The 144,179-nt window shown below is 40.5% G+C and overlaps 3 protein-coding genes and 1 long non-coding RNA gene across 28 annotated transcripts in view; 1 reads left to right on the top strand and 3 right to left on the bottom strand.

Annotated features, from left to right (window-relative positions):
• The window catches only part of LOC141756301 (atypical kinase COQ8A, mitochondrial-like), a 20,232-nt gene extending 9,700 nt beyond the window's left edge, over positions 1 to 10,532 (bottom strand). Inside the window, exons 1-6 of one of the 2 annotated variants that reach the window (XM_074615926.1) lie at positions 10,369 to 10,532; positions 3,398 to 3,497; positions 2,709 to 2,791; positions 2,345 to 2,610; positions 2,069 to 2,246; positions 1,915 to 1,981 (exon numbers count right to left, since the gene is read on the bottom strand). In XM_074615926.1, the coding sequence (XP_074472027.1) occupies positions 1,915 to 1,981; positions 2,069 to 2,246; positions 2,345 to 2,610; positions 2,709 to 2,791; positions 3,398 to 3,491 (688 nt within the window). In that variant the 5' untranslated portion in view covers positions 3,492 to 3,497; positions 10,369 to 10,532. Of the gene's footprint in view, positions 1 to 1,914; positions 1,982 to 2,068; positions 2,247 to 2,344; positions 2,611 to 2,708; positions 2,792 to 3,397; positions 3,498 to 3,607; positions 3,819 to 10,368 lie in introns of those variants that run through there. The other variant, XM_074615927.1, reaches the window with a different exon arrangement.
• A 3,979-nt stretch (positions 10,533 to 14,511) lies between these two features.
• Positions 14,512 to 48,104, bottom strand: LOC141755691 (inositol-trisphosphate 3-kinase B-like). 2 transcript variants are annotated; one of them, XM_074614788.1, is made up of 12 exons: positions 47,615 to 48,104; positions 41,835 to 42,010; positions 41,267 to 41,423; positions 39,353 to 39,637; positions 37,417 to 38,385; positions 23,682 to 23,781; positions 23,334 to 23,371; positions 22,549 to 22,724; positions 21,848 to 22,052; positions 19,694 to 19,795; positions 18,965 to 19,036; positions 14,512 to 17,374 (listed from the first exon to the last, which is right to left on the bottom strand). In XM_074614788.1, exons 2-12 carry the CDS (start codon positions 41,879 to 41,881, stop codon positions 17,165 to 17,167), a joined length of 2,361 nt encoding a protein of 786 aa, XP_074470889.1. In that variant the 5' UTR covers positions 41,882 to 42,010; positions 47,615 to 48,104; the 3' UTR covers positions 14,512 to 17,164. The 2 variants fall into 2 exon arrangements, with proteins under 2 accessions (XP_074470889.1, XP_074470891.1); XM_074614790.1 differs by having other exon boundaries at positions 41,267 to 41,420; positions 47,615 to 48,098.
• Positions 48,105 to 54,345: 6,241 nt separating this feature from the next.
• epb41l2 (erythrocyte membrane protein band 4.1 like 2) lies at positions 54,346 to 116,902 on the top strand. 18 transcript variants are annotated; one of them, XM_074615919.1, is made up of 25 exons: positions 54,346 to 54,487; positions 79,128 to 79,339; positions 79,470 to 79,655; positions 82,279 to 82,554; positions 85,777 to 85,881; positions 86,042 to 86,084; positions 90,290 to 90,365; positions 91,314 to 91,410; positions 91,501 to 91,625; positions 91,854 to 91,941; positions 94,027 to 94,179; positions 94,353 to 94,450; positions 95,609 to 95,781; positions 97,149 to 97,225; positions 101,832 to 101,882; positions 102,032 to 102,064; positions 105,191 to 105,361; positions 106,141 to 106,326; positions 107,974 to 108,042; positions 108,419 to 109,048; positions 110,289 to 110,417; positions 110,731 to 110,829; positions 111,398 to 111,478; positions 112,882 to 112,996; positions 113,310 to 116,902. In XM_074615919.1, exons 4-24 carry the CDS (start codon positions 82,492 to 82,494, stop codon positions 112,984 to 112,986), a joined length of 2,652 nt encoding a protein of 883 aa, XP_074472020.1. In that variant the 5' UTR covers positions 54,346 to 54,487; positions 79,128 to 79,339; positions 79,470 to 79,655; positions 82,279 to 82,491; the 3' UTR covers positions 112,987 to 112,996; positions 113,310 to 116,902. The 18 variants fall into 18 exon arrangements, with proteins under 18 accessions (XP_074472020.1, XP_074472021.1, XP_074472017.1 ...); XM_074615920.1 differs by lacking the exon at positions 54,346 to 54,487 and adding an exon at positions 56,201 to 56,459; XM_074615906.1 differs by lacking the exon at positions 54,346 to 54,487 and adding an exon at positions 60,230 to 60,415 and having other exon boundaries at positions 79,104 to 79,339.
• On the bottom strand, positions 116,396 to 143,541 carry LOC141756302 (uncharacterized). 6 transcript variants are annotated; one of them, XR_012591444.1, is made up of 4 exons: positions 143,414 to 143,428; positions 132,802 to 132,884; positions 121,239 to 121,431; positions 116,396 to 117,538 (listed from the first exon to the last, which is right to left on the bottom strand). It is a non-coding gene; the product is annotated as an uncharacterized LOC141756302 (long non-coding RNA). The 6 variants fall into 6 exon arrangements; XR_012591443.1 differs by having other exon boundaries at positions 132,816 to 132,884; XR_012591442.1 differs by lacking the exon at positions 143,414 to 143,428 and adding an exon at positions 143,399 to 143,413 and having other exon boundaries at positions 132,816 to 132,884.
• Between the last annotated feature and the right edge of the window lie 638 nt (positions 143,542 to 144,179).

The following is a 144,179-nucleotide window of genomic DNA, read 5'->3' as shown; positions in this document are numbered from 1 at the left end:
TATTTATGTTGGCAGTACAGTCTGACTCTTCTCTGACTCTGTTCTGGGTTCACTCGTACACAGTTCATGTTTACCCTCACTCTCGTCTACTTCTTCAGTCCAGCTTTACGCCACCTGTTAACTTATCCATCATCCGTGTGAACTGAGGCTACGAGATGCTGACAAGCTCCGATCTGCTGTGTCAAACTACGTCCGGGGCTAGTTGTGAAATGTTCAATGTGCTTGTGTTCAAGCCTTTGAATAAGCTTATCGCCGATATAACATCCTGTTTAGATATGACTTTGAGATTAAGAGAAACCACATCTCTGTACCTGCCTTTATCTGCCAACAAGTCGATATCACATTCAATACTTTTCAGTAATGGTTGACGTATAAATAAGACCAGAAATAAACACAAAATGCATGCCATGAACAGTAAATACAACCCTTCAGCTTTTCAGAAATGTTTCACAGTTACATTTTTCTCTTTCACTCATTTTTTAGATATACTTTTAGATCAAGTTGGTGTTTCAACAAATATGTCACAGCTACAGTAATAGGCTTAGAGGCAGGCAACATGGTCAAACAGAAGATTAACACACACAACGATCTGCAGCGCAAACTCGCACTGACTTTATTACAACTGCTGCTGTACTCCCACTCAGTCTGTAGCGGACTATCAAGGAGTGTTTTTATCTCGACAGGAACACATGTCCGTTAATATGGGATAGATACGCTTAACCAGGGTCCAGGGTCTGACACTTGACAAACACTCATGTATATTCCTGTATGTTAGGTTTCTCTTAGTTGCTTTTAACTATGTCGTTTTGTGTTTGTTGGCATTTAAGTTTGTCTGTATATGGTGTTCTCTTGACGTTAATAACTGTATAGACTTTGAGAAGGAGGTGTGCTGCTGACACAACAGCGGCTGCCCTGAACCCAGTGACCCCAGCTTATGGAGGGGGGGTGGTAGGTTACAGTTAGACCAGATTACAAGGTTAAGTTTCCAGAACTTCACCAACAGTTTCATGTCACATTACTAGCACAAAGTAGTATCAACTATTTTTTCCTTCTTTTGACAATGCAATTCATTTATAAAAGCTTTAAAACAAATAAATTACAAATATTTATAGTGAATGAAAAATGGAAAACCAATCTCATTGATATTTACTGTACTCTGTTTATAGAGATTACATAACCAATAGATCACAGATTCTGCATTCACACGTTGAATCTGTAGGCGACGAGACAAGATTTTAGTATTGGCCAAAATGCATTCTCGGAACCCACCGGCTTATCGTCCGAAACTGATTTAGCTTATTATTGGTTTAAAATGAGCTTGTAAACTGGCTACTTGTGAAACAATCCGGTCGTAGACGTCGTCTCTCAACTCCAACTCCAGTCTCAAGTTGTCAATCGGACTGTAAACAATGAGCAGTGCACAGAAAAGGAGGTCTTGACTCGGATATCCGCTACACTAGAACCCCAGAAATATAGCACCTCGCCCGCAGAGGCTTATCCGTCATCAGACCGGACGCCGATTCCGGTTCCGAGATAATTTGTTAGGCGTCTTAAATAAATATTTGTAATGAGATTAAATCTTTTTTTTTTTACTTATTTTTTCAAACTTTGTGACATATTGTAGCTAACTAACCAGAGATAAACCACATAATGTTGGATTTTCTCTTGTGTTCTCTGTTCACAAAAATTCATTTAGGGGTAGGTCCCATGAAGACTCTTTTGCTCTATAGCCTAGAATAATCATTTTACTGACTTTTGCTGTGAAACTGACTAAACTAAACTCTATGTATCCACAGAAAAAACCCCAAAGTTGTACTTGCAGACTTGCACGCAGACACACATACCTACAGATACAGTCAGACTAATGAATCAGCCAACATTCAGTCAGAGTAACACAGAGTTGTGTAACTGTACCTCCAAAATTGGCCAATCTGCCGAGCCGAGTCACTGGTACTTTCCTCTCTCTGGCTCTCTCGCTCAACTAAAGAAAAAAAAAAAAAAAAAGTGTATGGAAATTTGTACATCGATGTCTATGTGTGTTTAACAGGAACTGAGGGACAATAATTACCATCTGTTTGTGTGATTTGTTCTCAGACTTCTTGCCCTGTCTTGCTTTCTCAATGTCTTCGGCCGTCAGCCCTCCAACTGCGGACGGGTCCTGATGGTAGCTCCTGAGCTGACTGACCTGATGCGGACAGTATAGCTGTCCCCACAAATGCCTGTTCAGACTGTGGTTGTAGAAATGTCTGCAACACCCAAAACGAAAGTGATTACCTTCATCCTTCTAAACAGCAGCAAAAACGTTCCAACCGAAGATTGCAATTGAGTAAGAGACTATTTATACCTGGCATCTTGGTGGAAAGATCTGGTGTGTCCACTAAACTGTTTGCTGGGATCTTTGTATCCCTCAAACAACGACTGTTTGCCACTGACATGGCTCGATCCTGCTGCAGCGCTGTGCTGGGCTGTGGCATCACCACTACTTCCTGTGTGATCCACAGTAAAGTCCACACCTTCATCCCTGAACTCTGAAGCTGCGAATGCACTGTCGTCCTGAGGAAAGTCAAATTCGGACTCTGATGAAGAGGTCTGCTGCTGGCCAGTCAGCTCCTGGACAGACACAAAAACAAAAACATACTCATAGTATTCTTTTGTCATTAAAAGCAATATACAGTTTTGCACAGTAGTATTTACACATACACACACACCTCTATTTTCATCATAGCGGCGGAGAAGCCTTGCTCAGCAACCGATTGGACACTTTGGACAGCAGCACCAACAACTGGGACACCTGGGTTACAATTAACAACAAATACTGTTATTGGCTTTATTAGTTCTTCAGTACACTACAAACTAACCATACAGCTAAATTATCAATGTTATCGCCCATAATAAATGTCTGATAATAAAAAATGAAAGTCAGAATCTGTTTAAACAAGCTAAATGCTATCTACCAAACTCTGCTTACCAGCTGTGTTACAATCCCCTTTAAAAAATCCAAGTGTAAATAATAAGCCTTTTATTTTATGGAATAATAATACAATACAATAGAAACTTATTCCTGAATTATCAAGTCTTTAAGCTGAAAAACAGTTTGCTAGTATTTCTGCTATCATAACAAGCCTTTTATTGGAATAATAAAAATACTGTATCATAAATTCTTTCCGCTTGTTGACATTTTTGCTAACATTACTTTTCAAACAATGTGTAAAGCTATAATCACAGGCCAGCCTGTCGATGTGTGAGCTAATGAGCAAGTTAGTTAAAGGTTTTGATGCTAAACACAGTGCAACAGGCAGTTAAGAGAGGCTCCCAAGACAAATGCTGAAACCTTTTTTTTGACAATGAGTCAGAGTCAAATTTAGAAATAAAAAAAAAAAAGGTGTGTTGAACTTACCACTTCCACTACGCAGGGTGTTGCCCTGAGTCTCTACGACCGCCTGGCTCAACTTGGCCAAGCCTCGCATCAGTAACCTCATATCGCCGGCCATGATGGACTAGAGAGAGAGACAGGAAAAAAAAAAAGAAAAAAAAAAGAGATGAATATCACCGTTAGTTATGCTACAATCAAAACACAGTAGACCTGATGGCGTGGAGAGGTACATACTGTTCACCGACAATAAAGGCCAGTCAGTAAAGATGAGAGGAGCGCAGACAAACACATACAGATGGACCAGAAGGCAGATGGAAAGAGAAAATCCTGTCGTCACCCCACTGCCAAACAGAAACACGCACACTCACAAAACACAGCTGTCACATCTTGGAGGTGGCTTTAATACTTTGTCTAAAAATACTCATGACCTCCAATCCTCCCCCCAGCACACACACACACACAAGAAAGGAAAGGGGTATGGCGAGCACGCGTGTGCGCTGTTCAGATATGTGCATGTGGTTCAGGAGTCAGGACTGGATGTGTCACTGGAAACTAGGAGGGAGGAGGAGTCGGAGATGTGCTGGCTGTTGCCTGTTCCAGCTATTTCTGTGCATGAGTGAATGCGGGTGCACATGTTTGGGTCTTGTACAAGGTTTTGCCGTTACACTTTTCACCTCTGCAACTGATAGGACTGTGAGACTGTTTTCTATTAAAAGGCCCATCTCAAAATATTCCACCATTTCTTTCCAAGAATCAATCTATCTTTTAATAGTTATGACAAAGCTGAAACAGTTGGCACATTACCCCACATTTAGCTTAAAAAAAAAGGTATAATATGCAAGAATTAAGTAAAAACAATGTATAGACTGATACAAAATTAATCCCTCTCAATCATCACTTATGCCCCACTAGAAGTGTGTGGCGGTGTCTGTTTTTGCAGAGACCCCTTTTGTCACGCCCCTCGGCTTCTGATACCGACTCACAAGTCACCCTGTTAATTTGTTAGGTACAAAGCGGCCATATTTCACGGATGGAAACGGGTTGTGTTATTTTCATGTGAATCAGACAGGGAGCCTGCATTCATTCAAAATCTGGCCACTCGTGACCTTCTTGCAGAGTTAGTTGTGTGTTTTAGAGCGTAACCGCCAGGAAACAATCAGAAAATATTTTTTTTATTTCTCAGAGTTGCTGCTTTGTTCTCACTAACGCCACTCCCTCTCTTCAGTCACTCTATAGCCCGCTCCACCATCCCTCTTGGTTCGTTGAGCTGTGGAGGTGTGGCAAACTTTGAATGCGGTGTGTTTACCAACAGGAGCTGACAACGGTTACATATTATACCTTTTAAACTGTGTGGTGATAATGCTTGCGAACATATCTCAAGGTCCATTTAGGACACAGGTAAAAGTACAATACACTCCTCTCACCGCTCCGACTCTCTTATCATAACAGCCGAGCTCCCACTGCATTCCTCTACTATGTTGCAATCTGCAGCATGTCGGTGTGTTTGTTAGTGTGTTACAGGTGAATGTTTTGTGGGTGTGACAGCATGCTTCAACACAGCTCAGCTGGGATTCGGGCCAATGGAAAAAGCAGTTGCTGAAAGCGTGGAGGCAGTATGGGAGTGTGCCTGTGCTGCTACGCACATACACACAGTGAGTCAGTAAGTGGGTCATCCGTCCTGCTTCAGGGCTGCTCTGTGTTTTCAGACGCTGGACAGAAGACCAGGGTTGGGCATACTTTAGAATACAAAGAACAAGCCAACAAAAATATAAATTGGCATGCATTTTTTTTTTAAACATTACAAGCACTGATTTGTTTTGCATCTTAATTATTGTCTGATTTATGTCTTTCTATTATCATTAATTTAACCTAGGACAACACTTAACAGAAACACATCTCAGACTTCCTCTGCGGCTTTGTACAATAGGTTTCGCTTGTGATTTTAGTTGGTTCCCTGAAACAATACTGGCGATCAACAGCAACCCCAAAGCGAGACACTATGAGCCACAAATTAGAAAAGAAATACGAAACAATACTCCAATAGAAATCATTTAATTGTGCTTCTTTTGATTATGTTGCTCTTCAGTTCAATTCCTCATGTCGAGCTGTATTCTTAGACATCGACATGTCACCTAAATATTGTGTAAAACTTTTTTGATGACTTTGCTGAACTGCTGTCTGTAGTTACTTTGGGTGATTTTAACCATAGACTCTATATAAGAAGTGGACGTAATCACCGTGACGTCACACATTAGGGTGTGGACTACAGTATTGAAGCCTCGACTTCGGCATTTTGGCCGTTGCCATCTCGGTTTTTAGCATTCACCATCTTGTTTTTTTGCAAGGAGAAGTGACACGAGAGGGAAACACTCTGGACTTAACCATCTCCAAGGGTCTTAACATTTAAGGCTCCATTCTCAGGCCTCCACTGTTCAACATCTATATGCTCTCACTAGCGCAGTTTATGCAAAATAGCCATTATGCAGACGACACACTGAATTATATAACGTTATTATCGGGTGACTATTGTCTTTGGACCCAAATGAAAACAACTAAAAGTCAGACTTTGCAAACACACAGACTACAAGTGTATAGACTGCAGTAATACTGCAGGCATTGGCATGTTTGAAATATCAATAAAACCTAGTAAAAGATTATTCTTTGTACTTTATAGCCATAACAGTTATCATAGCTGAGTCAACTCAGCACTGTAGCAAGATCCTGCATGATCTGCTAGGAATTTAGGTAGGAAGTTTGCACTGAGGCAAAGAAACCTACACAAACACAAAGAGCTGCACACAGAGCTGCAGAAAGCAAGCCAGTGTTCATGGAAAATATGTAATCTTGTGCTGCAACAACATACTTAAAACGTAATACAAAACAACGTGCAGTTCTGCAGGATTCAGAGCTGTGAACACTATTGGAGACGTTACTGTTTATTGCTAAATGTAATCGATTGAGCAACTTCCCATTTGTCAATGTGGGCGTGTTGCCTCAGTAGGTATGTACAAGCCGTTTTTCTTCCTCTGCATCAGTCATCAACAAGTCAACTATAAAATACAGAGGAGACGACACTTTATACATATTTATAAAACCTGAATATAAAGTCAACGAGGAGAGGAGAGGAAGACTGAAAGGCCAGTTTTGATGCCCAGTGGGCGAGAGGCCACGACAAGGTATTTGTGAAAGCCTGTGATTACACGTGGTATTGTATAGCTAGCACACACACACACACACTTAAGCCACAGTTGTTGTCTGGGCTCCTCAAGCTGTGACTCACTGCTATGAAAATAGCATGTGTATCTATATCTGAATGCTGTTCACCTCATGGCTTACTGACAGCCTCCAGTCACTGCCCTTCACTACTGATCCCGAGCCAACGCTGGGAAATATTCCCCCCTCCATTACTGTGCAGAGTCATCCAGCACTAACAGGGGAAACGTGAGGAAAACCATGTTTCCTTCAAGACTACACTACAGAGGAGAGTCTGTGTTTTATTTGAATAAATTATCAAATTAAAAACAGTTCTTATGATTAAAACCTGTACAAAAGGTAGGGATGCAGGATACAGAAACGTCGGTGTCCTTCAGTGAATAAGAAAACTATTGTTGTTATTGTTCCATATGTGATGTAAGTTCTGTGGATAACTGCGTCCGATTACATGAAGCCTTGATAATCGTGATTCTTCCGTGACTATTAATAAACACAGAAAGTATAATACTGTCACAGGCAGATAAGATTCATTTATATGAATTCTTTTGGAAGAATAATTTTGACAGTTATCGTACCGGTATTGGCCACAACAGAGTGGCACTTATCAGTTAATTGCCTGATCAATACTGGATTTGTGAGGCTAATATCCATATTTGACAGTTAAAAAAAAAAAATCCAATGACAATAAATCAGGCCATTTGTTTTTTTTAACAATCGCATAATATAAACAAACCTTTTTGGATCCCATAACTTTTGGTTATTGAAGAATTGCCACCAAGGTGTACACTGAGCCTGACATTTTACAGTTAAAAAATAAATGGACAAACCGGAGCTGCAACATTTAATCAATTAGTTGCCAACTATTAAATTAATCGGCAACTATTTTGATAATTGATTAATAGGTTTGAGTCATTTCTCAAGAAAAATAAAGTCAAAGTTCTCTTCTTAAATGTGAATATTTTCTGGTTTCTTTACTCCTCTATGACCGTAAACTGAATATCTTTGAGTTGTGGACAGAACAAGACATTTGAGGACGTCATCTTGGGCTTTGGGAAACACTGATCGACATTTTTCACCATTTTATAGACCAAACAAATAATAGTTTAATCAAGAAAATATTTGACAGCTTGATCGACAATTAAAAAATAATCATTAGTCACAGCCCTGAAGGAAATCACCTCAAACATACTGTGTCTTTGGCATTTCTGTGCTGCAATTTCTTGCTACTTGTTGGCTATGATAGCCCATACAACCATACTAATACATCTGTGACATCAGCAGATGTATACATCCGGCTCTGGTATGGCATAGATTTCATATTTCCAAAAATCTTCTCAATAAACTGGACGTCATCTACCATACTGCTCTTCACTTTGTCACCGGTGTCCCTTTCAACACTCATCGCTGTAACCTGTTTTCTCTAGTCAACTGGCCATCACTCCATACCAGGCATCAGATCCACTATCATTGGCAAAAACCCTCCATATGTCCACTCACTACTCAATATCTCCAACAGTGACCGCAATTTATGCTCTAGCAAATTCATTAGTATGGTCATTCCTAAAGGCTGCACCTTCTTCGGTCGTCACACCCCGATTCTGTTACCCTCCTTTAATAACTCATTACAGACAATAGTTTCTGATCACTGCCCCTGCTTCTGAATATGCCTCTCTGGAACACAGCACATTTAGATCTATTGTTGTATGTCTTGTATCGCCTTGCCTTCTGTCGCTGTCTCTTGGCCAGGTCATCAATGTAAATTGGTTCTCAATTGACTTATCTGGTTATATAAAGGTAAAATAAAAATTAAGTAAAATATTATTTCTGTCCACTCAATCACAAGCCTATAATAGCATTAGAAAGACACTATTATTGCCTATTATGGTCTTGAAGAGGACTCGGTCTTGACTTGGTTTCGACCGCCTTAGGACTTGGTCTTGACTCAACTGGACCTGGTCTCGAACTTGGACTTGGACTCGATTAAGTTTGACTTGACCAGCCCTGAACCTATCAATGATTTTGGGGTGAAGATTACTTGAAAATATGTGTACACCAAAATACATGTTATCAAGAACATTTTAAAAGGAAATTATCATCACATTTAATTAATGATTATCTTTTGATATGTTGAGATATATTTTCTTTTCTTCTGTACTGTTTTTTGTATGTATTTCATTGTTTTTATTGGATTGTTTTCCACTGTTTGGTGAGGTTTTTAATGCACATTTTGTGTTCTTCTCGTTGTTGTTTAACTTTTGTTGTATTTTGATGTAAGTTTAGATCTTTCTTCCTTTTTTGTTATTGTTTTTTTTTCTCTTGGGGTTGGGTGGAGGTCCTTTGTATAAGCCTGTGGCTTCTTGACCTCTCCTGACACATTTCTTGTTTTGTTTTTGTCATTGACTGGATTATCACAACAGCTGTTTTTTAGTAGGACATGAAGTTACTTTACAAGTTGTGTCAAAACAGGTTATAGCTACTCAGCATATCTTTTCCAGAGTAAACCTCTTCTAATACACCTCCAATCCATTTAATCCTTCAACCTAACAAAAGGTGGTGCATTAAGCAATCTGTTATTATAAACTTCCTCTTGGGCGTGCAGCCACTGAGACTGCAAAAGCAGTTACAGATAAGGGATGGATGGATATTAAAAAGGACCTATTATGCTTTCGTGCTTTTTCCCTTTCCTTCAATGTGTTATATAGTTTTTTTTTGTCCAATTCTACAATTTCATTAAACAGACGCTTTTGTCCAAAATGACCAAAGAGCACAAACAGACGTGCTACAGCACGGCCAGTATGAGAAAAATAAAGTGTTTTTTGAACATTAAAGCATGTAAACATGTTCTAGTAGAAACCCAAAATACAAATATGCACCTGAAAATAAGCATAATAGGTCCTCTTTAATAATTACAAGTCAAAGGCCAATTCCTCTATCATAATGCAACTTTGCTCTGGACTCGGTCTTGACTTGGTCTTGACTCAACTGGACCTGGTCTCGAACTTGACTTGATTAAGTTTGACTTGACCAGCCCTGAACCTATTAATGATTTTGGGGTTTAGATTACTTGAAAATATTAAGATCAATGCAAATATTTGACTATCACAACAGCTGTTTTTTAGTAGGACATGAAGTTACTTTACAAAAGGTAAAATAAAAATAAATAAAATATTATACCCCTGAAATTTAAGCTAATTCATTCACATACTACACACACATGCAGTGTAAATGTACACATGCATGGGTTTAATTACTGTAAGTAAGAGAGTAAGAGTCACATTAATAAAATCTATTGTAAATATGTCAGAGTTTAGTTTGTCAAAAGCCTCTTTTTATTCCTTTAGTGGTCCCTGGGTAGATTTTACACACTCACACTAAAGGATTGGGCAAATATATACACACACTAAAGGTAAACCTCTTTAATACACCTTTCAATGCAATTAATCCTTCAACCTAACCAAGGTGGTGCGTTTGAAAAAAATCTGTAATTATGAACTTCCTTTTGGGCGTGCAGCCACTGAGACTTCAAAAACAAACGCGTGCCACCGCTGTTAACTTACCCAAACTAACATTTACAGCTGCTTTAAACGACTGAGATTGGAAAATGAGAACAGATTTAATAAAAGCAGAAGTTGGCAGAAGTGACAGAGAAAACCATGGACGTCAGCACGCTGCACAGGATCTGTTCAAACAGTTGGAGGTGGAAACTACTATGAACCAGCCGAAAAACACTACTTGAACTAGCATATTTAAACATGCATGTGATAGCTTTTAAAGATACTCACCAGCTGCTGTTTTGCCACTTGTTTCTCCTCTTTATTTAGTATAAATGCATAAAAAACAGCACAACAGGACACCGTTTTCTAGCAGCAGGAGTTGCAGGTTGTTTGTGTGTCGCCCTTCTCCTGCTACTGCTGCTGCTGCTGCTGCAGAGTTAATCCAGTTTGTCTCCACCACGAGGTCAAACCTTTATTTACCAACTTCAACACAGAGCAGCCAGAGCCGTGCATTGACGCAACCCACTCATACTAGAACTAGAGACTTGTATGTTATGTTCAGCACACACAGACACACAGGCTCACTGTTTAGACAAAACATGCACACACACGCACACAAACCACATACAACCAATATTAACCCATGATTACATTTAACTCCAGTTACAGTCCACACACCACATACAACCACATCATCCTTTTTATCCATCATTCTCTTTTAAACATCATCTTTTTATCACCCTATTAAACACCATCCTTTTATCCATCATTCTTTTACTTCTATCCATCTACATATTTATATTTATTTTACTTTATTTTATCTTGTTCTTTTTTAATCGTGCCTTAATTTGATTTGCACCCTGACAGCCAGCCACCCCACCCCTGTCAAGCGCGCACACACACACAGTCACATGATATTGATCTTGCCCAGTTATGTTGGCTTTTTTAAAGTTTTCTTTATGTTTTTATTTTTTTATTTATGTTTTTATTTATTTATTTGTATTTATTTATTTATTTTTTCTCTCCATTTTGTTTTATCCATATTTCATTTTATTTATTTTTTTTATGAGGAAAAGAAAGAAAAAGAAAAGAGAAAAAAACAAGCACGTTTTTCCAATCAGTTGGCCCTCTTGAATCATTACATCTCCTTCTAAAATCTAGTCTGACCTCATTTCACCAGTATAAATAGGCAGTACATGCGCCAAGCTGCCTTTGCTCAACTTTAATTATATACGGCTCTGGTGTGTGACTCCGCCCCCTGCCGCTCATCCTCTGCTCCTATTGGTCCTCGTCATCTGTTGACAGGGGGTGGGACGGACACGCGGCTTCTGATTGGTTCATCACAGAAGAAAAACAAAGTGTGCTGATCCCAAAGCCTGGCTGGTCTGTTATTGAGAATAAATTCCAATTTTACAAGGGACACACAGGCCAATAAGCAGTAGGTGATAACTGACAGATATACACACAACACACCACACCTGCAGAAGCATAAAAATAATAATAACAATAATAGTGCCGTAGGATTTTAAATGGGCCTCTGCTGCCATCTGCTGCAGTTGGTATAAGGACAGCACCCCAACACTGCTCTGTTTGTTAATCAATTAAAATTTTTTTTATGATTTGACAATTAAATTGAACTATCAATCATTACTGTGCTTTAAAATGAAGCCACAATAATGAAGCGGAGTCTCTGCTGTACTCTGCTCCTCTGCCTGCCTTCACTCAGCCTGCTCCACCTCACGTGGATGCGCGCACACTACACACTGCAGGAGATTTAGTAGCTCTGAGAATATCTAGTGAATGTACAGTGGACGTTTGTGCAGAAATAAATGCTGCAGCTCCTCCAGACCAACAGAGGTTTCCGTGTCTTGTGAAGTGACGGGGCTCCGTAGAGAGAAATGTTATCGTCTCCGACCGGGTGCAGGTGTCTCCTCTGTTTCCTACGGCCGCGGTTGGGAGGCCGAAGCAGGAAAAGCCAACACTAGGATCAGCATTGATTCATGGAGAGACCTTCGTCTGGTCAGCTAACATTACTGCCAAGCAGGTGAAATATAGAGTGATATCGTGGTTTTAGCTGACGTGTGTTGCCTCACTGTTTTGACAGATGCTCGCTCACATTCAGGTAGCGCGTGCACATGGGCGAGCGCGACCAACAGGACGCTGACTTTCGTTGACTTAGCGGCCACAGGTGTCGCTGTTAAAACCAATTTCTGATTCTTACAAACAGTCCCTTTAAAGCATGTAAACATGTTCTAGTAGAAACCCAAAATACAAGTATGCACCTGAAAATAAGCATAATAGGTCCTCTTTAATAATTACAAGTCAAAGGCTATTTCCCCTATCATTATGCAAATTTCCTGACTTTGACTTTTTGGAGATGATCGTCTCTCTGCAGTGTCATCAAAGTGACAGCAGAGTGCGCCACAGATCCACACAGCACATGTTATATTGTGCTATGTATAGGAGGTTATGATTTTTTTCCCAGACTAAATGAGCTCACTGGTCCTCTTAAGTGAATACACTTGCTGTCAAATTGCCTGGAGCGTGGACATACATAGTCAAAAGTGGGACAAATGTGGGTCTATAACAACAACAACCCAGTTTTCACATCTAAACTAGGAGAAATAACTAAAACCTTTGTCACGTGGGGACATACCGAATGCGAAGAGTATTGTGTTTAGGACATTTTAGTCATAACATGTATGAAAAATGATCTCTTCAACAAAGAGATCCCGGTATGTAATGATAAAAGTGCACAATAAGGAGCAATGAGTAGATATATTTTGAAATTTGTACAGCAGAAGCTGCATTTTCAAAAAGATGCTAAAGGGTTCACCTTCCCCCCGCCCCCCCTCCATGAAAAAAAATAAATCACAACTCTGCGTTGTGTCCCCCTTTAACAACCTCTCCACTCCTGAATCATGTCCTTTGTCTCCCACCAGCTCCGGATGCTGCTGCTGTTGTGGACAGGTGTGATTTGAATGGCAAATGACCGCCATGCAAACACGTTAACTAATGTGGCCAAGAAGTCAGGACAAGAGGTTGTGTCCCATAGCGGATGAAATATTCTGAGCTCAAACCATTTTTCCTACAAGTTTTAGTATCGATTCTTCAAAACTCTAAACTGATAATTTCATATTTCTTTGACATTTGACAAATAGATGTTTTGACCTCTATAAGATCCCAGAAAATTCACAGAAGTCACACATGGAAGCAGGATTTTTTTTGTTCACCAAATACACACTTTTTTAAAGGAAACAATCCAAATAAATACACAAGCCGGCAAAACCAGAACAATATAATACCTACTAACAATCAACCCTAAGTGCACATTGGGGAGCATAAGCAATAGCTAAGATGAACTTGGTCTTAAAGGAATAGTTAAACGTTTTGGTGAAAGGTGATACCACGCTCATATCTGTCAGTTCAAAATGAAGCTACAGCCAGCAGCTGGTTAGCTCAGCTTAGCATAAAGACTGGAAATGGGGAAACAGCTAGCCTCTGTCCAAAGGTAACAAAATCTGCCATAACCCTAAAGTTATCTCTTGAATATTTATTTAATTATTATTATTTTTACAGTTAACTAGAAGCTAATTTGCATGTTGTCCCAGGGCCGTAGGGCTGGGTATCGGTCCTCGATACCTCATCGACTGAAATAACCCAGTACCGAGTAGTATCGGAACTTCTCCAGTCAAACGATACCTGCAATTGATCTATTTTGTGCCCAGATGTAGAAAAAAAATGACGTTTTTTTGACGTGGTTTTGTCCGTAGCCAATCACCGCAAGCGTTCTTCTATTTAATGTGACGTGTGATTGGCCCACTACTGCAGCAGCTACAACCCATACAGCCGGGATCGCCTTCCTGCACATAGCTCTGAACGTGACAACGCGGTCTCTCCACCGTGGGTCGGGGGACGGCGTTAAAAGGTAACCACCGTATGAGTGCAATGCGGCGGCTACTAGGTAGCCAGTGGGACACACACACACACACACAGCTTCCATTCCCATTGATGGGTATCGAAGGAAGTACTCTATTGCTATCGGTATCACTTTAAGGGTACTGGTATTGGTACTGGCATCGTAATGTTTTAAATGATACCCAGCCCAACTGGGCAGGTAGACAAAAAACAATCACATAACAATAAATACACTACACAAGTCCATCAGTGTGAGATAATCTTGGTTTTGTTTCCCTGTTTCCAGTCTTTATGCTGCTGGCGAATGCTTCATATTTAGCGTACAGGCATGAGAGTGGTATCATCTTGTCATCTAACTCTCGGCAAAAAAAGCCAATAAGCATCCCAAAATGTCGAAATACTTCTTTAAGAAGGCACTGCATGGAATTATAATCAGTCTCTTTCTGCGTCTACCGTCACTGCAAACATCAACTGAAAACCACGGTAAATATATGATAGAGTGGAACCTACACACTATTTAGTTTTTATTGTTCATCAAGAACCTGTTACATTATAAGACATGTTTTTCTCCCTTATCTGCCCGACCAGTTTCGAAGTGAATGTTTGCATTCTCCATTCAAATAAATGGGAATCATTGTCTAAACACCATCAATCTTTTCTACCGCCACATCCAATGTTTTGAATAAAGTCCACAATGTCAGCAGACCGGCACCACCATCACTCATGCTGTAACACATGCTTGAAGACAAAAACAACAAAATTCAAAATGTCACAGTATCCCATTAACTAAAAAAAAAAAGAAAACATAATATAATGTTATAAATAAAAACAGAACAAAATACAAATTAAGCCCAAACTTTAAGAGGATAATAAAACATGCACCCGAGACTACGCACAGAAACAGTTAAGACTAGGAGAAAAGTTCATAGTAACATTTCAAACATATTTTCAGTTGTCTATGACTTGGCTTTGTAATGTCAAGGCACTGTATAGCTTAAATACGATTGTTCATGGCTGTTAAGTGTTCCACAGGATTTGAGTACATTAAAATAATGTTACAGAAAAACTACATCAAACATAATAAACCATATTGTACATTGTGAACAATCCCAACAAAAGAAGTGTGAGAAGGGTGAGAAGTGTTTGTTCAGGGAAGAACTATGGACGCTATGTTGGCTGTTAAACAATGCGCTCTGTAACATACTGAAACTACAGTGAGATGTACAATTTAGCTCCACATAATTGCCGGATTATTGTGGAGGAAACATGGTTGCCACTGAAAACCTACAGTATCTAACTTCTAAGTGTGACCTGGTTGAACAGAGGTTAAAACAGCTAAAAGACTAGTTTTGTTTTCCACCATAAAACACACTCAACTGTACAATCTCTCTAACAGTGGAAATGTAATCAAGTGCAGATTATTTTTAAAAGAAATTGGCAATGTGGTGAAGTTGTGGTCAAACGGATTAAAAAAAAATCTAATAAAATTGAGTTCAGATATGCTGAGGAAGAAATACAATCTAACTCTGATTGAATGGATCTAAATTACTGTTTTAAAAGTCATGAGAGCTAAGGGTGTACCCAAATCAAGATATTTAATGTAAAATATGGAAGTTTTAAGGCCCCTATATATACAATTATTATGTGATTACAGCATCTTTCAAATTAGGATAGCATCATATAGAAAAGTGAGACAATTACAATGTATTTTTTGATGCTACCACCAGGGAGCGCCAAAGTCAGAAATTAAAATCTAATTCCACACATAGTGGCTTTAAATGATAATTCTGGTGATATTTTCTTTTTTTTTTTAATTTGTATTAACAACAAATCCCACAAAAAGACCAAAACCAACCATTAATTGATCCTACAGCTATTGTCTGTGTATCTAAAGTCCGATAAAGCGTATTCCTCTGAGCCATAGTGGTCCATCTTTGTCCCAAAACATTGTTGCTGCTGCACTGGGTGACATGTTCATTCATTAAAATGAACATGGACACTGTTTTTTTTTTTTTATTTTGTCTGTTTTTTAGTTAATCCCAAACATTCACTAGCACACCAAAAGTGTATTAATCCGTTGCTGAAAATAGTCCCCAACAAAACACACTATTTCCTCCTGTTTGTGTAATGTTTGCTAAAAAACTACAGTGCCCAGCTGTTCTAGAAAATGATGTAGTCTTTTTTTAAAAATGAAACCATATATTCATGATACACTTTTTATAGATTTACGTCTTCAGCAGGGACAAATGGGTTTGGCGCCGAAAGCCACAGACAGGCTGGGAAGATATTGAAAAACAAACTTACGTAGAATTCACACCTGAGCAACGGCCAAGTGTGGCCTGCGGCGAGCTGCCATGCAATATCTGTGAAAAGCTGCGGCGGCCTCTACCAAGCTCAGCATGCTGCCACCGTTTCATTCTGTGGCGAAGTGTGGCCAAACTAAAAGTTCATAAAAGTTTAGCGGCGAAGTGCGGCCAGAGAATAAGTAAACAGACCATGTTGACCTATGTTACAAAGAATTTCTTCCAGCCTAAAACACAAGAATACGCCTCCTGGCCGCAGAACAAAATTATTATTGCGGTGAGTTGTACTTCGCCGCTGCCTGGTGTGAATTTGGCGTAACATATTGTTTTGGGTCTTTTTATGGGATTTGTTCATAATAACAAAAATATCACCAGCCTTAGCCTTCAAATTTGAAATAGGTAATCTACATTTTTTTGTAAAATTTCTTTAGTAAAAAGTTGTCTTGCAGGTTTAAAGACCTTTTTTCACAGCAGACATTTCGACGTCATAGCAGAAAAAACAGGTGATGACATTAATGATATTGTGAATGCTGGCTCACAGGGATGGCTTACTGGGAGACTTACTGGAACTGAGTCATCTTTAATGTTTATTGTTTGCTATGAAAAAGGCCTGTTATGGATCACATCAAAAGGGCTATGGATGTGAAATCCACCGGATCTGAATAGAAAGGTGTCAACCATGAATGGATTTGGTCACGCATTGTTACGGGATGATGCGGTTTCCAACATGAGGACAAATGAAGGAATCCATGAGGAAGTCCAAAGTGTTCCCGAGAGAAAAGAAGAATGAATGGAAGTGGTTGTTGTGTGTCCAAATGTTCACTTGGATTTTCTTTTTCTTTTTTTTTTGAAACCCTCAGACTTCAAGTCTCAGAGTTCGCCATGGATAAAATGATGTCCAACAAACTATCAAGTCCAGCGAGATAACCATCCTCTCTGTTGCCCTCTACCCATAGTGCTCGGTGGGTTAGTTCGTCCCCGTCGGGAAGAGGCGTTGTTTTCCCAAAGTCGATCATCCACACTTTGGCCCGTCCCTTACTGTCGTGAACAAATAACAAGGAGCTGCCAATCACCTGCAGAGACACAGCGAGACAATGGGACGAATAAGAAAACAGGAAATAATTACTAAAACAGTTTTCCTCCTTTTGACTCAACGTGTTTGTTTGTGTCCCTCAATACATATGATCTCACTTCCTGTTTTGTTGCACACCCACTTCTTACATTTATGTCTACTGGTGTGTGTGTGTGTGTGTGTGTGTGTGTGTGTGTGTGTGTGTGTGCGTGTGTGTGTGTGTGTGTGTGCGAAACTGAATGTGCGGGCAAGTCGTTGCTGTCCAATTTCCATGACGAGACCGGTTAGGTCTGTGCTGCACTGATGTGTTTGCTGAGTGAGTTAGTGTCACTAAATTACACTTAATTACTAACTCAATAAATTACAATATGAATGTACAGTGACGCAAAATACACATTAACCAGGACTTGAACTAAGGATGTGCTATGTGCTGTTTGGTAAAGTTAAAGGGCGTGTCCATCTGCATTCTGTTCCCTTTTTTTTTCAAAGGGAAACGCCCACTCAGCCGTTAGCAAAAAGCAGTGACGTAGGTTACCAAAGTAAGCTAATTGAAGCTGATCAGTAAGGTTGTGAATAATGTGAATGCTAGCATTAGCTGTGCGGCAACGTTAGCTGTGCTAAGTTTGGAAATAACTGAAAGGGTTGGTTTGGATTTTTTGAGGTGGGGTTGTATGTATACTCCTGTGTTCTGCAAGGTATAATTACTGATTTTGTGAATGTAGTCTGGTGGCTTTGAAGAGAGCGATATAACGGCTGCTTTGCCGTCAGACAGCCCTTTTCCAAAGGGAACAGAAGCTTATATCGCTGTCTGAAAAGCCACCAGACCAGACTCCATTTACAAAATCAGTAATTATACCTCTCAGAACACGGGAGTTGTTGGTCTACCGCTGCATCGAACGGTGAGTTTGTTAATGTTATTGTGTGACTTTCGGAGCCGAACTAACGTGGCGTTAGACCGCCACCTAAGTTACTGTATGTAACGTTAATACACTGACTATAAGGATGCATATATATATATATATATATATGTAGGAAAACGTTTTTAGAAGGGATTGGGAAAATAGCATTTTGACGCTAAAACATACATACTTTGACCAAAATTTGAATGTTCACATTTGAGTACATACGGGATACCACAGGGCAGCTACATAATTATATATAAACATTTAAAAAAATTATTAATAATAATAATGGACCCGCCCTTTAATATGTCACAATACAGTCTACAGAGCATGGAAACTGAGCCAAGTCCTACAACATAAAGCATTTGCAGTAATGCAACATACAACAAGCATGTAAACCTTTCCAAAAGATTGCAAATATCCTCAAATAGTGGTTGAAATTTGGCAGTAATTTTCCGGGACACTCAAACAGTTCAACTTTACACGGACATTATGAGGTCTAAAAACGTGTTTTGTGTACTCACAAACAACAAAGCTGAAAATGATATTGCATACATACATATTTTCTCACATCATTTCTATGTGAATAATGTTTTATTTTTGCCTTTTGGGTCAATATATGAATGCCAGTTTAAAGATAATCATATATGTCTCAGAGTTGCACCACATGAGCAGCAGTGTGTCTTTACCTCGTGGGTTTTGAAGAAAGGGGAGATCTCCAGAGTGTCTCTGACTTCCTTCAGCCTGCTTAGATAACCGTTCTGGGGAAAAAACACACACACAAGCTTTTATTTTTTTGTTCTCCCAGTTCTGTTGTCTGTACTATAAGACTGGGCTGCTGGTTGGGTCATGGAGCCACATGATCTATTCTCAGCCCAGTCTGCTACACACTTTAGCTTTTATAGCTATTTTTACAATTAATCTAAAAATTCATTCATGTAATGCCTGTCTTGATGTATTTCAATAAAAGCAAACAAACAATAAAAGCACTTACAGGCATACACATGTATCCAATGCTGTCAAATACTAATGGTGTGTAAGTGCGTGTCCATATGTGTGTGTGTGTGTGTGTGTGTGTGTGTGTGTGTGTGTGTGTGTGTGTGTGTGTGGGTGTGTGTGTGTGTGTTTAGAGGCCCAGGGAGTTCCCAAGGACTTCCCTTTTCTTCTGGCCAAGGAAGCTTAAGATCACAATGTGTATATGTGTGCATCTGTGTGTGCATCTGTGTGTGTGTGTGTGTGTGTGTGTGTGTGTGTGTGTGTGTCTGTGTGTCCCATGGGATTGTGAAAACAGCACAGAACATTTCAACTTTAAATTACATTGCTCGTCTGTTTTTCTGTCCCATTCAGTGGTCAAGGCTATTGACCCCCCGCCCACACACACACACACACACACACACACACACTATAAACACACTCACCAGTATGTCCTTATTTCCTTTGACAAAGTCGTGGAAGGCTACAGTAACTTGTTCTCTCGTCTTCGTCTTCTTAAAATCTCTGTTCACCGTCCCGTCCTCCTTCTACAGAGAGGAGAGGAAGAGGAAGAGGAAGAGGAGACCGTCAGCATTTAGGTTCAATGTGACGCTTATTTGTACAGATAGTATAAGACAAAATGTAATTTCCTCATAAACTACAACTTCCAGGCTTCTTGTAGAGATGGGATGAGGAGCGTAGCAGAGGACGTGAAGGGAGGAAGGAGAAGGAGCAGAGGAGAGGATGAACAAACAATGAGGGGAGGGAAGGAAGGAAAGATATTTTTAGAGATTTAGCCGGGAATTATAAGCAAGGAAAGGTCTTTGGCTCTGTTTTACTGACCAGAGCCATATACAGAAACACTTTCTCATGAAGTTGTCATTTCTGTGGACATTTAACACATTTTGATATGGCAACTAACAATTAGCAAATAGTGTTAATTCATTTATTTTTAAATTTATACATTTTCAGAAAATAGTGAAAAATGGCCATCCTGCTTGTTGGAAAAAAAACATTTGAGGACGTCTTCTTGACATTTTATAGACCAAACAACTAATCAATTAATCAAGAAAATATTCAACAGATTAATTGACAATGAAAATGCTTGTTAGTCGCAGCCCTAAATAGTTTCAGCCTTTACTGCTGTATATGGGCCTGTGGGGCATCATGTGACATGCAGTTCTGACATTTTTTCCCCCAATACATCAACGTCAAATAAATGCACAGCTCTGTCTCTGTTGTCCTGGTAACAAGAGCTTTTAGTTATTTCCATGTAAAATGTTGTAGAGTCAAATTATCAAGTCTCACAAAAAGCAAATAATCAAGCAAACTAGCAGAGCAAGTCAAGTTAATGTTATTTGTATAGCCCAATATCACAAATTTGCCTCAGGGGCTTTGCAATCTGTACGACACCCTCTGTTCTTTGCAGTACGACCCTCTCATCGGATGAGGAAAAATTTAACCAAAAAAACTTTTAACGGGGAAAAAAAATGGAAGAAACCTCAGGAAGAGCAACAGAGGAGGGATCCCCCTTCTAGGATGGACAGACGTGCAATAGATGTCGTGTGTACAGAGTAACAACATAATGAAAATACAACATAGATGATCCATATGACAATTTTAAAATGATACATATAATGTGAACATATGTGAAGAGATGAATCCAGGAGGATGTCAAGCAGCTTCCAGATGTCGCCAGACAACTTTACTCTCCACCTCTGGTAATAACAAAGTGGAAGCACTAGTAGAAGTAGAAGTGAACCAATAGAAGTACTGGAGTTGCAGCATTGATATCAGTAGTGCATGTACAGTAGTAACAATAGTACAGTAGATTAGCAACAGAAGCAGCACGAGCAGTGGTAACAAACCAGTTGGTTGGTTCAGAGAAGAACAAATGAGTGTTTCTTATTCTGCTGGCTGCCAGGCAACAAGACGCTATTTGGAGACAAAAGTATGTTTCCCTTTATGGTTCATGTCATGAGTACAGCTAGTGCTCTCTCTCACACACACACACACACACACACACACACACACACACACACACACACACACACACACACACACACACACAACATACCTAATTACCACACGCTTTTCCCATACACCCTATATAATACACACAGTTACACATATGCACAAAAACAGAGGTTGAAGTGTACATGAACTGCATGAACTGCACATCCACACTTTATATTTCTTCACACACACACACACACACACTCTGTTTCTGGGGATAACCCTCAGTGTCATGGCAACAGACCACCGGGAGGCCGTGGATGTCCTTATATAGCCACAACCCTCAAATAAAGACAGCAGAGACATCGAGAGATTTGTGTGTGTGTGTGTGTGTGTGTGTGTGTGTGTGTGTGTGTGTGTGGGTGTGTGTGTGTGTGTACGATGTCAGTGCCAGATGCCAAGGCATATTGAGCTGCCACGGACAGGCCTCGTGTGCGACAAAGGAGCTCATGCACAAACATACTTCAGAGGAAGTTTCTGTTCAAAACAGGAAGTTAGATCATGCCCTTGAAGGACACCCCCCTCTCACACACACACACACACACACACTGAATACTGGAAGAAAGGAGGGAAGTGAGTCTTACCTTGACTCCCTCTATCCTAAATCCCAGGGTGGCCGTTGAGCTTATGGTCTCCCTCCACTGCATGTATCTGGGTTTGGTCACCACTTTCAGGAGCTTTTCCTCCGGCGTCGGCGCCTCGGGCTCGACCTCGACCATTTTCTGATACATGTCGGGTCTCGGGGAGGGTTTCTTACGAGCCTTGGTCAGCTCTTCCTCAAGGTAGGTCCTGAAGTAAAATAAAAACAGAACAGGTGGTGGGCGGTTGAAGAAGACAGAAGAGAAGAAGAAAGGGTGGGTGACAGACGTGAGCGCAGAGAGGTAGGAGGACGAGGTAGAGACGAGCGGAGAGGGTGAAAGCGAAGGTGCGAAGAAGACATCTCTTTCCAAACAGTATGACACAGCTGTTCAGTGTGAAGATCTGGGAACACAGCGACAGATGAGATGATTATACGGGTTTTAGAGAAATCAGACGTATTTGGAAGAGAAAACAAAGGCGAATGGTAAAATCATCACACAAACTGTCAGTTGTAAACATCCATCACAGTTCACAGACCGACTTTCTGGCTCCACTTTAAAGGACATGCCGCAGTTTCTATTCACTTTTAATTGTCAGTAAAGTACATTAAAAGTCATAGAATCAAGTCATAAATCGAAACTATGTAAATACTCTACCACCCTGCTACATGAAGATTTATGTCATGTTATGTCATGTGTCTTCTCACCTCACTCCCATCTTGCAGTCCATCACGCACGGGAAGTCAAACTCCGCCAGCAGATCCTCCATCTGGTTGTACTTCTGGCCGTCTTTCTCCACGTCTCCATGGTAACCAGGGACGTACGGGCGCAGAACGTCCCTCATCAGGAGGGACAAACAGCGCTGCTCACATTCACAGTGTTTCTAAAAGATGTCAACGAACATGCTGTTGTCATTCATGGCTACACTGATTCAGCAATAACAACATGTGGCACCTCTCTGAACCAGAATGTATTCCAGCAACTTTGTGTGTTAGGGATGTCACAATACCAGAAATTTAGTGGTCGATACCAGAGAAACTCCACGATTATCGATACCAATTCCATACCACGGTAAAAACAAAAGTAAAACCATAAAGCCCTTCTACTTCAACATACACTCCTTTATTACCAAACGCATACTGCTTTTTGGTAGATAATAGAGGGAATTATGACCTGTTTCACTTCCTATTTGATATTGCTGTGAAAACATCTTCTTCAAACGACTGGATATATTCAAATTTCTTGCCAAAAAATACATTTTACAAGATCACATTTGAACACAACATGATAATGTTAGAATTTGTTCACAATTTAGCATCCCCTGGATGCGTCGATAGTGAGTTTACTGCATCCCAAACACATTTTCTATCATCCCCTGGACGACATTAGTCTAGAATTTGGCAATGACTTGGTACCGAAGTGTCGGTTATCGTGACATCCCTAATCTGTGCAATGACAAAGAAGGTGTGATTGGTGTGAAAGAGCATCTTACTTTTAATATACGGCCGTTGGCTCCCGCCTTGAAGCTCCCTGAAAAAAAAAAGACACGCTTTTATTGTGAAGCAGCTGCAGAACGTGTTAAGATGTAATTGGGAGTTGGTCTAAACCAACAACTGTGATTTTCCCACTTCTTTTTTGCCAGTAGATCAGCTTTGAACAAGTGAACTGGATGCAGGCTCTTAATTTCATGTGGCTGAGCCTCCAACCGCCAATCGCCTGATGTTTCCCAATCCCGTTGCTAACCATCCCCACACACACACACACACTTCCCCTTTGACCATCAACGTGTGTGTATGCTATGAGCCTGAGCATGTTGTTATTCTTATGAACCATGTTATACCTGCATGCCCGGCCAGTTGTATCCAGGGATATTTCTTCTTGAAGGACATGACGAACGGCGACCAGTGGACCATGTTCTTGATCTTCTTCCAAGACTTGTGCTACAAACACAAACACAAACACACACAACAACATGAGTGATTATTCTTCAGAAGAATGCCAACAATGTGGTTTTGAACCAGGAACTTAACAACCAAATCTGTGTCGCCGTAACGCCTGACGTGTTCATTTCAGGTAAGATATGTATGATCGTTGGCCTGAGTCAGTGTTTTCTGGTTATGCAAACTATTTGGACACTCTTGAAGATATGATGATGGTATTAGGCTTGAGGTATGGATGGTATGAGGCAGAGTTTACCAGCTCCATGCAAACTCGCAGAAAAAAATGAATTTAGGCGAGTCTACCAAATGCTCAATTCCCTTAGATGGCAGTGTGCAGTCATCTTAAAATCACCCCTAGAGTGCCAATTTACATTCTCCTCTGGAACTTTTGGCTGATCCAGCACTTTTTTACGGTTTCGTTTAATGGCTCACAACAACAAGTCTTTAAAACACACACTCACACACACACTGTGGGGCATCCCTGACCTGAAGGGATCTGTGTTCAGTCTCTCCCACACTCGCTTTTTTTTCCCTTTCGCTGTTTTCGAACATTTTGCCTAAACTCTCGAGGATCAAGCCGGGGTTTCCCCTGGTAACAGACACACACACACACAGTTTCTCCGAGGGCTCTCCCTGTCCCTGGCAAGGATGAACTGCGGGACTCCTGCCACACACACACACACACACAAACAAGCGCACACACACACACCAAACTCATTGACAAACTGTGACACAGCAAGTTGTTTTCAACATCAACAGCTTTCATCTCAGCTGATTCAAGTCTGGTTCTCACTTTCTCCAGCTCTTTGTCATGGAAAGGCTTTCCTTCAACAGATATATTAACACTCAACTGTTAAACTCTCTAAAAATCACTGTATGTTCCCTGTTATGTTTACTACATGACACATTCGAAAAAAGAACTAAGTGTGGAATATTAAGACAAGCAAAAACATACTCTTCTTTATCCTCCTAAATGATCCTGTCAGTAGATTTTAATTTATTATGTTCCTGCATGTTGCAACACCTCATTGAAGCTTAAGTATATCACACTCTTACTGAATAACACATTCAAGCCAAAGACAGTTTTTTTTTTATGCCTTGCAGCATTACATCAGATGGAAAAACTCCAGATGTCTCGTTCTGTGGGTTTTAAACAATGCTTGGCTGTGCAGCATTGTGACAGAGCTACTAGAGTGGATGCTACAGCACTAAAAAAATTAGAAAATCAAAATGTTTTGAGGAGTTTTCCCTTTAAAAACACATTAAAAAATGCTTTACCGACACTTGAATCCAATTTATATTATAATAAATAATGAAATCCACCTTTAAATGAACCCATCTGCTCAGCGATTGCATCTTGTGTGATATAACATTTATGCTGAAACTTCCCTTTCATACACAGGTGCTACATGTCTGTTAACGTTGTGATCTCTCTCTCACACACACACACACAAGAGTTCCTCTGGTCTTCAAATGCCAGGAGAAATAATATTATGTCTACAAATAAACCGGAGAAGAGAAGAAGAGAGATGAGAAGAGGAGGAGGACGAAGAGGAGGAGAAGAGGACGGATAAGATAAGAGAGAGGAGGACCATAGAAGGAGATATATAACCCATGTCACATAATCTGGACCTGATGAAAATTCATCAGCTGATAGCATGACTATCTATGGTTAGACGTGCGCACGCACGCACGCACACACACGCACACACACGCACGTTCGGACACACACTTTCTCATCCCTCTCCCTCGTTTTCTGTCTGAGGGAGTGAAGAGTCACATGTAGGGTTTTTCTCTGCACCACTGAAGGAGAGAGAGGGAAAAACACTCGACCCCTACAAAAAGTAAAACACACACACGTGTACAGATCACATGGTGGAAACTATTACTGCAGAGGTCAGCTGAAACGGGTCTCAGAGAGAGCTTAACCCTGGGATAGCGTCAGGATTATCGGCATTTGCTTTTTGAAAGTGCAACAATGGAAAGTTTACTGAACTGATTTTTTGGGCACAAATCCGACCCACATCAGGAGTCGCCAAAGCTTCAGAGGGATTCGCGAGGCCTTCTTGGTTTTAACTTTTAAAAAATTTAGATGGTCTATAGCTCAGCATTTCATACATTTCTCTAAAACAACTAAATGAAATTGTTATTTTTAATATTTGGATTATTATTTAGGTAAGATATAAGACCTGAACACAAGCTATTTTCAGAGAGCCTTCCAACTTTGCCGAACAGCATTAAAAAAGCTGAGATAGTACAATGGCCAACTGTCAGGGTGAATTTGTCAGAAAAGAAGCCTATTATGTATGTAGGATGTTTAAAAATGAAAAAACAAAAACAAACATAATATAGACATATAATTGTATTAAAAGTTCCTAAAAATAACAGAAAAAACTCATCTCTCCCCATTTTATATAAACTTTCTGCAGTTATTACGTTCACTATTTGGGTTAATTGTACAGTTTATCTGTTGTTCTGTACTGGTATCATTATGCATTGAATATAATGTCAAATATTTAGGGCTGTCAATCGATTAAAATATTGAATCGCAATTAATTGCAAATTAATTGCAGATCTTTTTATCTATTCAAAATGTACCTTAAAGGAAGATTTGTCAAGTATTTAATACTCTTATCGACATGGGAGTGTGCAAATATGCTTGCTTTATGCAAATGTATGTATATATTTATTATTGGAAATCAATTAATTACACAAAACAATGACAGATATTGTCCAGAAACCCTCACAGGTGCTGCATTTAGCATAAAAAATATGATCAAATCATAACATGGCAAACTGCAGCCCAACAGGCAACAACAGCTGTCAGTGTGTCAGTGTGCTGACTTGACTATGACTTGCCCCAAACTGCATGTGATATTCATAAAGTGGGCATGTCTGTAAAGAGGAGACTCGTGGGTACCCATAGAACCCATTTTCATTCACATATCTTGAGGTCAGAGGTCAAGGGACCCCTTTGAAAATGGCCATGCCAGTTTTTCCTCGCCAGAATTTAGCGCAAGTTTAGAGCGTTATTTAACCCAAGCTAGTGTGACATGGTTGGTACCAATGGATTCCTTAGGTTTTTCTAGTTTCATATGATGCCAGTATCTTCGCTCTAGCTCTACAACTGAGCACGCTACAACAGATATATCCATAAAATATGTCACTTGGTCAGTTAGAGATGTCAGTTAACTGAATGATAGAAAAGTGGTCCCTTAAAAACAAAGCCTGGGAACCACTGGAAGTAAGATGACGGTGGTCTGGAGGCAAAATGAGGACATCCAGTAGAAGCGTGCACTAGGAATCGCCATGTGTCAGTGCGTAGGTATGCCAGCTCTCACTGAATAAATAAAGGTTGAAATGATCCACTGTCAGTGGATAAACATTTTCATCAGTGGACAGATTTCTGGCTTCTATAGAAAACACAACACTGGTTAAGCTTTTTTAGACCATTAAAAAAAAAGCAGGAATAAGTCAAACTGAATGGTATTCCCCTTCTCATTCTTTCCAACATCTTTGGCCAGTTAGCAAGAGCACAAGAGTATCAGGCTACAGCTTGGTAAGTAGCCAGGGTCTGCACTTTCTCTGTCATCTCACACTGTCATCCATCTCCCACGTTGCCCACTTACAGCTGGTGTGTGTGAGAGCTGTTGGAGGGCAAGAGAGAGAAAAGAGAAAGTCTGGACTATCTCAAGTGTGAGTAATAACAGACGTTGTCACAGTGTGTAGATTTAGGAGCTAGAGACATTAAAATGCAATCAGGAGGAGGAGAGGTTGGTTTGTGTGTAATGTAATGAAAAAAAAAAAAAGACTATACAACTATTACCCAGGATTATTATTGCTCAATAAAATCTAACTCCAAAAGTAGAGCTTGTCAAACATTCCTAAACAAGGTCTAAATCCAGGGATAAAAAGCATCCCTGTGACAATAAAGTAAAAGCAACACTGGCTGTACCTGAAGGTGGCTGGTGCGGAGGTGGATCACGGTAATGATAAAGATGGCTCCGACTGACACAACAACACTCCACACTGAATAAAGCCACGCAGACCACATCACGGCCGGCGGGATTTTCTGTTAGACAACCTGACGGGACGGGTAATCTGTCCAGCTCTCCTGCTGTAACGCAACCAAACTCTCTGCTCTGCTTTTAAAACTAAGCAACTCGAGCTTGCATGCTCCTCTTTCTATGCCCCACAACATGTACACGTGTGTGTGTGTGTGTGTGTGTGTGTGTGTGTGTGTGTGTGTGTGTCGAGGGATAAACAATCGTGCATCATTTGATTGGCAAAACAGAGGACAAACATAATCTGGACATGCAAATCTCCACTCAGGTCACACAGCGTTTGAAAGACACAGACGGAGCTAAGTGTGTGTGAGTGGGTGTGTAAGTGTGAATGCACGCTAAGTACTAGTGGGAAAATGTAGAGGCTGCAAGGAAAAAGCAAACTAATACACGTTTTTCTACTTGTATATGTTTGTGCAAACCTGCATGTGTTCGTGTTGAATACGAGAAACAGAACGATTGTGACAGAAGTTACGACACAAGGTGAAATAGACAAAAAGGAAACATCCTAAGCAGCAGCTCCCACGCATTCTATAGTGAGCTGATGAAGCTACTATACGACGCAACTTCAGCCTGTAACATCTGAGTTTTTATAAAGTAAAAACTAGCCATGCGCATTAATGCATTTGGGTGTCTTAGCTTGTGAAACAATCATTTCACAGCTGGCAGATGACTATCACTTTTTGTTAGTCGGTGAAAATAAAAATTTGCATGAATGTTTCTAAACGTGTGACATGTAGATAACAAATGCACGTGGGAAGACAAGTTTTTAAATTTCTTAAGAGTGGTGATTTGTGTAGAAAACATTTGTAGTTGTAGAAACATTTTATGAGGGTTTTTTTTGCACATGTTATTTTAGCTGCAAGGTTAGGATACACAAAAGATTTAAGAAAAAAGACAGACTTTTATAAACATCTGAATACAGATGCAAAGCAGGAAACCATGTGTGAATATCAACTATCCAGAATTTCCCCCATGCCTTTACAGCTGAATCCAGCTAACCAATGAGAGCACACTACATATTCAATATCCCATTAGAAATCAAGTGTTACCATCCATTTATAAAGTCAATATGTCCAGTCCAATTTTTTTTTCACTGTTTGAATTTAAGGATGTATGATTGTTAAAAATATATATATATAATACAGACAGATAATTGTATTAAAAATTCTTAAAAATTACAGGAGAACTCATCTCTAATGCAAAATTCACAGGAAATAATTGGCCCGTTTCACACAAACTTCCTGCAGTTATTGCGTTCACTATTTTGGGTTAACAAAAGATTTATTTTAAGAAGAAAAGATATTATAAATATAATATCTGAGTACAGAAAGCAGGAAAACGTGTGAAAATCAACTCCATGCCTTTACAGCTGAATCCAGCTAGCCAATGAGAGCACACTACATATTAATCATCCCATTAGAAATCAAGTTAGTATCCAGTTTAAGTCAATATGTCCAATCCAGAATTTCAAGTCAAATATATATGTTTTGTATGTTTTATTCGTGTGGGCTAAAAACGTTGAAAATCAATAAAATATATTTACAAAAAAAAAAAAAAATATGTCCAATCCAATCAGGGGGAAAATTGTTCCTATAAGTATCTCCGCTTTGCTGCAATTTTGAGCCTTTTTCCCTGGTTAAATTTAAGGATAATACTATTTTTTAAAGATATTCTTCTAGACGTGTTCTCCTTTATATCAGTTCGGGTGGTCTAAGCAAATAATCAATATCCAGTATAATCTCCTTGGAGACACTCCTACCTTTACAGAAGTCATTTGCTGCTGCTCATTCCCGTACGGTATGAAAGCTAACTTTGAAAAGTGCCTTTCCTAGATGGTCCATCTAAATAAACATGGAGCAGTGTCTGCGTTTCAGTGTTTTTCCATATCAGTGTGTGCATTATTTTAACGCTGTGCCGGCTGTCAATCATCAGACATGCACAGACAGAAAATGGATGTCTCCCAACCAGGAAATAATTCCTCAAAACTCTTCAGCGTTTAGTTGTCAGACACATGCCTTACTATTCAGGCACCTTTGTTTCTTTAGAAGGTAGCTATTTTTACATTTTATTTGTTATAATAGTGTTTTAAACTAATGATAAATGTGCATTTTTCCTCAATGAGCAAAGCTGGACATGAACCCGAAACTGGAATACAATGCAAAACTCCTCTCGCTCGCTCGCTCTCTCTTTCTGCCTGAAACTTCCCTCAGAGTCAGCCACTCTGTCGCTCCCTCATCTTTTTTCTGGCTCACTGGTCTCTCCTATCTCTGTCCCCAGACCAGCTGGATGACAAGAGGAGAGCAGGAAAAACAGTAAAGTTTCCATTGAGAGAGAGAAAGAGAGAGAAAGAGAGAGAGAGAGAGAGAGAGAGAGAGAGAGAGAGAGAGAGAGAGAGAGAGAGAGAGAGAGAGAGAGAGAGAGAGAGAGAGAGAGAGAGAGAGAGAGAGAGAGGAAACGGTAAGAGAAGGAACTTCTTGCAGACAGGAAGTGGGGGGGTTGCCGCTTGCCTCAGCGACAGTATTTTCCACATCCGCCGCTGACTACAAACAAAAGAGAGAAAGAAAAAAGACCTTGCCCTCTGTAAACAACAGAAAGTGCACGGAGGAAAAAAGAAGCACCGAGAGGCAAAGAGCTTCTATTGGCCTCTTGGTTATTGTCTTCTAGAAAATGTGCATCAACATCTGTTTTAACATACATTTTGCACGAGACAAGTTACTTATTAAATTGTGCAAGTGTAGTATTTAAAAAAAGGTGTTGCCGCTAACAATATTCACAGATGTAAGAGAATTAAAACCCCAAGAGAACAATGGTTACAAACCAGGTATCACTCATTTGCATGCAGGGAGGAATGAAAACGAGGTGGCAAAAATAATGGTTAAAAAAAACCATGGGGCAAAAGGGTTACCCTGGGTTACAAATGTGTAATGTGAAAGAAGCAGGGGAAACACTGATGCGTGCTGATGTTTTCAACGGAGAAGCACGGAGGAAACAACAAGCCTGATATCGCTCACCACAAGGTCCCCTTGCAGATACAAATATTGCAACTGTCTGAGTCTGCAAAGTTTAGACTGAGAGGCAAACACACGCTGCAGGGAGTGTGATGCAGGTTAAACAACGTGCATAAGATGCTTTGAGAGTGCATGATAAATCTCTTAGCAACCAAGGCTGTGCAAGTGGAAAAATAGAAAAAATTGACGGCTACGTAAAGGCGAGAAAAGGGCTAAAAGAAAAGAAGATTAGATTGTTTGTGATGTGGCCGTTCAGTTATGTTGTTACTAAACACTGTAGTGTGATAAGGAAGACTAGTTTCCAAGCTGAGGTCACTATATGGAACATTAAAGAACACATCTGACTTCAGATCTAGCTGCAACTCTGAAACATAAATTGGTTTCTTCTCTTGCTCACAAACAAGTAGATCAACCTATAAGAACTATGAAGTCTGATATATAAAAACAGCACAGAACTTAACTAAAGGGTCTAGAAGAACTCTGTTAAAGAGAACCTATTATGGTTTTGTGCTTTTTCCCTTTCCTTTACTGTATAGTTATTTGTGCATGTAAAAGGTCACGCCAAAGGGAGTTACTCAGAAAGTGTAAGTACCAGTTTCTGTACCACAGAAACTGGTACTGGTGCTCCTGAATTGCCTGTAACGCCTCGCCTGAAGTCCCGCCTTTTCTTTCGTAACGTGGTGATGTCACCAAGTAACACATTTGGTCCTCTTTAATAAGGTCATTAAATTTAGAAATGCAACTCATGGATCTCCAGTCTATGAGGCGTACCATACGTCCCTTTTTTCTGCACAAACACTTGCATTCACGCATCCAGTAGGGTTTCCCCAGTGTGTCTCTGACAGCTCTGAAACCATGTGAAACCACACTTGACTTCTACTAGATATCCTTTCACATAAAATGTCAGTAACAGCAGGCCGACCTGACTTGAGCACACACACATGCACGCACTCAATACCGGCAGCAACTTCACACAGAAACACCAAATGAAGAATTGACCGGTGTTTCCCCTCTCACAGTAAACCAAGTAGGCACTAACACACACACACACACACACACACACACACACACACACACACGCACACACACACACACACAAAAGTTGGACACACACCCATAAACTCGCAGACTCTCTGTCACACACACACACACACATACAGCTGTGAGAGGGAAACTCGGTTTGACGTCACAGGGTCGCTAGGCAACCGGCCGCCGTGGTAGTGAAGATTTTCCACTGCAGTGCAAACACAGTGTGTGTGTGCGTGTGTGTGTGTGAGTGTGTGTGTGTGTCTTGAGTTACAGTTCAGGACATAAAAATGAGTTTTCGTCCAGTTCACCACTAAAAAACTCTTTTTTTGGTATTGGAGATGAGCTCAGGCTCACGGTTGGATAAACAAGTGCAGGTGAAGATTCATGTTTGGGTCAGCGTGTGTGTGACCACATTTCAGAGGATCATAAAAAAGGGATGTGAGTCAGTGTGACATTAGATACAGTTAGAGAAAAACAATGACAGTGCTTATATACAGTAGTGTGTTGTTCTGCAGGGCGCAACTATGTGGCGTGTAAGGAGGAGGGTGTGGCGGTCTGTTAGCAGCGTATGTGAGTGTGTGTTTGGGTTGCAATCTGCATACCAAAACAATCTGTTTATCTACTGAATGCATATTATCAGGGCCGACAGGTGTATTGAAATGGGTCCAAACTGTAATCCGCCTTAAGTTTTGCTTACAGTACGAGTAACACCTTCTGCATCATTTATAGCGAGACCTTCATGAGTCCTGCCCCACACTTCCTGTAGCTTCTGCTGCTCCACTAGCTTGAGTCGCTTTCATCAATCTGTCTGAAAAGCTGAAACATGATGCTGGGGTTTTCTGTACATAGTGGTGCAGGTTTAAGCGCAGCTCCAGCTAAGTTTTGACTAAATAAAAAACTAATCAAAGCTGTAAAGAGTGAAAAAAAGGTTTTGTGTTTAAGGGTTGCAAATAACAATTAGTCTACTGATCTTTTAGACTGTAAAATATTTTTTTTAAATAGTGAAAAATAGCGAATAACAATTACCCAGAGCTAAAGGCAATGACTTCAAATTACACATTTTTGTTGTTGCATCGACGATAGAGAGGCCCCTCGCCTTCCGGTGGACCACCATGGGACCTTATTTCGGACAAAATATGAATGGTAGTCAATGGCGAGGGACAAATATTTGTTTTGATCCCTTTTGAATTGCGCCATGAATCAAACATATGATGTTTATCAATTTAAAAGATAATTTTGAAAGTCAAGAAAGTCTCAGACGTAAGTATCAGACTGTGAAAATATGTAATTAGAAAGACTACACACCCAAAAGTCGCGCAAGTGCTACGATTATTGTGTGTTTCGTACTGGGATGAACTCACACCAGCAACGGGTCTCGCTCATTCCTTCTCTTCCCGGCTGATAAAAAGACCAGGAGTCACTTGGTTCAACTTTATTTGCAAGTACACTTGCGTGTGCAAACTACTGCTAACTCCCATGATTCTTGTTGTGTATTGTTGGTTTTCCAAGCTGTGTTGATGACCTGGTCATTTTGTAGTCAAACCCTCTTTATTCTTTTAAATCCTGTGTTTTGCATGTCCATGTATCTCTACGAGGTTTGGTTTCAAACTCCTCTGATGGGCGTTGAGCTGATGCTTAAAGGGAAAATTACAAAACAAAGACGTAACTCTGCTGCTGGCTTTCTTCTCATTCCCCAGAACTCAAACTGAAATCTTACAAAAGAAAAAAAGAAAAAACACAGATGCCAATCTATTGCAGCAGGTGCCCCTATTGCTGCCAATTACTTGGAACAAACTGGCAGCACATATGTGCCTCCTAACCTTGGAGAGATGCCCAACAGTCAAAAGATCAGCCAAATAGTGTCTATATATGGCTCTGCTCCGATTCCAGCCTCTACCAGTTAAGCGTCTACACTCTTTAAAAGTGAGCTGATATCATCCAAAAGCTGATGACCATAACAAAGCAGATGTGTTTATACATAAAAATGAAACACAACCAGGATAAAAAAACACACAGAGCTCTTTAAAACAAAAGGTGAACCTATAATAGTGATAAATGTATTGTGCAGAGAGCACTGGTCTTATTCTTATATTTTTCACCAAGTAGGCATCTATCTTTCTCTGCAACCATGGTGTGTATACAGTAGTATAGCAGTGTTTTGGCAAGAATCTGGCGATACGATACGTATCATGATACAGAGGTCACGATTCAATATATTGCAATATATTGTGATACTGTAAGCAAATTTTTAAATCTAATTTTAGGAAAACTGTCATAAAGACACACCAGAAATACACCATTTTTAGAATCGGCAAAAATAAAAAAAATTTTACTGCATGTTTTTTTACCCCAAACTGAATGGGAGTAGCATAAAGTGGGCATGTCTGTAAAGGGGAGACTCGTGGGTACCCATAGAAACCATTTTCATTCACATATCTTGAGGTCAGAGGTCAAAGGACCCCTTTGAAAATGGCCATTCCAGTTTTTCCTCGCCAACATTTGACGTAATTTTGGAGCGTTATTTAGCGTCTCACCACTGGATTCCTTAGGTTTTCTAGTTTCATATGATGCCAGTATCTTCAAGTAGCTTTAACACTGAGGTCGCCACAACCTCCAAAAGATTGAATAGTGACCTAGCCCGACAGCGGGCCATCAGATTTTTAAGAGGTTATTTAAAAATCGATAGTGTTTTGGAGAATCGATTCAGTATCGCAGAACATAATATCGCGATACTCATGTGTATTGATATTTTCTTACACCCCTATAGTAGGCTATTACCAGAGCTACCCTTATACATCTGTGTATTTCGCATAGTATGTATAATGTCCTTAAAGTGTTTAATATTATATGCCAAATAAAGTAAACTCCTGCAATAAGTAGCCATGAGAAGACGAGACATGTCTTCCCTTAATGTCAAGGCTACTACGCAGTAAATAATGTGCAATTTTCATCTCATGCTCTCTTTGTTTTGTCTCTCTTGCTCTGCCAGTCTCAAGCTCACTCTTCTTCCTCTCTCAGTATCACTCCTCTCCTCTCTGTCCCTCTCCTCTTTCCTACACACCTCCCACACAAGCAAGCACGCTTTATGTGTTTCTGCATGTTTGCCTCTTGCATACATACACCAGGTTTCCTTAAAACAGGCTGCAGACAAGACCATGAATAACCCCGCATGTTTGACATCTTTGTGCTGCGATGGGGGGGTGGGGGGGGGGGAATCCAGACTTTCACAAGCAACTATAAACCCCTCAGTGAGCTGCAACCTCCAGCGGGGAGCTTCTGTCTCTTTCTTTGCCTGGATTAAGCAAAAAACAATGACCGGAAATATGCAAAGAGCAATACAAACACTATTCAAATCTGTCAGCCAAATTCATTTAAACAAATCGTTTGGAATCTGTGTCACCTGAGAGAGCTGGGACATTAGCTTAGGGAGGGGTCATTCGATTAAATACGCAAGGAAACTGCATCCATCATGCATAACCTGGAGTCTCATAAATCATAACAAGAATATTAAATGTTTTCTGTTGCCGCTGCCTCTTATAATGAAAGCAAACATGTAAATGTAGCATGATTAATAATGATTAGAAGGACCACATTTCCAAAATATGTATGGAAACATGCAGATAACGTATTGATTGCAGGGTGATGAGTATTCAAATGCTTGCATGGTCAGGCTTGCACACTCATTTGGAAGACACAGCTTAGTTTTAAAGCTCATTATATGATTCATGATAGTTCAACTGATAAGAAGTGAACCACAAACCCTAGAAGAAAATATTTTTTGCAGTGTGAAGTCCTAAAATAAGGGACATTTTGGGACACATTGTTTAAGAAACACTGGTAAAAATCAGTTATACAATCCTTTGTTAAATCGTGTTTCAAAGCAGAAGTGAAGTGGCCCCGTGAACTCATCCTGGCTACAAATAAAAACACATCCGCCCACCCACCTACACACACACACACACACACACACACACACACACATACCCAAACAGGCCTCAGCCTCCTCTTTGAACAGCGTCCAAATGCAGGCAAAACCTAAGTGTGTGTGACTGGCAAATTCTCTTGCTTTCCCTTTTTCTATCACCCGTTCTCTCTCTCTCTCTCATACACACACCCTCACATTACCCGCACACTAAAAACACCCCTATACACACACACACACACACACACACAGGTTGGGGCACAGAGCTAGCTTTGTTAACCGTGAATGTCAACCATCACTCAGGCAGAGAGCTCCGGCCAATTTGACACAGGAGCACCCAGCAACATGCTCGGGCACATTCAAACACACCAACACACACATTTCGAGACACGGTTGTTAACAGAGACCCACGACGAGACAAACGGATCTGGCGAGATTGGTTGCAAAATCACCCAGTTCTGCGCTTGCTAGGTTTTGAGTTTGAATAAATGACCTTTTGTCAAAGTCTGTCAAAGATTATTTTAAATTATCAAAAATATCAAGGTCTTCTTACCAAGAAAATTACAGGACTTTTTTTTCGCAAACCTGAATACTTCTATGATGAAAAAAAATTAACCTGCTATCAAAACAATGTAGCAGCTGAAAACTACGTATGATCTAATGCAATAAATTGATGCAATTAGGGCTGGGCGATATGGGCAAACTCTTCTATCATGAATAATAGGTAATAATTTCATATCTCGATAACAATATATATCGCGATATAGCATGTTTTCTGATAAACAGTATATATGAAATAACCACAGCCTATTTTTTAATACTCCTGTGTGAATTAAATACTTGATAAATTAAAAGTATTTTCTCAATTTAAGAACTTGAGTGCAAAATGAACATAACAGTTTTAAGTGGAATTATAGAGAGAAAATAAATAAATATAGGCCTAGCCTATATCGCGATAGAAACAATATAGAGAAATATATACGATAGACATTTCATATCGTTTTGATGATATATATCATCATATTGTCCAGCCCTAGTATTGACTGAGATCATCTTTGTAAGTAAACTATTAATTAAACAGTGTTTTTTGAGAAGCAATACAGTATCACAAAACATAATATCACGATACTCAATGTTTTCTTACACCCCTACTAATTAGTACTGTACCAAAATGTTATGCTAATCTACTACCATCTAATCTATGTATGAGATGTGGAGATATTTCACAGGATAGGTAAAACGTTTGACCTGTTGGTGGCGCTACAGGAAAAGTCAGGGGATTATTAAAGTCAGTAGGCTTCATCCTCTGGGGGACATGAATGTCTGTACACAATTTCATGGCAATCCATCTGATAGTTGTTGAGATATTTCAGTCTGAAGAACATTTTGGTATATTCCTGTAAAACAACACTTTAAAATTCTCAGATATCCTTTGACGTTCCCAAATAAATAATTTCTGACTTTTCCTGTGTGAATATTTTGGAAATCCCGGCGAATGCAGTTTCCAAAGGTCACCGCCGTTCAAAACTACAAAAGGTCAACTGAATTTGCGAGCAGCTTGTAGCACACACACACACCAGCAGACACGCTCTTACTTGGCCCTACTTACTGCTTTCTGTTGAGACGTGAGGACTGCAGGGTTGAGAAGCTGCTCTCCTTTCTCTGTATCACTGGAAATATCCTCCTCCGACTCTTCCCAAGACGAGGAGAAACCGGCAGAGGAGGCGGAGGAGGACGACAGCTTCCTGAGGGAGCGGTTGGAGGAGTTTGGCCCAGGCACGGGGCTAGAACTGGGGCTAGGGGTGCAGCCTAGTCCCTGGTCTGAGCCGGGGCCTTCAGAGGTTAGAGGCTGGCCTTCCAAACCGTGGTCAGTTATTATGACTGCAGGGATGGAGGGAGGGATGGAGGGAGAGTGGTTGGAGGTGTGATCGGTGTCCATCAAAAAAGGGGAGCTCTCACTGTTTTGTACCCGAGGAAAAGCATCTGTCTCTGGGTTAACCTCCAACCTGTTTGCCTCCGTCTGGAGCAGCATGTCAAGACACGACCGGTCCTCTCTCTCATCTCTCACTTCTCTCTCTGTCCGTTCTGTTTCGTCTCCCAACATTTGTTTGTTTTCTACCTCCCCTTCATCCTTTTCTCCCAGTCTTTCTCCCTCTTTTTTCTCTCTGTCTGTTGTCGCATTTGAGTTCAATGTCTCAACGACAAACGGTCCGTCTAAACACGGAGTTTGCATTGTTGTTTCTGAATGGCGCCCATTTTGACCAATCAGTGTCTTGTTCTCTGTGTTTGTTTTAATAGCACTGTTGTCCTTCTCATCATCTCTCCTTCCTCCTCCTCTCATTTCTCCTTCCATTGTTTCTTCCTCCCTTTCTCTTCCATTTTGGACAACAGGGGGAACTTTACTCTCTTGCGGGTGGGTCATTGGGCATTCAAGGGCTGTGTTTCGTTGGCCGGGATGGGAAGGGCTTTGGCAAGGCGATCGTCTTGGAGACCGAGGGCTGCGCTGGAGCTCAGTGTTCAACACTTGGGCACGGATTCCCGAAATGTGGGCCTCGAAAATGCCCACTTTTCCCCTGACCTGGAAAACACAGAGAAAATAAGAGGGTCTAAATGCAGCTGGTTTCCTTGGTGTAACTGTAGACAAGTTTTACTTTGATGCATTGGTTTCATATTTGGGTTAAGTGCTTATCATTTCACAGGTGTGGACCTTTACTGATGTGAGAAAGATAAACTGATATGACAAAAAACTATCATCACAACCTCCTACTGATATTAAAAAAAAATGGAAAAGACATGAGCCTCTAGAGTTTTCCAATATTTGGCATTAAACTGACTGGACTGAAAAATGGAAAAAATGTTGGCAAGCTACAAATTCAATGTGTGACTGTCTGCAGTCTGCAGAGCACAAATGTGGGTTGACATTCAACTAAATACAAAGAAGAGAAAGAGTTCAGATATGAAACTAAACAGATAATGCAGTAGTGTAATGCACTACACTGTATATTCATCATCAAATTGAAGTAGTCTGTATTGATACTAAATAGGGTTGGGAAATATGACAATATGTATAGTCAAACCTATATAAAAATGTCTATCGAATATATTTTTCAAAATAAAAGTCAACTCCCACGGATTTCCAAACTGGAGAGATTATAATCTGAGTTTAGGAATGATGGATGATGATGGTAGGAAAAGATAACTGGAAATGAATTAGAGTAAGTGTGAAACAGTATGAAACTGAGAAACATTCTTTAAAATATCAAAATAAAAGCCCTTTCTCAGAAATGGAAGTCCAATTTTCCAGCTTTCCTATCTTAAAAACATAAAAGAAAAAGATGAATACTGTATGAGCATCGGTCCAAACACTCTTTTCCTATTGTTCTGCTCAGATTTCACAGCTTGAATAACATTTTGGGATCAAGCGGGGTGAGAGTAGTTCTTACTGGTATTGTTCTGACTTGCCCTACACATTTCTAGGAATTTGCATTCCTAGATAAAGACAGAGAGGGGTAAAACAGAGACACGAATAAATACAATAAAATCACCTCGACGTTCTGCAGCTCTCTGTGTATCTGCAGCAGCTGTGCCTGGCGTCTCCTCTCTTCTCGCCTCTCTCCTCCTCCCGTCTCTCCTCCTCTCTCCTCCTGGCCTTCTCCTTCCCCTCTCTCCTCACCGCCGGGCGAGCTCAGTCGGCGGACCCGCTGGCCCACATTGACTCCGAGGAGCTCCGGGCTTCGCGGGGAGGGGGAGCGAGCGCGAGGGGTGGGGATAGGGGAGAGCGAGGATGAAGAGGGGAAGACGAAGGTTCCACCCAGGGCTCGAGGGCTCGTCTAGGGAGCAGACACACAACACGGGATTAGAGGCACTCCAAAAATGACTCACTCATATTAATTGATGTTGATATACCGGTTGAGAGGAAATTATCTGCAGTTATTTGGCAACAAACTGCAAAAACTACTAATAAAAGTTATTTTTTTGCATTTATTTTCCAGTTATTTAATTTCCTTTAAAGCTGCAGTTGGTAACTTTGAGCAAATATGATTAAAAAAATAATAAATAAATTATAAAACAGTTACTATATCCTGACAGTAGTTCATGAGACAGATAATCTGTGACAAAAATCATGTTCCTCTGTGTCCTCCTGTGCTCCTAATGGCATTTGCAAGATTTCACAGCGCCTAAGGAAAACAACCAATCAGAGCCGAGGAGTCTCTGCAGCAGCTGTCAATCACTGGTTGGTTGCTTTGGTTCAGGCGCGGTGAAACATTGCAAATGCCTTTAGAAGCGCTAGGAGGAAGCAGAGGAATATGATTTTTTCACAGATTATCTGTCTCATGCACTACTGTCAGGATATAGTGACCGTTTTATAAAAATAACATTTTATCATATTTGCTCAAAGTTACCGACTGCAGCTTTAAAGTACAATTATGTAATTGTAGGCACAAGAGGAAATTATAGCATCGCGGTAAAACGCAATGAAACAGTAGCAGAGGTACAAAAGAGTTGTATTGTCAGTGAACTGACTTAGTAATATAAGTTATACAACAATATCTATCTAAAGTGTGCTAACGTTAGCTAACATTAGTCATCATAAGCTACTGGTCATACCAGACCAAGTATGGCAGTAGCAGCAAAACCTCTGAGTGTACTGAACTGAGCAAGGGTGCATTTAATTATTAGTTCGACTTGTCATTGGTAAGAGAATATATGTGCTATTTCTTCTTTCAAAAGTTATATAATCTTGCTTTAAAGCAGAAGTCGATAACTTGATGATTAAAAAAAAGTTATTTTTATAAAACGGTCACTATGTCCTGACAGTAGTGCATGAGACAGATAATCAGAAAAAAAGATGCAAGATTTGATTGTGCCCAAAAGAAAAACATCCAATCAGAACCGAGCAGTCTCTACAGCAGCTGTCAATCACTGCTCGCAAAACTCACAAACTCCGATCAAACGGTCAAACTAGGCAGCACTGATCAAATATGAATCAATATTCTGTTACTGTAATGCCTATTTCTCTCCTCAAATCTTGTAGTGTACTGTTTAGCTGTAAAATGAGAAATTTTGCTCCGGCTGGTGGGCGGTGCTCGGTTTTGGCTCGACTCCTTTCAGCATGGCAGCCGGGTCACAAATTTTCAAATTTTTACAGCTAAACAGTGTACAGGTTGTTTTGGTTCGGGCGGGGTTCAAATGCCTTCAGGAGCACTAGAAGGACACAGAGGAACATGATTTTTGAAATAGATTATCTGGCTCATGTACTACTGTCAGGATATAGTCATGTAACTTACATTACTTTGATATCGCTTATTGCTGAATCACTGTAGTGTTGACATGGAAAACTGAATAGATTTGCATTTTTCTGTTGTTTTGGTGTTTCAGTGGAGACAATGTAAATAGGAAAGCACATAAATCGTGTTTTCAGATTCAGCTCTCTCAGGTTGGATGTGGCACTAAATTACCTTAGGGCTGGTTGGGCTGTAGAGACCTCCACCCGACGTTCCCCCACCCAGTAACTGACAGTAGGTGCTCCGATCTGGAACCGGCAGCACAGGACGACTGACTGGGCTGGTTCTAGTGGTACTAGAGGAGCCTGGCTGGGTGTGAAACTGGTTACTGCTGCGGAGAGGAGAGGACAGGGTTGGCTTGTGTGTATCCAGCTATAACTATCATAGTATTATAAGTGTTACATACTGTTGCCTCTTCACAGAAAAAACACACCCAGAAACATCATACTGTGGCAGGTTATAAGTATTAAAAACTTAATTAATGTTAGTTTCACATAATAAAAAACATGTCTAAGCATTAGGACTGGAAAGTAATTCACTTATGTTACCTAACCATGTGTAATCTGATTAAATCTGTAATGTATGAAAAATAACAAGTAATCGTACCAGTCCGGTCTAACAGGTTCTCAGCTGCAACAAACCATACTGAACAAACATGTTTTAAGGATGCATTCTTGACAGCTCTCCAAGAAAACGGTGTAGTCTTAAAACAATAAAAGCCACAAATGTGTCGTACACTGACCTGTTCATGACTCCAAGGCCGTTAAGGTTCAGGGCAGAGGCTGCCATCCCCGCGGCCAGGCCAGGGGCTTTGGGTGCTGGGTACACATCTGACAATCTCCCCTGAAGCTTCAGTGTTTCCTCTGTATTCAGTCAGCAGCGACGGCTCCACGCTGACAGAAAAATCTGCACCCGCCACTGAGAGAAAAGAAAAGAAGTTCATTTTACAAATGAGAAACATTCTTTTAGAAGAAAAACCTGAATAAAAGCCCTTTTTACAAAAGGGACAGACAGTGGAAATTCAATTTTCCATTCTCTAACTGCGTCATGGACAAAGAGGATTATTCATGTAGTGCTGATGTTAACTCAAAATAAAAGATATCATTGTTCCTGCTTGGATTAAAACTAAGAGATTTATATTGGAGGGAAATATGGAAAGGACATGTTTCAAATATTTTGCTTTTCCTCCTGTTAATATTTCATAGAAACTGAGATTATTATAATGCTTATTTGAATCAAACAGCTGTTTTATTACAATGTTAGTACAATCCTCCTCTCAAACTAAACTAATCAGCCAGTAAATCTACACCAGAATGTCCTTAAAAACCTCGTAAGAATTTCACATATTTGACTGTATAAGCCTTTCTGTGCTCTTGTTTCACAGCTGGACCCAACTTGTTCTAAAAAAGGAGCAGCAACACGACGGCCAAAGTTCAGCCTGACCAAAACTGTGACAATATTTTTGCTCCGCTCGATCCTGCAAGCACCGCACTGTTTGTTTGAAATTAGCTTCTTATAAAGGTGACATTCTTTCAGGGGAGAAAACGAGGGAGGCGCATGGAAAAGGGCAGATATAGAGAAACATGCAGAGAGAGGGAGAATGAGAAAGGGCAGGAGGTAGAGAGAGAGAGAGGCAAACACAGCCCGGCAGAATTAAACAGAGAAAGGAGAAGGAAAGCTAGAGAGTGGGGAAAAACAAGGAGAAAGGGCAACAGTTCAGCCGAGGAATCTCCTTGACGTAGATAAAGATGTGTGGAGACACCCAGAGTCACTGAATGAGCACTTCTCTTTTTGCTGCAAAATACACAGCACGTTCACTATTGCATGTTTTTGATCTTGTTCAGATTGATCAACATTGTTTAAAGAAATAGTAAGTAATCATCATGCCTTAAACCTGCAGTAGGCACAAAGGTTTTGGCATCATTGGGCAAAAATTCCCTGATAACCTTTCAGCATATTGTAATTCAAGTGTTCTGAGAGAAAACTAGACTTCTGCACTTCCTCATGGCTCTGTTTTCAGGCTTTAAAAGATCAAGCTTGTGACGGGAGACTTTGGCCAATCACAGGTCATTTCAGAATGAGAGAGAGTTCCTATTGGCTGTTCATTCAACGGAGGCAGCTGTCAATCACTTGCGAACTCGATATGGTATTTCGTCAACTGATCTCAACATCGGGTCACAAACTTTCTCATTTTACAGCTAAACAGTACACTACAAGATGTTTCTGAAAACATTTGAGGTGAGAAATAGGCATTACAGTAACAGAATATTGATTATTTTTCATATTCATTTCATTTCCTCCAGTCTGTGAAACCTTGCAGATGCCGTTAGGAGCACAGGAGGACACAGAGGCACATGATTTTTTTCCAGATTACCTGTCTCATGCACTACTCTCATGATATAGTGACTGTTTTATAAAAATAACTTTTTTAATAATATTTGCTCCAATTCTACCTACTGCTGCTTTAAGAGACTCATTTATTTGCTAAGTTCTTACATTCAAATATTATTATTTTGAAAATGAGGTTTTTCCATGCTTGTAACGAGACAGAATCGAAAACATCGGAATGTATCTTAGGATCATTTGATTTAAAATAAACTAGTTAAGTTTGTTGAAATTTCAAGAAAAATCAAAGTGCTGCGCTTTCTATTTTAGCTACGCAACAGTTTGAGGGTCAGCACTCCTGTAGGAAACAGGCCTTGAGGAACCAAAAGCGTGGCTTTTTGGCTCCTGAACCAAGATGGTTGGCAGGTGAGCTACTCTAAAAATCTGCTATTTACATTGTGAATTGGACGCACTTGGGCTCCACTCACGATACAGTCAAATACAGTCGTCAATCATCATTTTAATGCTTCATGTGGTTAAGTTTCCACTTGTAGTAATGCGTCCTGCACAAAACAGGTAGTGACAACTGAAATAAATTATGCAAATAAGCTTGACTGTTGACAACAGGTGTTTGATGCGCGCCGGTCAAACGGTGTAACACTTGCAGAAACATCCAATTTCCCAATGGCGGGTTTGCATATTGTGTTTCAATTTAGACAAAAGCTTAAAAATACCAACTGTAGACTGTAATGGCGTCCTTGTATATCATTCAGACAGATGAGTGATGACGCAGAGTAGTTGGCTGACTTACAGTCTGCTTTGTATAACACGTGAGATAAGCACAAGTCATTACTAAGCTGGTGTCTGGACTACAGGCAAATCATTTTTTTATATTATGAAACTTCAAAGCCAAGAGATCATTTTATACAGGAATTGATGAGATATTAGAGAGAATTTTTTCCTTTCATACTTCAGTAAATATTTCAGTAAACTGGCAGCGAAATGGGATGTGTGCGTGTTGCACAGAATCGTATTGTATATTTTTTCACATCACGTTATGTAATCACTTTCTGTCTTGCAGAACTTGTCAGCAAACCTAAACTGAAGCTCCAATGTCTAGAAAGCAAAATGCTGTTTTTTTCAGTCCAGTTCTGGGGCTCATTCAAGCACACCGGTATTCTTGTCATGTGCCGAGCTGCCAAAACTGCCTTGGGATGTGTTTTGATTCCAGATAAGTTAAGACATCGGGTCATGAACCACTGGGTAAACATGGGGTTTCCTTGTTGGGGAGTGACGCAGTTAGAGAGGCAGGAAACAATCTTAAATGGCTCGTCTCTCGGATGGTTTACTAACCACCAGCTCAGCTTTTTTTCACACTGTATAATCACTTCTATCTGCTCATTGCATCAGCTAAGTTTAAATGAAAACAGCACAATTCAGGCCTAGAGTAGATAAAGAGGGAGGAAAGGGACCAAGAGAGAGAAAGAGAGGAGAGTGAGGAGGGAAAGAGAGGAGGCTGAGGAGGGAAAGAGAGGTGTTTACAGGCTATTTTGGTTTGGTTGTCTATTCTGAATCTTTCATGCAGAAGTAGCGGATTTACTTTCAGTGCTCGGTTGCTGTAATGAAGCAGCACTGGGCACCGGGAACCATTTTCACACTGCATGCTGAACATGGTTAGCTGCATCCCAAAAGCTTTTTTTTGTTTTTTCTCTTTGCTAAACTAAAGGACAGCTCAGGCTCCATTCCTCTGAATTCTGTGCTTACCAAAAGGTCAGATTCCCCCACAGGGATCATGAAAGTTTCATCGGATATTGAAAGTATGAAAAGGGCTGACTCTTAGCTGTGGTCGATCTCACATTTAAAGTTGCTTCACAAGGAAAAAAGGCCTTAACAGAGGACATCCACTGAACCAGATTATAAACAAATGAAGTATATATCTTGGGAGAAAACATTCAGCAAAAAAGGAAAGCCATTGATTATACAATGTCTCCTCTCGTTCCCACTCTGAGACCCACTTGTCTCCACCTCCCTTGCAGATAATATTGTCCAAAAAGGTGCACGTGTCAGCAGAAAATATCCATCTGTCCTACATAATTCTGAAATCTTGCATGTGCTACCCTGTCACATTTTCAACAACTACTGGTTGTGATGTTATGATGATATAACGGCACATATAGTACCTCCGAATGCTGTGTGTGTGTTTCAGCGCAGCCTAATGTCAGATTGAGTGGGACCGCATGAAGATACAAACTGTCCACTCGCCTACACAAGTGGGCAATAAACCTCTATGTACAGTACGCTAAACTCGGCTGAGAAGAAGTTTTAAAGATGCTGACTGTTCTTTTAAATTTTGCATAAGCAGATGGCAGAGTAGGGCAATGTGACGACATAATACAGCGATGATACACATTCTGTTTATACTATTTAAATCCATTTTATATCTCTGGGTGTACTAGGGTCATTGTGGGAAATGTAGATTTGCCACTCCTATTTCTAATCTAACTAATTAAACTTTATTATATGACAATCAATATTGCGGTTTTAAATTACTATACAACACAATAGACCCACTCCCAGCAGATGGGATAGTCAAAGTACTTACAGCTTAATGGTTTCCAGAGGGGAAAAATACCTCAAGATGGCCTTGAGGGGGACCTAAACAAAATTAGACATAACTATAGCATCAACAAATAGTCGATTAATCGATAAGTTGATCAACAGAAAATGTATCAGCAACTCTTTTGATAGGCTAACAGATTATTCATTGATGTAATTTCTTAAGCAAAAAATTGACGTTTCCATTAGGGGTGTAAATCACAAGCTTCATCACGATACGATATTATATTGAAGCTGTGGACAACGATATCACAAAGTCTGCCACGATACGATTTTGAGTCGATTCAATTCAGGGGCCTGCGATCGATATGAGACGATATCATATGTACATTTAACACAATCAGTTACATTTATATCACCTCACAAAAAGCAACTAAAATAAAATTTGACAATTTTATAACTGGGCTCTTCCAGGCATTTAAATGAAAAATATCTTTTTGATAAAAAAAAGAATAAATATAAAGTGGGAATTTCAAAATAATGGTTTGTTTTAAAGATGACGACATGCATCGATGATATTGGATCTTCGATCATTGAATCGATATATCGATCCAGATCGATGTGTCGTGACACCCCTAGTTTCCATTTCTCCAATATGAGAATTTGCTGTTTTTTTTCTTATATTAATGTAAACTGAATATCTTTTGTACAAAATAAAGTGAGATTTGGAAAAATGTGACGACCATTTTTTTATTATCTGACATTTATTTAATGGAGAAAATAATCTCAGACTAACAAATAATGAAAATAATCATTAGTAAGCAACCCTATACATAATCTCTAATATAATGCAGTTTAATTATCTAATCATATACAATGCAAGTGCTGGGTTTCCTACTATAGCTGGTCCCATTTTGGATCTGGTTATCAAACTGGTAAAATGAGTCGTCTCCCGGCTCCAAGCTGTATTTTAATGAGCAAACATTGATGCACAAAACATTCAGGTAAGCAAATTTGTACAAAACCTGGAAAAACTTGAGTTTCAGTTATTTGGATAAATAAATATTTGAGTTACAGTTCTTCAGCATAAACAGGTTTTTATAACAAACAGTTGTTGAAAGCTAAACATAAATGAATTTGATAGTAAAAATGATCTGGCTTTGTGACAAGTGGATTCAGATGCATTCAAATATTGTCCAAATCCAACCTTATCCAAGTATTACTATGGCTTAGAATGAGTATAGAGTATTACATAGTGCTGTATGTCATTGGAAAGCAGCTGTTATTTAAAAAAGAGCATCTGTAATGTAAGTCTCAAGAGGACTAAATACTTCTACCAGTACTACAGATATATTTTTTGATTAAAAATGAGGATAAAACTATATATTTTTTATTAAAAATCAAGATAAAACTGTATTTTTTTTAATTAAAAATGAGGATAAAACTGTATTTTGTTTTATTAAAAATGAGGATAAAACTGTTTTAAAACTACTCAAATAGTTAATAAAAGGTATGCCAACTTCCCCTGTTCCCTCTCCATCTACACCAGAGGTGGTGGTGGCATATTAAAGTGTAATAAACAGTAATAACCTCCTCAGATGGAGGTCCTGACCATGACAGCAGCAGTGTATGTTATCTTACCTCAGCGCTGCTCAGCTCTCTCTCTCTCTCTCCGGGACACTTTTATTAGTCTTCTTGGTGATATTACAACCAGATACCAGCAGCTATAAACCGAGGATGACTCTTCTCAGTCTGGTGTCTGACTACTGGGGAACATGCACAGATACGGCTCCTTTTTGCACCAAAAACAACTTGTTTTATCTCCTCTTCTTGTGTTGTGTTTTTTTTGGTTTTCTTCCATTCGACGCAGCCGCCGGTTCTTCTTCACCTTTTCACCAGAAAGTCCTCCTCCACACAAGAAGAAGAAGAAGAAGAAGAAGAAGAAGTCTTTCTCTCCTGCTGATGGTGTTTTCTCCTCTCTGGTTATTTTAGGAAAAAACTTCAAAGCGTTTCGTACCGAGCAGTGAAATCCTCTCTCAGTTTGCTCCTCTCAGGAAACATGTAGAGTAGTTTAGTTGTTGTGTGTCATGTGTGCTGCTCGACTCCTCTGAAGCTCGTAGTAAAGCAGCGCTGTTTGTCTGAGAGTTTGAAGCCGGAAGCGACCAGACAGCCTCTCTCTCTCTCTCTCGCTCTCTCTCTCTCTCTCTCTCTCTGTGTGTGTGTGTGTGTGTGTGTGTGTGAAAGTGAAATACTAGCTTGGCTACTTTCATTGCCCATTAAAACAGTGATAGACATTCTTCAGATTGCATCTCACTAATTACTTATAATTAGCAGTAATAATAGCATGATAGGCTTTTATTCTGAAATAAATAGGTCATTCTGCATAATGAGTAGCCTACTTTTACTTTTTGGTATTTTAAGTAGCCTATATTTTGATGCTGATATAGGCTATAATAATATCAATAAAATGCAGTTCTTAAAGGAGCAGTGTATAATATTTTGGGGGATCTATAGCGAGGCGGAGTCCCTCCCCTTCACCACCATGGGATCTTATTTTGGAAAAAAATATGAACGGTAGTCAACAGCGAGAGACAAATATTTTTTTGTTCCAGTTTGAATTTGACACCTCTCTGCAGTAAATACCTGCTTAAAGGGACTCTTTGTAAGAATCAGAAATGCTTGTGAACAGCGACACCTGCACCTACATTCACTAGATATTCTCAGAGCTAAACTAACTCCTCTGCAGTGTGTAGTGTGCGCGCATGAACGTGAGGTGGAGTGAGCTGTGAGTGAAGGCAAGCAGGCAGAGGAGCAGAGTACAGCAGAGACTACGGCCCTGGAGACCAAAGCTACGGTCTCCCCCGCGTCCTCCGACCGCGTCCAACACCGTTTTGCGAACGGGCTTCACTAGATATAACTTTGCGGTTTTGGTGCTTCCATGTAGTTTGTGTTGGAGTCATGTCTAAACAGCGTAGCAATACCCGAACGTGCATGGGACACTAACCCGGATTGATTTATACGTGTAAGAAGTTACAAACAGTCCCTTTAATAAGCCCTTGGCGTCACATGTGCTTAAAGCTGCATGCAGTGAAAAGAATTGGAGCAAATATGATTAAAACATTTTTTTTTTATAAAACGGTCACTATATCCTGACAGTAGTGCATGAGACAGGTAATCTGAAAAAATCATGTTCCTCTGGTGTCCTCCGATGCTCCTAATGGCATCTGCGAGATTTCACAGACCGGAGGAAAACAACCAATCAGAGCTGAGAACTAGGCAGCGCTGATCAAAAATGAATCAATATTCTGTTACTGCAATGCCTATTTCTCACCTCAAATGTTTACAGAAACATCTTGTAGTTTACTGTTTAGCTGTAAAATGAGAACGTTTGTGACTTGACAGCCATGTTGAGATCCGTTGAGGAAATAACAAGCACCGCTCACCAGCCGGAGCACAGCCAATAGGAACGCTCTCTCTCTGAAATGACATGTGATTGGCCAAATTCTCCTGTCACCGGCTAGATTTTTCAAAGCCTGAAAACAGAGCCATGAGGAGGTGCAGAAGTCTAGTTTTCTCTCAGAACACTTGAATTACAATATGCTGAAAGGTTATTATGGAATTATTGACCAATGATACCCAAAAATGTTTGCTTACTGAAGCTTTAATGTTGTCAAGTAAACAAAAACACTTGCTTATGTTCAGGTAGTAAAACCACTATAGGTTTACGAAAAAACAACATGGTTGGGCTTAAAATTACTGCGCTTTTACAGTCAAAATGACAGTGAACCACAGGCACCCTTTAGTGTAAGTGTCTAACGCCAACAGCAGTGACAAAGTCGGTATTTGACACCCTGGGAATGAGAACAGGCTGGTGGTGTAGTACAGGGTATAGGCAGATATACGGAGCAATGCATCATTGCGTATAACCACTTCCAAATCTAAAGAGTGGCTAATGTTAATTTTAAGCAATTAAATCAAGGCTGGAATGCAAAGGCCTAAGGTTCACTGTGTGGCAAATAGTTTGTGGTAAAGTGAATAATACAAACTTGGAAGGAAAAGTTACACACCCACACAGGTGTTTTCAATTACTCTGGCTAATTAGACGTCCAGTCATGTTGAAGTTGGGTGGAGTTATGCTGGGAGTTACATTACCTCACAAAAGTCTATGAAATAATAGCGATGATAACAGCGTAAATTGTCCTGCCTTTCGAGGTGTAAAAAATAACTCTATTAGGAGCGTTACGGAGCTGTCAATCAAGGGCAAGTCTGTTACAATCCACACCATAGAAATAAAGTAAAACAGACATTGAACTGTTTGCTGTAGTTGTGGTCGTGCTTTAGTACTCGTCGCCTTTGTTGGTTGGATTGGTGAGGTTTAAGCATGAGGAGTGAGATTGGTAAGGGTTAGGGTAAGAATATCATGGCAAAGTAATCAGAGGCAGAGAAGGGCGGTTCATGCCTTCGCTATAGTAGGAAAAAATATCTGAATAATTCATGTCTTGCTGAAGGGCCCTTTGTCAAAATTCTGTTTTAATACTTTCAATATCTCAATTGATGAGATATTGAAAGTATTAAAACCAAGATATAATATAAATTAATGTATTTAATCAACAATTGCTCCCTTTTTGCCCCATGGGGCCTGATAATGAAAGAAAAATACAAACAATTGATTAAAGAAAATATATGATAGGGTGAGATAAAAAGTAACAAATTAAAATTCAAAAGGAGAGGGCAGATTTTGAAGGAGCTCAGTACGGTGTCATGGTTTCGACTGCTGTTTTTCCCTCAGGTTTTCCCTATATTATCTGTTAAATCAATAGATACTTGCATTACAGATTTTTTTGGTGATAAGTTATCTTCCAAACCAGAAAATGTAAGCAAAAAATAACAAACTTTCATAACTCAAGTACAAATCAGATGGTGAATGTCGTTGAATTTATGTTTCTGTGTGTGTTTGTGTCCATGAATGAATATACTCATTGTTTGTATGCCAGTATAGAGTACGGCTGGAAATTGTTTGGGGAGGCCACATAAAAGGACTTTGGCCTCAAAGAGGTCCTCAGATAACTCATGAGGGCGAGTTATGGCTTTGTCCAGACAGTTTTTATCAGGGGTGGAGAAATGTTGACCACAGGTGTGGATGTAGTCCTCTGAGTCAAGGAAGGACACACCTCTTCAACATTGTGTACTGTAGATAAGGATGACGACAAAGGATGATGATGATGAAGTATCCTAAGTATTGGGAAATCATACAGCAATCTCCCCGGGGGACTACAGTAGATATTAAAACCCCCAGAATCAAGACTCACATCCTGGTTGTGGAAGTTGTAACAATGGATGAGCTTGTAACCATGGATACTGGAGGTGGAGGATGAGATTCTTTCCAGTGTTTCCACTTGAGACAGGAAACACTCATGTCAAGTTTGTCTGAAACATGTGGGGGCAGAGTCTGGAAAAATCGGGAGAGCTCCTACTTGACCTCTGAGATGAATTGTAGTAAAACGAATATAAAACTGAAACTACCACTGGAAATAACCTCCAATGGAAATAAACAGCGTTGCACAAGTTTCTTAATCGGTTCATCAAAGTATAGGTTGCAATCAGAACAATTATAGGCATTGGTGTTGCAGAATATAAGCAAAGCAATCATAGCGAAAGTGAAATCAAACTGAAAGGGATGGAAACTTGAAATTGAAACTAATGACATTCAAATAAAGTTATAGAAATAGAAATTTAAAGATGCCAGTTTAAATGGGATATAAGGGACATCACATACTGGTGTACGTCAGTGGTGTTATTACATTAAAAGTCAAAGAAGTGTCAACCCTTTATGAAGTAATAATCAGTAGTGAATCACTGTAATTTATGATATTATCTAACTATTTTACATTAACAACATTATTGTTGTAAGATTTAATTCCATCTCATTTTAAGTCAGTAACAGAGACATCTTATGACATATGTCGGGGTGTCAGCTGCAGTATTTAACTGGAGTGAGATGTGTTTCCCTTCAGCTCTCTTGGTATGAAATACACAAAATTCCTCACATTTTTCTGGGAAGGCTTCAGTTTGACTGTGTGACTTTGTGTAGATTTCGAACGAATGAAAAAACCAAACAAGACCACATCCAGTGGTCCACCACTTGAGGAAAACGAGGCTCTTCTCACAGACAAATGAATTCAAATGTTTATTCTTAAATAAAGATAATCTGCTTTCTTCCCGACAAACTTCACTATGTTTTCAAGATTATCACACTTGGCCCAAATGCAGTGAAACTGAAGCACAGTTCTTTTCCCCCGTTTTCTGTCATGGATTCAGATGAGAGTCTGTAAATGTAAAGAGGAGCTGCTGTCCTCTAGTGGTCTCTCAGTATTATAGATAACATACTGTCAATGAGGCAGCACCACCACTCTTCTTTACTACTGCACAGGGCTTTTAGAAAATTTAGTTAAAAAGTTATATGAGGAAACAGAAAGAAATCATTCACATTTTACCTTTAAAAAATAAAAATCAACATTATAAAATTAAACATATAAAATATATAGTAGTATGAGTAGCGGTTACACAAATATTCAGTATCAAATAACATTCAACCACCTTATAAATAACCCGTCTCAAGTGAATCTTGTCAGTTTATTTGATTGAAGACAGCATCCAGTGAAGTTTACCGATCATTTAATGCAAACCTGTCTGCAGTGGTGGAAAGTAATTGAATACATTTACTCAAGTGCTAAACTTAAGTACAATTTCAAGCAACTTTACTTGAGTATTTTTTCATTTTCCGTTCCTTTGCACAGTGGAAAATATTGTGCTTTTCACTTTACTACATGCATATTCAGATTAATAATACAAAATATAATCAGCAAATAAATGTATTGTTATGGGTTAAAAGAAGATCAAACTTTACTGATCCCGGGGTGTATAATATTATTCTGAATTGCGCCATACTGCATACTGTTTTTACTTTTGGTACTTTAAGAAAAGTTTGATGCTAGTAGCCTACTTTTGTACTTTTCTTTAAAGGTACAGTGTGTAGGATTTGGCAGCATCTAGTGGTGTGGTTGCAGATTGCAACCAACTAAGTACCCCTCCGCTCACTCCTCCCTTTCCAAGACTGCGGTAACGTGAGCCGCAGAGTGCAAAATCATGGTAACGCCATAGTCTAACACTACCTAAGAATCAACGGAAGTCAGACAGCGGCTGGTGGTACCACGGTGTTGCACTCTGCGGCTCACGTTATCGCAGTTTCACAAGCGTGTTGGTGAACTAAGGGTGGCCTTGAGGTAACTTAAAACGTGTAAGGCTGTCTCTAGAGCCAGTATTTGGTTTGTCTGTTGTGGGCTACTGTATAAACATGGCAGCGCAACATGGCGGACTCCGTGAAGAGGACCCGTTCCCTATGTAGATATGAAGGGCTCATTCTAAGCTAACGAAAACACAACGATTCTTAGTTTCAGGTGATTATACACTAATGAAAACATAGTTATTAATATTATATTATATTTCTGCTAATAGATCCCCTGAAATGTTACACACTGTTCCTTTAAGTAAATGATTTTAACTTGTAACAGAGTATTTCTACTCTGTGGTATTTGTACTGAAGCAGAAGACCTGAGTACTTTTTCCACCACTGCCTGTCTGTTGTGGTGCATTCAGGTACTTACTAGATGCATTCAGGTACTTCCATTCATCATAGTGTTTTACATTGAGCACATCAGTGTTCAACTGGTTCTTATAAATGTCTATTCATATGATGGTTTGTGTGTGTCATTTGAAAACAAAATACCATTTTGAGAAGAAATAACATTGTTTTGAATGTAAAGTTTAATTTTGCAGGAGAATTGAGGGGTTTTGCCCATTGTGTGTGTGTTTTTTGATTTGTGTGTAGAGTTCTGAGAGTATGAGGCATGCTTTCAGAAAATGTGTGTAAACAATCGAGAAAAACTGTAATAAAAGTACACACACAGAGCTGAAACCTTCTATTAAATGGATATTGTAGCACAGGTGCAGTGATGGTTGAAGAACAAGTTTCAGAGTAACATTTTATTACCCTGTCCCATTAACTGTACCAGTGATAAGGTAGAGGTGCCACCCATGGGTGCACCCTGCAAAAAGCTCTCTCTCTCTATATATATATATATTTCTTGCCCTACTCTTCTCTCTATATACTGTGCTCTTCATCTTACTGAACATCAGGTTGTTTCTCTTTAATAAGTTCTCTCTCCCTCTCTTCCTTGGCTGACACCTGATCTGGAGTTTAGAGTTACAACACACACAAAGGCATGCAGGAGGAAGAGAGAGAGAGAGAGAGAGAGAGAGAGAGAGGGAGGGAGTCAGTGGTTGACAATACATAAAACAAACAGGTGTGAATTGATAGAGAAGTATTTGTTCAGTGTCTTGGTATTTGTGCGACACACACGTGAAGATAAGGCGAGCGAGAGAAGTGGAGCCGTACGAGGACATGCTCGATCCAGTTAAGCAGCTTGTTCCAGCTGATTATTAATTGGTTGTCAGGTAAATTACAGTTTGATTTGTGTGTTGTGCTGGTATGTTCTTAGCGGTTAAGGGTTAAAAGTGCATGTCTTCAGGCTGGGTGTGTAGCCTACATTTGTGCATGTGTATCTATGAATACTGTAGTGCAATATGATATTTTCATAATATAAAAATGTGTTCATAGTAGCACAGACATTGGCTTTGTCCATGAGATTATACGAAATACCACTTATTTTGCAGTTGTCTGGTGGTGTCTGAAGTAATATAACAGATAACAATATATAAGTATGTATTGCTTCTGCATATTATGGTTTATATGTGTATTATTTGTGCAGAGTAAAAATGAGCTTTTGGAAGCCACACCTTGATTATTAATAGTAAAGTAGGAGATTTACTTGATAAACCAATTCAAATTTTAAAAATAGGCTTCACTCAAGGTAAGTGGCTAGTGGGCAGTGAAGATGTGGTACCGTTTATGTACAGCAGAGTTGTCTAATTGCACTTAAATGAGATCAGCTGACTTCCTATGGAGGTATGTGGAATGTTCTGGTGGCGTGTTCACTTCAATAATGACGTTTGTAAATTAGCAGCATACCCCCGGGGCTGAATGAATGATGATCTAATCCTTCAGCTGATGGTTCACAAACGCTTTAAGAATGAGGAAAATGCATGTAATGTTTGGTATCCTAACTGTAGAGAAACGTAGCCTTATAATCTTTGATTATTTGACCACAATTAGGACCAGGCCATATGGAAAAAATCAAATATCATGGTATTTTTTTAACAAATACCGCAATATTGATATTGTGATGATATTGTAGAGTTCACAGACTGGAGGAAAACAACCAATCAGAGCCGAGCTGGAGCCTTGCCGTCTCTGAGCAGCTGTCAGTCACTCACGAACTCCGATCAAACGGTCAAACAAGGCAGCGCTGATCAAATATGAATCAATATTCTGTTACGTTAATGCCTATTTCTCGCCTCAAATATTTTCAGAAACATCTTGTAGTGTACTGTTTAGCTGTAAAATTAGAAAGTTTGTGACCCGGGAGCCATGTTGAGATCAGTTCAGGATATACCAAGCACCGCCCACCAGCCAGAGCACAGCCAATAGGAACGCTCTCTCTGAAATGACCTGTGAGTGGCCAAAGTCTTCCGTCATAGGCTAGATTTTTCAAAGCCTGAAAACAGAGCCATGAGGAGGTGCAGAAGTCTAGTTTTTTCTCAGAGTACTTGAATTACAATATGATGAAAGGTTATTATGGGATTTTTGCCCAATGATGCCAAAAAATCTTTGCCTACTGAAGCTTTAACCATTGGTCCGTTTACAAAATATTATCGACCTAAAACATAACAAAAATAGTTCTAATCATACATGAAGGTTGCATGCAGGTTTAAGCCACTTAATTTAAGCATGCATTCAATCCCTTTGTACCCACTGAATGGATAGTTTCTTAAAGCAGGGCACAGGATTGAATAATTTTGCTGTTCACCGGTCAGCAGGAATGACTGAGCAATATCTAAATGTTCTATCTGGGCACCGACTTGGCAGATAGTTGGTCCAGTGGGCAACGTTTTGCTGTCCAGATGGCTGTGTCAGGGTAATTCCCCTCAGAAGGGCTCGCCACTAATCCTCCAGAGAATCTGCGCTGGCTTGATCTCATGCATGCATGATGAGAAACTGCACAGCCTACTGTACTGTAGCTCCCTCACTGTAGGACACTTTCTGATAGAGCCGAGCCTGGTAATGCTTATCGACACTAGAACAATCTGTTGGTTTACGGACGATGAGGACACAGCGAGGGTAGTCTTTCAGCTCCACACTGTGAGACCAGGCGTTCAGCATAAGGCTACTGTTATGTGTGCTGAGAGGTTTCTGTAGGGCAAAACGGGAGGTGGAGATCTTACATCAGGTCAGGCTGATTAAGTGAAGAGTCAAGACTTAATCTCAGTGTGGGAACTATTTCTGCAATATGGGACCTTTGACAATCAGGTACACCTTTCTAACTTTCTTTGTATGTCCTTAGAGATTTGGAACAGCATGCAGGAGTTGCTCTATAGTATATTTCTGTCAGCAGTGTCTTCATTGTGACCTTATCAGTGTTCTCAATGGTATTTCTTGTGAATGGATGGTAAAATAAAGTGCAACAGAACTAAGATTTTACATTTTAATTGGAGTCTACTTTGTTCTCTTGGGTTTTGTTTTGGTAAAATTGTGAATGGGTTGTTCCATCTCTCACATTTTTCAGTTATCACTCCTCTAGGTGCCCTGTGTTGATTACATTATATTCCAAACTAACTGATAAAGGTCAAGCTGTTCTGTGCACGTCCTCCTCAAGCAGGATGCAATTCAATTTAAGGACTGCTGAGGCCAAAGGGTCAAAGACTTCAGAGAGAGAGGGAGGAGACCTTAATTCACTCAGCTCTGTATTCATTTGTATGATTAAATGTTCCAGTGTGGGTGTGGACCCTTTCACTCTCCTCCTAACATGAAGATGTTATGTCAATAAAATTAGACTGATACCTGACTGTTTGCCGTCATGCCAGAGAGGAGATCTGCTGCGTGTTCTCGTGACTGGTCCGAATGCTCAGAGTCACGGGTTGCGTCATTCTCTGTGGGGTCATGCAACTGTAATCAAACAGCCAGTAAAATCTAATTTATCTATTAAATGTAATTGCATGAAATTATATTATAATCCCTCATTAGTTGTCCTTGGTTTTCAACTAATTTTCAATTTAATAGGCTTTTATTGGCATGACATTTGTTGCCAAAGGAAAATTATGATTATGAAATAATGAATAAAATAAATATAAAAACAAAATAAAACAGACTGAGAAAACAATATTATATGATAGAATAAAATAGATAAATTAAAAAGAATAATATATATAAGGAAATATTAGTAAAGGAAAATCTGAGGTATGCAACTGTAGCAGATGCAGCTCATAAAATAAACATGTTGATGTGCCCAGAGTTCAAAGAAATGTCTGATTTTCTGTTCTCCTCTGTGTTTTTTGTGTGCACGCTCTCTGCGCTTCTCTGCTGGATCCGTGCTGCTTTACTGATGGTGAGTCCACTGAAACACACGCCGCCTGCTGCATAATGTCATTCTTTCTGCTCACAATTCCTTTTCTGTTGCCAGTTTTTGTCACAAAAGATTTTAATTAGTTTGTAGGCCTATTGTATTATTCTACTATATATTGATGTTCTTATGTGGTTGTTTATTCCTCCTCTTTTGTAGATGTTAAATCTCCACGCTGCCTTATACGCTATAAGCCAATTACTTGAGCTTCTCTAATCTGGGTGTGGGTGTTGGTATATGCAGTGTGTAAGAGGTGTGTGTGTGTGTGTGTGTGCAGTGGCAGTAGCCATGCCTTATGTTATGCAATTACCAGTGTGTCCTTTGTGTGAGTGAGAATGATTTGAGTAGAGAAAGAAGTGTGGAAGAAGTAATCAACATAATCAAATCATCAATTAATGTGTACATCATCATCATCAACGCTTTTAACTGCAAATTTTAAACATGGGTGTTGTTATTTTCTAACAGTTTTTTACTTATATTTTTATTTAATCAGCGCTCAGAAATTAAAATAACTCTATACTGTGACTTACAGAACACCTAACAGTTACCAATGGTAGCTTCATCAGGAGGTCACTGCTGACAACCAACCATGAATATTCATATTACTGCACTGCAGTGCTTCTCAAATGCTGGCTTGGCGCCAGGTTGGGATTAATCTGTTTATGATGTAGAATAATCACCAATGTGTCTAATGTGAACTGTGTTTAAGGAATTTGAGTGTCTAAACTGAAGAAAATATGAAAGAAAATATGGTTAGAAAAGTCACAGCAGACAATACAAACAAACAAACAAAAAACAAACTAAAAAAAACAGCGGAGCTTCGTCAAGTTCTATCAATAATTAATAGTAAATACGTAAGTAAAATATAAATTAATAAATTGAACAAGAAATAAAAAAGTAGCCTGTAAATTTTCTTCCAAGAGGAAATATTTCTTGAACAGGAGACCAAAGACTACCTGAAAATTCTGTTAAAACATCCATTAATTTTGGATTAATTCTTAATTAAGGGCCAGAACTGCTCTTAAAAACAACCTGGAAATTCTGTAAAACCATCCATTAATTTCGGATTAATTCTTAATTAAGGGCCAGAACTGCTCTTAAAAACAACCTGGAAATTCTGTAAAACCATCCATTAATTTTGGATTAATTCTTAATTAAGGACCAGAACTGCTCTTAAAAACAACCTGAAAATTCTGTAAAAATATCCATTCATTTTGGATTAATTCTGACCAGAACTGCTCTTAAAAACAACCTGGAAATTCTGTAAAAATATCCATTAAGTTTGGATTAATTCTGGCCAGAACTGCTCTTAAAAACAACCTGAAAATTCTGTAAAAATATCCATTAATTTTGGATTAATTCTGGCCAGAACTGCTCTTAAAAACAACCTAAAAATTCTGTAAAACCATCCATTAATTTTGGATTAATTCTGACCAGAACTGCTCTTAAAAACAACCTGAAAATTCTGTAAAAACATCCATTAATTTTGGATTAATTCTGACCAGAACTGCTCTTAAAAACAACCTGGAAATTCTGTAAAAATATCCATTCATTTTGGATTAATTCTGGCCAGGACTGCTCTTAAAAACAACCTGAAAATTCTGTAAAAATATCCATTAATTTTGGATTAATTCTGGCCAGAACTGCTCTTAAAAACAACCTAAAAATTCTGTAAAAATATCCATTAATTTTGGATTAATTCTGGCCAGAACTGCTCTTAAAAACAACCTGAAAATTCTGTAAAAACATCCATTAATTTTGGATTAATTCTGACCAGAACTGCTCTTAAAAACAACCTGAAAATTCTGTAAAAACATCCATTCATTTTTGATTAATTCTGACCAGAACTGCTCTTAAAAACAACCTGGAAATTCTGTAAAAATATCCATTAATTTTGGATTAATTCTGGCCAGAACTACTCTTTAAAACAACCTGAAAGTTCTGTAAAAATATCCATTAAGTTTGGATTAATTCTGGCCAGAACTGCTCTTAAAAACAACCTGAAAATTCTGTAAAAATATCCATTAATTTTGGATTAATTCTGGCCAGAACTGCTCTTAAAAACAACCTGAAAATTCTGTAAAAATATCCATTAATTTTGGATTAATTCTGGCCAGAACTGCTCTTAAAAACAACCTGAAAATTCTGTAAAAACATCCATTCATTTTAAATTAATTCTGACCAGAACTGCTCTTAAAAACAACCTAGAAATTCTGTAAAATCATCGATTCATTTTGGATTAATTCTGACCAGAACTGTTCTTAAAAACAACCTGGAAATTCTGTAAAAACATCACTTAATTTTGGATTAATTCTGGCCAGAACTGCTCTTAAAAACAATTGGTATCCACCTTTTAAAAAAACCCAACGTGTAACTTTAAATGGTAAAAAAAAAGTGACCTGCTCCTCAGGTCACCAAATTCCAATTGTGTATTTAATTTTTTTAAATGTGAAAAACACAAACAAACAAACAAAACAGTGAACTACATCATCACCATGTTGCAGTGATGCCATTCATCCTCTAGAGGGAGTTGCGTCACCACGCTAGCACTGCCACATCTGCATCCGAACGTCCCTCCAAACGCTTAACAGACATTACAAGCGACCAATCACATCTCAGCATCTAATACAGTGACCGCTCTGAGCCAATCAGAGGCCGCGAAAAGATGTTTTTCACTGTATGGGGGGCGGGGCTTGAGGATGATAGACACGTCTATGCTTTGAGCCCTGGCCAGATTTTCTCAGTGTGGACTGTAGTAGTGGAGAGATTTCTTTCTGGAGGCTGTGATAATTATATTTTGGAGGAGAACAAGAGCGAGAGGTTTGGGAAAGTCCCCCAACACTCATCGTTGAGAAATCACATACAGGTAACGTTTCATTTTGACCATCTTTTCCTACATACCTTTCGATGTAAAGTGCTCCTTCATGGCGCCTATCTTCCTCCACATTATCACCGGTTATCATCACCTCCTCCTCCTGGCGAAACTACTCTCATGTGTGCGTTTCATGTGGTTAACATTAGAGGTAAAACCAGCTTGTTTAAAAGTCATGTTTCTAAATGAATAGACGTCGTTATAACGTTACTGGTGGCGGTTGCATTTCCTGGTGTAACCTAGGTGAATCCTACCGCTATGTGTTCCGTTAACGGTGAGCTTCATGCTACGTTGCGTTTAAACGACTGTTCAAACGACCGACTCGCGTGGCTGTAACTAGTAGTAGATGTTGTGTTTGAAGGCTTAAAGCTGTTGAGAACAATGACAATACTTCATTTTAAACCGTTTTATCTGTTGTTGTTGTTATGTCCAGTTCCCTTGTTTCCTCCAGCAGACAGTAATGTTAGCAGCACGCTGTTTTTACTGCTATCAAACGTTTATGGTTTCATTCTGGGAAGTGGTTTCATACTGATGATGTCTGGGAAATGCAGTCGTGTTTGGTTTCTGAATTCAAAAGATGGGTTTCGTCAAAGGTCGAGATATTCAGACAGATTAATAGTATTGGTGGAATAGTATTATCCATTAGCAATAAGTCTGTCATGTATCTTTTCATCTTTTTTTGTTAAAGGTACCATATTGTAAAAAGTGAGATTTTCATGTCTTTTATATTAAGATAAGATAAGATTAGGGAAATTCAGGTGTCAAAGCAGCAACATCAGCAAACAGAGTGAAACACAGGAGAGGTAGAAAAATTATAAAAGCAATAATAGAGATATAAAAGATACAGAGTGAATGGGTGAACATAGTGTGTACAGTCCGTCAATAAATAGATGTAGTATGTACAATAAATACATGTAATATGTGCAGTCTACAAAGTGGTATATAGGATGTATGTGTAAAGTAAAGTGCGCCAGTGCTTAGAGTCCAAGATGGTTGCAGATAGTGCATGTTTAAAGTTTAAAGCAAGTTTAAGCAGTGTTTCCCTCCAGCAGACAGTAATGTTGCTGTTTTACTGTTATATTGATAGAGATATATTGTCCCCACTTTATTTATTAGTTTTCACATTTAAAAAACATTTTGTATACAAAAGTACAGGAAAACATTTGTCTTTTGTTGTTATCGTATGTGTCCAGTTCCCTTGTGTGTATTAAGCAGTGTTTATTTGTTTATTTGTTTTGCACAATTTAAGACTACACAACATAACAAAAAAATAAATGAATAATATACAGTGCAGGAAGAGGCAAAAAAAAACCCACTGGGCTTATCTGAAGCTTCCACCTAGAGACAAGATTAATATAAAGAAATAATATGACTAGTGATAAGGACCTTTAACCTTTCTTTGTTAAAGGTTTCGTCCCAGGTTGGGACTGACTGTGGCAACCGAGATATTCAGACAGATTAACAGTATTGGTGGAATAGTATTATCCATTAGCATTTAGTCTGTCATGTATCTTTTCATCTTTTTTTGTTAAAGATCCCATATTGTAAAAAAGTGAGATCTTCATGTCTTTGTGTTATAAAGCAGGTTTAAGTGCCTTGTTAAACTATCAAAACACTCAATATACGGAGAAACACACACAGCCCGTATTCAGAAACTCTGCGTTTGAAACAAACTGTCAGGATTTCTGCCCCTCGTGATGTCACAAATATACAATATTTAGACCCTTTACACAGTTTTAAACGTAACACATTTTAAACGTGTCCCAGTTTATTTCCTGGTTGCAGCGTATGTGAATGTCATCAGCTGACAGGAAGTACACATGGACCCAAACTGTTGTCTAGCAACGCAATTCTGTTGCACTTCTGTCAAAATGCGCTAAAACGGAGCGTTTCAGACAGAGGGTAAATACAGGTATATTCAGGCAGACAGTATGAGGAAAATAAAAGTTTTTTTTGTACATTACAGCATGTAAACATGTTCTAGTAGAAACACAAAATACAAGTATGAACCTGAAAATGAGGATAATATGGGACCTTTAAGGAAACAAACAAAATCAAGTACTGTATAATAAGATAATCTCCATATTAAAACAATAGTAATAAACTAAATTATTTAAAAAACAGACTTACAACAACAACAATAGACGAGATGTGTGTGTTTATGTGTGTGCGTGGCGGTTTAGAGTAAACTAATTCTATAGCAAATGATGAAAACGAACCATACTGCTCAAGCAGATATGTAATGAAGGTTGCCATACGCTTGCCATCCTTAGGTCCTTGTAGAGCAAATCCTACCTTTTCTAGCTTCATTTGTTGCAGTGTATCCCTGATCCAAGGTTTAAAGGAGAGGGGGGCGGGGGTAGCATGCTCAATTGAGTAGGATGAGTCTTGAATTTAAAGATATTTTAAAGGTTGAGGACATCCCATACCAGCTTATCAGAGCCCAAACTGATATGGTAAAGATAGTATTCTGTATATGTAGATATGAAACAGAGAAAAGGAAGCATTTTCTTTTTCTTTTTTTTTTAATTTTCAATTGGCAATCAGCAAATGTTTGACCGGTTTTACTTGGTAAGTGGCGCAAATGATCAATTGAACTGTTGTCTAAACTCTAATTTGACTGTGTAACTAGAATATGGTGCTATAACCATACAATGCATGACACATTTCTGCAGTAAATTATGGATTTTAATGGCATAAAATGGATTTTAAACTCTCTAAAGTTAAGATTTTGTTTCAGTTTTGATGCTCTTTGACCGCACAACAGTTTCTGTTGAAATGTGTCTTACTTTCTTGTCATACTCTTACTGCTATTTGTCTGCAGACAGGACAGTGACAGTGTGTACATACGGGACTTGACATGTGTGTGTATTTCCCAGGCGGAACCTTAGAAGTCATACTTCTGTTTGACAGATGGCATGGGTTCAACTAGTTCACACAGCAGGCCGACAAACTGACTGGCAGACTGGACTGAGCTGGGGATTGTGCTGACGTGTAAAAAGTCAGTGGCAAACATAATCAGATACATGAACATAATTCAATTTTGATGAATTAAATCAATGTATATGGTGCCACAGCCAGATTTAATGCTTGCTACTCCTCAAGACCTGGCTTTATCAATAACTATCTGATAGGTGTCTTTTGCAGTTGAGTCTTTCATGTGTGCTGCAGCATTATCATCACTGAGAGCACAACACAGACAGACTATTATTAGGGCTATGCTACTAACAATCACCCATAAATCTGCCTCTAACTATGTGTCTTCATGTGTGTGTGTGTGTTTGGCCAACTACTCATCACTTTAATCAGCACAGCTCAGCTCTGGTGCCTACTGCCTTGTCTTTTCTCCTTTGAGGGAAAGGAAGTTAGATAGAAATGGAGGACATCAGGGCAGGGATAATGTCATGAGCAGTAATTGTGGATGTGGGACTTCAGAACTAGTCATGCTTTATTGTATGTCATTATAACAGTTGTTTGGATTGTTTTCTACGAATATTGAGCGCAAAGCAAGTCACATTTCTCCTCGAATGACTTCCAAAATACACAAGGATGCCTGCTGAAGACCCTGTCTGACTTTGCATTTATTCTGATGTGATGGGCATGAACTAGACTACAGATGATTTTACATAGATATGATCTTTGTTTTCCATGTAAACCCCCATCTCTATGTTTGTTTGAATATGGAGACAAGACGATAATCTTTCTGCACAAACCCAGTACCACCTAAACCTCTTTGAGAGCCGAGTGGAAACCCCGGGGAATTAAACAAGTTACATAACGGAGCCATCATCCATCCAGCCAGCCAGACAGCCAACCATCCACAGTACATTAACGAGAGAATGAGTCTACACCCACCCAATCATTTTATGGAGACTTCTGTTTCATTCTCTTTAAATTGTCTGACATAATCAAACAGACTTTCTAATTTTATTTCTATCCATATATTCTTTTGGCGTCACAAATTAGGGCTGCTCATTGAATCGAAATTTTATCAAATCGCAATATGGCCAACTGCAATTTTCAAATCGCAATATTTGTTAAAGGCAAAATGTGTGTCAAAATACAATTTAATGTTAAATATCATCATGCTGCGGAGATGTCCTGGCCTACACATCATATAAGTAAACATCTTTGTTTGATAAACATTCCCGCAAAAAAATCCCACCATAATCATTTTAAAATGTTTTTCAACGAAAATGAGAATAATGATGTAAAAATGATCAGTCAAAATAGTCGCAATGAGATATTTTTTGCAAAATCGTGCAGCCCTGTTACCAATGTGTCCCCACTGATCAGTTTGATAGTGGAGACAAATAATCCAAATCCAGTACAACAACAGCACAAAGTAAGGAAACATAACAATAGTGTTAATATAATACACCTGCAAAGTCTTAACAGCAGTTGAACATCACATGCTTCACAGAGGTATTATTTTCTGCAGTGCTATTGTGCGTGTGCTATTGTATTGTGTTACAGGTGTTCAGGTTATTTAGCACAGCAGAACATGTGAGTGCACTTGCAGTCAAGTGCAAGAAGACCCACCTCAATATAGGTTAAAGCTTTCATGATATACAGCTACATAGAATAAACTAACATATGCATTGGAACATTTTCTACTCAATATATTGTAAGCATGAAGCAAGATTGGTTCGGTAAGCTATGAAACAGAGGAAGTATGAGCACGTCGTGGTCTGTCACTGAGTTTGTCTGTCTCTGTGTGTACAGTTAATCTATAATCATCAGTGCCATGTTCACTCTCAGACTCTCAGGATGTGCAGAACAGTGGCGTCTCTGTCAGACCCACTAATGAGAAGCCTTAATTGGATGTTGTGGTGGGAGAATCTGCTCATTAAAGGTAGCTGGAACTAACTCTGGGTCGAACCAGAATGAGTGCATGATTTCTGTTTTTTTCCTCTCAATATCGCTGTCGTTGGACAAAAAAAACATGCGTTTCCTGTCATTTGGGGATCTGTGTATTTTGTGAAATTAAGTTTTTGAATGCATTTTCTCTTCAGTGGCTTGGTCGGGGTGTCAGAGCTCTAGAGATTGATATCAGAAGTCTTAGAATTGATTAAAATGAACAAAATAGTTGCTGTACCGGTGATACTTAAAGCTGAAAATAGGTGTATTAATAATGAAGAATAGTCTTCTGTAGGTGTCTTGCTTACACTGTGATACAAAAGACTAATTTGTCACTGTCTTAATGGGACAGTTAAACTAAATCGTGCTTCTTTTATTTACGTCTTTCATATTTCATAACTTCTTATCAGTTGTTGATGTGTTGTGTGCTGTTTTAGTTTAAGGAAAACCCTACAAATGCACTCCATTTGTACTTTTCTCCCTCTCACTCTCTCTGAGGGGTAGAAATCCAAGTTGGAGAGACACAGGGCGACAAAAATAGGAAACTAGAGGTGGAGGAGAAAAGAGGGAATACAGATACAAAGCAGAGAGGAAGTGAGTAAGAGTCGAACGCAAGAGGAGAAAGAGAGACTGAGTGAGAGCGACGGGGAGAGTGAGAGATATTGCTTAACCATTCGGAAAGGCTATGGGAACATCTCTGAGTGTGTGTGTTTTCACCCTGACCCTGTCGGTTCAACAGGAGCAAAACACGTCACATCAACTCAGGCACACACAGATAGCCCTACTGTCCCACATTGCATTACTGCCTGCGTTTTTAGAAAAGAAGCATATACAGAGAAAACTTAATTCTCCTTTAAACTGTCACACGTGTTTCCAGTTGGTTACAGTGTGCATCTTCTCTCCATCTTCTAGTCTATTAAGGTGGTTTAATACTCCAAGTCCAACTCACAATGTAAAGCATTAATCTCCTCCGTGATTGCAGTGACATCGGCTCATTCACAACAATTACTAAAGGTGGACATATTGTACAGCGTAGCAGTCAGCCGTGACTGGCGGGTGTTAGCCTCCAGCTTTTCAGAGCTGCTTGGCCCAGCGGGCGCCGCAGGACTCGCATTCACGCAGAGAAGATCAGAGAGGCACGGATGAATGGAAACTGTAATGCAATGTTCAGCTTATTACCGCCACAGAGACAGTGAGGGGAGGAGGGCGGGTGAGAGGGTTGAGGGGTGAGGTGGGGAGAGTGAAAGGGGGGATGGAGATGTAGAGGACGTGTATGTGTGTGTGTGTGTGTGTGTGATGGAATGGACAAAAAGGGAGAGGGAGGTAGGGTAGTTATTCCGGGTTAGAGGGTCCGCTAAATGCCCAAAAATGTAAATTTGAAAACTAGTAATAATAGTAAAAAACTGTTATGGTAGCAGCCTTTAAGTTAAAGGGTGGGTCTTCCCAGTAGTGTTCCTTATGTATTCAAATCTGAACATTAAAACTTTGGTCAACGTATGTGTGCTTTTGCGTCAAAATGCTGTTTTCCTAAGCCATTCGAAAACCCACGTGACCTGACGTATGTTTCTGCATGATGATGCTGCTACATGTACAGTATATACATTCTTATAGTCAGTGTATTAAAATCACATACAGTACGGCATGCTCCCAGTTCGGTGAAGCAGACAGGAGTACCGGCACGGAAGCTAAAGAATGCCACGTTAGTTCGGATCAGAAAGTCACACACAGCAACAGTAGACCAGCAACTCCCGTGTTCAGCGAGGTAAAAATGACTGTTTTTTATGAATGGAGCCTGGTCTGGTAGTTTTGAAGATAGTGATATAACGGCATCAGTTCCCCATCGGAAAGGTCTGTCTGATGGCAAGGTAAAGTGGAGAAAACATTCTAAATATAGCGTACACTTAAACTGATATTGATTTTTATTTTACGTGGCTAAAATTAGTTTTTCTGCTGCTCCCGTCCACAGCCACTTTACCTCGTCATCAGACAGTCCTTGTCCGACGGTGAACGGAAGCCGTTATATCGCTGTCTTCAAAGCCACCAGACTACATTCACAAAAGCAGTAATTTTACCTTGCAGAACGCGGGAGTAGACATATAATCCCACTTCGAAAATACGAACTAACCATTTCAGTTACTTCCAAGCACAGCTAACTTTGACTCAACTAGTGTTCACATTATTAACTTTATTGATTAGCTTCGATTAGCTTACTTTGTTACTACTTTTTGCAATGGCTGAGTGGGCGTTTACATTTGAAAAAAAACCGGAACAAATCGCGGATGGACCCGCCCCTTTAAGTATCGATGCTATCTTTATTGCGTTGAACCAACAAGCTTAATAGAGTTAAATAGAATAGAGTTTGATGGTATGTTTGTGGAGATTAGTAGAGTCATATTCTTTTCTGTTAAACAAGAGGGTCTATTAGAGGAGAATAATGGTAACATTTTACATCAGAGAGGGATAAAGAGAGGGCAAACTGCCTTTCCCAGCAAGTGTCCAGCTCTGAAAGAAGCGATAGAATAAAAACCACAGAGAGCGAGCGTGGGCCTGTGGCTTTGGCGGGGGGCCAGACATAGTTAAAAACAGATTAATCAGCAGAGGAGGGTCACATTCTCACAGAGAGAGGCTGAACAGAGCATGGCAGGATGGAGCACACAGCCTTCATCTTTTAAAGGCCACATCTTAGCGAGCAACAGGAGGAGGAGATGTTGGCACTGAGGTTTATATCAGCAGGATAATGGATAATATTGTGCTATAAATACTGATATCTGATCCCAACATCCTTTGTAGTGTGGCGCCGGCAAGTCCTTGACACAAGATCAGAATACCAAGAAGAAAGCTTATTTCTTCTATGTGATCAACAAAGTCAGTTTTTCTTAGAAATGTCAATCAGGTTTTTTCCATCAAAATCTATGAGACCGATGGATTCATTTGTCCATTCATTCTGGCTGTCACAAAACTCAGGGAAGTGAGGAGCACAGAGGAGGTGGGACACCAGGGCAGAGAGATAAAGAGGAAGGGATGAGGGGAGGAAACGGAAGTGAGAGGAGTGTCTGTGGGGCAAGAGGGTTGAGAGGGAGTGCAGACCAGTTCTCATTAGTGAAGCTCTGAAGTTTGTAAAACATCTTGGAAAGAGTGTAAAGAGCTCAGTGAACTGTGTTTGTATGTGAGGAGAGAGGCAGAAAGCAGGGTCAATGGACAGTGTTTCCCACAGGTCGAAACTATGAGAATCACTATCTAGCAGAGTTTGTCTCTCTGTGTGCCACGATGTAGCCTGTGTGTGTCCAAATGTTCAGAGAGAGAGAGATACAAATACATGATTCTACGGATGTTTTGCACTTTGCCACTTCCTGTTTTTTAATGTTGACCGGTTCCTAATGAGAGAGACAAACAGAGACACAGTGTGGCTAAAAATGAGAATTGAAGATAAAGATGGAGAGTAACATTGAGAGTGAAACAGGAGACGCGGTAGAAGTTGCCCCCTTTTGCCATGCTTCCTGTTTCCTGGTTAGGGGTCAGAGGTCACCGGTCTGGGGATTAGCTGATACTAGGCGCCCTAAATAATCTGCGTGGTCATGTCGTTGACCTATTGAGAAGAGCCGGTTGCTGCGACATATTTCACATAATGACGTGTGACGTCTTATGGCGTTCACAAGGAGAATTTTAGAGTTAGGGGTTAAGGTTAGTAGTTCGACAATTCATTTCAGGCAGCTGTGAGTTGGTGCGTGTGAGTGCTTTACATTCTCACTATTGCATCTTTGCAGAACAAGTGCTCCTGACCAAGCTTGCTACAGTTTGCATCACATTAACTGGTGCAGCTATAGATGCATGGTCACACAGCCTTGTAGGTTGTCTCTTGCAAAATCTTAGAGGTTTTTTTTTTTTTGCTGACATTGCAACGTGCTCCTTTGATTAATCGCTGTGAAGCAAATGTTTGGATGTGATTGCGATCAATCAATCACCCGCAGAGCTGAATCAAACGGATCCTGATGCATTTCATCTTATTACTAGATGATTAAACTCCTTGTTTATTGTTTATTAGGCTGGATAATGGTGATTATCGTGTCATGAAAAGTATCCAGTGTGCTCTTACAAAAGAAAAACACCACGTTTTGACAGATTTGACAGCTCTCAATCCATCAAGGCCAGAGGATGTTATTCCTTTCATGTGCATCAACTCGCCTACTAGCTGTGATAATGAGCCTTGATGCCCATGAAGTCATTTGTTTTGCCGAGGCACCTGTTGTCACCACCCTCTATGGGATACATGTTGCCATAGTAACACCACACCCACTGCCTGCTCGGTAGAGAACATGTCGAGCCGTGCGTTTTCACCATGCAGTTTCGCTGTCTTTCTTTTTACTCTCCTCCCAGCTAACGCCTGCTTTCTTCCTCTCTTCTTTCTCCTCTTTTTCACTTCCTCTTACTCTCACACACACACACACACACACACACACACACACACACACACACACACACACTGTAAACTGTATCTCCTCTCATGTGCACTCGTGTGACCCACCCATACTTTCGGTCTTTGTCTCTCTCTCTCACACACACACACACACACACACACACACAGACACACACACACACACACACACACACACACTCACATGATTCATGCACACTCACACATTCACACAGACAGGGCACTTGCGCCTGACTGCTTTAATCGCTGAATAGGGGAGTTTAGCAGCTAACAATAGTAGTTATGAGCTAACCCATTATTCTCACACATGCACACACACAGAAAGAGAGAGAGAGACTTACAATGACAGAAGTTCATAAAATATATTTTGATTTTGTTTAATGTTGGTCATTTTCACCATCCCACAATTCCCACAAATGCATTTCATATTTCTTACCAATAATGCAAAATGAAATTGTTGGAATATTATCTTTACCGTAGGCTGTACATAAGAAGTGAATGTAGTCACCGTGACGTCACCCATTGGTTTGTGCACTGCCGTTTTGAATCCTCAAGTTCGGCATTCTGGCCGTCACCGTCTTGGTTTTTTGCAACCAGAAGTGACACGAGAGGGTTGAGCTAAGTACAACGAACGCTGAAAAATAAATTTTTAGGTGACCAAAATGTTAATATTAACTTTCATGAACTGAAAAGACACTGTGAAAGGATTAAAGTTGTAAGACGAAAACACAGACAACACCCAGACCGAACAGTGCCGTGGTAGCGACCTGTCAATCACAAGGTAGCCACGCCCAAATTTACATAACTCTATCACCAGGAGACTACAGTCCAATACAAGCACTGAGTGAGTGCATTGAACAAGTCAATAATTGGATGTGCCAGAATTTTCTTCAGCTGAACAAAGACAAAACTGAGGTCGTAGTTTTTGGAGCCAAAAAATAAAGATTAAAGGTTAGTGCTCACCTACAATCTGTGATGTTAAAAAGCTCAGACCAAGCCAGAAACCTTGGTGTAGTCATGGACTCAGACCTGAGCTTTAACAGCCATATTAAGACAATTACAAAGACAGCCTTCTATCACCTGAAGAATATAAGAAGAATTAGAGGACTGATGTCTCAGCAGGATTTGGAAAAACTAGTCCATGCATTTATCTTCAGCCGACTTGACTACTGTAACGGCGTCTTTACCGGTCTTCCTAAAAAATCGATCAGACAGCTGCAGCTGATTCAGAACGCTGCTGCTAGAGTCCTCACTAAGACCAAGAAAGTGGATCACATCAGTCCAGTTCTGAGGTCTCTACACTGGCTGCCTGTCTCTCAGAGAATTGATTTCAAAATACTGCTGCTGGTTTACAAAGCACTAAATGGTTTAGGGCCAAAATACATTTCTGATCTTCTGCTGTGTTATGAACCATCCAGACCTCTCAGGTTCATCTGGATCAGGTCTGCTTAGTGTCCCCAGAGTCAGAACTAAACATGCAGAAGCAGCATTCAGTTTTTATGCACCAAATATCTGGAACAAGCTCCCAGAAACCTGCAGGACCGCTCCAACTCTCACTTCTTTTAAAACAAAGCTTAAAACTTTCCTGTTTGCGGGTGCCTTTTATTCTGACACTGCACTATAACTTTTACTCTTTTGAGTTTTATGCAATTTTAGCTTCTATCCTAGCTTTTATTTTTAGCTTGTTTTTATTTTCTAATCTTTAATGTTTTTATGTTTTTATAACTGTTTTAATTATTTCTTAATGTTCTTTTGCATTTTGTCGCAATGTTCTTGAATGTTTCTGTAAAGCACTTTGAATTGCCCTGTTGTTGAAATGTGCTCTACAAATAAAGCTGCCTTGCCTTGCCTTGCCCTAAATCATACTCTGCTTTATGGTCTATTTGACTCTAAATGGGACCATAATTTACTAAATGAACATCATGCTGTATTGATGAAGACTTGAAACTAGCGATTGAGACCACAAACTCATGTTTATAATGTTTTTCCGAGGTAATAAATCAAGTGAGAAGTAGGCTCATTTTCTCATAGACTTCTATACAATCAGACTTCTTTTTGCAACCAGAGGATTCGCCCCCTGCTGGTTATTAGAAATAATGCAAGTTTAAGGCACTTCTGCATTGGCTTCACTTTTCATACCTGGAGGTGGCCAGCTCTCTACTTTGCAATAAGAGCATTGGCAAAGTGGCTAAAATGCTAAGTAAAATGGTGATATGTTGTAATAGTAAAACATAGCATCCATACATTACCATTAACAGACATGCTAATACAGATGAATGAGGCAGGACCAGTTTTATAAAGTGATGAATGTTAGTTCTAGTAGCGTAAAGAGTTGAATAGAGCATCCTGGTGTTTTGTTGCAGAGTAAAACTCAATGGTTTTACTGTCATGATGTAATTTTGACTGCTGACAATAGCAGTTACGAGCTGACTGTAATAATACGGTAACAACTGTAATAACATAGCATTGGTCATTTAAGCATACCTTGTGAGCTGACCATTCATTTGAGATAAGCTCAAACTGAAGGCAGCACAGAGGGAGCGTCAGCACATGTGTTCTTTAAGGGCGGTGACGTGTTGACATCAGGTGTAGCCAGGAGAGACAGACAGACAGAGACGTAGCGGAAGATGAGGGGATGAATGGATAGACAGACAGACAGACAGACAGACAGAGACACAAACATACACAGGGATTATCCTTTGTGTAATCCTCAGTTTGAGGGTCAGAGTGCAGTGTAAAGGGACAGGCATGTTCAAAATTTTCACACCAGCAGTCTATGTGTGTCAGTGTGTGAATGTCTACGTGTGATTGACAGCACAATCCCAGAGCCAGCGTGTTTATCACTGATTCTCTGAGTGTTTACATGTGTTTGTGTGTTTGCTTTGCTATATCTGTGTGTGTGTGTGTGTGCCATTGCGCGACAGATGGACAGATCGTACAAGAGCACAGCACAGATTAGGATTCTGCACTCTGCCCGCATGCGTGTGTTTTTTTTTCAAAACCAAAACTGGGGCTCAGTGACCGTCAGCTGTTGGAGCGTAGTCGGTGGAATAGTTTGAAAAAGCTGTGAGCTTGTTGCGTCAGCGTTCGACATTTGGGATGTCCCAGTGCGATCTGCTGGATTGGATTTTTAATTCATTAGTCTCAGCTGAATGATGGCCAATCGATTTCCAATGCTTAGGCTAGTTTATTGTGCGCCATTGGGCTCAGTGTGCACCAGCTGTCAGAAACAAACCTTTGTAGCTCCATTATAACTGTTTAACACTCAGCACTATTCGATCTGATGAACCGTGGAGTGACACAAATGACCAGCAATTAATGATATCACACTGATGGCAAGCAATGCAGCTTGATTCAATTCAGGGGCCTGTAATCAATATGAGACGATATCATATGCCTGTTTATTACAATCATATCATCATAATATCATATCACAACAGTTACATTCATATCAGCTCACAAAAAGCAACTAAAATAGGATTTGACTATTTTATTAGTGAGCTCTGTAGGAAGGAGCTGCGCTTGGATGGAAATAGTGACACAGACGGGCCTTGGGAATTTCAAAATAAAGGCGTATCTTAAAGATGATATGTATACATTTTTTCACTTTGCATCGATGATATTGGATTGTTTATCATAAATTGATCCAGATTGATGGATTGTTACACCCTCTACTAAATTCGCCAGGTCTGCACATCATCCATGCTCCCTTGAAAAGATTTGTGAAACACCTGTTACTACTTTCACACACAAGGCTTGTTAGCCGGTTCCAGACGTCTGAATCACTGCCCACATCTCAAATGTTATCAAGTGATTTAAGAGGTTTGTGTTAGGGATGCACCGATCTGACTTTTTTTGTTCCGATTCAGATGACGATACCTGGGCTTCTGGTATCGGCCGATACTGAGTACAGATCTGATACCAGTGTTTAATTAATAAGCTGTATGCCTCACTGTGTGGAAATGACTGGGATCCAGTAACCCGATCCAGTTATTTGAGACAGTATCGGCACGATATCCAATCCGGTATCGGTATCGGTGCAACCCTAGTTTGTGTTGAATGAATGGCTGTTTCCTCATTTGGAAAACGAACCAATCAGACCTTTATAGATGGGACTGAGGTTGAGAATTACATCTGGCCATGATCTAAACAAATAGGATGTTTTTGCTGTTCTCTGCCCTTTGGCTTTGTGAATAGATCAATTGCCCCCTCTGGTACTTTGTGAAATGGGTTCGAGGGATGATTGACGTATGGATTGATGGTTGTTGGGTGTTTTGAAATTCACAGTGAACATGAAATAACTAAACACAGCATGGAGCATGTTAACTGCTACTAGCTGCAGCTAACGCAGCGTCTGGTTTGACAGAAAAAAGGACATAGAGCGGATAGATACAGGTATCGCAAGTGTCATTTATAGCCCTGCTGTAAGCCAAGCAGCTCTTTCTAGTGGGTGTGGTGCATCAGCAAGGATGAGACTACGAGCGAGGGCAAAGTAGCGGCTGCACTTCCTGTAGGTCCACCAGCCTGTAATATCTGCTGTAAATCTGATGTGGTCTGAAATGGGTTTAGGCGCGGTAATAATCTCTATTGTCACTTCTACGCTCGTCCACTAATCTGTATTTTTGCTGCGGTAATCTCTTGTCTCCATGGGGATTTATTGTTGTAGTCCATGAATGCCGTTGCCGTGGAAACCAGTTCCTCCCCTCTCGGCCCCTGTTCTGCCCCTTAGAGCGGGGTGGGCGGTTTTTATTCGACTTTTAAGAGTTGTTCTTATCTGCTTTATCTGATAGCAACATATGTGAAAACCAGTAAATCCTGTGAGTGGACTCTGTCTTTTTCTCTCCATTCCTTGACTTTTGCACTCACTCCCGTGTCTGTCCCTCCATAAAATGTTATCTCTCGGCCACAGGCCAGGTCAGGAAGTTGTTGTTGCTATGACGACAACCCCTAAAAGCCAGACAGACAGTAATAAAGTTGTAAGCGGGAGAGAGCTTTAGTGTTTGTGACAGTGTGAGGGGTAAAAACAGTCTAGATGTGGAAATGAGGACACGGTCAGTAAAAGTCTCACCACAGGGATTTTTAGCCCAAATAGAAACATCTTCTCTCCCTGTTGTTATTGTCTGAGAGGTCTGTGTTTAATTGATTATTTATTTAGTAATGTTTTCTTTCCTTAGAAAAAATGTAATTGCAAAATATCGCAGCGCCGAGAGCGTGAGGTAATGGCTCAGTATTGTGGAGATTCCCTGAGGGATTGTGGATTGTCAATGCTAGTATCCATTAGTAATCTGGCACAGTAGGTGTGGTCTCTCTCTCACACTCCTTTCTCCTTCATCCATCCATCTTTCACCTCTCTTCCTCCAGCGCTCTCCCTTCGTCTCTCTTCGCCATCTCTCTCCCTCCCACCCTCTCGTTTTCTGCCCTTGTTTCTCCGAGCGACAGTCCCGAGGGAAGCAGAGCTCCGAGGGAGAGGCGAGAGAGGATGGAAGAGAGAAAGTGGCAATGACGGTTTGTAGGGCAGGCGTTCGCTAAGAGGTGGGAAGTGAAGGAAAAAGGAGAGAAAAAGAGCAAGAGAAAAAGTGAGAGCAAATAGAAAGGAAAACAGGAGGTGAGAGGAAGTAAAGAGAAGAGACAAAAGGAAGTTACAGGGGAAAAAAGGGAGCAACAGAAGCAACGATAGGTAAGGCCATTAGTTCTGTCCATCAGTTCATTTAACCATTCATTCAACCATTCAAAAATAGTAGTAGGTGTTCAAGGCTGGATCTTGTGCATTAAAGCAGCTGTTAACTGTAGTAAAGGTCAAATGTCCCCGTATAAGCTAATTTTTCATCTTCGCTGTGACAGTCATGTGCAACAGCTGTTCATCGAATACTTAAAAGCAGGTGGAATTTGTGTCAAGAAAACATCATAATCTGATTTGAGTTAAACAAATAATAAGATTACTAACCAAAACTAAAATAAATAGCGATAAGCTGCTTTCAAGAGCAAGTAGCCAGCAAATATGTAGGCTTATAGATAATGATAACATGAGGTAATGAGTTGAGAGAAACGGATGGAGGCAAAAGATCAGTGTTTTAATCAGAGAGAGCATGTACACAAACACAGAAGTCTGATTCAACTGGCAGGACTAGCTGTGTTTAACATGAATCTGCAGGCTTTTCTTTGGCCTATTTGGACAACCGGGTTACTTCAACGCTCCTGATTGACTGTGAAATTGTCAGATTAACACTTGTGTTGCCTTTAGACAAATGAAGAAACACTTCTTGATGAAGCAAGAAAGCGCATAACATCGGACAATAGTTCAAGCCCTTTCACACAGGAGATGAGTTTATGACGCAGCTCTGCTGACAGCATGTTTCCCATTCACATGAGACTGCTGTCACATACATGAATACTGTACTGTGATGACTGCCAGCCCCCCAACACTGACTTACATTATGCTATGCAGATGGTTTTGCTGCCATAAACAATTCAGTGTGTATGTATGTATGTATGTGTGTGTGTGTATATGAAGAGAGGCTGTAATAATGTCACTGCTATTGTTTATATGGACTGTGGGAAGAGGAGCGGCAGAGGAGGGGGGTTTAGGGGGAGATAATGCGAGTGGACGATTGAAAGGGGGACCGGAAGAAAGGGATTGAGAGAGACGAGTGCAGAGATTTAGTGAAAAAGAGAAAGAAAGAAAGAAAGAGGCACCCCGGGCTGGAGAGTAGAAGATAGAAAAAAAGAGATGGAGAGAGAGAGGAGAGGGTGAGTTAGAAAGCTGTGAGAGAGGAAGAACAAGGCTCCCGGTGTAGAGAGAGAGGGGCCGGTTTAAAGCAGGCCTAAGAGGCCGTGACGGACATCTCGTAAAAAGCTGCCAACTCACCACAAACACACACGCTTAGATGCACTGCTGGCGAGTTCATTGAGAAACACGGTGGGTGCTTTTTATTATGCCAACATGTCTTCTTCTCGCGTCTTTGCTCCTCCCAGCGAAGATGTGACTCCGCGTAGGACACACCTGTGTTTCCTCACTCTGAGCTCCTCCAGAGGCCTCCTCGTGTCCTCGAGGTGCATTTAAGGCATTGGAAGATCCTCTGTGATGGCTGAAGCAAAAGGGGGAACGATTTCTGGGTCACAGGAGGAGAGAGAGGACGCGAGGAAGCATAAGTTAGCATAATGAAAAAAGCACCCAGAGCCTCAGAGGAGTGCAGTACGTAGGTAGTAACAGACCTGTTCTGATGACTCTACTTCTACTGGAAGAATGAAGGAGCAAACTGGGCACGAACCAAAGCCATCGTCTCATACGCAAGCAGGGACAAAAATATGCTCGAGGTTGATTAAATATGTATTTGGATCCCCTGCACAGATGGCAGCCTGCATTCAAACATTTCCCAAATTCTTGCACATTTAAAAGCCTGTGTAACAGTGTTCACCATGCCTGCACTGTATGCAGCTACACTTTGGTCAGAGAGACCACGTGCATCAACATGGATTACATTCAGCAGAGTGTCTTTACTAGTTTTGCACGGCATACCGATACTAGAAAGGTATCGCAACACCCTGCCAATTCTTTCGCTGTTCCACCATGTGAATAGATGATAAAAACCTACTAGTGGGTGTAGTAGGCCCCTATTGACCCACATCTGTGGGGCTTATAGCGACTGATAACGCCTAATTAATAGCCTGACAACAGTCTAATTGGCTGAATCATCTGACCGATATCGCCATCTCTACAGCCACACTGACTGAAAAGGGCATTTGTGACCTGATTTAAAGATTTACGTCTTTTAATAGGAACCATAGGGCTCGGGGCCGAGTGCTGTTTGTTGCGTTATGTCACTGGGATTCCCTCTTGATAACATATAAGTCAGTTGTTGTAGTCTCCTCCTTATCTGCACAAGCACACACGGTGTTATATTGCCTCTCTGACATTTGCGCACACCTACATACTCACCTCTCTCTCTCTCTCCATCTCAATCTCCGTCTCCCCTCCTCCCTCTCCCTGCCTCATTAGCCGATCATGCGTAAGGAGACCTGTTCTATTTTTACCCCCGCCCCCTCCCTACACACCACTGCTGCACTATGTGTGTGTGTGTGTGTGTGTGTGTGTGTCCTCACTTATTGAAGGTGGCAGGGCAGAAAAGAGAAAGTCAGAGAGACTGGTAAGACGGTCAGGAAAAGTAAAACGCAGACAATAATGAATAATAGAATTAGAGGGAGACATAGAGTGAGGAAAAATAGGCTGCGAAAGATTCAGAACAATTGAAAGGATGGTGGATGACAATGACTTAATAGTGTATGAATCACGCTTAACCCTCAGCCTGAAGCTGCTTGTGTAGAAACACTCCAGGCGCAGACCAGGCCAAAGCAGACTGTGTATGTAGGTAGACAGCCTCAGTAGACAGGTTTGCATATTCTGACGTCAACGTCCCCTCGAGACCGATGTCACGGTCATCTAGTGTAATCAACAAATGAATGTCATGCTGAATAACTGTCTGTTGCCGTGATGGGGTGTGTGTGGACAGCGCTGCCAAAGATATTTGGGTTGAAGAGTGTGTGTGTGTGTGTGTGTGTGTGTGTGTGTGTGTGTGTGTGTGTGTGTGTGTGTGTGTGTGTGTGTGTGTGTGTGTGTGTGTGTGTGTTGACCACAGCTGTGGGGTAAAACCAATGACTCAGTTAATAAGAATTGAGTAATTTCCCTTCTTTCTCTGCGCGTGTGTGTGAGTGACTCGTCGTAACCAGCTGTTGACCCAGATGAAACTCGCTGTGTGACATGATTACGCTTTAAACTCTTGTGTTTTTGTTTACTTGTGTAAAAGAGACTTTGGCGACTCCGTTTCGAGAGCTACAGTAATGTTTGAAACAGCCATGAGCTCATGTGCTAACAGCTGTGAGCCAGAATCAGATAACTTATATAACCCTATTATATTTAATGTTAGTGTTATATTCACTACATCATGACTAAAGGACCTAATTACTTTATATTTCCAAAGATGTTTTTCTTTGTTTTTCTGTCTTACTCTCATTGTAAAAGGAAACATTGAACGCTAAGCATGTGACCATGTGGCTCATTTATAAAAGATACTGCATACTAAAATTCAAGTTGCGTGCCATGAAAGATTTATATTTGTGCCAAATTCAGTGGGGCAGTCTGATTTTTCTCCAGCTCTCTGTGATATACAAGCATCCAAAACAAAAATGCTATCATTATTCAAGTAATGAATACCACAGAGTATATTTTTATTTCTTTTTTTTGTGGCAAATCCTTTAATATCCAATGAAAAACCCCTAAATAAAATATCATATTCATAATAAAAACACTCCTTTGGAATAATTTAGTCACTATGTGATACTTTGAATTAAAATGTAACGCTCTTTCCATCACTCCCCTTCCTCCTCTCTCTGCAGGTTGACGCGTCGCCATGACGACAGAAGCGGGCTCTGAGACAGAGGTGAAGGAGAAAGCCGAGGAGTCGGCCGCTCAGCCTGACCAATCGGAGAAGGCCGCGGAAGAAACCCAGGAAGTAACCAGCGCTGAGGGAGAGGAGAAAGAGAAGGAGAAGGAGAAAGAGGGGAAGGAGGGAAAAGAGGGAAAAGGAATAGCCCGATACCTGCCGACATGGCTTAAGAAGCAGAAGTCTCAGGTAAAAGTCTTATCGTAGTCTATATTGTCATGGCTGATGCAGCAATCATTTTATGTTCTAATCATAACTGTTATGAATATTTTTGTTGGGTTTTTAATATCTGTTCTTTTTTTCTTCCTGACCCACGAAGACCTCCCCGACCAAGGAGGTGCCACCCACAGAGGAAGCCGCTATCAAGGTGACACAGGAAGAGGACGGGCCTGCCCCGGAAGTGAACGGTCACGCGGAGGAAGTGGAAGAGAAGGAGGACGAAAAGTCGGAGGAAGTGAAGGAAAAAGAAGCAGAAACTCATTCCACCGCCAGCGCAGACACTGAGGTATTGGTCATATGTAGCGTTATCAGTACACACGGTGGAAGATAAAGTAGACAGTCCCATTAGACTGCTTTGCAGATTCACACGCAGGTTCACAGATGATGTCAGTTTAGTTTGAGGCGTGATTTGTTTCTATTTATTCTCCCTTTACACAAATAAGCCTTGATATGTGTTATTAAATGACAGGGAGAGACAAACAAGAAAAGAGAGGGTACAAAAGAAAGTGTGGAAGCATGAAAACTAAACTAGACAGAAGCTTAACTTCATTTCATTGTGGCTACTTAACAGTTTAATATATACAGATAATGACAAGTAGTGGCCTGACACAGATTTCATTTTACTGCTGAATGCCAAAAGGTGGTGATAATAGACTGGTTACATCAGTGTATTGTTGTTGGAGGCATGACAGGGAGTGGTGAGGAAAACGCAACACCGGCTACACCGGATTTAACTTAATTACAGAGAAAAATAGCCTAATTGTGTATAAAGTCATGTAATTATTCAGCTTTTTATGCCAAATCATGTGAGTTCCTTGCGGCCAAGTAGCAAATGATCTGATCACTGGAACTGGTACGCGGATCAGGGTTTGGGAATCTCTGATCTAAAGGCATCCACAGCCTGATGCTGACAATACTCGATGCATAAATAGGAAACCCTCCCCTTAAAGCTGTAGTTCAATATTTTTGGAATGTACGCTATGTGCTTTCTTGCCGATAGTTAGTTGAGAAAATTTATATTACTCTCATATGTCCTCTAGATATGAAGTAACAACCAGCAGTAGGCAAGCTCAGCTTAGCATAAAGACTGGAAGCAAGGGTAAACAGGGAGCCTGTCTCTGTCCAAATGTAATAAAATCCACCTACCAGCACCTCTAAAGCTCACTTATTTACATGTTATATCTTGTTTGTTTAATACGTACAAAACCCAAAGTGTTAAAACAACAACTTGTTGTTTTAAGGGGCGTTAGTTAGTGCTGGACTATTTCTTTTCCGTGTGCAGTCACTTCCTGGAGTCTCTGCTGCTTGAGCAAACATGAATGTAGTATCGACCTCCTCATCTAAAGCTCCCCTCACATGATAAGACATTTGCTCCTCACTCACGGCGAGGTAGAGCTTAGAGCCTTGCAGAGGCAGCAGGTAAAATATCTCCCTAAAAAGAGGGCAAGGAACGCCATTCACTGTTTCTAGGCAACAACAACAGTTGCAGCTGTTCTCATTGTTTGTGCTTTGAAAGGTCAGCCGCAACCAAAGTCAAAGTTGAAATAAGTTGAACTGCCGATTATGAGCGGTGCACCACCCCAAGGAAAACCCCCGCTCTCCCCATGGGAAAAAAATGGCACAGCCAGCGCAGAACAATTTTACCGCTGATCATGTGTGGGCGGCTGCTTAACTCTTGGCAAGAAAGGCTAATAACTGTATTTCAGTCAGAAGAAACTACCACCAACAGTAAGTCAGAGAGACCAATCAGAGATGAAACTACCACCAACAGTAAGCTGGTGAAAAGTATTTTGCCCTAAACTAATGTCCTTCTTTGTCAGTCTGACACATATTGTTGTGGACACACAGATTTCAGTAACTCATTTTTACATTAAAGAGGACCTATTATGCTCATTTTCAGGTGCATACTTGTATTTTGTTTTTTTTACTAGAACATGTTTACGTGCTTTAATGGTCAAAAAATGCTTTATTTTTCTCGTACCAGCTGTACAGCAGCACGTCTTTTCACCCTCTGTCTGAAACGCTCTGTTTGAGCTCCTGCCCCGCCCACACACTCCCAAAAAGCCCAGTCTGCTCTGATTGGTCAGCTGGCCCACTCTGTTGTGATTGGTCAACCAAACAAAACTCGTCGGACTCCGCTCCAGCTCCACTCTGACTAGCTTTGTTTGAGAGCATGCCAAACTAGCCGCTAGGCAGTTGTTATGCAGATGTGTTACTTGGTGACATCACCACGTTACGGAAGAAAAGGCAGGACTTCAAGCAAGTTGTTTCAGGCAGTTCAGGAGCAGTGTTTCTGTGGGGGAGAGTAACTCCCTTTGGAGTGGACTTTGTAACTTTGCAGACCTTTCATATGCACAAAAAAACTACATAATAGACTAAAGGAAAGGGAAAAAGCACAATAGGTCCTCTTTAAACAAGAAACCCAGGGATGAGATGTTGTTAGATAGTCAGATTGCATCGTTCACAATGCTCAAATAGTTTAAAGGTACACTGACAAATCACAGCAGCACATGCCGACTGTTTAAAACTGCTGCTCTGCCAAGAGAGAGACACACACACACACACACACAAAGCCATTCTCCCTCATGCACATGCACACACATAAACTGTTCCATCCAGTGATCACATTAAGTCACCCAGGCCCACCCAGTGACATCAACATTTCAGTAATTCGGCCAAAAGAAACGCCTGCAGTTTGTAAGATCTCATTCAGACTAGAAGGGGAATTACAAAAGGAGAATGATAGAGAGAACACAGTCTTCCCTCTTACTTAGTTTGGACAAACAGTCCGATTTTTGGAGATTTAGGAGACTTTTTTTTTAAAGGAGATTGTAATTTTTACACGACGGCCACAGTGGTGGATCCCTGTGTGTAACTGTGCTTTGACATCATTTTTTCTCCTCCATCAGCCTGCCAAGGAGGAGAAGGTGGAGGAGAGTGCTGACAAAATACCTGAGGAGACCACGGTGACAGCAGAGGGAGAGGGAGCAGAGGAGCAGAAGAAGGAGCCGGAAGGAGAGGCGGAAGGTGTAGAGGAGGGAGTAGGAGGAGGAGGAGGAGGAGAAGAAGCAACCCAGACCTCCATTTTCCAGTCTCCTCTTCGTCTGGTGAGGAAGACCAAGATGAAGCTGGTGGTGTGTCGCGTGAGCCTCCTGGACGGGACCGACTTCACCTGCGAGGTGGAGGTAAGACTTCGACAAACTCTGAGACTCTGGAAATTGTTAAAGCACACTTCCATAACATCTGTTTGAATAAGAAAAATATGTGGATAGAGGTCAGCTCTGTTCTGATCACATGGGATTAAACCAATGTGTTATGGCTGATGTGTACAGAATTGCAGAATGTTTTAGAACATCTATGTAGTTTTCCACTTTCATGTTTTCCGAGGAAAGTGTCATGGTGCAAGATAAAATAGTCCCTCTAACTATCAGCATTTCTGTATTTGATGTGGCAACTTCAGTGTATGAGTGACTGATTAGACACTGACATAAAAGGTTCTATTAGCTAGTGACAGAGAGGTCTGACACATTGTCCGTCTTATCTTCTCTTGCTAGTCAAATAGGCCACACGTGAGTGCCAGTGTGTCAATGATGTAATTGCTAATAGGATCAGATCTGGTGTGTGTCTGTGTTTGTGTGTGTGTGTGTGTGTGAGTATGAGCGTGGGGGTATTTAACTTTCTGACTCAAAGTGCAGTTATGGCAGAAGCACCCGCTCACATAGTTTGGGGCGTGGTTTAGGGGATAAATGCAGAGCAAAGCAGAGCACGCTACGGGGGCTTGTCTGGTGACCACAACACACACACACACACACACACACACACACACACAAACCTGGCAGATTACGGGGGGGGTCCCACCAGATTAGTTTTCTGCATCTGCTACTCCCTAACAAGCACGTGCCCTAGACCCCTCTACACACACTCAAACCTCCTCTTATACAGATACATACACGGATCACATGCTGGTTTATTAGCAATAGTGATTAAAACTATTTCTCTAGTAGCTCCCTAAAAAAGTAAGCGAGAAACTCACAAGTTTTTTTATTTGGTATTTACTTTGCTAGAAATCTAGTGGGAAATGAGAATAAATAATTAGACCAAAATTGTTGCTCCACTGTTGCTTACATAGACTGTATATAAGAAGTGGACGTAGTCACCGTGACGTCACCCATTGGTTTGTGGATTGCCATTGTCATTTTCTCATAAACTTCTATACAATCAGACTTCTTATTGCAACCAGAGGAGTCGCCCCCTGCTGGTTATTAAAGAAATGCAAGTTTAAGGCACTTCCGCATTGGCTTTACTTCTCAGATCCGGAGGTTTCCCACTGGTTGCTTATCTGATCGTCCTTTTACATGTGTGTTTTTCTCATTAGTACCATAGTTATGGTTAAAACCTTGTGTTTCCAAAGCAGCATTCCCTTTTTTTTTTAGCAATTCCCCTCCTCACATTCCCACACTCACTCACATTCAGTGGGAAGCTGCCCAGAATAGCCACCGTCCAGGTCCACTGGACCCGTGGACAGATAAGTGTCTGGTTCAAGGGGCCCCTCAACAGAACAGCGAGCATTGTGCCATGTTTAGATTTTGGTACATTTGGTTTTGGGGATTTCAACTGGCAACTTCACCACGGCGAACCCTTTTCCCCTAATCTACAGTATGCCAACGCCCAACAGCGTGCCTGTGAGTGTCTACGGTCGTTTGAACAGTAGCTGCTTTGTCTCGCAACAGAAAACGCTGATACTGCGACTAACTGCTATTGTCCTGAAATGCACAGACACACACACACACACACACACACACACACACACACACACACACACACACACACACACATATCCATCTATCCCACCCTCCACACACAGGCATAGTTAGGTTGGGAGAGGGAGAGATGCACAATGCATTCCAGAGATTAAATTTTCTGTTTTGCCCAGCAGGCCTCCAACACTGACACACACACACACACACACACACACACACACACACACACACACACACACACACACACACCAGTTTCGACTCTAACCCTCCACGTCTATTCTTCTATCATCCATCTGTCCGATTTATTATGGCATCAAATTTATTGCAGTGTAATAACTTAATGCATATTTTATTAGTTGTAATGCCTTGTATGGAAATCTTGTCCAGACATTTTCTGCCTCTCCCTAACGGCGGGTTTCAAAGGAGAGTCTTAGTGTCACATGGTCTTAATGCTGTTTCTAAGAATTTCATTAGTATTGGTTTCAGCAGGATTTTAGTGTCACACGGTTTAAGTAGCGTTTCATAGAATTCCATAAGGTTTCAGACATGAGTCAAGTAGTGTTTGCATATATCAGGCACAGTTGCTTTGGGTTGGACGCATAGAGCGGTGCATTTACTGCCTCATGTTTACACAGAAAAACAAGATGCAGACAAGCATTTCATCTCTTTAGCTCTAATATGATCATTATATGGTTTTATTATTCTTCATGATTGTATTTATATGACTCCATTCATCTCGATCTCGCAATTATAGCAATTTAATACTTGGTGATGAAGGGATTTAAAGCTGTACAACTGACTTTTATCATTTTTGTTGCTGGGGATACAATCAGTGTCTAGTGCCTTGCTTGGAGGCACGTTGGCACAGACAAAGAAAGGTCACATTAACACATTCTTTGGGCGTCCAGAATGCAACTACGCTGCGAGTGTGCGTGAATGTGGCGCATGTCTTTGACCAAGTAGAGGAAAATACCGCGGATGTTTTCAAGGGTCCCAGCCGGAGAAGAAGAAAAATGCACTCTTTCATCCTCTTTCCTTCCACTTTCACCACGCTCCCTGCCCTGTCTGCAACTCTGTCTGTGTAACGCCACTCTGTCTGTGTGTGTGTGTGTGTGTGTGTGTGTGTGTGTGCGCGCACAGTGTTGGACTGAAGCTGTTCTGACTAACTGAAAAGAAATGAACATTATTTAATGATTTCATTCTTTCTCATCTTTTTTTTCCACCCGCTCTCCGTCTGACCTTCTGTCGGTCTAAAGGGCGCCACTGTGTGTTTGCGTGCGTGCGAGCTGGTGCGTTGCATGCGCGGATGTGTGCTAAATGTCATTGTCATAGTTGAGCGTGGAGGATTTTATGGTTAGGGCCCCCATCGGGCCTGCGAAGGAATGCGTTGCCCAGACACAGATGGAGGGATGGAGAAAGAGAGGGATAGAATAATGGGACAGATGTAAAGAAACAGAGATGCATTGATAGAGAGGAGTGAACTAGTGTCTCTCTAGTCTAGACCATGCAAAATGTTCTCGCAATCATATTTCTCAAGCTAGAATGACATTTGAAACTTGACAGCTGAAACATTTTGTGGCTTTTGATGTGTCAAAACGTAAAGTAATGTACAAACTTTTGTGTTTGAATCTCTCTCTCCTGCTGCAGAAACGTGCCAAGGGCCAGTTCCTGTTCTTTAAGGTGTGTGAGCACCTCAACCTAATGGAGAAAGACTACTTTGGACTCTCATACACGGATAACCATGAACAGAAGGTATTCATTCACAAGCACATACACATACACAGGATGTACAGTACGCCACATAAGTCAGTAATGTACACATATAGAAACTCCAGGCACGGACATCTGTATAGTGTCTTGTGACACTGTTTCATTAACTTACTTCCTGCTCTGTGTCTCGCTACCTCTCCAGTGTTGGTTGGATCCCACTAAGGAAATCAAGAGACAGATACGCAGTAAGTTACATTTTTTTTTGCTTCCTTGACATTTCCATCCATCTCCATCTCCATCTCTGCCTGCCTGAACAAGTTGTTTCACACAATACAGGGTCCCCAACTTCTCAGCCAAAAGGCGATGAATTAAATATAAATACTGAATTAATAAAAGAGTTCAAGTATATTAAAGGAAAAACAAACAGCATCACAATTAAGTCAAACAAACAAAGCCAGAGACATTCGAAACCAAACCGGACAGCAGTGTTGCCAGAGCCGGCGGCGTGGGAGAGGTTACCGATGTGTGATCGCTCCGCTTCATTACTTATTGATCTCTCTTTATTAACTGTTGTTAATTTATGAATGCGGGGCGAGGTGCAGCATCTTGGGTTTTGTTGATAGACAGCTATCAAGTGTGTGGAGCAGCCAAGCATAACTTCAAGCTTTGTTTTACTTTTGAATGCACGCATGTGCCCGTAACAATTACGTTTGACCAGTTGATCAGTACAGAGCACAATGACCAACAGAATCGTGTTAGAAGTTAAATTAATCAGGTTGCCGTTTCGCCAATTTGTCATTTCATTAGTTGAGGATTTAATTAGTTGTTCTTCTTCTTATTTGTTGGTGTGCAACGTAATGATTTCTCTGAGGGTTTTTGAAGAGTATTCCAGTAACTCTAGATGACTGTCATGAAAGAGTCTCTTCTTCAAGATAACCTTTACATATTTTCTTTTGCTGTGTCTTTCTCGCTTCTCCTTCTTTACAATAAAGTCAAAACAGGCTTTAACACACAGCCTAAATCTTCAAGTTGCACTTTTTAAGAGAAAGGCTCACTAAAAACATATAATTTTGGCTCATAAAGTGTTATTTTAGAATTAGTGTATGTGAGGTAGTTGGGTGTGTGCAGACTGTGTTTGTGTAAGCACCACAGTGTGTGTGTGTGTGTTGTGAACATGCATGCCTGTGTTTTTGTGGCGGTGTCGCTGTGAGCGCCTGTGGTTCATGGATGAGTGGTATGCAACCAGCTGCATGTGTTCATTTGTGTACATTTTTCTGCACATGTGTGAATGTTTATAGAGGCTGTATCATGTGAGTTGGATATATATATGCCTGCGTGTGTACAGCAGACACAGCAGCACCACACAAATGACAGGTTTGACACCGTTCTGCTCTAAGCTACCATCAGTGTAAACTCGGCCGTCACCGCTTTACGTCACAACATAGCGGGCTTGGATCTTGAATCATTTTTGGAAAGATCAAAGCTGCTGCTTTTAAAGCCTTCCTAAACCACCCGTTGAAATATAAAGATCTAAAACAGAGCTGTTGCTATTGTCACCTGTAAGAAGAGGACAAACATTGACTCTTAATAGAAGTCAATGATTTCAGTTATTTGTTCTACAGATTTCCTTGGGGTTGCTGTTTAGTGGTGTGTGGGTATGAAGGTTCTGTATAGACTCATTGCCCAAACTTTAGCGTAACTTTGGAGCGTTATTTAGCGTTCCTCCCGACAAGCTATCAGGACATGATTGGTACTAATCTATTCCTTAGGTTTTTGTAGTTTCATATGATACCAGTATCTTCACTATAGCTTTAAGACTGAGCCAGCTACAGCCTCTGAAAGACAGAACAGCGGCTGGATTATTAAGAGGCTGTTCATATAATAAAAGATCAGTACTTGACATCTGTGTATTGATACACAATATTGCCACGCAAAATATCGCAATTCTATGCTAGATCGATTTTTTTTACCCCTCCATCTAAAACATTTAAAATATGGATGTTCCAATACCATATTTTTCTTTTCTGACACCAATACATGAACATTTGTATCAGACTGATCCAATACCAGTGCATTAAAAGCACGTCGCCGCCTTACTGGTGGGATTTTCCAGATTGAAATATTACCAAATTCCTGACATTTTACCAGCTCTGGCTAACGTTACACTCTCTGCTAGCACCTGCCCAATCGGTACTGCATATGTGCAACTCTCAACAGAGATGAGAAAGAAACAAGATGACTCACTCGTCAGCTACTTCCATCATCGATTTCAGACGTGGCAATCTTTTTTAACATAGCTGATGATGGAAGTAGCTAATGAGTGAGCCATCTCTCTTCTTTCTTATCTCTGTTGAGAGTTGCACATGTGCAGTACCCATTAGACAGGATGCAAGTGACATGTGTTGTTGTTCCTGTGTAGGGTAAACTAGCTGATAAATCATATGATAACGTGATATCATATTGGTGCATAGACTTGTGTAGTCGCTGATATCCGATCCAACATTTTAGGGTGTATCGGAGGCATTTCCGATACTGGCATCGGAGCAACTCTAATGTAAAATGATATAAATCCGATCAGAATAAAGTAAATAATGAGAGGGAAGAAAGTTGGGAAAAGTGTTACAGCAGAAAAATAAGAGGGGAAAAACTTTACTTCAAAAGAAGCTGAAGTATTCGTTATTAGAATCAGACTGAGAGCCAATAAAAATGAAACTTTAACCTCAAAGAATCCTGCAGTGCAGTCAAATACATTGTAACAAATGGCACAGAAAAATCAACCCCACTAAAATATTTATCCATGCGAGCGAGCCCCTTCCTTAGAAGTCACTTTGACAGATAATGAGAACAAGATTTCGTCTCGCTCTCGGGGGTGAATTTCCCTGGAAGGGAGGCTGAAGAGTCTGGATTTAGTCCAGGCAGTAGACCTCTCTTAGTGCGTGTGGCTGTTGTTAATGTTTAACAGCAGCACGCATGTTCTCTCCACAATCAAACTAACCTTTATGGTGTTGGGTGTCTCACCGTGCTGATGCTGCCAGTACGCTGTCATGGTGCATTTACAGCCAATTCAGTTTCTATGGTGAGAGCAAATAGCAACTGCTAAAATATAAGGCAAGCGTGTTTTACAATTAATGGTCGAATTCCTACATTTATGGAATTATGCAAGTCATTAATTCACTTAAACATATATATTTATTTATTATAGAAAAATATGAGCTGGGAAAGACCTGTGGATGAGATGGGATGAGTAGTGGACGTAGGGAGGTGAGGGATAGGATGTGTATATGTGTCAGTATGTGTATATTCTATGCGTCATGGAGCGGATTGATGGGCAGCACGTGGTCGTGTAGAAAGACGAAATGGTCACGAGAGACTCACAAAGCACTTAGTGCTGCCAACAATTCATGCAAACTCAATCTCTCTCCCAGACACATCTCATACATACACCAACACACATCCGTACTCACAGACAGGCGAGGAAAACAGGACTCCAGATTCTCCGTTTCTGTATGTTAAGCGACAAAAACTGAAATCCGTGGAAAGAATATGAAAAAAACACCATATATCAGTATGAAATGGGAGTTTAATATTTCAACGTGCTTTCACCCTCAAGTGTTGTATCGACCTTTTCCATCTTTTGCAGCGAGAGAGTGTCATTGTTGAGTTTCCTCACGTCATTTCACAGTGTCACTGTTCTCCCTGCTCCTCTGGGGATGCAGCTGTGAAGGCTCTGTGCGTGTACGTGCTGTGTGCGCACATGCGTGTATACGTGGTCTTCGTGTGTGACCTTGGAGGAGGAAACGGTCTCGATGCGATGTCAGCTTTTTACCGGATGGAATTTTCCAGGACGACGTGATCCCCATCTTTATATTGAGTGTGCATGTGTGTGTTGTTATTGGGTGGAGGCGGAGCCAAGCGATACAGAAAGGGCGGAGATAGAGAAGGTGGCAGCCAAGCAGGGCGATATGGCCTCCTTGCCGGAATGAGAATAGGAAAAAGGGATGTTGCGTGTCTTTTGTTTCTGATGATGATGATAAAGATTACAGTTTGGTATTTGATGAGGCCAGAATGAGGTTATGCAATACCAGATCTGCTGTGTGTTTGTGTGTGTGTGTGTGTGTGTGTGTGTGTGTGTGTGTGTGTGTGTGTGTGTGTGTGTGTGTGTGTGTGTGTGTGTGTGTGTATGCGTGCGTGATGTATTAGGCTTAGTACGGTCTAAAATCTGTTCTGCATTAGTTGCCCTCACTCACACCCATTTCTCTCTGTCACACACACAGATGGGTGTGATGGACAAAGGGATGGATGGAATTGCATAGAAATACAAACAACCCTGATCATAATGTTCCCATTTTAAACTCTTGTTTTTCTAGTTGTCATATATACATATCCCCCTCTACTTATTATACATTATTGTGCTGCAAATCACCATGAACAATAATCTCTCTTCCTCCAGGTAACAACTGGCAGTTTGTTTTCAACGCCAAGTTCTACCCTCCCGACCCCTCACTGCTCACTGAAGACATTACCAGGTACACACACCAACCTTTCCTTCCAAACATAATTGAGAATGCAGTTCAGTTGTATTGCCAATTCATTTATATTTGTACATATGCATGTGCACACACACACAAACTGGGGCATGCTCCAAGGACACAGCATTTAGGTTGGAGTGTATGTCTAATGGGGCGAACAACTTCTCTGATGGTTGTAGCTAAAGGCTAATCGAGGACACACACTCACTAACACGCATACACCCGCCTAGACAAGTACCAACTACTGACCTGCATTGTGTGGGTACAGGAACTATTTCTCCTCCTCCACCTTTTACAGGTGTATAATTTTTGCTTTTTCATCTTGTTAAGTTTCCCAGGGTTTGCCCCAGACTATTATTGTATGTATTAATGTATAAATGGAAGGTAACGCCTTTTAATTTTATATTTTTTCAATTGTTTTTCATTCTGTAATGACCCACATAAACATGGTCTAATACATTATTGTCCAGTGAAGAGAAGCCCTGTAACTGGATGACTGGGGTTTAAGCCTCCATGTCAGCAAGTCCCGCCAAGGTGACTTTGAATGACATTTACCAGCACCCTGAGGTGTCCGAATCAGTCTGTCAAGCAGTAGCTCCATTCACATAATGAATGAATTCTTCCACAAAGGTTTACAGCAGGGGACGGCTCACACTGTCGTAAATCCACACAACAACCACTGGATAGTCTTCACCATTACATACCCAAACTCGGATGCATAAGGTTAGAAAATTCTACAACAAACACAGCGCCAACAAAGACATTTAATCCGCTCCAGCTGACCCTGTGCCCGGGCCTCACAGGAGGCAATTTGGCTGCTCGGATCACTTTATTATTATCACGAACAATGGAGCCGGTTTCAGTTCAAAGAAAGGCTTAGAATAAGCTTTTGTTGTGAGTAGACTTAGTTTCAACTAAAAACCCAACCTGTTTTCTCTCTTGTAGGTACCTGTTGTGTCTGCAGCTCCGCGAAGACGTGGCTTCGGGTCGACTGCCTTGCTCTTTTGTCACCCACGCTCTGCTGGGGTCATACACACTGCAGGTAGAATACAATCTACTGTATGTCTGTGCAGCTTGCAAGTGTGCAGCTCCCACATGTGACTTTTTCTGCTTATGCGTCTCTGGTTTACAGGCAGAAATTGGCGACTATGAACCCGACCAGCCTCGGCCTCTGGACAGCGTCGGTCAGCTGACCTTTGCGCCCAATCAGAACAAAGAGATGGAGGAGAAGATTCTGGAGCTCCACAAGTCTCACAGGTCAGAAAGAACAGGGTCACGTAGTCCAACGTAGTCGGGGACAAGAAGTATATATATATATATATATATGTCCTTTTATTGTCATTAAAAGCTGTAGATTTGTAACACCTGTAATAAAGGGATCATGACTGGATCTTTTTCATGTACCGTATAATTCGATTATGGATTTATGCCACAATACTGTTGTTAATCTGAGGGTGTTTGTAGTAATTTGTGTAATATGTTCAGGGGAATGACACCAGCACAGGCCGACACCCAGTTTCTAGAAAATGCCAAGAAACTGTCGATGTACGGGGTGGACCTGCACCATGCTAAGGTATGAAGAAATGAATGAATCCTCTCCTCTCCCTTTCCTCTTCTCTCCTCATCTTCTCCTCCTCCTCTTCTTCTCCTCTCCTCTCCTCTCCTCTCCTCTCCTCTCCTCTCCTCTCCTCTCCTCTCCTCTCCTCTCCTCTCCTCTCCTCTTTCTCTCCTCTCCTCTCGATTGCTGTTGACATCAGGGGATTAGCACAGTTTCTTTGATGTGTGTCGGTGTCTGCATGTTTGTGTCACTGCGCGCGTGTGCGTGCATGTGTGTGTGTGTGTCAGCTGTACAAACACTCAGGGAGGCCATTGCCATGGGAACAGCCAGTCTCTCTCACTGGGATAGCGGGTCATCAGCAGAGTGCATGCATGTTTCCATGTGCAGCTGAGTATTTTTGTGTGTCTTGGTGCAAGACGGGCAGAAAAAAAGGAGGAAATATGCATGAGAGAGAGAGAGAGAGAGAGAGAGATGGAGTCTGAAAATAGAAAGAGAGGATGTGAGATGGAGGATGCAGAGGAGACAAAGACGTAACGGACAGGGATGAGGTTAGAGTGAGACGGGGACAGATCCTTGAAAGAGAGAAAGAGGCGAGTCCCCTTTAAGGGCATGCTCCACTTGTTTGCAACACAGAGGGAGAAGCACCGGGGGAAAAGATGAGAGCAGCAGAAGAGAGAGGGAGCGTTTCAAATGTTGCAAATCTTTTTCTCTGGCATACCAAAGTTGTGGGAATTCAAGGGGGCAGATCTATTTCTGTGCTGTGCCATTAATTTGTTGTGCAAGTTTCATAACCCTCAAGGCCCAAAAAAGAGCCCTTTCAGTCATACTAAATTATCAGAATCACATTGAACAAACACAAATGCACTTTTCTATGTTAAGGGCTGTCAATCGATTAAAATATTGACCTTATGTACCTTAAAGGGAAATTTGTCATGTCTTTAATACTCTTATGAACATGGGAGGGGGCAAATATGCTTGCTTTCTGCAAAAATCAATTAACAACACAAAACAATGAGAGATATTGTCCAGAAACCCTCACAGGTACTGCATTTAGCATTCAAAAATATGCTCAAATCATAACATGGCAAACTGCAGCCCAACAGGCAACAACAGCTGTCAGTGTGTCAGTGTGCTGACTTGACTATGACTTGCCCAAAACTGCATGTGATTATCATAAAGTGGGCATGTCTGTAAAGGGGAGACTCGTGGGTACCCATAGAACCCATTTACATTCACATATCTTGAGGTCAGAGGTCAAGGGACCCCTTTGAAAATGGCCATGCCAGTTTTCCTTGTCAAAGTTTAGCTTGAGTTTGTTGCGTTATTTAGCTGCCAATGGATTTGACAATGGATTCCATAGGTTTTGTAGTTTCATGATACCAGTATCTTTACTTTAGCTTTAAAACTGAGCCCGCTACAACCGAAAAATCGCAACGCATTATTATCGCGTTAACTTTGACAGCCCTAGTTTTTATTAGACTACATTTTATTCGCAATATTAATAATTTATATAATAAAAGATTGATACTTGACGTCCGTCTATCAATACAATATTGCATATTGCAAAATATTGCTATTATGCTGAATCAATTTTTTCCCCCATCCCTAAAAAGCAAGTGGCAGATTGTTTTCCTACTACATCCGTTTTGTCAATGTGTCCAAGCCAAAGTGCTAAAATGTATCTCGAGCAGGAGCGCAGAGATCGACGAGCAGCCGAGAGCATGTCAAGGCCATGTGACATGTTTGTGTGTCCCAGACAAACTGTCCATTATCAACATAGTGCATCCTCCACCATTAGCCTGACAGATTTTTCCCTGCGTAAATTTACTACTGTAATCAATATCTCCCTTACCATTACCACATGGCCTTGGACTTAAAAGCTTTGTCAGTGAGTCAGTCTGTCAGCTAACCATGTTAGAGTTGTGCTGAATGACAGTGTTTGTGTGGTAATTGAGTTTCTGTTGACCTTAAGCAGACTACTTTAAAAATCAATTGATGTGTGCAGTATGATCAGATTCAGACAGGCGGCATTTACAGATGTTTCACCGAGATTCATAATCAAATGTGTTGTTTTATACATTTGAATCTTGACTATTACAGGACTCTGAGGGCGTGGACATCATGCTAGGCGTGTGCGCCAATGGACTCCTGGTTTACAAAGACCGGCTCCGGATAAATCGCTTTGCTTGGCCCAAAATCCTCAAGATCTCATACAAGAGGAACAACTTCTACATTAAGATCAGACCAGGAGAGGTATGTACCCAGACACTGAGGCACACTGTAAATACTGAGATTTACTACGCAAAAGGAATGCAGTACATGAAATGAATCTCTGTAGTGTTTACATAGCAGAGTACTCATAACATACTGTACATATTTGGATAAAATGTCATGATTTTTGTTGTATATATATGTTTCTTTGATAGACGGAGCAGTTTGAGAGCACGGTGGGATTCAAACTCCAGAATCATCGATCTGCCAAAAGGCTGTGGAAAGTCTGCGTGGAGAATCACAGTTTCTTCAGGTAGAAAATACACACTGTGAAGCAAACACGACCTGCTGTGTATGCACAGGGATTGTAGTTTAGAGTGAACGACACAGCTTGTTAGGTAACGTTCAATGCATGAATCTGTCCTTTATCGGGCTCAACAAAAGGCTGGGTCTCTGTATCTTGTGGTTCTTTAATCAGTCTGATGCCCCGGGGGCAAAACATACACAATAATACACACAAAAGATGAAGCAGGTGCTCGTCATTGTTGCGTTTGTAGTCGCCACATGTGTGTGCCGTGTTTGTATGTATGTCTGTGTGTGTGTGTGTGTGTAAGAGAAGAAAGGAATAAGCTTTAATATCCTGTTGAGGGAAGAGCTGCCTGGAAACATTATTGTCTCTCTTGCACATGCGCATATAGTTGTGACTGTTGAAGTATGTGGAAAATCTAGGGCAATCGATTAAAATATTTAATCGCATGATCGTCCATAGTTAATCATGATTAATCACAAATTATCACACATTTTTTATCTGTTCAAAATGTACCTTAAAGGGAGATTTGTCAAGTATTTAATACGCTTATCAACATGGGAGTGGGCATATATGCTTGTATTATGCAAATATATATATATATATGCTATTGGAAATCCATTAAAAACACAAAACAATGACAAATATTGTCCAGAAACCCTCACAAGTACTGCATTTACCATAAAAAAATATGCTCAAATCATAACATAGCAAACTCAAGCCCAACAGGTAACAACAACTGTCAGTGTGTTGATTTGATTAGCTTGAATATCATAAAGTGGGCATGTCTGTAAAGAGGAGACTCGTAGGTACCCATAGAACCCATTTTCATTCTTATCTTGTCATGGTCAAGGGACCCTTTTGAAATTGGCCAGGACAGTTTTTCCTCACCAAAATCTAGAGTAACTTTGGAACATTAGTTAGCCTCCTTCACAACAAGCTGCCAATGGACCAATTCCTTAGGTTTTCTAGTTTCATATGATGCCAGTATCTTCACTCTAGCTTTAAAACTGAGCCCGCTACAAAATCGCGTAAACATGTTATTATCGCGTTAACTTTCACAGCCCTATAAAAAATGTTTTAAAATTCACGCTCCTCTCACCGTTTCTCCATCTTCCTTTCTCTCCCTCCCTCCCTCCATCCATCTTTGTCTCTTTTCTGTAGGTTAAACGCACCAGAACCTCCCACCAAGGCCCGCTTCTTGACTCTGGGCTCCAAGTTCCGTTACAGCGGGCGAACCCAGGCTCAGACCCGTGTGGCCAGCTCCCTCATAGACCGACCCGCGCCCAACTTTGAACGCACCTCATCCAAACGCATCAGCCGCAGTCTGGATGGAGGTAACACACATTTAACAGTATTTAATGAGTGGACAGACAGATGGATGAAAAGAGGAGTGAGAGGAATGACTGGCAGATGGAAGTGGGGGTCGTGGGTGGAGGGTTTGCATGCCGTTCTGTGTGTGTGTGTTTCTGTGTGTGTTTGGATGTGAAATGCTAGTGTCTGACCAGATACAGGAAATAGCTGCAGCATATGTTTCCTGTCACACAGTGAGAGATGGAGAGAAAGAGATGGAAAGAAAGAATGTTTTGTGTATCTAAAAAGAAAAAAAAGGACTTCACAATGAAAGCAACACAGCATGTAGATACAGTACAGAGAGATGGCTGAGCAGTGATCGCATTCAATAATTTACTAATTTATTCTTAATTTCTGCATAAGATTGTTGCTAATTAATATTTTCATTGAGCCGTTGCCACATCAAATACATATTTTATTGTTTGGGGAAAAGAGTACACATCGTCTTTTCCAGCTTTTGCTCACAGATCCCACTTCATGCAGCTGTGCACTGCTGCTTCACATGTGTACTGCTGCTTCACATGTGTACTGCTGCTTCACATGTGTCAGGTTATTCCACTATCTTACATTACCCCCTGCTGGACACATAGTTCCACTGCAAGACATCATCCTTGTTAAGTTGTTGCAGTTTAATACCTCAAATTAAGTCCTTTTACTAGGGATGCACTGATCTGGCTTTTTCAGTACTGATAGCGATACCTGGGCTTTGGGTATCTGCCGATTCCGAGTACCGATCCGATACCAGTGTTTAATTAATGGACTTGGTAATGGGAGCAATTTGGGGTTCGTTATCTTGCACAAGGACACTTTGAAGTGCTGACTGGAGAGGCCTGGGATCAAACTTCCAATCTTCCGATCAGTGGACGAGCCGCTCTACTTCCTGAGCCACAAACATTGCTATCCTAACTTTGTAAAACAAAATGTAACAAATAAATACATAGATATAAATGTACTGAATTGTTTTTTATTATCAAAATAATAAATCATGCACCAGCAATTAACAGGAATTACAATTCAAGTGTAAACCTTTTTTAATGCAGCGACAAATTGGTCAAAACAGAAATTAAAATTCTAGAATATAATGTTCATACTATATAAACGTATAATTGAATTGAAAAGATCGGTGCATCCCTACTACTTTTTACAATAGTAGCTATAATCTGACCTTCTTGTGTAGAAAGTGTTTTTTGTCCCAGGAGAGAAACAAACCAGTGACCTTAAAGTGAACAAGAAAATACATCTCCTGTCAGTAGAGGACTCACACAGTTTTATTATGTGTTGAATTTAGAAATTGAACGTTATGTTTTATTTTTATTAATTTATTTTGTGTATTTATTTTCTCATTCTTTAGCGCCGGTGATCAGCATAACTGAAGCCACATCTGAGAACGGACGTGATCCCCACCTGGAGCTCCACTCTGACTCTAAGGTGTGTATGGTGTTTTCGTCATGTGTGGATACATGCATTTGTGTACACAGAAAAAGAAGGAAAGAAACGAAATATATATATTAATGTTAGGCAGCGAGTGTTTTTTTGTTTCTTTGTTGTTGCCATTATGTTATTGCTTGGAGGCTCATATTGTCCCACAGGAACTGTTTATGTGTTTGTGTATCAAAGAGAGAGACATTATATACGTGGGCGATGGAAAAATCAACATGTTTCCAGCTGTGGCTTTTTTGGCACGTCCTAGTGTATACAAGCATCTCTGTTTTTGCATTCAAGTATCCTTAAGAGTGTGTAAAAGTAAACAATTTATTAACATTATAACTACTACATGCATTTTTCCTGGGTTGGTATGCTAATAATGTAATAATATGAAGAATCTTGCAGCAGTATTAAGGCCTTTGCACACCAAGTCCATATTTTTCATTAGAAATTGAACCTCACGTTGTGTCAATCACATTTACACACCAACTCCAAAACTTTTGTCCGTCATTTAAGTTTTCGGAACAGGTTTGATTTTCGCACTGGACTCAGTGTGCAAGGTTTCTGTAGGTAACGTTTTTTATCGGATGACAGACTTGGTGTGCAAAGAACTTCACTGTGGGCTTTTCTCACATCTGAAGTTGTACATGTGTGAGGACAAACATAATGGGTCGTAGCTTCAATTTGTGTTAGAACAATGAAATGGTACACAACGTTTGCTGTTATTTCTACGCCAACCCAACGCCTCATAAAGCTGGTACTCAACGTAGAGGCATTGAAGTGAATAGCTGACTACTACGGGACCATGAATAGCACCGGGGTTTTTGGGAAGCTTATAGTGCTTTTATCTGGTTTCTACTGAGACTTTGTCCTATGATAATGTCATTTCTGTTTTCACAGGATACATTAGATACTTAACGTTGCCTCCTCTAGGATCAAGGGAGGCATCCTCACTTTTGTCCCCTTAAGCTGTGAATATGTGCGTGACCAACAAGACTGACAGAGAAAGATTCACATCTTCATTTAATGCTTACTGGATACATATGATTATCTTCATTTTAATGGTTTCCTTTGGGTCTTAACATAACTACAGAGCAGCTATTATAGGCTGCCAGGCAGGGGTACACGATTTGACACGACATTGACGTCTTCTGGCACGACTCTGCTGTCTACTAAAGAGTGTCCTGTACCTTATCAGGGATCTATGCCCACTACTTAGTATATATAGAGTATTACTGTATGTTATGCATGCCTCCTGTTCCACCTCCCCACTTTCCCTTTTCTCCTCCCTCCCCTCGCACTGTGGGATTGACCTCTTCGTCCAGTGGCGGCACCCCGTTGACACCGTTTCTGCACACAACTGTACTCTGCTCAACCCTGTGTTCACTTTTAACCTATTTTTGGTGTGTTGTTCACTGACTAATGTTATGTCTCTTTCCCTCTCTCTTTTTTTCATTCACACACTCCCTTTCTTTTTTTTGCTTTTATCACTTCCCTGTTGCATTTTGTCATCATTTCATGAAAACATGAAATGATATTTTATATGCATAATGCGTCGGTTGTTGTATGTTTAACTTATTTTTACTTCTTCACTGCTTGTTGTACACTTTGTGGATGTGTGTGCACGGGTCTCTACTTTCTTTTCCCACCCACTCTGTCTCCTCTTTTTGTCCTTCCCTTCCTTTTTCCTTCTTCCTCTCTCCCTGTGTGTGTTCTTCTCTCCTGCATCTCACCTCCTCCAATCAGTCAATCTTCATGTTTCCTCTCTCCTTCTCCTCGTCATCCTCCCTCTCCTCCCTCCCCCCGTCCCTCGACACCATCTCCGAGCTCGACCACGGCCTGTCAGACATTTCCGAAGACGACGACCTTATCGACGACGCGACCGCATCGCACGCGCTCTGGGCCCTCCCCTCAAACACCTTCTCTCTTTTCTCCGATCAGCCGCTGGCTGATGTCGAACACCTCGCACAAAACCCTCCTTCCCCAATCACAAGCTCCCAAACATCAGAGGTTATCGTAGTTGAGGAGGGCGCCGAGGCTGAAACCAGAGCAACAGCTGCACTGCCAAATTGGTGGAGCCGGTTCTCTCTGAGGGGTGTGGTTAAATATGTTTCTTTCATCCTGTGTTTTCTCTCCGTTTGGGGGAAGAATGGAAACAGGTGTCTGCCCACAAAGATATTTTCAGGATTAACAAAGAAACCAAGCTTTTTTACTCCCGCCGCGTCCAAGCTGCCAGTCAGTGCGCCCAAATGTATCGTTAAACCCAGATTACGTCAAATTCTTAACCGTTTGGCATTAAAATTGACTCGTTTTGTGGCATTCATTACGAGCCATTTGCCCACTAAAGTTATGAGTTTGGTTCCTGCTGTTCTTTGGCGTCCAGCACGACTACATCTGCCCTCGATTTCTTCTCTTCCCTGTCCTCCAATTGCCTCCTCCTTTTCCTCCCTCCCCTCTTTCTCCTCTCTGCCCTCTTATTTCTTTTCTGTCCCATCTCTCTCCTCCCTCTCTTGCTCCAACCTAACCCCATCCATACATCGCTACCTCCTAAACCCTTCCCCTCTGTTCCTGCCCTGCCTGCTAGTCGTCTTCCTATTGGCCGTGATGCTGACGGCGAGCCAGTCCTTGGTCTTAGCCCTGATTTTAGCCACACCCCTCGGCCTGACCCTGTGTTACCTAGAGAACGTGGTCTCCAAACAACGAAAGGCAGTTTTGCCCGTGTTTATCACAGAAACGCCAAATGATCAGTCCGAGGATCAGTTAAGCTTTCCTCTCACACCGACGCACACGCCTCCGCGCATCAGGCACCACGCGAGCGCGAGCGCTACCTGGAAGCAAGAGATGTGCGATCCCGCTGCTTAAATACACCCTCTACCACTCCCCTCTCCTTTTACCTCCTCTATGTTTGAATATATAAACTGTATGTCTGTACTTTCATCCCCGCCACCACCACCACCTCGTCCTTTACCCTAAATATCTTATGTTTGCTCACCATCCCTGCACCCTGCCAATCCCCACTGTATTGTTTATATAGTAAGATTAGAATAAGTAAGATTACACAAAGTATTAAAACAAATACTGAAATACTAAAGAGAGTTTATAAAGGATACACAATGTTGACATAGAGAAAATATTATGTTGTTAATATAGAGAAAAGATATTTGGTATATTGAGATATATAAATACTGTACAGAGACTGTTAGGGATGGAAAGAGTTGCAGGATGGCAAAAAACAATAACACGTAGTGCACTTTTTCAGAGTTGTTTCAAAATCTTTAAAATGAGTTGTTAGTAGTTGTCATGCTCAAAGAGGCACTCAGCAGATGAATGTCTCTCATCAAATGAAGCGACATTATAAATTGATAATATTTAGGGCTGCACGATTTTGAGAAAAATATCTAATTACGATTATTTTGACGGATATTGCAATTGCGATATGTTTTGTGATATTAGATGGAACGGTATTTACATTGTTATTCTAATTTTCACTGAAAAAGCTATTCAAATGATTATGGTGTGATATATGCAGAGATCTGTACTAAACAAAGATGTCTGTAGAATATGATGTGAACATCTCTAAAGCACCACAATAATTAATTGATAAATTATAATAAAAAATTGATTAAAAATGTTTGATTAATTGTGCAGCCCTAATGATATGTAAAAAAAAAAATAAGCGCTTTAGCAAGAAAATAATTTTATTTTTGACAAAATTTTCAGCTGCTATGTTTTGCCTTTGTAGTGCAAAGAAAGGGCGGCACTGAAAGCTTAGTTGTTTATTAGATGTTATAACTGTACATGCAGATAGAGTAGTTTGCTCAACCCTGTAGCACTGAAAGCTTATTGATTTGTATATTATTGCTAATGGATGTTAAGAGTAAACAGTGTATCACCTGATCCCTGAGGTTCAGGACTCCCTCCTCAACCCCCCGTCCGTTGTTGGCTTTGTTTTTAACGGCATTTTTGTGGTGGCCTTTTGGCGTTTTCTTGGAAAATGAAGCTGTGGATGCAGGTGGAACAGACATGTGATCCAAAGACTGGTTGGAAATAATACTGACATATTGTGCCTAAATGCCAGAGTGACTATAAGTCTACTAAAGTAAAAGCTGGAAAACATTGTAGCGCCCAGAGAATAGTTCCATAATCGTCCTATTTGAATACAAAGTAGCGTTTGTGTCCTTAAAAACCTACACAGGAACTATAGTAGAGGTGGCATTTTACTTGTGGTAGATACAGTGGATGTAAAACTGTATTGTAGACTCGTCAGCTGTTTTCCAGACAGGAATGCTATACATAAAAAGTTGTTTAGGAAAAACCGTAACTATATGTGCATCATATGGTAGAAATATACTTCGACACAGACTTTGAATCTTCTTGTAATATACGATGAGAGCAGTCAGTAGCACCTGCTGCCTCCCTTTATCAGACTCCTTTCATGTTACTGCTCCTGTGGTGCGAAGGTCACATGACCAGTAGTGCTCCCTGACACCATAAGGTTGCTGGTAGGGGGGGAGAAACCAGCTTTTTCCCATCATCCATTTCACATTTTTCTTTCTTCGTGCCCCCTACTCCTACTCATTTTGTCAACGCCATGACAACGACATTGAAGGTTAAGGAGGTGGACTTAAGCCCTGGTGATGCGGAGGCCTCGCCCACCCAGGTCTGTAGGGTCTGCCTTTACCCAGCATGCTTCGCAAATGTTTCTTGCTAAAGAGCTAGATATTGAAGGGGAAGTGGTTTTATGGTGTAGTGGAGCACGCAACCTAACCTGTCCTGTTACTCTCTCCCTGACTTCACCCCCATCAACAGTCACTCGGAGCCAGTGAGCTCGCCCTCTCTCAGGTTCACACATGATTATTGGATGTTTGATTGTTTTATTTGGTCTGTCAATCATTTGCTCGGCACGCGTTGGTTTGGTTTGTTTGGTTTGGTTCACGTCTCCTTTAGGGTGAAGTTGCCCTAAGTTAACATCACGATGCAGAGTCAGTTTTTGAAACTACCAAAGACCCAATCTGGAGTTTGTAAAAACAAAAAAAAATCTGAATATTCTTATTGACAACGGATGGTATAAAGTTATACATTTGTTTTCAGATCGGGCTGAGTGCAAAAACTGATCCTGAATGGGCACTTTCACCCAAAATCCTCACTTTCGGTTGCTCTGCTGTGGTTTCACAGTTTCAGTTTGGTTTCTGGTTCTTATCTGTGGTTTACCATTACTTTGGGGTTTCCCTGAAAGCACATTGGGGGTTTGTTGGTTTGTGATGCTTTGTTTTTTTTTTATGTGGCAACATGGGTACGAGCGCTAGCATCATTACACTCAAAGAATAATACCAAAATGTTGTTAATTTGTGCTTGTACCCATCTTCCAGCCTTCATTGAGACATGTTGGCCATATCACCACATGTCTGCCAGTTTTTTCCTATTTTTTATTTATTTATATATTTATTTTATTATGATTTATTTAATGATTTATCATTTATTTCATTCAATGGTTTTATTTTTGTTCCACATTTTGTTTTATTTTGAAGACTTAAAACAAAGTTCATTCTTTTTATTTCTATTTTTTTTAATTAATTTTCTCTATTTCATTTTTTTTTTACTGTATGTCTGCCTTCCAGAGTCCAATGAGAGTGCATGGGGACAATATTTATGTGAGGCACAGTAATTTAATGTTGGAGGTTGGTACTGGCGTCGTCTGATGGCCGAATATAAGAACTACATGTTTTCTGTGTACTCTGACGCCATCAGAACTACAACTTCCTCTGTACTGTACTACACTGTACAGGACTGCTGCCCTCTCGCACTCTCAGGCTCTGTTGCATGAGTTTATGTGTGTGGATGTTTGTATATCAAGTTTACGCTCAATTCCAGCTATTTCCTGTTTTTTGTTTTTATTGTATGATTGAAAATGTTTTGGTATTAAATGGTTTCAGTGCTAATTGTCCTACTTCACATGGCAGTCATTTTGAACACATGGGCTTGGAAACGTGACTGAGAACATTGTCATAACTTATCTATAGAAGAAATGTAACTTAAAGGTGCACTTATCAATATTATTATATCAACAATTAATCAAATGACTGTGTTACTTTGAAGGAAGTCACTCGTAGTAACAAATCCTAGACTGTATATATAGATGGACAACGCGTCTCCACTTCCTGTCAATCACAGCTGTCAATCATGACGTCTCGCCCCCTTTTTATAGCATCAAATAACTAATTAAAACCAAACCTATCAGAAAAATGAACACTTGAACACACATCAGCGTGATAAGAACTACCTAAAATGACAAAAAAACAATTTTAGTTTGACCAATATCCCATCTACTAACAAGGAGGGGGCGGGATTTATGACCTATACTGCAACCAGCCACCAGGGGGCGATTGAGTTGTTTTGGCTTCACTTAAACCGAAGAGAATTATCACCCGATTCTGCAGTTCCCCTCAGCTTTACGAAGCGTTTTAGCATCTTTTAGCTCATTTTTTTAGTTTCATGTCCTGATAAGGTCTGCTAATCTCCTCTACGTGTTGAACTGAGTGCACCACAAGGGAAACCAAGATGTTTTTCAGTGTTCTGTCTATGAAACGGAAAATATTTACTTGATTTGTATCTTGCTATAAAGCCGTCCAGTCGAGACTTGCTCTTCCAGGAATTTTCCCAAGCTGAGTGTTCACAATGGCTGCTTTGTCAATAGGGTCAGCGGTGTGTGTGTGTGAACGTGACTTTTATGCATGCTCTGCCTGTGCATGTTGAATGCCGTTTTGTGAGCTTTATTTTATCTTGTTCCCAATCCTTGATCGATCAAAGAGTTTGATTATTGCCAGGCAGCTGTGTCTAACCCCGACTAATCCTGCCTCCCTCACCCACGTGAGGAGCTTTTCTCCTGTTTGCTGGTGATTTGGCTGCCAGCGTCGAGCGATGCGTGGTTTGATAACATACTAAAAAACAACAACGTCTTTTTATGCAGCGTGGGACTGATAGTGATGCAATGTCTGGTGGTGTCTGCAGTCTATATAGTTTGTAGTATTCTAAGCTGAGGGGTTGGAAGACATAAAAAAAAATATATTTTCTTTATGGCATACAGATGAAGTAAGTTTTGAGAGGAAAATTCTCCTTAATTTGTGATGCAATCAGTCAATTTCCTCTCTAAATAAATAACTGTATCTGATTGTATCCAGTACTATTTGTGAGTGAAAGACAGAATATGACAGAAAGAAAAAAGATAAGGAGAGAAAGGAAAGAACAGCAGTGATACAAACTGAAAATGATTAAGCAGTCACGTGGGATACTATTGACGGAGGGAGAAAGAGAGCAGGTTAGTCTGATCACCACTATCAGCTCCATGTTCTGCAGTCTGCACTGCTGTTCCTGACCTGGTTTTAATGAAAAACAAAAAACTCCTCAACAAGATGGAGAGGCCCTGCTTCACTGCAGCCTACGCAGAAATACTCAAGTTCACACACACGCATAATAAATGTAAGATTTCAGACCCCTTAAGGCTCCAGTGAGGCATGGCTTCCATCTCGTCTTCCTCCTGATTGACAGACTAATGTTCCTATGACCTGTTGAACCGAATTTTCCCCTCCCTCCTTCCCTCTTTCTTCCCTCTCTCCTTCCCTCTCTCCTTCCCTTCCTCCCTTCCTCTTTTCATTATTCCTTCTCCCATTACATTTATCTCTCTCATCATCCTACCATCTTTCCTTTTAACCCTCTTTTTTTTACTACCTTCCCTCTGTTATCATTCATGTTTCTCTTCCTCCTTCCTCCGATCCATCTTATTCCATCTCCTCTCCCTTCTTTCACCCTCACCCTTCATCTATCCTATGTTCCTACATCCCAAATTTGATCCCAACCCCTCTTTTCTCTACCACCCATCATCCCTCATTTATCCATACTTATCTCATTTACTCTGCCCCATCCCCGCCCTCCCTCCCCCTCCACTCCCTCCCCCCTCCACTCCCTCATCAGGACCATGATAAGACCCAAGAAGACGTTCTGAAACACCAAGCTAGCATTAGCCAGCTCAAACGCTCCTTTATGGAGGCGCCGCCTCCCTCTCCTCCTCAGCCCAACCAGTGGGAGAAACGTCTCACCTCCTCTCCCGCCACAACGATACGTATCCAACAGCAACAGCAAGTGGTACGTCTGTCTGGATCTTTCTGTGTCACAAAAGAAGCATTGTTCAAGTGAAATGCTCTCTGTGCAGATAATTGCGGTGCTTCAAAAGTGTTTGTTGCAAAGAAACCAACAAATGTGGCTTTGGTAGACAGAAGTATATTGTGTGTGTGTGTGTGTGTGTGTGTGTGTGTGTGTGTGTGTGTGTGTGTGTGTGTGTGTGTGTGTGTGTGTGTGTGTGTGTGTGTGTGTGTGTGTGTGTGTGTGTGTGTGTGTGTGTGTGTGTGTGTGTGTGTGTGTGTGTGTGTGTGTGTGTGTGTGTGTGTGTGTGTGTTGTGTGTGTGTGTGTGTGTGTGTGTGTGTGTGTGTGCGCACCTGATTTAAAACTCAAAGTCCTCTCCTCTCTTACTCTTAAGTGGGCATTTTCATTTGATGCTTTCGCCATGGTGGGCATTTCATGACCTGTTGTTGGTGGACTATATGGATAGTTCTTCTGCTCCAATTCTTTGTCCCTTTTCAGCTGGACTCTTATCACATTTTACATCACATACATTTCCTGCAGTACAAAGGGTTTTATTCTGCTGGTTTCTGATCTCCTGAACAAATCTATTTCATTCTGCTCTGGTTTATATTATCATTACTAGATGTAAAAGCATGGCTGCTCTTTATTTAACGTATGCAGATCTTCCTCTGTTTGTTTGTTTTTATGTCTTGGGGATTTCTTTTCTATCTGTCCTCTCTCAAAAGTTCCCTTTTTTTTCTCTTCCTCTCTGCTTTCTGTGTGTGTTTGTGTGTTGCTGTAGAGCCTTGAAGAGGAGATAGCTTCTGTACTTTTCAGTAGACACTCTGGCACTGGTTTTTATTCAGCTCCATCAGCCTGCAGTATTCCCGAACCAACTCTAGATGCCGATATAACCACATCTACTACTTCCGCCGCTGCTCCGCACGGGCTTCTTATTCCCCCAACTGCTCCACTCTCTGCAACCGAGGTGCTGCTACTGAACATTTAGCAGTCGGTTTACTCTCAATGCAGTCATTGAAAGTAAATTCAGATGTCTCAGTAAATTAAAGATGCTTGCCAGATGTGTCCGCAAACTGCACTAAAGCGATGTCCATAATGCCTGCTGTGGATGCGGGATGAATGGTGGTGATTTAGTGTCACCACCATTCATCCTGAATAATGGGCATGGTAAATCTAATCTGAAACAACTAACAGCTGTGAATGCCATGGATGTTAGGGCCTCCTCTTGTTTGTTTTTGTGATGGTAATGTGTCAGGATTGAATGCAAATGCAGCAATCTGCTCCATTCTTTTTTAAATCTCTTATTTACCCAACCCCCGTAGGCAAAAATAACTCTAAAATCGAAGCAGGTATTGAAGCAACAGTTTGCATCACGCTTAAAGGAACAGTGTGTAGCATTTAGGGGGGATCTATTGGCAGAAATGGAATATAACATTAATAAGTATGTTTTCTTTAGTGTATAATCACCTCAAAATAAGAATCGTTGTGTTTTCGTTACCTTAGAATGAGTCATTTATGTAAGGGATAATGTACAGCGAGCCGGTCATTGTTGCGAAATAAACCCCGACAGGGCGTTGCGGAGGGGTGAACTGAAGGGGTTTATTTCAAAATAATGACCCGCTAGCTGTACATCATCCCGCTTATTACACGGCTACTTACTTAGGAAAGCAATAATTTTACACAAAAATGGTATGCCAGAGTCCGACATCAGAACTGCGTCCATAGCAACGGTCTGTTATAAAGAATTACCTTAGAAAGCTGTAATTGACCAATCAGAATCGAGTATTTAACAAAGCCGTGTAATAAATCTTCATAGGGAACGTGGTCCTCTCCACGGAGTCCGCCAAGTTGCACCGCCATGTTTCTACAATAGGCCAGAATGGACAAACACAACTCTGTTAACTTTTCCTGCTTGTGCCCGAGTCAACAACGTTACTCGCTCAAATCGCCGCCGCTCTCTCTCTCTCTTGCTTCACCACTCACTTCCTACTTACACACACACTCAAAGCACTCTACTCTTACAACAACTGGCTCTAGAGAGGGCCATTTGCGTTTTCGCGCCGGCCAACGTAGCAATCCTACACGCTTGGCACACGGGGAGAAGTTGTAATCTGCAACCTCACCGCTAGATACCGCCAGATTCTAAACACTGTTCCTTTAAAAAAAAGACAAAAATGGCACACGAGACATTTCAAAGTCTACACTAAATTCATTATGGTGTGCCATGTTTTCTGTGATCATCACCATCTAAAAGAAACTGCTGACTCCAATGCCATGCTTCTTTTATCTTTTTATCTTTTCAAGATAAGCTTCTGTGTTCATTGATGGGATATTCTCTTTAATCTGTTTTCCATGGATCTTTCTATTTTCTATTCTTCTTCCATCCCGTCTCTTTCACTGCCTGCTGCAATGATCTTGCTACTTGATTGTGCATGAGATACCGTCCACCAGGGACGGAGAGGGAGATAAGAAGGATGGAGAATCCAAACTAACACATTCAATCCTTCCCCCCCGTGCTGTCATAACAAGCATCACAATATCGCTAAGTTAACAATGATGATGTCGCTGCTGGTGTGTGATTGATGATTGTGACGGTAACTTCTCTGTCACGCAGGAGAGTGAGCCCCAAACGGAAGCAGCTGCTGCCGATAACACGATCTCTGACACCAAAGAACCTGCAAAGGTGCTCTTAACGTTCTCCTATTAATCCATCCAGCCTTCCGTTCATGACGCTTTTCATCCCCCGTTTCCTTCACACCTCCATTTTCCACTGGCAGCTGGAAATGTCCACAGCCGTCCATTCTTGACTATTCATTTGTCTTCCTCTCACTCTTACATCTTTGTCCCTCTTTGTCCACAGTTTGATCATCTTCATCTTCTTTTGATTCCTGATTTTCTGTTGCGTATTATATTATTTTTGTTGATTTCTTATTTGTGTTCAATGATCATGTTATGCTTCTTTTTGTCCCCATGCGTTTGTTGTGTATGTGTGTGCACCTCATTGCGTGCGTCCCGTGCACTACGTGTACATGTGTGTATGTATGTGCGTGTGTGTATAGACAACCGAAGTCGAAATCGAAGAAACCGTTGTCGTCCAAGAGGTTTCCATAGCGCCCAAACCTGGACTTGTCACGGTTACGACCAGCAACCCTGCCGGTCCGCCTGCAGAGCAGGAAACCACAAGAGAGCAGGAAGTAACGGTCCAAGAGGAAGTAGTGGTAGCGGAGGAAACAAAAGCGGCGAAGCAGGAGAGCGTTTCATCTGAAAGCGAGAGCGAAGAAGAAGCGGAGTACCATCCGAATGTCTCCATCTGCCATACGCAAATACCAGAGGAGAAGGAAGAGGAGGAAGAGCAGCAGGAAGAGGAGAAGACAGCGGAGGAGCAGGTTGACTCGGCTACAGATGCTCCTTCCCTTCCAATTACAGTCAGCCAACCTGTAGAGGAAGAGGAGTCCAGGAAAGAGGACGCAGAGAAGAACGCAGAGGAGGAGAAAAAAGCGGAGAGGGAGACAGAAGAAAGCATCGACGATCCGATGATAACCCCTGACGAAACTCCTAACGGTCACAACCTGCTGCCCGAGGAGACCGGGACGGTCACCACCGAGGAGGAAGAGGAAGAGCCTAAAATGAACGGAGAAGCCTCTCTGGTCGAAGCAGAGCACCGGCCACATGTTATTTGTTGCTCTGAGGTAAAGTCTTCACTGGGCCGACTGCGGAGCTTCTCCCCGGAGCTTTGACCCATCCTACCAACTGTAGAAAACACCCACATTTGTTTCCTCCTTCCTGCTTACCACAGTGCCGGTTTCCTTCCAGCTTGCGTGAATATTTAAGCCCCATGTACATCCTCACACTCATGTTTGTCCTGTGATGAAAGAAGTACAGTTAAAACAGACTCAGGAGTCATATAATGATACAATTCATCACCAGTGTTTTGGTGTCAAGTTACCATCCACTTCATAGTTCATTTCAGTCTCTATGTTCACCATATTCATATATTTTCTGTTATCATCATACTTCATACATGCCTAGTTCACTCCTGCCCCACATAGTGTGGTGTGTTGCATCGTATGTTAGTGATGTGAAGTAAATGGGGCCTAAGTGGGGAAATGCATGACGCCTTTTTTTGCTCTGCATGCCATATTATTTCACCATTTGGTGCGTGTGTTTGCTTGTGTGTGTGTGCGTGTGTGTGTGTGTTAGCGTGTCCTCCTCCACGTGTTTGGCAGTGATGCTTCTCTCTGTCTGCTAGCGTTTCAATTGGCTTGTCACGGTCACCATGGTAACGGTATTGTGGAAATCATCATTGCCAACCACTTTGGGAAATGCCACCCCGCCTCATCTGAATGTCATCTTTCTGCATGCTCGTTTACATATCAATCTCCGTCTTTGTTCGCCAGTCATTTGAGCATCGCTTTTGTTTTGTTCTTTTATGGGCTCATGTTTTATGCATGTTTGTGGTTTGTGTCGTACTTTTTGAGTTTTGCACGTTGAACACCAAAGATGTTTTTTTCTTGTAGTCGTGCTGCTGTTGTAGCTGTTGCTTGTGCATTGTTGGAAGTAGTCGTTGGCGTCGTATTGTGGGTTTTGTGATGTTGACTCGCATGAGTTTGGAAGCTCTTGATATCTTTTTTGCATGAATTTTGCTGCATTTACTCACATGTATTGTGTTTTATACATCTACAACTACTGCTATGTGTTACCACTGTGTGTGGAACAGGTGAATCACTTCAATTTCAATACGATAAATACTTAATTTGATAACAAAAACAAAACTCTTTATGAATTGATTGACTTGGAAGTGAATTTCCAAATCTAGTGCATAGATACCAACATGTTTCTTTATGTTTCCTTAACTGTCTCAGGTTTAATGTATTAACCCTCTTTGTATCAATCCTCCCCCCCTCACTTCTCTCTCTCGTCCCTCCCCAGCCACCCGTGGTAAAGACAGAAATGGTGACTATATCAGACACGTTTGCAGCCCAGAAAACTGAGATAGCTACAAAAGAAGTGCCCATCGTACATACGGAAACCAAGACCATCACATACGAAGCCGCACAGGTGCACACTAATGAAACACAGGGAGCATGTTGTTCATTTTGTTCTTTTTTTTCGTGTGTCAGCATTGTATTTGTGTTTTAGATTTCATCATTATTTTTTTAAGGCTTTTGTTTGAAAGCATGTCCCAAAAAGCTTCCTCCCAAGAAAACAGCATGCATGCAGACGTTATTTCATTCTTTCTTCCCCCAGGGGAAATCATTTCATTTTAGTTTGTGAGAAAAGTTTTTTTTTTGAACATCAAACATCATCCAGCGGGGATATCCTAATGTTAATGCACAGCTAATGATCTCTCTTGGTCTTCCTCTGTTATCAGTTGGATGGTAACGGCGAAGGCGAGCCCGGCGTGTTGATGACTGCTCAGACAATCACCTCTGAATCTCTGTGTACCACCACGACCACACACATTACCAAGGTACAGACACACACTTCCCCTACCAGTTTTATGTAACGTAACAATCATACACATTGATGTATAAAATGTGTATGCAGTATTGGTTACCATGGCACCTGTGCATGCTGTATCATGGTGCCCTACTACAGTGTTTGTACTCTTCTGTCATTTTTCTTCTTTTTTTTTTTTTTTAAATGATTTTTATTGCAATAAAATCCAGAATCTGTACAACCACAAAATGTCCAATATATTTACATGTATTTGCATTATGATTATGATTATTATTGCTACATGTGTTAGGTATTATTATTATTATATTTATTTTTATAAACCCAGTGATGCATACAGAAAAAGACAACAAGAAAAAAAAAACTAACTAAAGAGAACTGGACAAACAGACGGGAGAGAGAAAAGAGAGATGTTTATTTGTTGAAATTGCTTTTCTTGTCAGTCTCCTGATGTTTCTCTCTCATCTGCTTTGACATGTTGTCACGACAACGCTAGCCACTCAGCCGTATCCCACCAGCACCGGGCCATCATTAACCCATTATAACGGGGCATCAAAACATTGTTGTATATTTTGTTGCAGACGTTAAAGGGCGGCCTATCAGAGACGAGGATCGAGAAACGCATCGTCATCACTGGTGACTGCGACATCGACCACGACCAGGTCAGTTTTCCAGTCACGCAGCGTGTCCCTACGCCTTGTTTGGTGTTTCAGCAACTTGGTTGATGAGTCGTTTTATTCTGACCAAATGTGGCTGGTTGTTTTTAGAATTGAAAGACATTTTTTTAGGGGAAATGATGCTGCTGAAGACTACTAACAGGTTGCCTAAGGGAACAAATAGACATCTGGCGACATGTCTATCATGTTGCTAGCAGTCTGAATGCACAATTTGATTTATTAATCACCTATTAGAGTTCCCCACATGCCATTAGTCCCACTCATTTGCTCTGATCTGCTGCATCATTCCTCCATACATCTAGAAAATGGCACCTTAACCTTTTTGTTTTTGCCACGCCGTGTCTGATTTTGTTGCCTGTCTTGGTTAGTTTGATTTTCTGTCTTTGTCTTTGATTGTCAGATTTTCACAATGACAAAAAAAATATTTTTTTGTTGTCCCAGATGTGATGAATACTACATGCTAAATCTACACATTAGTGCAGTCCAAGTGTATTTAGGCAATGACACTGACTTGTCTTCTAAGTGTTTGTTCTGTAAACAAGCATATTGGATCTGCTTTAATTTGAGGATTTTTACATCCTAATATTAGACAAATATTAATCCCTCTGCCCCCATATTGTGGGAGTAATTGGACCATTCTGCAGGTTTTGCAACCATCATCACCCTACAAATGAGAGAGTGGGTTTAAAATGGAGTACAACTCCTACACTGTTCACCCACTATGGGTACGAACACTCTCAAAACGTTATAAAATGTCTCATTGCCCATATACACACAGATTGCTCTGATAAAAAAAGATTTATAAACCCTGGCCTAAGTTTGTTTGAAGACCTGATAAAAAATTTATTTAAAGACATTTCAGATATTTGAAAGTGAATTTGCTGATACTTATGGGTGGCTTCCTCGAGAAGATATTTGGTGTCAAGATGCATGTAGCGTCCTCAAAATATCTTGAATATTTGCCTAAGAAAAAAACGTTTTTTACTCAGGTCTGGATGCATGATCCCTCGTCCACTGGTTTGTTTAAGTTGCCTGTCTTGTTTGATTCGCTGGATTTACATTTATTTTGAGTCGGAAATGGGATTTATTTTAAATAATTCTGTTTCCACTTGATGTGTCTGAAGCCATTTTACTTCATCCAGTTTACTTCATCACCATCATTAAACATTCAGTTAACCCAAAGAAGTAAAATGGCACAATCGGTCACATCGATCGTAAATCCAGCATTGTTGTCATTTTATTTATGCTTCTTCTTATTTAATTTTTCATTTAACTTCACCATTTTCCCCCCTCCTCCTCCTCCTCCTCCTCCCTTCTCCTCCCTCCACCTCCTCCACTGCCCGCTGTGCTCGGTGCTCCCACTGTGTGGTTGCCCCTCGCTACTACAGGCACTGGCCCAAGCCATTAAGGAGGCCAAAGAGCAACATCCTGACATGTCTGTTACCAGAGTGGTGGTTCATAAAGAAACTGAACTGGCCGAGGAGGAGGATTGACTGAACTCAGGTAATAATAATAATAGTAACTCATTATTATTATTATTATTCACGTTGAAAGTAATATCAGAGGGCTTTATTAACAGTGGGGGTGCATATTTACCGAAAATCAATGACATGGAACAAAAGCTCCCACACATGAAGCTGCTAAAAGCATCAGCCATCATCGCAGTATGAAGGAAGAGAAAGGAATATTACATTTAGGAAGGTAGGCAGCGACTGATGGAGGTCCGTGTGCGGAGTACAAAAGAAATATTTTGAGTAATGTTGAGCGCCAATTATCACACCACCCAATCTGACTGCCTTCACCTCTGTTTTCCCAGAGCTGAAGGGCCCATCGTGACAGTTTTCTCTGACGTCGAACGACCTCCCATCACCCTACGACAACCAACCTTGACTGACTGAAGAGGAGGAGGAGAAGAAGAGCTGAAAGACAGAAGGAGAAGGGTTAGACAAACGGGAGAGTCTTTCTTACATGTCTGTGGTGCGTCTGAATCCCTCACTCCAAAAACCAAGAAAATGAAAAATAACATCCCCGCTCTTTCACGAGGGAACAAAAAAGAACCACTTTGTTAGCTTAACATTTGTAGCCTGTTTTTATTTTTTAATAGTGCTTTTCTTTTCTTTTAACTGTTTTACAAAAAGAGAAGGTAGTGTCTGTCATGTATTGCAAACTTAAAAAGCTACAGGGATGCACTGATAACCAATCCTGATGAGATACAAACGATAATCGTATCGTTGTACTGATTAATTCACCAGTAACTGTGACCTTCAATAACTCATTCACTCACTTACAAAACAAATGTAGCTTTTTTTTCATTGATAAAAAAAAGATGCAGGCGATCTCAAATAGAGAACGCGTTTTTTTCTTCCATCATTTTTGTCAAAAAGTAATTCATTTGACGCTTAAGTTTTTGTACTTTTTTTTGTACTGTATCAGCAGTGGAAAAGTGGTATTGGTGCATTCCTAAAAAAAGAAAAAAAAAAGAAGTAATTTGTTAAATTACAGCTCCCTCCCTCACTTCGTTATGTTGTAAATGGAGAGTAAAATAATATAACAGTGTAACAGAATCAGTCTTACTTATTATTAAAACACATTCACAGTGAAATGATCGGTAGAACCAGCTGTGTCACATTATCACATTTTATTACTAACAGTTACAGAAAACAGGGAGCTGTAACTTAAAATAAATCAACAATCAACCAGGTTTTTGAATTTCTATGATTCTGTCTTGTTTTTTTTCTGTAAGTATAGTTATTATTCATCCACATTCCTCGTGTGTTGACTGGCGGCGGAGTGAGTTCATTTTCAGTTCAATTCACTTTTTACTCTAAGAAGAGATGACATTTTACCATTTTACAGTAGGTGGGAATCTTAATTAAGCCCAATGACGCAGGTGGAATTAATTCTGTAAGTTTTACTGTATTTTATAATTCATTTTTTTTACTAAATGGACTGAAAATTAACTGACTTTAAAGCTGGTGTATACAACTTTCTGTACAGTAAAGATGAAGGTTATTAGATGGGAGCAGTAATGCAGCTTTTTTTTTGCAGTAGCTAAACGCTCTCCCTGGGCCCGCCCACTGTACGACACTAGCCATTCCTATTGGGCCACAGGGAAGCAGTAAACTGACTTGTGATTGGGAGAGAGGACCAGTGAACTGAAGGATAATTGGGAGATTAGAGGCGGCGCCGTGTAGCGTCCGCTAACAACTTGGGAGTGAAAAAGAATTAGATGCATGTTGGCCTGTTTCACTCGTGTTATTTTTTGCATCCTGAAGTGAGTTAAAGCTGTTTTAATATTCTTAGGGGGCAATGCTTAATACACAATCTGTAATTTAAGCACAGGTACCAAAATGAGGACTCACAGTTGGAACAACTTGAAAAAACTGTTTTGTCCCAACAATTCATAACAATGGGATTTCTACCAGTTTGCTAACTCTGCATCAGAGCCTGTTTGTCGTCATAGTTCAGCACTTAATTTCACTCCCAGCTTCTCTTCGTACCAGACTAGATAACGCCAACAAACCCTGCTAAGATATAATGAGATCTGGGATTCAATTCAGCATGTCTTCACACATTTGTTTATCTTGCAAGAGCATCTTGAGTGAGTCTAGATAGAAGGCTACGGTGTTGATTGGTTTTGAGAGTGTGTAGATGACAGATTATCTCGGCTCATACAGTACGTCTAGATGAGATTATCTTCGACCCGACGCCCGGCCGTGTTGTAACTGTTTTCACCGCAACCAAATATTCTTCAGCATTAAAGTGATTTTATATGTTTTTGATTTGTTTCAGAAATTACATTCAGTCGTGTGTATTACACACAAAAACACTTTGCCGGTACACTACAAACACACACACACACACACGTGGAAACAGTTACAACACAACAGTGAAATGCATCTTAAAGGGAAGTGTATCCGAGGGTTTGAAGTGCTCTTGAAACCCCCAAATGGAATGCTTGTGATGTTTTATTCAATCGTCGGTGTCCTTTTACCCAAATGTTCCACAAAAATGTGACTTTGTGTGTAAATATTCGTCGCATTAAATGGGTTAGAACGAGGCGCTCGGTCTGACGCATTTAGTCGACACAGATGTTCAGTGTGAGCTGCACAAAACAAAACACATTCTCCTGAAATTCAACTGTTTTGTAAGCAAAGAAGTGCCACAGATTAATATGAAAACATTCCACCTGTACCTGCCTAGATCTATTTTAACCCTCCAATCTGACTGGATTATGGAGGGATTTTGAATTGGAGTTTTTTTTTTTTATTGAAGAAATATTAACATATTCTCCACATTTGAAAACAGGTTAAGGCTTTTTCTTTCTGGGCTGATGCACGTCCAGACAGTGGAGTGGTATTGTTTAGGCTTTCTATTGGGAAACACTGGTCTGACCTCTACTATGCAGCAAAATTACATTCCAGATGAGGGGAAAGCTTTAACCTCTAACCCTCTTTGCAAAGAGACAAAAGCAGCAGAAAAACATTTTGAAATAAACCGTGCAACACGAGGCAGCTTGTTCCAAAACTTTTAAAAAAGCATCGGTTACATCACAACAACTATATTTGTAGATTTTTTTCTCATAATTCGTTGTCTTTTTTTCTCTGTGATCTAGTTGTCGAAAGGTGGGATTTATTGTGCGCCCTCTTGGTAATTTTTAATATTGTAACAGTGTTTTTGACATTGAAGGAACACCACTACAAATCAAATTTTTTCTGCCACCATTTCTTTTTTTGTACTTTTAGTCCCAGGTTTAACCTCTTTTCGGGGGGTCTCTGGGCTCTGTTTTAACCAATCACAGGAGCTTTGAGGGGGGTTGCCAGGTCTGGTTTTCCAAAATGTTGGTAGCGCTACATTTTTATTTGAGGTTGATACAAAAAAATACTACCACAAATGAATGTCTGACCATCAGTAACCTTTATTAAGATAAAAAAACAGCACAGACAGACTGTTGAAAGTTTTGTTACCATGGCAACTGATGCTGATTCTACGCCAGCTGATTTCAAAACTGTCAGGGATCTCAACATTACGGAGGGCAATGCTACATGGAAAATACAACAAAATGCATTGCTGTTAGATTACATTAAATTAATAACATGATGAAGTAGATGTTTTAAATGGCAAAGGATAACTGGACGACCGTATTTACAGTTTTATCTCAGGCTTTATACCACAGATGAGACAATTAATACCAGCACAATTTTGTATTTAAAACTCCCAACAAGAACTTTGTAAAGAAACACATTCTGGAAAACCAACCACAGCCGCCTCATCGTTCCCTCTTTAGCCAACCAATGATCACCGGTAGGGTTTTTCTATCTAGCAGCTTAATTGTCTTGTGTCTCCCCACGCACAGCCACTCCTCCCCTGTGTAACACTGTTTAAATAAAGGATTGTTATACTCTGAAATCTGTTTCTTCATTCATTTGTTGCTTTATTTATTGATAAAAAGCATAAATACTGTATGTTAATGTTCATAAAATTAACCAGTATCTATTCATTTTGGCTCAGGTAGGCTAATAATGAAACATAGTTGTACTGTCATACAAAAGAAATCATTTCAAACTTTGCCCCAAGCTTAAACAAGAGGGTAAAAAAATAAATACAGCTCTAAGAAATGCCTTTAGCGTCATAAAATGAGAAGGTTATAGACAGTTGTCTTGATACCTTCCAGATGTCCCTGGGGGTTTTGACAACAGAGTATTTTTCACAGATCTTCTATGACAGATGATGATTTTTTTTACAGGCTTCAACATCCATCTTATTAAAGGCACCTTCATTATGCCTGAGAAACGTCCCTCCCTGCTGGTGTTCACATTGTTCTGTAGAGATACTCGTGTTGACTGGCAGGACTGCTTGGAACAATCAGAAAAGTGTTCATTTCAGCAGGTTTTTTAGTGTCTGGTCTGTTGATGAAGAGTGAGTATGTGTCCTGTCAGGTTTGAGAGTGCGACCCAGCGCTCCTTCTCCTCTGCTGTGTACTTCTGTCTATCTGCCCATAGATGGCACTTCTGTCTTGGGGAAACCCCGACAGATCAGCTTCAACTGTGGATGAAAGGAAGAAAAGAAAAAAGCAGAGCAATGTTTAAAACATAGTCTATATGAAATGGGTCACAAAAAACTAATTACATGGATTATAGTCTTATCAATACACTTATTGACAAGGTTAGTTTTTTTGGCTAGCCTAGATTTGGTAACACAGTCATCGAAGCATTAAGCAGCAGTGGATAGAAATGGAGCTAATATGATTTAAAAAAAAGTTATTTTTATAAAACGGTCGCTATATTCTGACAGTAGTGAAATGAGACAGGTAATCAGAAAAAAAATCATGTGTCTCTGTGTCCTCCGGTGCTCCTAAAGAGTTCACAGACCGGAGGAAAACAACCAATCAGAGCCGAGCTGGAGTCTGCCGTCTCTGAGCAGGTGTCAGTCACTCGCAAACTCTGATCAAACGGTCAAACTAGGCAGCGCTGATCAATTATTAATCAATATTCTGTTAGTGTAATGCCTATTTCTTCGTTCGCGAGTGATTGACAGCCGCCTCCGTTGAATGAACAGCCAATAGGAACGCTCTCTCTCTCTCTGAAATGACCTGTGATTGGCCAAAGTTTCCCATCACGAGCTAGATTTTTTCAAAACTTGAAAACAGAGCCAAGAGGAGGTGCAGAAGTCTAGTTATCTCTCAAAACACTTATTAATTAACAATTACAATATTGCTGAAAGGTTATTATTGAAATTTTGCCCAATGATGCCAAAAATATTCTGCCTACTGCAGGTTTAACAGCTTTAGATATACAGTTAGATAGATAGATAGATAGATAGATAGATAGATAGATAGATATATGGATAGATAGTAACTTTATTGATCCTGAGGGAAATTCAAGTTTCCAGCATCACAGTTCCATAGAGCAAAACATGTTAGTAAAAAGGCTGTAAAAAAGTTAGTAATGCAAAGTACAAAGTACAAAAAAGATACCAGATATAAAAATACAAGGAGATGAAGAAAACTGTTAAAACTGAATATAGTGCAGGGTAACAGCTGTGATACACGACTATTAAAATTGTGAATATAGTGCAGAAAAGACTGTTAAAAATGAGTATAGTGCAGGGTAACTCCAGTAGCTTAGTCTATGAAAGTGCACTGTATGCATTATTATCATATTGCCCTATGTTTCAGTTCTTTCATTGGTATATTGCACTTTTACCAATTATTTAAAACTTTGATCAATGACTAGTTAATTAATGATTTAGGTGGTCACTGTCATAGTATATAAGCCATAGATATAAGCAGTCACTGGCTTTTAGGTCTGCAAAAGTTATTGAAACAGCTAGCTACTGTTAACTGTCTGCGCATGCGCAGTGAGGATCACTCATTTGACTCCTCCTCTTCACCTTGTAGTCATGGTTACAGGTGACTGACAGCAGGTAATAAGCTAACAGCTAAGCTAGCTCTTAAAACGTGGCCTCATCACTCTAGCTCATCATTATTGAATATAACAATTCAATGTTAGTTTCTAGCCCATTGTTTTTAACTTTTAGAGTTTACATAGTTTACTAATGTTATGTTGTTTGCTCCCTGTTGCTGCAAATGGGCCTGTTTTATTAGGAAAGGGGAAAGGATGTCTTTTAATGTTTTACAAGCTGGAGGAACCCCCCTGTGGTTTGGCGAAGGATGGATGTCTCCTCAAAAGGCAGCCACAAGGAGGACCACCACATAACTGAGTGAGTTTATATTAAAAGTATACAGTACTGTGTCAATTACACCACCTGAAATGCAACTTTAGACATATTTCTCATTGTCAGTAAAACACTGAACCTCTCTTTCTCATAGAAAGCAGTCTTCTTTCATTTGAGTACCAGTGACGAACCGTAAACTGCAGATTGGTCGTAATTTATTATAATTGGCCTCAGAATAAACATCAGCTTTCTGGCTTTACTACCTTGTCCGTTGATGCAAGCCCATGCATCCCTACAGAATAAAGTTAAAGGGACTGTTTGTAAGAATCAGAAATGCTTGTTAACAGCGACACCTGTGGATGTTAAGTCTCGCGCTTGTGCTCGCTCTACATAGACGTGAACGAGCATCGCTCAAAACAGTGAGGCGACACACGTCAGCTAAAACCACAATATCACTCTATATTTCAGCTGCTTGGCAGTAATGTTAGCTGACCAGACGAAGGTCTCTCCATGAATCAATGCTGATCCTAGTGTTGGCTTTTCCTGCTTCAGCCTCCCGACCGCGGTTGGAGGGAACGGGGGAGACACCGGTACCCGGTCGGAGACGATAACGTTACTCGCTGCGGAGCCCCATCACTTCACAAGACACGGGAAACCTCTGTTGGTCTGGAGGAGCTGCAGCAGTTATTTCTGCACAAACGTCCACTGTACATTCACTAGATATTCTCAGAGCTAAACTAAGTGTCCTTGCAGTGTGTAGTGCGCGCATCCATGTGAGGTGGAGCGAAAGAGCGAGAACGAGGGCGCTGTGTGAATGAAGGCAAGCAGGCAGCGGAGCAGAGTACAGCAGAGACTCCGGCCCTGGAGACCAAAGCTACGGTCTCCCCCGCGTCCTCCGACCGCGGCCAACACTGTTTTGCAAGACGGGCTTCACTAGATATAACTTTGCGGTTTTGGTGCTTCCATGTAGTTTGTGTCGGAGTCTTGTCTGAACAGCGTAACCACACGCGAGCAACGCATGGCACACCGACCCGGATCGATTTATACGTGTAAGAAGTTACAAACAGTCCCTTTAATCGATAACTGTAATTTTAAAGTTTGGATGTAAAGTTCCAGCTCCTCTTGATGATGACCTCATCCCAAAATCAATATTCTCTGCTTTAACGTTAGATAGCTTAACACTAACAGCTTTTAAATACAAATTTGGGGCTAATCTAAAGATAGTCTACATAAAAGTAATCTTCACTTTCATATATCTTGTAATATTGGGTGCGAATGATGAAAGTCGACCCATGATCTTTGCTGGATGCGTCTATAACTAAGTGTGTCTGTATTTTATGTCAAAGCAAAGCGCAAATGGGGTTAGTTTCACCTATCAAAACAACGCTTGTTATTAGAGAACACACACACAGATGAAAGAAAAGCAATTTCTCCAAGGTTTTCCTGCAGTAACCCTCTTTAACACACACATACTCTATCCCTCCCACATCCACACAAACCAAGCCAGTATAACTAATTGCCTCAGTGATCAGTATCTTCACAGTCAAAATTCTGTTTCATCCTAAAAATGTCACTTTGCCAAGTTTTTCTTTTCTTTTTCTTGGAGCCTATTTTGGATCTGTTTCATTATTTAGAGTGTAGCTTAGTTTCGTGGCCCCTAGACATTTTTTCTACCTGGGAGCGACATGAGCTGTCAGGTGTTGTTCAAAAAACAATGTGGATATAAGACTTCTACAAGCCGCTGTTGGTTGCCTGTGTATATTTGCAGATGCTGTACAATGGTGCACTTCATGTTTTATTTTGCTGTGGATGTCGGTATGAAATGAGAATATTTTCTTGACATCGGCATGGTGTGTAGTGCTGGCTATAGCGATTTATAGCACGCAATGAAATCTCAACTTTGGAGTGTGCGGAAATCCTTACGACGTGGTGATTATGTATTTATAGTTTTCCCCTGAAGAAAGACATCTCCCTACAGTATCCATTTAGCTACACAACACCATAAATATAACATATAGCAAGTACGTGTGGACATGGGCTAGACATGTAAAGTTAATGACATGCCTACCCTGTCTGAGTTTCCAGCTGAGGTAGATAATCAGTTGCAGCAGCAGTAGACAGACGGACAAGAACAGCAGCAGGCCAAACAGCCAGAGAGGAGGAAAGCTGTCCGTCTCTCTGTCCGTCTGCGCGATGGTCTGTCGAAGGAACAGAGCCAAATCAGCCCAGGGCCCGGTCAGCACCTCCATGCTGCCCCCGTCCTACATGAGAGGAAGCAAATGGAGAAGAGAGAGGAAGTCAGGATTAATGTGATGACATGATACCTGAGGCACAATCAGATACTTCAGTAAGCATTCATTAAGTGATGTGAAGGTCCAAAGACATCTAGGCTACGTACCAAGATTAAAACTGGGGCTAAAAATGCTTTAAACGTTTCTTAGACTATTATGTTACATATAACAGCTGTTTTAATAGCATATAAATTACTATATTTGAAGGTGAAGCAGGTCCTACCTACAGTACATGTTGAGATATATTAATTGAAATGATCAGAAGGGTGGGTGTAAATCCTTTAAAGTTCAGTAAAATAAACTTATAAATACAAAGTGTAAGAATATACTGTAGCAAGAGGTTACTAAGCAAATACTTTCGAGTGTAGTTTTAATGAACTGGAGTAATTTGAGTATTGTAACAGTGATTTTTAGATGAGGAAAGGAATCAGACAGTGTGACACACTTGGCCATTATTCATTTGAAAAATACCAATCGATTTACCATTCAAAGTGAGATGGGGAAATAATGTAGTTATAATAATTTCGCATTGTCTTACAATTAAGTGTAGAAACTCTAGGTGTCATCTTTATTATGTTGATATGAACTATAGTGAATAACCTTTGTGGAAACTGGGTAGGAACTGACGAATATGCATCAGATTATTGATTTTCAGTGGTGATCTGCTAAAATGTTGTATGAGACATAAGGACTTAATTTTCATTTTTGTTGAAGTCACCTAACATCAGCATGCAGCTCAGTCCAGTGAACATCAGTTGGATGTAACTATGTGCTTACCGGTTATATTGATTTTGAGTAAATATGTTTATTATGCTATTTTTTTCAAACATATCTATAGAGCTGCAATTTATTGATTAGTTGTCAACTACTAAATTAATCGCCAACTATTTTGATATCAATTAATTGGTTTGAGTCATTTTTTAAGGAAAAAAAGATGAATATTTTCTGTTTTCTTTACTCCTCTTTGACAGTTAACCGAATATCTTTGATTTGTGGACAAAACAAGACATTTGAGGACGCCCAGCCGTAATTGAAATACATTTTGAGAACAAAGCACTGTAGTAGTGGTTGTTCTATTTTTTGTTGATGGTTATGTCATATGTGTCATTTCCTTAATGTTTGAATAGGAAAACACAAAAAGATTCACGCTGGTGCAGGATCACCGTGTCCCAAAACAAGTAGCTACACTCACAGGAAACACAGTCTTAAAGGCACATCTGTTGTTAGCTGGTATATGTAAAAACATCTACTTACAGTTTTCAGGTTCCCAAAGCCGCGGGTTTGAATGGATGTGGAAATGACTCGCAGATGTCTGCCAAATATTATCAATGAGCTAATACATAGTTGTCCTGACAGTTGTCCTCACTCGTGTGAGTTTGTCTTCAGTCGCCAGGAATTGAGTGGAGGTCAAAGGTGACGTTTTTGCAATGGCAGTCACCTAACTTTAAAAGTTTCAAAATCCAGTCAGTGTCGGTGTGTCACATTAGGGTTTCAAAAGGTAGTGAGATAATCAACAGAATAAGTCCTCAGGGAGAAAGATGGTCGGTTCAGTCCAGAAGTAAAGGTTGTGATTCTTTTTTATCTGTCTCTTTGTTCTGTTTCTTTTCCTCCCCAGTCTCTCTCTCATTGGTAGAAATACCACCTCTGTTGTTGATGTGAACTTTGTTCTGTTACAACAGTCAAACCTTGTGATTGCTAAGAAGATTAGCTTTACTGGCCAGGCCTGTGTGTGTGTGTGTGTGTGTGTGTATATATGTGTGTGTGTATGTGATACAGTACAGAGATATAGAGTGTAGTGTTGGGGGGTTACTGCCAGTGTTGGAAATTAACTTTTTTGTCCACCTGCCACTTAGACTGGTTGATTCCAAAATCTACCAGCCACTCAATAGATTTGTTTTGTCTGGTGAGTGAAGCAGATCTGCTGTAGCAGCCATATTTGCATATTTTACCAGCATTTGGTTGGTTGCTGGTGCTAATTTCCAACCCTGGTTACTGCACGTTTCAGTGCCTTCAAAGCATGAACATGTGGGAAAACATTTGTCCTGTGTGTATGTTTGCATTGGAGCCTTTAGTAATGTTTTGATCAGTGAACCTTAGACTTGAGTGTGTCATAAAACTCTCACACACACTTTTCCTCTCTGATTGGAAATAGGTTTCTAATTTCTCTTATCTCCCTCCCTCTTTTCTTCTATCTATTCTCTCTATCTGTCTTCCCTTTTGTCTGTTTGTCTTCACCAATAAACACTGATACCTTTTTGATCTGTGGCAGTATTGATTACTTTAAAACAGAACTGATATCATCAAGCCTTTATTGTAGTTGTTACAACTAAGTCAGTTTAATACTAAGGCTTTAATCCAAACTGTAGTGCGAAGCCCCCTGCTGGAAGGACACACACATGTCTTTGTTTTTAGGTTTGATGAACACATTTAACACTTTTAAGGTGAATGACAATGTTTTTAATGCATGCAGAATATGAGGTGGCTTTAAATGTGTCACCCCATTTATTAAACCTGCGGTGGAAACAAGCTGTAAACACAGCACTGACATATATATCAACTTTTAAGTTGATGTGGCAAACCTGTGAGCTAACAGTTGCTTATTTTACTCATCCAAAAGGCATGGAGCAACATAAGCATCCATTTGGATCCGTGTTTCTGACCTCCTGGCGAATGTAAGTCCAATATTGACTCTCCTATTAGCTCTGATTTGGTCTCATTTGTTCACCAGCTAGTCGCTAACTGTGTCTGTGTGCTATTTGGTGCAGGGCAGGTAGTGTCAATTGAGTTTTAGATCTTTTTTTTTGGTTGAAAACAGCTTCCTGTAGCGGCCGCTATGAGAGCCGTGAACCAAACCAGTAAAGTTGCGGGCCGGAAAACCAAACCACTAAGCTGAAACACACCATAAAGCTCCGTAGAGCTGAGGGGAACTGCAGAGCCGGGTGATAATTCTCTGTAGGTCCGTCACTATGAGCGTCCCCTTTTCACATTACACATAGTCAAATGATCCATTGTTAATATAAAAAAAATATAGATTAGAGCAGCTTTAAGTAAAGTTTATGAACACTTACTTAAATTTCAGCTGTATTTTATTTTAATCCTGAATATTTTACAAAGCTAATTGAAGTTTTTTTTGTTGTTGCACATTTGCATTGCACTATTAATTTTGCTTACAGCACCGTCTTTGAAAAATTATAATTTAAAAGGGAATTTAAACGTTTGTTAATTTTTACTTTGATATCTGCAGGCTTTGCAGTTTTATCATTTCCAATCAACGCTGCTGTATAGTCATGGAGATCCATCAGTGAACTGGATGTACGCCATTAATGACTGAATTTATAAAACCACTGATAGAGATATCTGAAAAAAAGATAATTTTGGTGTGGGCGTAGTTACTCCACCCAACTGTCAAGCTACTGAAATGGGCAAACCACCTTAATGTTACTGTAAGGTCTCTAGATTCTAGAGACTTTTAGCACCTGCAGTTTTATTTGACCACATCTTAACAAGCTGGCAGTAAACCAAAAGCAGGTTGTGTGTGCTCTGAACATCAGGAGCCTGTTGTTTTATATTTATAGCGAACACATCTTTGTTCTCACTTGAAAAAGCAGCGAGTATCCCTGCCCTAGGTGCGGTCTGACACTCGCTCACTCAGATGTCACCATCAGTACTCTTTGTCATGTGGAGCCTCATTTAAAAACACCAGTAGTACTCTTTTCTCAGGGGGAGAGGCTTCGCAGGCTTTAGCTGATAGAATCACGAGCGTAATTTGGCTCTGGCTGGTGAGAAGTGCTCGCTAATTGAGTGATTCTGTCATCAACATCGATAGAATCGATCAGCTTTGCTGTTTCTCTGATTGATCAGGAGATAATGGGTTTATTCTTGGAGAAGATGTGTGTTTCTCTTATCGATTAGTTTGTGGAGGCTTGTGAGAGAAAGGCAGGAAGGTGTTTTTCTGGTGTTTTGTATATTTTGGTTTGATAAGATTTGTTTAAATCTATTAAGTTGACTTCATATTCCAAAATAGCATGTTTAATTAAATCAATAAGAGTGAGAAAGTAAAATAGAGAGAAAAAGAATAAGAAACACAAAAAAAAAAGACAAACTGTGCAAATGTTAATTATCTATTAAACATGACTGATTAAATATTTAAGTTGCTCTTGTGGGTAAGAGGAAGTGAAACTCTAGTTTAAAATCTCCTCTGAGCAAGCCGTAACTCTGGCTAAACGTTTCCTCCGGATCAGATTAGACTGCTCCCCTGATGCCCAGGAGGAATTTTTGGACCATTTAGTAAGCTTGTCTGGAACGAACAACGATATAAAAGAAATATAGGGGTTGTTTTGGGGTTTCTTTGGAGCACCGGCCTTTCTGTCGTCCTAAGAAACCCTTCAGTCAGTTTGTTTTCTCTCTCGTTATCTCTCATTTTCTCATGTATAATGTTGCTGCCAAAACAATCATGGATATAATACCTCATTTCCACCGCATAGTTCGGCTCGACTCGACTCACTTTCTCTATTTTGTTTTCCACTGCCTTATAGGGACGGGACGAAGTAGGATTTTATCGCAGAAACACTAAAAATAACTTGATTGTGGTGAATTTCCATTATCGGGTTAATCGTGAATGTGAAAAAGCTGTCTAGCTTGCTATCATGGTGGAGAAGTGAAAAATAGAATTAAAAAAATATAAGAAATGATCATGTGAGAAAGATCAGACTCACACTCCATGTTTTGTTATTTATTCATCCTTTTATTCATACGGGGGGGGGGGCTTATGAATTATGATTACTACATTTAAGATTGTTTGTTTTTCACTTAAAAGGATGTTCACTAAAAAAAGATGCGTCCTATCTGTGATACAATAAATATAATTGTTTCTTAACAGAATGAAAAGGTGGTTCCGGTATGTTTTAGTGCCATTTTAAGAGGTTTAAGCATATTTTGATGATTATCGGGATATTGTCGTGAATCACAATTATTTTGGCCAGGATAATCACGGCATAAAATTTTCATATTTTCCCATGCCTACCCACTCAGGGTAGGCGGGTTTCTCAGCAGATCGCCGTAGTGACGCCGCATGAAACTGCCGTGACGTCATCTTCAATGTGACAATTGCTGAAAACCAAACAGAGGAGCGCGTGCACTTCGTCAATTGTACGGCGTAGAGTACGGTGTAGTGTACGGTAAAGTTTTGTTTGTACATTTTTGGGTTGAGTCAATAAAGATATTGCAGTCACTAGTGACAGTAGCTTGGCTAATTAAATTTGGCGGGTTTGTGCGGGATGTGTAGTGACGATTCTCTCTGACCAATCAGTGGTCTGCAGTGTTTTAACTCCACCTTTTAGTATCGGCTCAGCACGCTTGGAACCTCGACCGAGGTGGTACCAAAAAAAAGTACCAGATACTAGCCACAACTTTTGCTAAAGGAAAACCAAAAAAGAGTGAGTTGAGTAGAGCCGTGCCGTACCATGCAGTGGAAATGTGACATTCGTAAGATATGTAGAAAATGTACAATCACTAAACAGAACCATACTTGAATCAATTCTTTACTCATAAACTTTTGCAGAACAAAATGAATCAGTAGAAGCAGACAGGAAGCTGCTGCGTTAGGGTTGTGTCAGTGAAAGATCAGGATTGTGGGATGGTGATGGAGAGGTGTGAAGTCTTGGGACAGAGCTTGTCCTCAGTGTTAATCTCAGCACTATTCTCAGGTTTTTATCCCATCATACTTTGATGTCAACCTCCCATATTTTTCTCCAGGTGCTCATGTTTTGTTTGCTAACGCACAGAATCAGAAATTCTCCCTCGTCTTTCTTTTTGTGTCTGCTGGTTTTGGTTACGAGGCAGCATCCACTTTGATACGTGTAGTTGTGTTTACTTGTGTGTTTGTGCGATCTAATGTGTGGGTGGGTGGCTCGTCTGTGTACGTCGTCAGCACTGTGGGAACGGATCCTGCGTTTCATTGATTGTACAGTGTGATGAAACAACCTCTCTGTCTCTTTCTCATGAGGCCGTCTAATTGATAGGAAACAGAAATACGAAAAACTCCTGTCTAACAAGTAAAAAGACATTTCCTTTGTGTTTATGGAGATTGTTTTACGTACATATCTGTCATAAGATGGTACAATTCATAAGCCTTTCTGACCTGGGTTATGTTTGTTTGTTTGTTTATGTGTCTGATTGATTTTTCTTTGTGATATGCAGCGACAAATGCACATTATTGCACTAAACACAATCAAAATATCTCTAGAATGCTGCTTAATCATGTGAGAAATGTCTCATTTCTATCTCCCACGAGACTTACAACATCTCCTCTCTTCAAAGAGGTTCTGTTCTTTATTACATTATGAAAAGTATGTTTCTAACCAAACTTGCTTTTTATTAGGTACAGAAGAACTCCCACTTTGATTAATTCTCTGTACTATCTGTACTTGATGAAGAGCCAGTTTGGACTGAAATGTACGTGTCCTAATCTAATAAAGAGAAACATTTAACGGCGGCGGATAACAGTTTTGGAAGTCCTTTGGGAAATAAAATTCGCAGTTAGAGTTTTTTTGGACTCCGCACACGGACAGGATAGATGTGCATGTGTTTTTCCACACAGATTGTGTAGAAATGTTACATTTTTCTTTTGCAGACTCCAGTCGCCCGTAATTACTTGCAGAGTGTGACAATACGCTGCAGGGAAAGTACTTCATTTCAGCTTTAAAGTGCAAATAAGTTCCATGTTTAGTAGTTTAAGTAATGTTTTTCATGCCCCTGGCTATTGATTCAATTAATAGTGTAGTCATTTAGTATTCCTATTGTAAATCAAGTATTTATTTATCATGAGACAGTAGTAGGACAGTGTGTGTTTTGAAACGAGTAGCTGATTAATCAATTAGTTGATCAACAGAAAAGTAATCTGCAACTATTTTGATCATTTATTAATCATTTCAATCATTTTTCAAACAAAAAAAATGCAAAACATTAGCTGCTTTTCTCTGTTTTATGTTGTTGTGAATTCAATCTTTGTGCTTTGGACTGTTGCTCGGATGAAGCAAACAATTTGAAAATGTCACCTTCAGCACACTGACAGCTGTTGTTGCCTGTTGGGCTGCAGTTTGCCATGTTATGATTTGAGCATATTTTTATGCTAAATGCAGTACCTGTGAGGGTTTCTGGACAATATTTGTCTTTATTTTGTGTTGTTGATTGATTTCCAATAATAAATATATACATACATTTGCATAAAGAAAGCATTTTTAATTTGCGTTTAATCGCGATTCAATATTTTAATTGTTTGACAGCCCTAATACATACCCGTATGTACATTTTGTTAAATGCAGTAGGAAAAAACACAGGGGAAAAGTGTATAATTGTAATTACACTCTAATGGTATTTTACCTCAAATGACCTCTCTTATTCTCTTCATGTTCTTTTTCTTTGAGACTGAATCAATTAATTTACATCCAACCATCCATTATTGTAAATTCACTTATCCTAATTCATTTACATCTCCTAATTCGATATTATCTGTTTTCATAAGAGGAGCCTCTCCTGGGTTTTGGTCTATGCCTGGTTTATGTCCTCCTCTGCAGCAAAGTTGAATTATTTTTCTTTTGAGTTGTGTGTATGGACCACATGTATTTGAAATCCTGCTTGAGCAGCTCCAGTTAAATGTTGTTGTGTGTCATTGGGTAGGTGTCGCAATCAATGATCTGTCCAGTTATAACATATAATACCTTCCTCTATTCTAGTCCATTATTAAAAGATGAGGGGAGACACTTCTCTCACTACTTTATCTTCTAATTAGCACACACAGTTGGCAGGATGCTGTCAGACGTTTGGGCACAGATGGGCCGCAAGGGAATACACGGGCTCCTGGATGATCTGTGATACATCTGTACAAAACGGAGCGGTGAAGCACAGATGTTACAGAGAGAGCACAGGTCAGATCAGGTGTTGCAGTGCATTTAAGCAGAGATGGAGTGATGTACTGTAGAGAGACGTCAGATCAAAAGAAAAGGGCTTTCCAGGAAATGACGATGGAACATGTTCTTCCACGGCAGAACAAAATGTTCAGATATTATTCCTAATCAACATTCATGTGAATTTGCGCTACCAAGCTGCAGTCAGGCTGTCACTACAGTGTGTGTGTGTGTGTGTGTGTGTGTGTGTGTGTGTGTGTGTGGGTATACATGCCGGGGGATGGACCTGGAGTAGAGGATGATGATGATGATAGTAAGAGACTGGAAGTAAATTCGAGCGGATGAACGATGCCATCGTCCATCGCCGATGGCCGACAGTCGACCCTGGGGCACGGTTTTGCGGTGGCGCTAATGGCATTCATTGCTTGCATTAAAAAGTAACTCACTGTTGGTGCGATGTTTTCATGCACAATCTTGTGTCATATTGAAAATCCATAATTAAAGTGGAACAAAAGTATGTTAATTTCTTTTCTTTTTTATTATCATAAATTAATGTCTGCCTATTGTATATGTGCCTAGAGGTGTTTGCGAGTGTGTGAATGTACGCAGGCTTCAAGAAACCAGCTTGTTTTCCTTCCAGTTGTCATAGCAACCTCTTGGCCTTTTTAGCATAAGTTACATCCGGGGTCGCAGATGATGCTCATTGCCATAGTTACCGGTTGCTTTGTTAATGAGATTTGGTGCTTTCCGGCGTTATGTAAGACGTGTGACATTTACCTACAATCACAGACACTCTGCTGGAGTGTGCATTCACTGAGATATTGAAGGGTTTTGATGCACACACAAAGGAGAGCTGGGGAGTCACCTCAGTGACTCCACATGCCCAGAGTACAGCTGCTGTCGGTATATGCCTCAGGGAGTTAAGGTGGATTCACTCTCTCTCTGTAGAAGCCTGCGGTGTGGGAATTGATTTATAGCTCAGGGTGGGATTTAACATGTTGATTGTTGTATTGCCATCGCCAAATTAGACATTATATATCCAGAGTAATTATTTTTATACATTAGTGTATTAATTTTCTCTTACATCAGAGGAAATATAGCAGATTACTTTTTAGCTTGCTCCACAGAGTGATGATATATTCTGTGACGATATGGATTTGTCAACCAATCAGAGATTTTTGCCATACAGTATGTCTGGTTGTGTCATTGTGGGCAATGTTGCAAATCAATTTTGAAGATTTATGCATCAGTTGTAGGGCTGCAGCTTCATGATTACTTTCATTGTCCATTAATCTAATGATTATTTTCTGGAGTATTGGTCGATAAAATGTCAGAAAATGTCGATCAGTGTCCAAGATGACGTCCTCCAATGTCTTATTTTCTCCACCACTCAAAGATATTCAGTTTACTGTCATAGAGGAGTAAAGAAACCAGAAAATATTCACATTTAAGAAGCTGAAATCTTAAAATTGCAACTTTTTTTCTTTAAAAAATTACTCAAACCGATTAATCAATTATCAGAATAGTTGGCGATTAATTTGATAATTGACAACTAATCGATTAATCGTTGCAGCTCTAATCAATTTGATGAAGTGCCTTGGTTTCTCAGGTTTTTAGTATGCTGGTTTAACCAAAAACAGACATTCCTGTCTGTTATTTTATACATGAAAAAATGTACTACCCCACAATATATACAGTATCTATTGCAAAGTGGAATTAAATACACTGTGATAGGGATTTTTACAGTATCCATATTGACCACTCCTATTGCTCCATGTTGTCTTCACTATCAGCCGTCTACTGCCCACACTGATCGATCACGGTCCCTGTTGTCTCCATGAAGTATCTCGGTGTTACCACCAGACTGTGATTACATTCAGTATAACTAAAGAGCCTCAAACTGCTTCTGCATCATCATACAAAGCCTATACGTGTGTACATAGTGAAGATATGGCAGCTTTGAAATGTCTTGTATTGAGTCTTGTTTTCTTGTTGTCAAGCCATCAGACAGCATGAAAGAAAGTGTAATCATTCCAACACTTAGAGATGATTGATGATAGATTCTATGTATACTAGACATGTCTGTTGATCTCCATGGTAATTAGGAGGCTTGCTGAGAAAAATGAGACATTACTGTTGTGTTGTCGCAACTCCTCCTGGTTGCTGATAAATGTCACGTAGGTACCTCTTGACAATATGAAATTGGTGCAGACTTCTGTCATTTGTGAAAAATGTGCATAGTTTCCGACATCATTAAGTGATCCAGAGACAGTCATTCATTCTTTGATCTCCTTGTATTTACACTACTGTAGCTTTGCTCTTTTTTTTATTCTAGCATTGATCAAAAGTCTCTATCATCCAGAACTTGTTAAATTTCCTACAGCAAGAGTTTCAAGTGCTGCAAACGTATAAAATCACACCTCTCCAAGTCTCTTAGCACCTTTTCTCATGTTTACATGTTAGTGTTGTGTGTGGCAGAGGTGGGACCAAGTAACATGTAAGTCTCAAGTCTTTGCACTCAAGGTTCAAGTCCAAGTCCTAAACTTTGAGTTTCGAGTCCTAAACAATTCATAATGGGCTCTACAAATTTGCGTCTCTGTCGACCCGCACGTTTTGCATACTGCAATTAGTTTTTTGTTGACCACCGCATCGTTTTTGTACGCAAACAAAATTATCTTTGTTAGAATTTTTTCCAGCTGGCGCTCAGCAATGTAATGTTAGTTCCTGGTTCTTTCCTGCAACTTGATTGGATGCTTTCAGATTGGTTGAAACAAAGTGGATCTGGGGGATTAAGTGTCGTCTTGCTGGGAATGAATAGCGTTAATGTTAGTTGATTCAGGAAATGAAGAGGAAATGAATTTATTCTCGGCACAATTTTTAAATAATATACTTTTTAATCTTTGGACTTGGAGGAAGGCATCAAGTATTTTCAAGTCAAAAGGCTGAAGTCCAAGTAAAGTCACGAGTCATTGGTGTTAAAGTCGAGTTGCAGGTCTTTTTTGGTTTTGTCAAGTCAGGTCTAAAGTCATGAAATTTGTGACACGAGTCTGACTTGAGTCCAAGTCATGTGACGTGAGTCCACACCTCTGGTGTGGAAGAATTGGAATTACTAAATCTATGATATGTTGTGTTTTTTTGTACCTGTCGCTGTCAAGGTCTTTATTATAGCATAAAGTATACTCTCTTTTTTGAAATCTCACTTTTCACACTATACTGTTTACACAGTTTGTCCTCGTCTAGGCGGTTTCTGCCTATATTCGTTTGAGCATAAAGAGCAAAGGCGAGAGGAGCAAATTTCAGCAAAATGGAAAAAGAACATTGAGGAGAGTGAGCGGTCAGACAAAGACAAGCAGCGAGAGGAGAGTGACAGAAAGCAGAAATGTTCAGCAGTCGGATGTTCTCAGAGTTTTTCCTTCCTACATTCACTCACACATACATTTCAGTACATACTGTTCATTACTGCTCTGCTGCTCTTTCTCTCTCCGACAGACATCCACATCCTGACGTCTGAACGTAAAGCTGGCGTGAATGACAAATACAATTTAATGGTTATTAGCTCGCAGTTAATGAGATACGAGACTGACAGGTCTGAGGGTGAGGGAAAGAGGAACTCAAATTAGGAGAAGGAAGAAAATCAGGAAATCTCTTGTATATTAATCTGCGTATGATTGTCAACGGTAAAGAAGAATATGAATGTGTGTTCGGAGAGATTAAGAGCTGCTGAGAGACTAATAGCGAGACAAAAAATGAGAAAGGAAGGTGGGTGGAAGTGTGAGACAGAGGGAGAGGGAAAAAGTGATGAAAAAGAGAGAATGGAAAACAGGCAGAGAAATATTTTGTCATTTTATCTCCTGTTAATTAAATTGATCACATTGTCAGTCAGGGAGATTGAGAGTGGGATTGACAGGGACAGGAGAGGAGGCAGAAAACTGTTAAAATCATAATTAATCCGTTAATTAAGCTGTTGCTCAAAGAGAGACGGATTGACAGGGACGAGGCAGCTGAGGAATATAGGGAAGGAGAGGACGGGGAGCATGAGCGGTAGAGAGACCTGGTGGGCGGATGTGAGAGAGAAAGATAGAGATGTGATGAAATCGACCTGAGGGGATGAGACATGGGTGAGGAGAGAGAGGACGCAGTTGGAAGTCAGGAAAGTAGACTGGACGGGAAGAAAAAGAGGGAGACGGTGCACTTGTACATTTCATTTCATCCAATTTATATATTGAATTAAAACTAAGAAAGACGGTCAAGGGGAGGAACAAAGGTGAGGACGGAGAATAATAAAGCAGATAGAGAGAGAGGCCGACACAGAGGGAGAAAGCGTTTGCAGCAGCTAATTCTGTTGCCATGGCGACCATTTAGCATCAGGGCCGAGAGGGTTGTTACATAAAAGAGGACCAGTAGCATCTTTTATCACGTTTACACACAAAATTATGCAAAACAGCGAGGTTCCTCATCATCCAGTCACCTCTGTGTGTGTGTGTGTGTGTGTATTTAAACACACTGTACACACACACACACACACACACGCTCTCCCTCACAGCAGCAGAGATGAAGTTCAAATTTCATAACGCAGGTTTTCATCCTTTAATCTCCAGTTTCCTGGTCACAGATCTGATGCTGTAATCCCCGTGATTAATTGCAGTCGTGGTCGAGATAAACAGTAATGATATTCCAGCTGGAAATGTGAAACAGTTGAAGAACACAATATTGCCCTGAGCAGAGATACGGATGAGCCGGCGTCTTAAAAGGATCAACAATGTGCTGATATGAGAAACAAAAATTTGATTAAAAATGACTGTTTGTTTTAAAGCCTGTTGATAAGTTGAAATCATGTGAATATCTCAGAGTATTTACCCAGTATGACGTTGCTTTATCGTTAGGTGCATCACTCATGTTGCTCCACAAACGTCTCCAGGTCCATATAATATAATTATTGGCTAAATTGCCCATTTTTTAATGGATTTTAATATCTAGTAGTAATGAAAAAGGAAGGGCAACACTTGCTCTGTAGAGGAAAAGTACATCTATTGATAAGGAGTGAGCGTCACGATCAAATTTGCTATCACGGATGGTGTATGTCATTTTTAATCATTTAATCGTGAGTCTACTTTTCAATTCAACCGAGAACCCATTTACAGATAAAATAACCAGCTGTGCATTCCTGGCTAATCCAGTGGATTAAATACCTGACCTCATTGCATTGATGCAACAATCCTGTAAATCTTGTCATTAAGAGATATTAAAGAGATAGCTAACTGCGTCGAAAAAATATAGAAAAAAATGTCCGGCAATCAACAAATTTCTGCCGTTTCATGATAGATATTGTCATTTTACAGAATTCTATTGTTGATCCATTGTTCTGTATATTTCATTAAAACCTGATGTTTTGGCAAAATGTGATGTTTCACCAAGTCATGGTAATAGCATGGCAGGACTTTAAACTGGAGTATGCTCATGATTGGGCCTACCTACTGAAAGGTTTAGTCAGGTTTTTTTTATGTTTAGCCTTACAAGTGGCCTGGCTCTTACTGTCTGTCACTTACTGTAAATTGTCTGCTAAAAATGCTAAATTTTACATGATAAATATCAGCATGTAAACAGAAATTTATATTTTATATTTGTTGGTTTCATGATGGCGCCCCCTTTTTGTTGTCTACGTAGATCGAGACCTTATTTCGATACAGACAATCAAATCTTGCATTAAGCAGTGATGTCATCGTTCTATCACAGGGCAAGCAGAGAGTCCCACTGAGCCAGACAGCAGCCTGCTACACAACACAAGAACCACAGACTTTGCTTATGGAACGAGCCACCAAACAAACACTCACCGGGGGAAAGCTAACATCAGTTTACAGGCTACATAGTTAATTAGCTGCTCAGCAGCAGCACATTAAACAGCATGTAACGCCTCATTTCCACTGCATGGTTAACTCTACTCTACTCAACTCACTTTTGGTAGCAGGTGCTTGCCTCAATTTTGTTTTCCACTGCAAATAGTACCCCATCAATGTAGGCAGAGCTCTTAAGATGACCCTCATAGTGACGCTGCCACATCATCTTTCATGTGACACAGCTCATGCTTTGCTCCATCCAGCTGTCGCTGGATCCTTTCATTGGCAACCAACCAGAGGAATTTCTGCACTTCCTCAATTGACAACAGAGTGATTTTGCGGGTTGCGATTTTAAAAATTCTGGGTGGAGTGAATAAAAAAATTGGGGTCACTATTGATGGTTTTGTATAGGATGTCCTCTCTGACCAATCAGTGGTCTACAGTGTTTTAACTCCACCTTCTAGTATCGGCTCAGCTCACTTGGAACCTTGACCGAGGAGGTACCAAAAAGAACGGTTCCAATCGAGTTGAGTTGAGCCGAGCCGTGCCGGTGCCGTGGAAATGAGACATTAATGAACCTACAAATGTCACTTTGGTTCTGTTAGATGCCGCTAGTGGTCCTTACTCTTCAATACCATTAACAACACACTGTCTGGACATGACATGTAGCGACAGCACAAGTTTGTTTACTTACTGTCTCTCGGTCCTTACGGTGTAAAGCTTCGGTTATGCTTCAGCAAGGACTGTCACGCGGACATGATCTGTTATACTCTGTGCGGGTTTCTCCTCGCGGCAAACCGACATTCTCAAAGCTCCATTTTGTGCCACCCATCCGCGTAGTTAAAAGAAATTTGGATGTGCATGGAACCCCTGCGAAGGGCTGTGTCTGATGATGTGGCGTCACTTTGGTTGTGTGGACACTCGCGACCGCTTCGCAGAAGCGGCAAGCATAAATCCTGCTTAACACGGACACTCAATCATGCACAGACACCGACATGCCCCTTCCAGTTGGCTGAGACAGAAAGGAGCATTTCTGATATTTTCCCATATATCTTTTTTCTTCCTTCTGATAATAAAAAAACTATTAACAATGCATTTGAAAACTATTTGACTACAAAAAAGGGATGACTAAATGTAATTTCAGTTGGACTTCAAATATCCATGTAGGAAATTCAACGATATTACATCTCATCAGCACTCAGCTCAAAAGTAAACACAGTTGAGGCTCAGAAAATTAGTTTTGACTGATGAAAATCGAGCCAAATCTGACAAGGTAGAGCTGAGAAGATGCCCACTGCTTTCCCTATCACACCACCCTCGGGCCAGACTTTAATATTTTTGCTCCGCTGGTGGTAAAGATCTAAGAAGTGTGAAGTTGTCAGCTAATTTTTTTATCCATCCGTCAAGATATTTACAGCCTTGCAGGGTCACTGCGTGGCTTCAGACTTTTAGTCTTTATTAGGTTTTATTTATTCAGGTGGAGGCAGGTGGAGTTAAATTGCATTCTGTTATAAAGTGGAGTAGTTGCAGGAGAACACAGTGGTACATGAATGAGTGTGTTTGTCCGTTGGGGAGAGGGGGCGATGAACTGTGTGCACGACACTTACTCACACCGGGGAGCTGAACCAACAGTCCAGCAGTACGACCACAGTCTTGTACGGCTGCCCAGAGACGAGCAGATGATGCGATAACTCAAAAAATTTTCTGACGCAAGCACTTTCGCTGAGGCACATCACACCTGCGTAACCAGGAGCTACAAGCTCCTTAAGGAGTAGAGGGAGAAACACAGGGAGAGGAGGTGAAGGATAAAAGCTTATACTTACAAGTTTCATGTAAAATTCACGAACATTAATTTGTCTCAGTGAGGGAGGAGAGCAGAGATGTGAAAGAGTGGCTTGTAATTGAAGTCTCTTCTATTAGTTACTTCGAAATTTGAGTCGCACATTCACACACAGGCAGACAGGGACTGGAGAGACTGATGGAGAAGAGAGAGAGAGAGAGGCAGAAATAAATAGACAGAGAGAGGATGTGTGTGTGAGATTAAAAGGATGGACTAAAAGGTTATCTCATCCCCTGATGATGCACTTGTACTGAGTGGGGTCAGACAAAAGAGCAGTGGGGAGTGTTAAGAGAGGGTTTGGGGTTTGGCTGGCTGAGGAAGCTGCAATGAAAGAGTAGAGATAAAGGGAATGAGGAAGAGGAAGATGTAAAATGGGATTAGTTCTCGCTTGTCTCAGTTTCACTCTTTCATTTATTTCTCCCTCTTTTCTCTTCTTATCCTCGTTCTGAGTCCTCTCCCCTTTTTTGTCCTTTCATCTCCCTAGTCGTCATGACGCTTTGCTTAATTTCCAAATTCAGAGACAAGTGCTACGCCTACTTGCATGAGTTGTTGTGGAAGCTGTAATGTCAAGTTACAGCTAGTAGCTGACAAGACTGTACAGTATACGGCAACGCAAGCAGCTCTTTGAGGCCGTATTCATGCACATGAGGTGCATTGAGCTGAATATGGAGATCAGCATGCTAGAATGCTCACAATGTTAACATGCTTATACTGCCGAGATAATAACTCAGCCCGTAGTCTGTTTCATTTCAAATGACCTGCGCCAGTACAACGTTGTGGAAAACAATGGGATTCACTGGTGTTCCTGTTTCAGCAGAGACGCTGTTTTCCACAGCTGGAGATGTAAAGTTATTAACATTAAACCAGTGATGTCAGGAAATTACACTTACATTTCATTATTCTTTGTACAAGCAGAAGACTGTAACATGCTTCCAAATTATTGCATTAAACTATTTTCTCTGCGACTTTGACCTTCATCTGGACCAGTTAGGTTTACTGCCGTTAACATGTTTCATATTACAGTTAAGTGAACCAAAAACACAAGTCGGCTCAAATACGAAATAGTCAAACCGCTCAAAACCCGGTCTGGGTGTTGTCCGTGTTTTCATCTTAGAACTTTAACCCTTTCATGGTGTGTTTTCAGTTCATGAAAGTTAATTGTAACATTTTGGTCGCCTACAAATTCAGCGTTCGGTTGTACTTAGCTCCACCCTCTCGTGTTCTCTCTTCTGGTTACAAAAAAACAAGATGACGACTGCCAAAAACCAAGATGGTGATGGCCAAAATGCAGAACTCGAGGCTTCAAAACCATAGTTCACAAACCAATGGGTGACGTCACAGTGACTACGTCCACTTCTCATGTACAGTCCATGGCCATAGGTGCAGTTTGAACTTAGGTTAGGGGTTCACAAAAAAAATCTACAGGGACTGTAATGTACACAACACAGAGAGGTCTAATGTATTGAGATGTGTGTAGTTTACGTATTAAACCCTCCAAACAGAATGTGACGCAAGTAAGCGTCAGTGACAAAATCTGTTTGATTGCATTGTTTTCTATTGAAATGAACTAACTGGGCGCGAGCGACGAAGCGCTGCGCAGCGCGTTGTTTTGAACTGAACTTTTGTCAGACGCTGTTTCTATTTATTCCTGCAACTCGCTTTGAAAGGGCCGATATTATTCATCATTACAATAAATTATCAGTTCTGTGTTATTCTAAAAAATATAGATGCATTTTTCAGTGAGCCCCCTGGACCAACACAAACTGCGCCTGCATCTATGGGTGGTACTAGAAAGAAGTCAGCGGGACTATTTAAGTCAGTAGGATTCATCCTCAGGGGACCATGAATGTCCGAACAAGTTAGTAGATGTTTGTTTAACCTTATTTGGATGTAAACCAGATGTTTTCTGTTGTTGGTTTGGTACCGATGACGTATTCTAACGACATTAAAGCAGTTTTTTACTGTACTCACACTGGAATTAAATCATGATAGGAGGAAAAAAAGTTAAGGCAAACATTTCCCACTGACACTGTGATGTGCTGAAAATATTAGGCCTCCAAATAAAATGTCAGCTAAATTCACACACACTTGGTGATACATTATTCTCCCAAATAAAAGCGTCTGGGTGGAAAGTGCACATGCATTCTCTTTTTGTGTGTACGTCATCTTGCCTCCAGACTGTTCCAGTACATCTTTCGCCTCTCTCATCCCTTTGGTATCTTTAAATCATCACAGACCAGGCAGTTTTCCAAGCAGTTATTTTTTCTTGCTGCTATTTGGAGCAGTGTGTATTTAAAGTAGCTTGGTGTAGTTTTACAGCAAACAGTTATTTGAGTCTGGCCAATGATGAGGGTACCGAGTGAGAGAATTACTTTGAATTCAAGCCATCACACACAAACACACACACACATGCACTGACAGATTCACAGTTGTCCTTCGGTTTTCGGAAAAAGGGCATTTAGTTTCTCTTTGAAACGAAAAGATGTGAAGGATACCTTCTGTTGAGACCTGTGGGATTCCTTTAAGAATAAAGTGAGGATTAAACGGAGGATCACAGTGTCTCTAATCCTCGCTTTCATTTATTAGTAATTTGGGAGAGGACTTACAGAGGAGTGATGAAGGATTTTTAGGAAGGAAAGAGATGAGAGAGAGAGAAGGAAGGACAGATCAATGCAGGAGCAGACCGAGTGGAAAGGTGATAAAGTCTGGGAAAGGATTGAAGCAAGAAGAAGAAAGAAGGTCTTTGAAGGTGAATTTGTTGGAGAAAAAAAGGACAAAATGTTTTCAGTACAGGGAACAAGGTGCAGAGGTAGACATGGTGGAGAGCAGAGAAAAGGCGGCTGGGGCGACATGCCTGGCTGCATTCACTTGCACTCGGACAACGGAGTTTCGCTCTAGTAAATACCTATGCCCTGTATCACAAAAACTCTATTAGTATTAAAATTACTGCCCAAAATATCTTGGCTCGTGCCCTCAGGACGCTTGTATTAAAGGGCCTGTCTGATGTCAGTTAAAAAATGTTTGCCCCCTCAGCACAGATGTCAAACTCCGCCTAAGCTTTTAAACCAGTCTCAGAAGGATATTCCTATGTTATCTTTGCTGCTTACAGACTGAAGTTATATTGAACATCTGTTGTGTTTTGAAGGTCCAGATGTCCCCGATTACAGTCATGAAGACCACTACAGGTGTCTCTGATCCTCAGATCCCTGGAGAGAGGGTGAGTCTTACAATGATAATTATTAGCCACTGATTAATAGCTCTCACTGCAATATATTAAAATTATATATAGGAAAACTCTGGGTTGGTCCATTCATCCTCCGTTGTTGTTGTTGTTCAGCACTTGTAGCCTACATGTAGGATGTGACGGTTGGTCAATTTGGAGTTTTACCCAAAGTTGAACATTTTTCAACTCTCAGAGACCAGAAAAAAAACACCATACGTACAGCGCCCAGCGCAGAATAGCTGCTCAGCACCTCGTCACGCTGCTGCTGTTTGTAGCAAAGTGTCAAAATATAGCACTCCCATTGCAAAAAAATTCAAAAAGGGAAAAAATGTGAACCTAGTGGTTCTGGCGCTTGCTTGCCATCCCCTGCAGTTGGCTTTTCATGCTATCACAAGTCAAAATATCTGCTGTGAAAAAGGCGTCTTGTCACAAGGCGTCGTTAACATCATTAGTAACACCTGTGTTGAGCTGCCTTAAAATAGGTTTGTGCATCCTACAGTATGGTGTGCTTGTTTAAGTTATGATTTCTCTAGTTTGATCCAAAAACATGTAAACATAACCTTGTGCTGGGTTACTGCTGCTGCAACTACTACAACAGTGCAGCTATACTACCATATTACTGTTACAGATAGTGAATTACTACCTGTGTGTTATTTGTCTGCTGTCGTCTTCATTTGTTTTACCCCAACACTCCCATCCAGAAGGCAATATTACCCTATTTTTTTATTGCCTCCTGCCTTTATTGCTCAAACTCGCTGCCGAACCCCCGTTTCATCACGATGCTTAATGATATCAGTGTCCCGCAGAAACCTTATTCCGTATGTACAAAGTGCTTTCACTAGTCTCGCATTGGATTTTTATTGAGGAGCATTTTCCTCACGGCTGCCTCATGCACAATTCAAGGCAGAGTTGTCCATCATTTTCATGCAGCTTGTTTCTAGTTATTGCTTTTCACCAAAGGGCAAGCAGAGGCAGGGAAGGAAGAATGCAACAGTGAGGCGATGGATGGAGGATTACCAGCTTTTCTTTAAATGAAAGCTCATTTTTAAATTCTTTTAATACCTTGGATATTTTTGTAATTTGCAAATAAATATCTGCTCTATTTCTAACAAGTTTCCCGTCCATTATGGAGGGGTTTCTTGTATACAAGCATCACTGGGTGCGTGCGCATTTAGGGGGTAAAATCGCTTTGGCAGCCGCTGTATTCAACGTAGATTTCACATTGTTTGTACATTCTTGTTGACTATACTAGACTCCTGCAGAGTCCGACCACCAGATACCATTATCATATGAGGTATTAGTATCATATTTGTTTATTTGTATCACCTGTTATGAAACGGGTAACGTTAGATCAGACATAAGTGTGATTTGACTTGAGGGATCTGTATCTGTTTGGTTGACACTCTGGTCGGAGTTCAAGTTACGTGAGCGCCTCTTGATGGCTGCCGCTAGACACTTTTTCCTTTGCGATTCCTCAACACGTATAAAGTTAATATAGCACTGGAGACTTGGATTTTGGTCTTATTAGTACAACCGTCACACAGCAGCTCTTTGTATGTCGGGGAGGTGATCATTAACATTAGCATGACAGCTCGCCAAGACCACCCACTGCTTTACTAGCGCTGTGTGACTAAAATACTTTTGCCCACCAGGCCTGGATCCATAATCTCCTTCTGTTTTTAGTAAAGGCATGTGATCCCTTCGAAATATTAAACATTTTCAATCCATCTCTTTTGCAGTTTACTGCGCAACAACTTGTTGTCATCTCTGTTTTGATGTTTGACTCTGCTTGACATGCTGTGCTTTCTGCCCCCTAGCTGTGCGCGCATCTCTGTGATGACATTGCACAGAAACCCGTCTATAATTTGTACAAAATTTCAGCATCACGAGTCATATATTGTGGGTTTTTTTCATGTAAGTGGTCCAAAGCCTCAGTGGAACAGAACCAACACAACAAATAATATGTCTATAAACTTCAGCTTTCATTTACAGTAGATTAAGATTGTACTGATTATCGTGTAAAGAGGATTTATTTGTCCGTTTCCACCTTTATTGGAAAGCTCACAGTGAAGCTAAAATGTGAAGTTGGAGTCAGAGGGATTGATGGCATGCTGTGATTTGAACCTGGACATTGTCCTTGTACGGTATGTTGTTCGCCGGAACCAGCTGAGCCAACAGAACGCAAACTCTGTCCTTCAGTTGTCAGAATGAAAGACTTTAGCCGGCTTTGTGTACATGGCAGTACTCTCTGCTCCTCTCTCCCTCCCTCACACACACACACACACACACACACACACACACACACAAAGCAGCTTTTAAGTTCTGTGTAGGCTGCTCTGTATAATTCATAACTCTGTGACTTTAGATCAAATATGCATTATTTTACCAGTGGAAATGGAATAGTGTTTGCTTGTACGTGTGCGCTTGAGTGTGTGTCAGAGAAAGGGATGCAGACAGAGAGAGCATACGAGGGAGAAAGGGAATAAGGACAAGGCTAGAGCTAGAGTTAGTGTGTTTGTGTGCATGAATGCTAATGTGATCTTCATTGTGTTTCCTTTCTGTTTCCTTTTATTTCATACTGACCTTTTAGAAGTTCACAATACCGCAAACTGGAAAGCCAAGGATGATAGGACTGCACTTCTCTCAAATTTGATCCCTGAAAATATAACATGACCACTTTTTCTAGTACATGCTTTATTTTCAGCAGATGTAATTCATTCATCCAATATAGATGAACCCCAACAAGCTATGACACACTGATCCACATTAGCTGAGTGTATGGTATATAGCCGAGTGGGGTATGTACTCCACTAAATGGACATATCAATTATTTAATACCTAAAAAAAACATGACAGATACCAGCGTTAAGCAAAAGATCAGAGTTGGAGTTATTTAAGTTCAGGATATCTTTGAAATAAGCCACTTCGTCTGATCATATGTAAAGGCAAAATTGTTCCGATGGCACGGCGCTGCTGCGACCCAGACTCCTGTGCTGCAGTTTATGTTGTTTTTATATTCGTTGGTGGTATTTCCTTTGGTTTAGAACCACACATATTTAATTGATAAACTATGCATGTTCAATGACGACCGTTGCAAAACTTTTACTAGCATTTTTACTAAACTAACTTATCTTACCTTGTAAAACAATACCTGTACGAGGGGGAAACAACCTGGCACTCCGTTACACCAGAGATGCGCTGAAGGCTTTACGAAGCTTTGTGTTTTTATGAAGCTATATGTTGTTATGACGCCATGCGTTGTTATGTTTTGTTATGAAACCATGTGTTGTTATAAAACCATGTGTTGTTATGTTTTGTTATGAAACCATGTGTTGTTATGAAACCACGTGTTGTTAAGTTTTGTTATGAAACCATTTGTTGTTATGTTTTGCTATGAAGCTTTGTGTTTTTATGAAGCTATGTGTTGTTATGCGTTGTTATGAAGCCATGTGTTATGTAATGAAGCTATGGTTGCGTCCGAAATTCCATACTAACATGCTATTTAGTACATTAAATAGTATATGAGATTTTTATTATGTCTGAAACCTTAGTATGAAACTAATAGTACGCAAATTGAATACTATTTCCGGTGAAATATTACAGTATGCAACGTTGGACAATACAGCGGCATAAATACTCCACAATGCATCTGGTTTACCCTTATGTCGGTTTTTGTCAAAAGAAATTAGTCATATAGCATATAGCATTGTATGTTTGTGTGTATGGCTGTGTATTTGTGTCTCCATGTTCCACATATGTTTTCTATTTAGTTTTTTGTTCCACATCTGTTTCTGCTTTCCGATGTAGATTAAAATGCAAAACCAGTTGTTTTTTGTTTAGTTATCATGATTACATCCCGTTGTAAACACTTGGGATGATGTTTTCCCTGTAGATAATGTTGTAACTGTGGTGTAAAG

The sequence above is a fragment of the Sebastes fasciatus genome, chromosome 18 (assembly GCF_043250625.1).
Source record: "Sebastes fasciatus isolate fSebFas1 chromosome 18, fSebFas1.pri, whole genome shotgun sequence".
Taxonomy (NCBI): Eukaryota; Metazoa; Chordata; class Actinopteri; order Perciformes; family Sebastidae; genus Sebastes; species Sebastes fasciatus.
The sequence above is the reverse complement of the archived record's forward strand: the minus strand, read 5'-3'. Positions and strand labels throughout refer to the sequence as shown.

Excerpts from the sequence above, each read along its gene's own strand:
- epb41l2 (XM_074615906.1), top strand. The coding sequence starts at position 79,118 with ATGACGACAGAAGCGGGCTCTGAGACAGAGGTGAAGGAGAAAGCCGAG. Across the intron at positions 91,626-91,853 it reads GAGCTCCACAAGTCTCACAG|GGGAATGACACCAGCACAGG; the intron begins GTCAGAAAGAAC and ends TAATATGTTCAG. Across the intron at positions 102,065-105,190 it reads GTGAGCTCGCCCTCTCTCAG|GACCATGATAAGACCCAAGA; the intron begins GTTCACACATGA and ends CTCCCTCATCAG.
- LOC141755691 (XM_074614788.1), bottom strand. The coding sequence starts at position 41,881 with ATGGCAGCCTCTGCCCTGAACCTTAACGGCCTTGGAGTCATGAACAG. Across the intron at positions 41,424-41,834 it reads GGCCTTGGAGTCATGAACAG|CAGTAACCAGTTTCACACCC; the intron begins GTCAGTGTACGA and ends TCCTCTCCGCAG. Across the intron at positions 23,372-23,681 it reads ACAACTGGCCGGGCATGCAG|GGAGCTTCAAGGCGGGAGCC; the intron begins GTATAACATGGT and ends TTTTTTTTTCAG.